Raw genomic sequence first — 143,298 nt, forward strand, 5'->3', positions numbered from 1 at the left:
TTCTAGAGAGCAGCCGGGCCCCATAATACCCTGAGACTCCCATCTGCACAGCACTACAGCACTTACACACTTTGTATATATACTCTTTTATAAACTTCGTGAACCGTGCATCCTTCTTTGATTTGATTGTATGGTTTAACTCGACGACGCAACGTGGGCGATGAGGCGCGCCGTAGTGGAGGGCTCCGGATTAATTTTGACCGCCTGGGTATCGTTAACGCGCGCCAAAATCTCGTACACCCGGGCGTTCTTGCTTTTCGCCTTAGTCAGAAAAGTGGCCGCCGCGGCCGGGAATCGAACCCGCGTTCTCGTGCTCAGCAGCGCAACGCCTTAGCCACTGAGCCACCGCGGCGGGTCATCCTTCTTCTTGAGCTTGTTCTTCTCAAAGCTTGATAGTGGTAATGTAAAAGTGCTGCGCATTTAATTACCAAAAGAAATATGCAGTTGCTCTCCAATATATGCTTCGCGTATAAAAATAATCAGTGATCCAGGCAGTGAACTTCCCGCAGGCTTAAAGGGACCCTGCAACCCTTTCAATAAACGCTTTCACTCTTTCCTTCGCGTATGGAAGTACTGCGAAAGCTACAGTTATCACCAGCACGGAGCGGCACTGCGTGAGATGCTCGTCGCACCAGAAAGGCCTTCCGCTTCTGCTTTGTTTTTGTGACTTTATTTTTAAAGTTGCTGTCGAAAAGAGTTCATTGCTGCAAATAAAGGAAGACCGGCCAACAGCCACTACATGGCCTTAATGACGTAATTCGAGCAGTCGAAGAACATCAAGAGCGGGAAAGGAAGAAAATCTTTTGAGCGAGTTTCCAAGTTATCTGATGGGCATAGAGCAGTAATTTTTGGCTGAGGTACTCGCGACCCCCTAATCTAAGTACTGGGTGCGTTGGGTGACTACGTTCTTCAAGCATTTAAGAATTTAAAAAGAGTTGAAAAAAGTGTTGCAGGGTGCCTTTAAAAGCTACAGGAAAGCTTGAACGCTGCATGCGGGTAATCTACTGGTATGGTGTAAATGATGCTGTGGCCGTTGATCAATAACCGCGTGTTCTAGAAGGGGCTTGCTGTAGAAGCGTTATTCAAGAAAGACTCAGTTCACCCGGCCGCTAGAAATGCTGAAATTGAAGGTTTCCAAACGATACTTGAAAGTCGGCTAGGTGCGAGCTTGTAACGTATACATGCCAGGGCATTTCACCACCACCGCCATCGCTTGGCCATGATCCAGCGAGCTATAGCATGAGGTTGAAACTGCGCACAATTCTGCTAGGACGGGTTGTAATCTCGTAAAATGAGTTAACCCTTAGCTCATGGGAAAGGGTTAACACACACATTACATGATTTCTTCCTAGAAGGGGTGATTTTGGATCGCAGATTTAAAGATCCAAAAATAGTTGCTTAACACGTAGTGTGTTACCATTTCCTTCGAAAGCATGAGCGCGAGAAAGGGCCGGATTTTTTTAGGACATAAAAAATGCTCTTGAATTTTGATTCTTGCTTCAAAGCGAGGAGAGAAAATGCACGAAAAGCCGGCCTACAAATTTAACTTCAATAACGCTCTTGGCACGTTCTTACGTCACAAGTTTTCTTCTTACCGAGAAGGTTTGAAATGGTGCCAACTTGGTAGTAAACGCCTGAACGGGACTGTATCGCTCGAGATATAGCCCGAGCAGCGGCAATCTGAAAACAAAAACACGTCGTACATTCACCGAGACATCTCTGAAGGGCACGAGCTGACCACAGAAGTCACATTTGCTACAGGTACCGACCTGATCGGCGTAGTCCCTGGTGTATGTCGCACGGCCATGCCCGTACGGAACCAAAATGAGTTGGCTGTATGCGTGAACTGTGACGTAACCTTTGATTCGAGAGCCCAGCTCGAGGATTGCATCACGTATGGCGCGGCTTTCGGACTCGGAAAATGCCTGGGATCCCCGGTAGATGTCTGAACAAGGGTGGCCACTCGTTCCATACCCTGTAATGCGCGAAACAGGATAGAGAGAGGGTTGACAAAAGGTCGACATTATTAACGTGAGCTTGGTCCTAAAAAGAAAGCGAAGCGCCAAGATATGGTAGAACTTTGTCACGACGGCGGATGAGCATGAATTCGAGATAGCTGCCTTATCGTAGACTAATAGCAGCGCGCTGCAGTGGGGCAAAACTGGGCACTCCTAACGTCTGTCCTGCATCTTGACCCGCCGCGTACCTTCTTAGCTTTGTCCTTGCTCAGTTTGTAAGTTTAATTAATGCATACCATTCCGAACACCCAGTTCTCACTTCCAGACGAATGTATGGTGCATTTACAACAAAAGTTATGTTTGTGCTCGGCGAAAGCCATACGTAAACAGCATCAGTAGCAACATGCAAGCATGCACACAATAATATACAAATGGATGCGCGTACACATGTCGTCACAAGCGCTCGCACCGACACACTGCTGGTTGCGAAACGTAGTAATGTTTAGGCCCAGCGGTTCTACTCGACACCTCACCTCCGAAACCTGAGCCGAAGTTCCTGTTTGGGTCGACGCCCCTGCATCCTGGTCTGCTACCAGATCTGTTCTTTCTCCAGAGGCGATCCTGCACAATAAAGAATGACAGGCTTGTTGAATCAAAACACCCTGCCCGCAGTGAGTCGCGCGCGCCACAGCCAGTGATCACAGCTGCCCCTCGCACACCGCACCAACCTTTCTTTGCATTATAACCCTCTCAGTGGTCAGGCATAGAGTAAAATCAAACTCCTCTGCGAGTATTAGCCCAGCCCAACCAGTTAACAGCCGACGCTTCGGGGTTCCATTGATATTTTACGACTCAGAAAACCGGTAATGGTGCGTGTTTCCATTTGTTACTTTTATACCAGTGTGATTATGTTGAATTGATTTCGTTTTAATGCTACTGAAAAGAATGTGCACCGGCTTTCGGGGCAGACCCCTGGGGCAATACAATTCACTATTAAACGTTGAAAAAAGAAATTTCGGGGCTAACAGCTGTTTGGAAGGAGTCAGGACACACAATGTGGTAATTATGATAAATCCCCCTTCACAAGAACGTGTATACTAGCGGCATAAACTGGATTCATTAAAAAACTTGAGCAGTAGCATCCCTCACGATCAGCGTACCCTTCTTGTGGAGTTATCCACCACGACGGAAGGTTGAAAGTTTATACCAAAGTGCATACGCGCGTGTGGGCATTTTTGTCACTGGACTCAGGTGTACATTGCACGCACTGTTTGACGGCTTCAACCAATCGTGAATTGCTCGTATGACGCCCCAAATCAAGCCCGGGAACGTAGCTGGGCCGTAAAACTTTCATCTGCTTTCCTTATTGCACCACTTATTTTTGATGTGGGAGTGAAAATTGCCATGAGTGTTATTCCAACGAGGCAATATTTTGAATGAAGCGAAGTTGTGTGTTGTCTTCAGGTTCGTTTAAGATAACACGTAACTTCTGGAGCTCAGAACGATTTAAATACGTGCTTTCACGTATAAAATATGTAATCCAGAAAACAAGAATACTTTCGTTTTACTTCGGGGAAAGCTCTCACTAAGCCTAAGTCATGGTTTCACTCACCGAGGCTACACTTGGGCTACGAAACGCGTAGTATTGGAAAGCTTAGGATTAATTTGCCCCTACCTGGAGATTGTTAACGCGCGCTGCTCACACAGGCGTGTTTGTTTTCGCGAGAAAACAGCCTCCGGGAATCGAACCCTCAACTTCGCGCGCGCGAAACACAACGCTACATCTCTATGCACCTAGAAATGATTATCTCTCCAGTACAGGATGACCAAAAAAAGCTTCGTTAATTAGTCACTTGCGTGCTGTAGTTTGTAAGGGGGAAAACGAACCGGTATGTAATTAGCTCCTACTTAAAATTATAAGAAGGTGTACAGCTTAATGTGTATGCTCCGTCTTTCCTTCTGATATACGCTCTTTTTTGGTACTGTACACGGCACATTTGGCCGGCCATATTCACATTACAGCGCTGCACTGTTACTTACTGACTACTTGAGATTCCCGGCGTGAAGTTGGCGAATTCATTGTTCCTCGCAAAAGCCAGCTCTAAGATAAGGTTGACTGTTGATACCAAGGGGAACTGTGGTCGTCAGCAGTGTAAGTATCTTATCCATAGAAGGCCCAGACAGCTGCTTCGGTTAATAGAGTACCGAGAGCGACGGGTATAAGCGAATGCAGAGCGTTGAGATCTCGAAAAGCACTGGAGGAGAAAACATCCAAAGTTATGTTCTCTTCACGCGAGGAAGCCACCTGTGGAGGTTGCCTGCTAACAAACACGGTCTTTTCTGTGAACGACTCTTGCTCTTGTTCTGCAAGTCTGAATTGGTACGGGATAGGTTTCTCCCAGCCCTCCAAGAAAAACACCTAAAACAATACGTGCGGAGCAAAAACGTATGCCCGTTGAAAGCCTGTACTCCATAGACCACCAGAATAGGCCCAACATGTGGTGCCGTAACACTGGCACACCTAAAACGAGAAATTAGTTTCCGTTACTGAGCGAATGAAAAATACCGCACAAAACTCAGAAGTAAATATTAGACACAAATAAAGAATTTGTTCTCTTTTTGCGCCTATTCAGTGTTGTAAAAAAACGTATTCTTTGGAATAGCGATGAGATTTTCAACAAGTGCGACATACTCATATAAAATCGTGTTATTTTGAACACAATGTCTCTGAAGATCACTGCGTGAGAAGGTACCGATAGCTCGACTTTCACACCAGCAATTAGCAGCATTGCTACCTCGAAGAGGGAGGAGGATGGAGGAGGGATGCCTTTAATGATAGGCAAAAGTCAACCTGGCAGCGAGCTTGGCTTGCTACACCATATGGATATGAGAGGGGCGAAAAGGAGCGAAAGAAGCGAAGGCACAAAAACGCACGCAACCACTAACAAACGCAGATAAGGACACAAACTGACAGGCGCAGGAACGCACACACACCACACGCACAGAAGAATTTAAGACGAACGTTCACAGAGTCTTGTGGAGTCTGGAATCACGGAGAAATAACACCAAGTCTCTTGTATCCGTGTCACGGCGGCAGTTGAGTGCCATGGAGCGATGACGACACTACGTTTGAGGGGTGCATCAGCCCGCAGTCCCAAAGTTGTCTTCTTGGTTAGCCATGGAGAGGGATTGCGAAATGATCAAACTCGATCTAGCGAAACCTGATATTACAAATTTCCCCATCTAAAGAACAAATTTGTATTCCCCCGCATGTTCCTATATGGTCAATGCTTTCAGGAACTCGAAATAACGAAACAGTTTCAGCGCCATTCCCGATTTAACGAAGTATTTCAGGCCTACAGCCTGAAATTGCCTACCGCCTGGTTCATGATCCCGGTATTCTTCAGATAACTGACCGCCATACCCTGCCTAACCCCAATAAAACTAGGTTTGCAGTGTTAAATAACTTCTTACTGCCTTCAGTGCCCACTAACTATGGGAAAAATACAGTCGGTTTTGCTGCTATAAAAGCTTGGAACAACTTGCCTTTTAATGTTAAATCTGCATCTTCCTTGTCATCGTTCAGGCATGCTCTCAGGACATTTCTTTTCTCTAACGATTTACGCTGATGTAGGTGCTTAGTAATGTATTCCTTTCCAATTTCTGGTATTTAATATTCCTAATAATAACTTCATTTTCTGGGATTTAATATTCCTACATGTTTGTAATACGTATAGAGTTTCTTTCCATGTCATAGTTAAGTATTATTACTGCAGCTGTCTGTTTATGCATATTATTCGCGGTCATGACTGCTACTTACTGCTTAGTTGTGTACACTAAATAAAAAAGGGTCCCATTGCAGTTTATACCTCTGGGACCCCTACTTTTACACACTGTATTTTCAATGCGAGAAGAAACTGAAACTAAAACTGAAACTGAAACAGACACGTTTAAAAAGGAGCGATTTCGAATGTGCTTCGTCAGAACGCCACGAAGATCCGAGCTTCCACGACTATCTGAGCGTCGACGCAGACGCAGAGACCAAAATGACGGAGGTTTTGAGCGGTAAAGAAATCGTACAATTAGTTTCCGGTGCATGAGATGTGTCAGAGGATGCTGACGACCTAGAAACTGCTGAAGCTTCTGAGGCCGCTCCAGGCAAGGTGCTCCAGGCAAGGCTGAGTGACATGCTCAGGCGCTCTGCTGGGGCTCACGAAGGCACCGAGGATGCATTGAAAGCGCTGGCGTGCTACCAAAAGGTCTATCCGCCCAATGCTAACGAAGTGCATGCAGGCGAAAATCAAAGGCTTTTTGGCCAGGAAATAAATTCGTTTCCCCTACATTGTCATAATATTGCTTCTGGGATTCGCCTCCCTTTAGACATCGAATTTATGGAATCCACCGCTTGTAAAATGATAGTCCCGATTTTACGAAGTTCTCGAGTTAACCAAATAATTCGCGGTTCCCGCTGACTTCGTTAGATTGGGTTTGAACTAGCTATAGTGCTGACAGAAAATGACGACAGAAAAGGAAAGAATGTCCTTTTTGGATTCTCCACCTACCTCGGCAACAACAGCTGTAAAACGTTACTGCAGACCTGAGCGGTGGACTGATTTGCGACTACTTGCCTGTTTCCTGACTAACCATGCTGAAATCGACCAAATTGTTTAGTATTTTGCAGGGCGAGCATAAACAATACTCCTTAAAAATAGAAGCGCGCCAAGCAGAGCTGCCGCCTTACCGACGAGAAGGTGTAAGCGTATCCGTCTGGATTCACCACGGGGAAGATGTAGAAGTCGAAGGTCTGCAGAAGGCTCGTGATGGTGCTGTCCGACCCGTAGCCAGTGGCCATTTTGTGCAGATAGAAGAGCAGCGATGCCGGGGCGACCCATTCGCGGGCGTGGATGCCGCCGTCGAACCACAGCACAGGCCGGCCGCTGCCCGTGCTTAGCTACCGGTAAGTGCGGGCAAAAAATCAATCCATCAGTCATACGTAAACAACCGCAACGTTTTGCAACATGCCATGCACACGTAGTAGTTGTGTCGTTCTGCGTAGCAGCACAAATCACACAAATGATTGGTACTGCTCGAGCAAGTTGACACGTTGAAGCGATATTTTGCCAAAAATTCGTAACGTAAATTTCAAGCAAAACGCCTCAGAAGGTGCTCTCTTACAATGACTCCTTTGATTGGCCGTCCCTCTTGGGTCATCCCGATGTTCCTGACCGTGGCGATGTGGCTATACTTTTGAGCCAACAAATCCAGGTACCCTGTTATCTGAAGGGAAGATATGGAGTTGCGCATTGTAGTCGTGGGCTTAAATCGTCTGTCGTGCCAACATTTAGAGGGACTATGAGTTTTGAGTTTGTAGGGATGGCGACAACGCCAACGTCTGGATGAGCAGTTCAGATATAACCACCAATATTGACCTTTTAACTTAAAAGAACGTGCCTCGTATTATTTTGATTTGGTGTGTGAATGCATTTTTATTCAGTGGGTGAAGGATATTTTTATTGTTGCAAAAGTAACTTTGTTATTCCAGCAGTCTCGTTTGTGTTTGAACACTGTAAAAGCTCTTACATTTAATTCCATGATTTATCATATCTTCAGTGATGGTTTATGGTGTTGCTTCAAAAAAACTAAATGATCTCTTTTTTTAAATCTCTTGCTTAGCTCCAAAAATACGATGAGATTTACCGATCATAGGCGTGCACATACCTCTTCCACACGGTGATATTTGTCAAATGCGTAGTTTGTTATATCTCTCTGATCTAAAAATAAGCCAGGCCTGTTTTCTTCGTCTTCTCTGTCTAGCCACCTAAGGAAGAAAAGTTTGGTTTAGTAGCTGGTTGATACGAACTGGTAGATTTACTGTTTCATTGGCCATCTGTAGCGTTTCTGGACATTGCATCATTTCCAAGATTCGCTACACAAAAGTAATTGAGTATTCTGAAAAGTATTTTCACATCGTTTGTAGTAAAGGGGAGAGTGCGTTTTGTGAGCAATGTCATGTTTGAAAGGTGGTTCCATAACGCTGCAGAAGGATGGAAGCCATCGGGAATAATCCTAGGGGCAGCTGCTCTTATTATTTTTTTTTTGGGGGGGGGGGGGGAAGAAGTCGAATTACACAAAATTTTTTGAGCGTTCAAAAAAGGATTATTTCTGCGAAAGTACTTGAGTTAAGGTGTGCCTATGCATGAAATAGTGTCTTTATGCAATCTCCCATTAGAGTCCTGGAAAACTGACACTCATGTCCAGAATTGCTTTGTGGGTGTGTATCACAGACAGGAGAGACGTTATTTATTTTGTAATAAAAGAAAGTGAAAAATGGCGTGTAAGTGATTTTGTGTAGTTCTTGAAATATATTTCTTTTTTGTTCTTGTTTATAACGTGTACAAAACGAAGTGTACCGTTGTATGTCGTTGGTCAGGATTTCATACTGTATGCCAGCTTTCTTGAGTTCATTTTCTATTTTTTCAATCAGCGCTGGAGGAACCAGGAAGCTGACATTGCGATTCAGTGTTGGCGCGTTCCAAAAGTCAACCTGCAAAGAGGAGTGTGGTACCGGGCGGTTTGAGTTTGGTGCAGTAACATTTCATACTTCTGGCATTTATTTTAACTGCGGGCCGCTCTCTGAAACATGTTCTTGCAACTTCTAATCATAATTACCTATAGAGCTGGCTTGGTTTTGTTTTCTCCGTGTTTTATACGTAAACTAAACTCGGCAACTGATTTCAGCGCAGCGTTTTCCGCTGTCACTGCCCCTCGTAGCATTTAATTTTTTCCCCTTTCGTTTGAAACCAGTCGCAGGCAGTCGCGGACTTACCTCAGGATATTCCCTGAGTGCGTTGATGGCATCCATAGTTGCAGTGTCATTACCGATGTAAACGGAAAACAGCTTGTAACTGTCAAACGAAATGTCACTGTTAGCGTCTGGTACTATTCATCAACACACGACAGAGAAGTGTGCTTCCTTTTTCCGCTTTATTTTCCTTACTTGGAGTAGAGACGTTTGCGCTGTTCTGCCGGTGCTTCGGCCATGCTCTCGACCATTTCATCGGACGCCCGCAACTGTGGCTCGGCAGCGGCGGCTGGCGCGGCGGCTGCGGCGGCTGGCGCGGCGGGTGCACTGGCGTTGGTCGCCGCTTCCTTTGTCGGTCGGAACGCGTCCACGATGGGCGCCACGGCGGCGTCAAAGGCTGGTCGCACTTGGTCGCGTACAGCGGTGGCGGCGTCGATGGCCGGCTTCGCAAGCTGGTTGACAACGGCCACCGGGTCGAAAGGCACCGGGAATGGGCCCAGTGAACCCTGGGATCCGTTCCGATTGGCTTCGACGACTGGCAGGGCCACGGTCTTGGCGTCCGACGCGACAGCCGCAACATCGCCTCGGGCCTCGGAGTCTGAGCCATCTCGCTGAAGTGGTGCTTCCGCGGAACGAATGGCTGAGTCGGATTTTTCTTGCGGTACCACATCAGTGGCGTTGCCGGTTGTAGAAGTCAAGTTGCCTTCCAACGTTGAAACCTGAGGTGCCGTAGTTGTAGTGGAGGCGTTCTGCGCTGCTCCGCCTTTTGCCGGACTCAGCGGGCCTAGTACAGGGGAGAGGGCAGCGCCGATTACTGGTCGTATCTGGTCCCTGACCGAGGCAGCTGCGTTAATGATGGGCTGAAAGACGCTTCTGATCGGACCGAAGGGATTAAATCCACCGCCGCCTTCAGTTGGAGTCACCGTTTGGTTCTTGGCCGTGTCGTTAGCCGGTGATCCTTGTACTGGGGGCTTTTCTTGGGGCGTTTCCGCGTCTGTTGTGGGAATGGCCGACTCAGCCACAGAGACCGACGACGATGGTGGAACTTGAGTCGAAGCGCCGACTTGAGGTTGTGCGGATGCTTGGCCGTTACTCTCAGGTTCCCCTGAATCTGGCGATTGTCTGGCCATGATGGTATCCGACCCTTCGACGTTCATTTGAGTCATTTCAGCTCCAGAAATTTCTCTGGAGGTCTTGAGCCCCGCTGGTCTTGATTCGTCAGCTGTTTCCTGAACAGTTTTTATGTGCGGTTTCGTAGACTTAGCGGCTTCCATCTTGGCATGTCCTATTTTCGGCAATTCTGATTTGGCTGCCTTAACTTTGGGGCTGTTATTGGTGTTCGCAGTTTGTGAAACAGTTTCTTTTTCGAAGTTATGTTTTGTGTCTTCTCTTTTACTTATTTTGTGGTTCTTTTCTGGGTGGTCTTTCGGTGTCGTAGCTTTTGGTGACGCAGCCTCTCCAGAAGCCACCATGGATGTTTGACTGGTCAAATCTTCACTGTTGTCAGTGACGCCCTTGTTCTCATTCCCTGTATCGTAGCCGTCGGGAATGGTAGGTTTTAGTTCCTGCACTACTCGCTCAGAGCTTGGCTTCTCTTTCGGAAGAGTCGTTGGCTTAACTTCGCCTTCAGGTTTTTGTTGATCGTGTGGATGTGCCACGGGGGACTTTACGCTGTCATCGGACAGAGTTGTAACATCCTTCGGAAGCTCAACGGCATCGTCTGGAGCTCCAAAATCCTTGACGTCCTCGACAATTCCTTGCAGCGGCTTGGCTGGCTCTTTCGGTTTATCCGATTGCGGCACCACAGGTTCAGTCTTACTGCTGTCGCCTGAGTCGACATTTGAGTTGCCGTGAGCAGACTCTGTCGGCGCGGTCTGTGGAACAGCTTTTTTCACGCTTTCAGGCTCATTCTCGGTTGCGACTGGAAGGCTTTGGTCTTTAGTTAGCTTCACCGACTTCTTGAGCTGAACCACGGGGTCCTTACTCGATGTCTCATGGCTACCGACTTGCTGCGTGGCCTGAACAACAGAACCGTCACTCGCCCCTTGTTTCTTGGAAGTAAGAGACGGGTCGTTGCTGACTGAGCGCACACCTTCGGCGCGCTCTAGATGCTTCACTTCACCGGCTGCTTTCGGCCCGTCGGAATGGTCACCGGTGAGGACCTGATGTCCATGGGCCTTGGCTTGCACTATCTGGTCCGTGCTTTCCGGCGACTTGAGTGTTGTCGGCAGACACAGCGCTGTGGTCGCCAGCGCCAGGGTGAAGATTACTGCAATGGCTCCCATCCTTATTTCTTGTCACGGTGGGACCGGAACAACCTGAAAAGAACCGATATTTGTCGTTTATTCATTTTGAATTCGCACATTTAGGCACGTAGACTAAGTGCGACATGTTCATAAAGTCCTGATGCATACTCTTTAAACCAAACGACCAAATAACCATAGTCGGTTATTCGTGTTTCATCAACTCGCTCCGCTACAGAACACTTTGTCTAGCTCTGTGGAGATACCTGATTCTGCCATAACAGAAAGTGTTTAAGTGGTTCATTTGGATTTGCTCGCTTTAATTACGTCGCATTTAATTTTTTTGCTGCTCCAAATTTTCCTGAGGAATTCGCCTTCACTCTTGCGTAAATAAACTAAATGTTGTGCAGACCATGTAAAACAATACCGCATATAACTAGTATATGCAGGTTACCTGGTGAGTTCTTCACAACAAACAATTTTTACCCTTCACCCCGTCTCATTCCTGTGGGACTGGTTCACCACAACGCACCCACGCAACATATCTCTGTGAACAATGAACTAATTCGGCTGATGGCTATAATGTGACGACCCATATGACGTTTTAGGCCAGAGCGTATGCTGGGCCCACTCATTGGCCGAATTTACTTAGTTGAATTGTGGTTCACACTGGCCGCCCGCACTGGTTCTCGCTGGTTAAGCCGACTCACGGGAATTTTCGAGAGTAGCTGTGCGATGTGTCCAGATGTAACGATAACGGGCTATAGCGGCGTGTTTTCCCGTTATTATTTTGATTTAATTTGTTTTACAAATTTTTATGAAGTTTCCGCGGTTTACTTTCAACAAAAACAAACGTGGGAGATACTCATTTACTACACTTGTCGATAAGGAAATGTAAAGAAAAGCTACGTAAAGCTAACATTTCGAGTATTGTTTTACGAAAATTGAACGGCTACGATTGTAACTACCCTAACAAATGCAGATTTGCAACTTCTCTGGCATCTGCTGGGCATATCCGAAGAACCGCCCGAGTAGTTTTTGAATTAAGTTTTGCTACGTGAGCCCAAATGTCCGAGTAATAATTATATCATTGTGCGACTCACGGAACTGAAATTTATTAGAGAAGAAATACACATGAGCGTCACGGCGCTTTTCTTTTCCAAATGAATATTCCACTATTTAAGTATTTTTTGGTTACGTATAGGTACTCAACGCTCCATTCATTGTTCATTAGGCCTTCAACTTGTTACTTAGTGTATCGCGGATGAATAAACACCTATTGCTCACTAAATTTAGTGATTAATTCTTACCTCTTTTCGATATGCCGAGGCAGCGCCGTAGATAAAGTTCGGTCAACCCGGTGTGTGCGGCGAGGTATGCATGGCGCTATAGGGCCATTGCTTGTTTTGCTTGAATATAGTGTTTACGCCCGGAATTATTCGCGCTTGCGCGCAGTTTAGTACAAAGCGCAAAGTCTATTGCTAGCGCGGCGACTGCCATCTCTCTTGTCGAAAGGATTAACACGAACAAATGACAAAATAACAAATTCCGAAAAAATGGTGGAGCTGTAGCACTTTACGTATTGTTCAGGACTTCGCACGGGCTTCGGAGATTTTTTTTACGTATGCGTTTATATCTGCCTACACATACGTCTCTGCCGTTTGTGAAATGTGCGTGTGTGTGTGGGAGCGGGAGAAGTGGGGTCGATTGTAAGTGAACGGAAGGTGCGTGAAAGCGGAGTAGAAGATCAAGGCATTTACGGGCGGATATTGTGAAGTATTCTGCCTGATGGAGGCGAATGTACGGTGGAATCAGAGGAAATAGCGAAGGCGCAATCAACAACTGTTGCCGACCTTTAAAAGGTCCGACAGCAATCACTCTGTCTGAATGATGTGGCGGATCTTTTTTTTTTTTTTCTAGGATTCCACCGAACATTTTCTCACAAAATTAGGCGATCAAAATTTTCCACAGCTATGTTCTTCAGCGGTATAAATAACATATTGACTGGCCAGGCAGGCTGCCTGCTTTTACTCTTCTTCACTAGATTAATCGGTATCTCTTTCGCGCTATTGTTATTAATTCTGTCATCCGCACTGCGCTGGCAGTTGGAAATCACATATGACGACGGTACGCCACCGTACGAAGCCACAGCCATCAACAGTGATTGCGATTGTTTTCTAGCCTTATATCGCTCTGATAAGATCGAAAGTGAACCTAGGCCTCTAAGAAATTCACCTCTCATGGACCCCGGATTGCCTATATGGCTGTTCGGACCGGCAAGCGCGATATATTCAGCATTATGTCGGATTTTATGGTGGTGGTAGCAGAATAAAACACGCCTAGAGGACAAAGTATTTTCTTGTTCACTGACAATTCATCGGAGCAGCCTCCTTATCCACACTATTTTGCTGCGAACTTCACCAGCATGACCTTCAATTCGTTTTTCCTTGCGTGCTTCGCGAATCTTAAACCCGGGGTTATCGATACGTTCCGGCCGTGAACGAAATAAACTCGAAACTGCTCACGAAAACGGTAGAAAAACAAATACTTGAGCACCACTATGACTTGGGCTCCAATTTTTTGTTCACTTTTTCGGTCACAGTTTTTTTTTTTTTTACATTCTTGTGTTTTCACGAATTTAAAACAACATCTTCTCGCTGGGGTGTAAAAGTTTCTTCCCACTGTTCTCGTACAACGTCCAAAAGCGTACAACATCCAAAAGACAGTCCTACGTAGGACCGCCTTTTGGGAGTTGTACACTTACGACCAGACACGGTTTACTGCGGAAAGTATGCTTGCGGACGCCTCAGCTACTTACAAAGGGCAAAGGGAGTTAACAAAATAATGTAAAGAGCCAGTTGACCATGGCAGCTGTGTTAATAGTACAAATAAACAAGAATTTATTGACGCATCTGCCCGGAAGACACAGTTGCGCGGCGGTGGCCTCACATATTAGTGGCGATTAGGATAATAAATCACCGGCATTGTATTAATTATCCACAGGCCACAAGCAGGAGTTTGTGTAGACCCTTGCAGAATTCTTCCACATGAGCTTGGATGCAGAACGCTGTTGAACAAACGCTTCGTTAGTACAGCGCTCCCCTTACACCTTTTTCGCGCAAAAGTGCAATTTTACCAACATAACAAGCGGTAGTCTACAGGTGCTGTAACCGAACACCATGTACGGCACTGACACGAAGTACTAGCTTAGTTTTTTCTTTAGATGCACTTTCAGACCACGTCTTTGGCGCAATGGGGCCGTAGCTCACTTGAACAGTGCCCTAAAAAAACTTTTACTGTGCCATGTGCGTGTTTATTGAAATAGATGTCGGTATAGCCGCGCTATTTAAAAAAAGGACAACCAAACTTCAGTGGGTCTCCAACAACATGCGCCTGAAGGGACATCTGCTACGTCCAATTAATAAAGCCCGTCGTATGATTTGACTCGAAAATGCGATCTCCGCTGTGGCATGACGCACTGCGAAACGAAAGACTTCCATTGCGCTGTGTCTCCGCGAAAACCGCATTTTTCGAGTCAGGGGGTATGCTAAGACTCAATATCGGCCGACATTGCCCCTTTGATCGCTATGATGCTTCCTTCATTCAGATGCTACGTGGTGGAGCAGACCCGCGTGGGTTCTTAAGCGTTTGCGCTCGCTCTGGTATGGTAATGTGTACGGGTAAAATAATACGTCTATGCCGTTACGCAACGTATTCATTCTGCCACCCTTCGAACCGAACTTGATTGGCTCATTGTTGGTGATAAATAATGGGACTTCCTGGGCTGCTCATTACGGATAAGTGGGAATCGGCAGCTCAGGATTCACGTGCATGCCAGCTTACACGCCTGATCACGTTTTTATGCGTATGAAATGTTTTAGTATAATGAAAATCACTTCGAAAGTTTGTGCGGGCGTGCATGCTCGGCTATTTGCGGCGCAAATCTACAAAACAAAATTAGGAGCCACATTTCGTCAAATAAATGATGCCGTTCTTCCCGAGACGAGTCTGCGATTATGTCCTCTTTACAGCCTTTTATCATTAATAGTTCATAGTGAAGTTGGAGAAACGTTAACTCTCTCTCTCTAACGGTCCTGTATTTCAAATGCACTGAGCTTCCACGGAAGGAGTAGGGTCCCAGAAAATGCTTGTAACTTGCGTCCTAGCACACCTATATTAAAAGTTACTGAGTGTTTATTTTCTGGGACAACTTGATAAGCGCGTTCATTTAACCTTACTTTATCGGCATCCCCAGCTAGTGACGCAGCTTAAAAAAATAATGACATCCTTCACCACTTCAGCAGCCATCCCGATGACCGCGCGCACGGAGTTCCGAAAAACGGCTATGAAACGAGCCCAAGTGAGCATATCGTTGAACAAATCACAGAGCACGTTTTCCCGCCCCAATAAAACCATATCCTGATAAGTTTTATTGTGCTGAGTCACTGATAAATACGCTAGAGCGCAAAGAAAATATAATCATGATTTTGTATCGCGTGCCAGTTTTGATATTTCGACTGCGACGGTGGCCCGGTCATCTTTACGGCGGTCTGAAATACATGGTCTCTCAAGGAATCGTCGGGCCACGAATCCTTTCTCACTTTCTCAAACTGTGTGTCCTACTAGATTAAGGCGGACGCCTTGTGGGTTTCACAACACCGAAAACGCATCTCAGGTGCTCGATGACTTTCTCAGGAAAACCGGATCCTTTCCAAGAGATTATGTAAGATTTAGTGAAGCAATTTAACTTACCATATTTCACAATCAACGCTTTCATAACACGGAACACGTCAGTTAAGGTGATGCCTGAATTGAAAGGAATGCTGGCAGAAACGGCATTTTACGCTGTGAGACGCGGTCTTTTTCTTTTTTCTTTTTTTTTGCGACAAATTAGCGCCTCATTGCGCATGGTTAGCCTTTAAAAGACAGACAAGCCGGATGAGGAGGTGTTGTTTCATACCGTTAACAGTTTCTCGCCCTGTTCTAGTCCCCTTTTAACAAGCTCTGTCCATTCCGGCTGCTTTCGCGACCGTCAAATGCATGCTCTGAGCGACGTGTGGCATGGTATATATGGGTGGTCAAAATTAAGTCGACAGGTTTTTTTTTTTATTTATGCGCTTAGGTTTACGTGAAGGCCACCTCTACAGTGAGGTTATGCGAACAGGGGGACACATAATTAGGTGGTAATCATGGATGTCGGTGGCTTAATTAACTAAAACTGAATAATTAACTTTGATGATGTCGATGGTTGGACGGCATACCGTCTGGTCAGGTAGCATACTACAAAACAAGAAACACAGGTCACTGACCAAGTCAAAAACAAATTGACGTTTCGGGAGCGCTACGGCTACAAGGGAGCCGTAGCGCTCCCGAAACGTCAATTTGTTTTTGACTTGGCCAGTGACCTGTGTTTCTTGTTTTGTAATAATTAACTTTTTAGTTGCTGCAGTAGCAGGCATGTTTGTATTGAAACGTTAGACGCAATCGTGTTTCTAAGCAGTTTCATTTGGCAGAATTCTTCTAGCGCATCCGTACTCCGAGATATCGAACTGTGAAGTTTAACTGCCGTTCGCATGAAAACGAATGCTAGACAGCGAAGGCCAGCGCAAGGCTCCCCCCTCTTGTTCTGTGCTTCGATAGCGGTTCGGAGTACTGCAGATTGTGATAACGCAGCCAAGACTGAAAGGGTGTCAGTTATCACTTTTGCCTACGCCTCTACCCCGTTGCCAAACTAAACACCGTACACAGCTGGCACGTCACGAAAGGGAGGAGCTTTGCGCCGGTTTTCGCTGTCTAGCATGCGTAATCATGCGAACGGCAGTTAAACTTCACATTTTAATATCTCGGAGTACGGATGCGCTGGAAGAATTATGTCAAATAAAACTGCTTAGAAACACGATTGCGTCTAACTTTTCAATCCAAACATGCCTGCTAACTGCAGCCACTAAAAAGTTAATTATTCAATTTTAGTTAATTAAGCCACCGACATCAATAATTGCCACCTAATTAGGTGTCCCCCTGGGCGCATAACCTCACTGTAGAGGTGGCTTTCACGTAAATCTAAGTGCCTAATTTTAAAAAAAAAACCACTCGACTTAACTTTCATCACCCTGTATAGCATGCTTCGGGACAACCAAAGCGACAGGCTGAACATTAAGTTTCCATCGAAACCCGATATAAACGTGTGGTGTTTTAATTAGTCAGCTATCACGTGAGAGCAAGAAAATCCCTGTTATGCGTTAGGTCTCTGTCAGAAATTCGGCTGCCGTGAATAAAAGCGCAGACCCACTAAATCGCGCACAGTAACCAAACGACCGTGGTCTCGACTCGAGTAGAGCGAAGCGCCTGAGCATCGCATAATTGTCACGAACGATTACCGTCGCCAGGGTACAGTTTCGACTTGCGGAAGAAGCCGGGGAGCGCGCATGCCAACAACGCGACGAGGGTGCTCAGCGTGCGGAAACAGCGAGGCTGGAGTTTGTGTTTGGTGCGTCTGCTGCGCACTTAGTTACACCACCACAAAAAATAAATAATCCTTCCCGTTTCATCCACCACCAGGCGCCGACGCTATCGCCATATCTCGGCCTTGAAGGAGATATAGTTACAGTCGCTGCAGTGATTAAGCGGCTATGGCGTTCACATCTCAGTACCAGCGTGTGAGTTGCATCGCCGACAGTGAGGCCACATTGTTTTTTGCGTGGCAGCTAATCCGAAAAGCTAAGCGGCACATCTTTGAATTAAAGCTAATAAATTCCATGTTTTTGAAGTAACCGGGAGCCTTCGATAAACGTCTGGAGTTTCTTCGAAGCGTAAGTCACAAACATTTCCGTTATTTAAGAAATCATGTTATGCTTGTCATAGACCAAAAGGCGTGGGACTATTGTGCGCTGAAGGCAGATGGAAACTTGCGCCTTACCTCATATAAGAGTGGGAAGCTTTAAAAAAATGTGCGCGGAATGTGCGTGTGCATGTTACTGAGGAAGAAAGCTGGAGCCACGGCGCTACTTGCGAGTGTCCGTGCTCAATACTAATATTTGCAGAAGGCACAGCCACAATTCGAGAAATAGAAACAACTAGACGCGGCGCCTAGTCTTTTTTTCGCAATTACCGCCGTCCTCAAAAGCACAGTTTATAAAGACAAGGAGTCTCCCCCAATATTCAGAGTTAGCGTACAGATGAATCGTGCGCGGTTACCGCGTATAGTCGCAGTCGCATTCGTGACCCCAGTCGAATCATTATTGCGGAGGGTAACCTAAACCTGGCATTCTGATAGAAAAGCACGAGGCGAGGGACGCTGTGAACAAGTGCAGAAGTTTGTGGAAATTCTGCACAGACCCAATTAAAGTACTACCGTCCTGCTGCTAATAGTATACTGCGCGCCTTTTTCCCTCCACGGAGGACGTTCAGCCGAGAGGCGTGGTGGACAGGCGCGAGGCCCGGGAGCGAGCAAGTCCTTACCGGCCAGGAAGCACGTCCACTGCGTTCGACGCTCTTCCAGGGCTCTGAGCAGCGCTGCTCTTGGTCCGCACATCGGCTATCGCGCGTTATCCCAGGTGGCCCTAGTGGTGCCGTTCCGGTATGCTGGGTCAATGCTCCGCCGCCTCGCCCCTGCACCCAGCCGGGAAAAGAGCGACAAAGAGAGACAGCTCGGGGGGCTCAAAAGAAAGATCCGGAAAGAGTTTATCACGCTCGGAACCAAAGCCCGAGGAGGAACGAGTCTTCGTAGAGAGGAGCGCGCTCACAGAGTGCGTAAACACACGCATGCCCAGCTCGCCGGGGATCCAAAGAAGCAGAAAAGAGCGAAATTAAAAGCCAGCTTACAAGGGAACTGGTTTGGACGCCCCTCGAGATTTTCGGACGTCGCAGACCCGTGTGTGTGTGGGCTGCTGCTGGCCGGCTACGTCATGCTGCGTGAAGAATCACGCCGCTCGGGCTCCTTCTTCGGGCCTGTCGACCAGGGCACGCGATGGCGCAGATCCGGCCAACAGTCTGGCTGCAGGTCGAGTGCGGGCGGTGTGAACAAACCCGAGGACAGGTTCAGCGTAGCTGTTGGGCCGCACACCGCTCGCGAGACGCCATTTGCGGTGCCCGTCCCGCAAGCGGACTCTCTTGGAGCCGCCGCCTTTTTGTTTTCTCCAGACAGCCCTTGGCCGTGGCCGCACTTTGAACGCGGCCGTCGCTGACATTTCCGGAAGTGCGGGTCTCGAGTGTCAAGATGTTGGTGCGTGAATCGCTCCGCTTCCAGAATGCGCATAATTATCGCCCACTGAAATTTAGACACTGTTTTAAACTTAAAAAGGCAATATTTTAATGTTTTTTTTTTTTAACTTGATATCAACGTGGCAATGCGTGCATGCTTGGACGGGATACGTTAGCTCGTGCGCCGCAACTAAATTTTTTATGGACTCCGCCCGACAGCTAAGAAAGTAGATTTGGAAGTAAAAAGGCGAAAAAATCTCAGAAGTTTACAAATCTATTCTATAGAAAGTCAACAGAAGCGCGAAAGCTAAAAGTGCGTCCAATCGGTCGTCAAACCTTCAAAGACCCAAATCGCAAATTAAGAGCGAACCCATGCGACGATTTTTCGCGAACTAAGTAAGCGCATCGACGAACGATCTAAATGTATACCGACGCTTGGTTTATGAGATAAAGGTATACTATTGTACTCCTTCTTCATGGCCGATGCGTGCATTGTCTTACCTAGAAGTGTTCCTTTCTCGCGATTTTCAAGTCACCGTTTTGACACAATGGAAGCCTGGTTTCACCCACGTGCCCTGTGTCCAGACATCTTATCAGAGCTTTTCGATCGACCAACCGGTCTATGGGGAAATGCATTAGTCTTTCGACAGAACGCTATCGGCCTCACTAAGAAAGCTTTCGCTTTAATAACTTTTCAGATAAGTATTTGTCTCTTCTTGAAAACCGTTTCGCAAAAGTCTTTTCTCCCTCCCTGCTATAAAATAAGTTGCGCTCTGGCGGCCATGCTCTCCACAGTGAGTACAAAGCAATGAGAGGTTCCTTTCATATGCGCCGCGCCAGAGCGTAACGCTCCCAAAGACATAAAATTTGACGATTTAGTCATGGCTCAGAAATATTATCGGCAGCGCAGCGTTAAGTTTCAAGATTCAAGTTTGTTCAATTCTTTCCATCAGTGGAAAGTGAAGCAAGAGCTAAAGGCTACGGCCTGAAAGAAGTTCTTGCTCAACGCGGCATTCCAGGCAGTACAGTGCAATCAGCAATAAGCACAATAACATCCGATTACGCAATTCGTAGATCATACGCACAAAAGTACACTCGAATCATGAAAGTGGGCAGGGGGGACAGGAATACATCTATTCACACTCTCCTATACGGCCTTAAAATATTTAAATACAATTAAAGGACAGTTTGTAGCTTACAAATACACAGCCAATTCTTTAAAGTTTAGAAACTGATAACCCACGAATTGCCGATTGACTCACCGCAGGGTCGTTATTACTTCTCTCACCTATTTATTGGTTTTTCAAACTCGCCAGATGTGAAACATTGCATCTATGTTCTTTAGTTGCCGTAAAGTTCCGAAAGAACGCCTACCCAAGTACAGAGATATCAAGTGAAAAATACGGGCTGGGCGATCTTTCTGGTCAGGAGGGAAAAACGAAAAAAAAAAGTGGCCGCACCGCCAACCAAAACTGCGGAAATATCTTGAAAACATACCAGATGGGCGAAATTTTGCCTCAAATGCGGAAAGGACAAGTAAGTGGGTGACCGCATCAACGCATGAATAGATGATACCCATTTATTTAGTTCACTCATTGGTGCTAAAGCCGCCGAGTAGAGGGAGTGGGCGATCTTTTGGGTATTTTAGTAAATTGAATATTTCACCCCTAAAGGGGCTGGGCGACGTTTCGGGGGTGGGCGTTCGCTCGGAGCTTTACGGTACTTGTATTCTTCGTTAAGAGCGCTATTGAACACGCGCATCATTTTCGTACTTGCCCCTAAGCGAAGTGTCATCCAAAACTAAATATCGAAAACGTTCCTCCTTCATGTGACTTTTCACTAGCCACGCATTTTGCCAGAAAAACGCGGAAATCTTCGTACTCCATAATAGCCCTAACTAAGACGTGGCCGCATCCTGGTGGTCCCTATAGCGATTTTTTATCGATCAGATTTTGTTTCACTACAAATCGCTATCACCGAACTTCGAGCTGGCGCGGCCGGAGGCGTGCTTTGCCCTCGTATCGTTACTTATAGGAATACAGTCGATCCCGGATATATCGAATTATTGCATATATTGAACAGTCCGAAATCCCCTTGGAAATGCTATGCGAAATAAAATATTTTATATATCGAATTATCGATATATCGAACTTATTTGCAATCCAATTGGAGTTCGATATATCCGGGATCGACTGTATACGTAATATGTTCGTACTTTACTTGGGCTTTTCGTATAAATAGTATAGTTACAATTATGAACCTTAACTTCCATGAACAGTTCCCTGTGCTTACCTCAGCTTGCATCTCGCGGCCAGTATCACCCTGTTGAGATGTTGACCCCACGCCAGGCAAATACAGGCCTCTGTCTCCTATTCTCCAAACAACCACTTCTTCCGTTTTTTTTTTTCTTTCGTCTTTCTCATATAATTTATTGTTACGATCGTTATCTGTCCAACGTATTCATTCCCTGTCCATCCCATGCACCACACGCTGCTCGCCAAAATGAAATTTAAATAATACAATGTCCCATAAAGAGGTGTTTTCTGTCACTTACATTTAGGACACCGCAGGACTAAAGCAGCCTTTCCTAGTCCGGACTGCCGCCACGAAGAAAAGGTCGCAGTTGAGAGCAGCATTAGTTACCACTCTTTTTTTTTTAAGCGAAGCTTTCTACGCCTCATTGATGGCGACGTTGCCCCAGAACGCACTGCAGGAAAGGCAACTTTCTTTGATGATTATTATGATCGCGGGTGAAGTGAAAGATGTTTGAGACGCGAAGCTTTCTCTGGACGAAAGTCGACGTCTGCAAAGAGCCAAGTCAAAACCCCAAATCCCAACCATTGCGCCCAAAACGCACGGCAGGAAAGCCCACATACACAATGGGTTTTCACAAAGGCACATCAAGCGCCTTAACAACAATAAAACGCTTCCCTCGGTCGGAATCGAACCTGGGTCCCTCGCTTTGTGAAGCCCACGTCTATCCGATTGCGCCACTACGGCTTTTTTCCTTTTAATGTATAGAAAATTTAGACAAATTCAGATATGACAATTGACACACCATATAAAAACTAACAGACAGCGAAGAGTAAGCACATTAGTCTAACAAAGATCGCACCATTTCAAAACTCAGGCAAGAAGACGCACGCATCAGAAAGATGTAGCCACTCCGGTGGATCCCTTTGCGTCGCATAAACGCTCCGACACGTTCGAAGCAGTTTGGATTTTGGGCTTTGACTTTGACTCAGGTTGCATGAGAGCAAGCTTCGCGTTCGAACCATCTTTATCGTAAGAAAGAGGCTTCGATTTTTTCTGGCGTCATCTAAACCGGAAACATCAACCTGGTCTCATCCCTTGTATTTTACGCGTGAGCGCAAGTGCCCTTACGTTTAAGATTCGCATCGCGGGGGTGTGTCGCTGTTAATGAAGCTCGCTTGAAGCACCGGCATATTCATTTTTTGGTGGCACGCACCTGTGCTAGGCAAATCGGATTGCGAAGCCTCTCAATCAAGGCCATGGAAGGAAAGAATTCCGCGCGAGCAAGAAAACGCGTTGTCGGGCGGCACCCAGGCTAGTCAGTGCGGGGCGACGCAGACGTAATCGTTCAGAGTACATCGTCTGTGGTCCGCCCGTTTGAGCACTACAGAAATACTTACAGAAGCAATAAAGTAAACAATCACATAGACAATATTGTATGCTGCAGGCCAGATGCCCACGTTGGAGGGTTATATATTGCAAATAACAATAAAGATACAGTTTTTGTCATTACATGTAGCTGCAATAAACAAAAAAAAAATTATTCTAGACATCTAATCCCATTCCATGTCCAGTAACTGACCTGCAAAGCTGTGTGTAGTGTTTAAATGAGTATTGAAATAAGAAAAACGATCTTGATTCAGTTTCGAGGAATCTTTATTGAATGATATTATTGAGAAGGGTAGAAATGTTTAAAGTAAGGCTCACGTACGTATTCTGCTTTAATCATGTTGGCGGTGTTCTTGATTTAGGTCAGGTCGATGTAGCTGTAATTGCTTGTGGTTGAGCTTTTGGTATTTGTCTCAAGTCATAACAATGGTTCTCATGTATAATGTGGGGAAGAATGCCTCGTGAGGCACTACGAATATGACTTGTTGCTAGAGAAAACGTGTTGCGGTGATGTTGGACGATGAGTAGCTATTTAGCGTGTCAGTGTTTGGTGTTCGCGTAGCTGAGACGCGCTGCGCACTGCACGTGGCATGTTTGCACTACAGCGAAATACTAATGTGGCGGAAAAGGACAAAGATGATGTGCCAAAGAGGGTAACATCATCATGAGCTGACAGGAAAAGAGGATTAAAGGAGCGTCCTCAGTAGAGCCAGGTCGCGTATTATCAAACCATATCCCGTAGGGACCCGTGCCTGCTTGGGGCACGTTTGAGAGCCGAAACCTGATTAAAGCAGGTGAAAAGCATCCTAAGTGAAATAATAACAGGCAAAATCAAACTGAAACGGGATGAACAGCCCCAATTAAAAAAAAAAACTATCATGCACATACGCTTACAGGCGCTAGCCTATGCTCACCTATAGCAACGGGACAGCTGAACCCGGCGTAAAGGGGACAAAACTACCCAAGTTACAAAAATATTCTGAGCCAAAACCCACCTAACCAAGGGTAAATCACGCTGATTTACAAAAATACTCAAGACAAGTAGCCGAAAGCGACATAAAAAGAGCCAAACCACTGAAAACTACAAAACGAAATACAGAACAGCTGGGACTGGTCTAAAGGGGATCAAAACCACCCAAAATTTAGTTTGTGATGCGCAAATGTGCCATAAATAGATACTACGCGTGATGAAAAGTCACGTGTTTCGAGTAAAACAAACAAATAAAAAATCAGGACTAACTCCTTTTTCTGGAGAAATGGGCAGAGCATAGAATATGCTGACAGGGTACACATGCATGCACGCACGCACGCACAACACACATACGCACTCACACACATGCACGCACGCACTGAGGAGCAGTCAATACCGTTGTTATATGTGAGCACCCAGTTGTCATGATGATGGCGATTACCATGGGAACGCCGTAACGTTTCAATGGGCAAATGTTTGCTTAGAGCCGGCCTGCGTATATATACATCATGATCTGTGATGAAAAATCTGCAGAAATTCAGATAATTGCCTACTAATGCGTAGCATTCTTATGCCGCTTGTCTTGAGTGTGAGTTCTTTACAGCCAAATTATTTGGTTTTTCTAAATTCTGTGCGACTAATTATCCACATTAACGCTATTATAGCGATTACAGGTGTTACTTCCGCCAAATCTACCTTTTTGAGCAAATGAATGGCGATACACGGTTCACCGTTTTTGCTATTTTTGTTTTTCTTATTTTTGGATTTTTCAAAGTTCTGTTCGACCAATCCTCTCCATTTACGCTATTTTAATTATTAAAGGTGGAACTTCCGCGAAATCTGCATTTTTGTGGAAATGCAGATATTGTACCCAGCGAAGTATCATGTTGTCATATTCTTCTGTGTACGGTTGTGTTGAAGTAATATTTAGCACTGAATTCAGGAGAAAAGAAAATACTGTGGTGATTCTTGATCATGTTTTCTTAAGGTGTGTATAAATGTGCCCTCACTTGAATTACTTAGCCACATTGTAGCCTCTTATTACTGTAGTTTCTTATTATTGTTGTGTTTCTTGGTGCATATGCCAATGTGTCAACCATTTATTTTCCTCCGACAACTTTTGTTTACTTTTATATTTTATGCTTTCCTTGGTCTGAAAATTTTAAACGATCCGATTCTGTTAGTTTTATTCTGTCCTTTCCGTTGCGATGTATGTGTCTCTATTGTGTACTTATTCGAAGTTTTATGTTGACGCCCTTCCTGCTAAAATCCCCGGTGGGATTGCCAGTATGTCAAAATAAATAAATAAATTTTTGGCACTACTTCCACGAGTGACTAGTCTTTCTTTTGCGGGACTCCCTTAATTTCTATGTTGTTTTTTTTCTGCTGTACTGCTTCAGTCCTATGAGTTCGTTTCGTGCTCAACCAGTGATTCGGCCAACTGCCGGCCAATTTATGTCCTCCGGGAGGTGACTTTCTGCGACGGCGCCTCGAAGTATACGGTGACACAGCGAAGTGCCCACCGACTATCAGCTCGTTTCGTCCGCTGAGTGGTGTTCCTTGTGGGCAGGCGGTAGGCTGAAGACCGCGCGGGACCCCGTGACGTCACCTGAATACGATGGTCTGCAAATTGGAAAAATGCGTCGAATTATTGCTTGCTCCGAAGCGTTCCGGCTGGGATCGATCGCTACAATCAGAAAGCACGGCCGTGGGGCTAAAATACATATGACTAAATCTACAGTAATGAGGAGTAAGCATGCCAAAAAGGTCCTCTTCAGCTTAGGAAACGAAACGCCAGAAGAAGTAAAAGAATATAACTATCTCGGACAGATGGTTAGTGCTGAACCCAACCACGAGAGAGAAATCCGGTGCAGAATTGGTATGGGTTGTGGAGAACTCCGCAAGCACTCCCAAATAATGAAAAAGTAAGCTACCTCCGTCCCTCAAAAGAAAAATCTACAATTTGTGCGTACTGCTGGTGATGACATACGGAGCTGAAAGTTGGCCCCTCATTAAATAGCTAGAAAGCTAACTTGGCCGGCTCAACGGACCCTGGAACGAATAATGTTAGGAATAACGCTCAGGGACAGGAAACGAGCTACCTGGATCAAAGAACGAACTAGAGTAGAAGGTATAGTTCAAATAAAGGAAATAAATGGACTTGGGCTGGCCATGTCGTGAGACGACCCGACAAGCAGTGGACAACTAGGGCAACAGAGTGGATACCAAGAGACGAGTCAAAAAGAAGTGGAAGGCCATTAACACGATGGAAGGATGAAATACGGAACTTTCGGGGGTAAACTGTGGACTCGAGCAGCGCAGGACAGGAGCGCGGCTGGAGGTCAATGGGAGAGGCCTTCGTCCCGCCGTGGACCTGAGAGGGCGACGACGACGACGATGGCGATGATGGTGATGATTCCTTCGCATGCATTCTCTGTGTATTTTTGTCAGCCTCATTGTCACGGACGGGAGGATGTGGAAAATGACAGGGACGGTGTGCCAATGGGGGAATCATCATCAGGAGCTAGTAGAGAAAGATGGTTAAAGGAGCGTCCTGAGCAGAGCCATGGCAGGGTCCTGTTCCTTAACAACTAATACCTCCACGGCAACTGACGCGTGTTTCTTATATCCAATTAATTCACTGCCTCTTCGCTACACTGTGCCGACGTTGCGGGTGACGACGCTACCAGTCCCAACTCCACATTTGACGCCACTTTCAGTTGTGACGTCACATGTACTTCAGACATCTTTGCCGTGCGTCTTTATGTGCGTAGCCGTTGGCACATACATCTCGTTACATCCCATCGGCTAACTTGGTGGACAGCACCATGTCGGTTCCTGACCCACTGACAACAGCTGGTAGGTTACGTTATCGTTGCATCAAAATGACATTGTTATATTTGCCGCAATGCATGCTCTAAAGTCGGATTTACCGTAATGCGTATTTCCTGACTATGACGATGAGGTCATGGTGGGCGGCACCAAACGATCCATCAACAGCTTCGCTATTAACTACAGTCGAACCCGGTTATAGCGAACTGCAATATGCGCCACGATTAGTTCGATATATCCGAACCCGCCTGTAACGAGTTTATTGTCACGAGTTCTCAATACGCCGGAACCCCCTGCCATCTCCGCATGCAGAAGCAAACAAAATAAAGTATGTCATTACCATACACAAAACAACCCATTTATTGCAAATAATAAAGCTACTTTCCGCCTTAACTGCCTACTTCAAAAGAGAAGCGGTGATTTTTGTTTTCCCTTTCGTTTTGGCAGCGTCAACTAGCACAACATCCTTGACACGAGACATTGTTTGCACCAGTTCGAGTCCGTTTCTTTCAATATCGAAGAAATATTGGCGGATGACATCGACTGCTGAAGGAAGTTCATTAAGCGTTGGACGGCTTTTACTTGCGACATCATCTGCCTCCACGGTGCTTTTCAGCAGCATTACGACGGTGCTGCTGACGGTGTACGCGTCCGAGGCGCTTACAGTGATGGCAACGTCGTCGTTGACACTCAGGAAATCTTCGAAGGACACTCCTTTCGGTACAGCACCGGGAACATTGCCGAGCTCTTCCCACAGTTCCCCGATGATGTCGTCTTGGTCTGGACTCACTGACTGGGCGGGTTCTGTCGTGAGTCCCGCGCGTCGGAAACAGTTACGGAAAGTGTCGGGCGTCATGTCACTCCATACGATGCGTAATGTCTCAGTCGCAGCCAATCAGTATCTCAATCGCCGCTCCGAGACCATGCATTTTGGTGGTGGTGCGATTGAGTTTTGGTGGAAAAGGCATTAAAATATGCAACAGTGCTTCAAGAACAGTATAACTATACATGGAGAGCAGGTGAGTCCTCTTGGCACCATTAGCAGCGTTTTTCGAATTCTTCCGTTGGATAATTTTCTTGGGCACGCCTGAAGGCACTCACGAAGTAAGCAAACTCTTCAGTGCTTTGCCATGAATTTCGAAAACGCTTCACAAGAAGGCTGCTTATATCTTCTTCTTCACCTTAACGAATTGGTTCGTATTCTCACGGAGAGAGGGGGCTGGATTTGCCAGGGCTTGTACGCGGCGACAATTTAGATAAGTTCTAAAATGGGACTAAAAATAAATTTAACCACACTTATTTCGTAGGGTAGGATGAGACGAAATGAAATCATTGTTTCACATCTCTCAGTTTCATTTCGTTCACTTCTTCCGTTAACTTCGTCGTTGACATCTGGGGATAGATGTTTCGCTGATCTTCTAATCACCGTCTGAATACATAATAAGCCAGTTCCGAAAAGCAAAAAAAAAAAAAAAAACTTCCGAAAACACCCACGAGAGTCTGAAAATTCAAGCCAAAAGAAAACGCCCATTGGGCAAAGGATTTGACTCATTTGGTCCGTGAAACCGCAGGATCTGGTTCATTTTCGAAACGAACTACGACCTGCGTGCGCGTTTTCAGGGCGTAATCTCAACAATTTTCTTGCAACCCCTTTTCAAGGGGAAAGCTGTCAAGTTTTTCTTGACACTGCAATTTTATACGGGTTAGTTTCGGTTTCTGGATCTGGCTCATTTCGAAAAAAAAAAAAAAACGCCTCATACGTTTACATGCATGTGTATGCGATCGCAACGCAAATCAAAACAGCGCTAACAAACGGGACCAGGAAAGAACACCCAACGCTGTTATTCCTTCATTGCCCCGTTGATTACCGCCGCTTTTATTTAATCACCACCAGAAATTGTGCACCAACTAGTTGATATTACCGTCCTAACTCAGTGTACGTTTTGTTTAACAAAATTTATAGGCAATGCAGTTTCCGCGTGGAACCGGCACTTTTCTGTCAAAATTGAGCTTGACCGAAAGAAAGAAAAATGGTAATTTAAACTATGATCGTTTTCCTTCGCCTCTTTACGTAGCATCATCAAATTATGGAGTTCAGTATATTCCAGTGGATAAAATATGACGCAACCAATCAGCCCATTGCACTGAACACATTAAATTTATTCAACAAGCAATTTATAACAATCATAGTCACAACTATATAATTATCAATCAATATCATTCTGATAACGTCCACGCAAAAACTGCCGCAGCGGGTGCACTCACTCGAAGAGTACACCTATCGTTTTGCCATTGCGAATGACGCTCTCCTGAGTCCACGATACATGCGTTTTGATACAAGTCTGTCTTTAGGCACACGCTGCCAACAACTCAAGATGTCTGCAGCAGTGGAAAATGCCGGGAACCATTCCCCTGAGAAGCCCATGAATTTTGGAGATTGGGCTTGAGCAGGTCCTCTTTGCAGGCCCAGAACATACAGGTGGGAGCTGACCGCCCCAATCCACGCGTGCCTCAACGTTGATGACAACTGGCGAGGAGTTCATGCTGCCTCCTGCTTCGGGACTCGGATCGTCATACGCCTGCTTCACACAGCGGTCCACTCGGCCAGACTCGAACGGGAAGCCACGAATAAGACAGCCTTTCTCCAAGCGCACCTCCACACCGTCCAGGTCCTGGTAAACCACCCGGCCCAGTATCCATTGGGGCTCTTTCCTGTAGTAGGTCGGCTTCAAGATGCACGAGCGAAGCACGCAGATCAAGGAAGAGGGTTCGTTGAGGTCATAAAGACTCACCCCACGCTCTCCCACGTTCTTGCGGTTTGCATTTCTTTCGGTTTCCCTGAACATGGCGACTACAGCAGTCTTCTCAGGGGAATCGAAATTCGCCGTATGAAATGTGGCTTCACTCCAGTTAGAGAAAGGGCGGAGCTTGAGGAATGAGAAGTCTTTATCGACACAGGCGGCTTCCCAGACGACTCTCCCTGTGGAGGTAGTGGCCAGTGGCTCAGTGAACACCACGATGCCGGACTCTCGCGAGGGTTGCACCGAGGGCCCACAGCGCGCGTAGATCATGCTGGGACGCCTCTCTGAATGACTGAGGTCGTCTCGCCGGAATAGCAGAGTTCGCCTGTGCAGAGGAAATCCCAGTGGTACCGAATGGTACCCGAACGCCGTGTGGGAAGTATCACTGGCCAAGTTTCCCGTGTGCTCGGGGTTCGCATCCGTGGGGGTGTGGTCGCCTCCCATGCCAGAAAGGTTGGTTGGTCGCAGACTGCCCACCACTTTCGTTTCCTTGATCCTCGAAGATGCAGTACTTGGAGGCACGCCGATCTCCTTATGCCTGATCAGGCTGACAGAGTCCTTGTTCTGGTAGTGAGCGGGGTCACCGCATTCCTCTGCACACGGCTCAAATGCGTGTATCGTCTTGGTTGGTTGGTTGGTTGCCTCTGATCAAGGACATACCCACGAAGGGGATTGGCCAAGAAGCTGTTTGCCAAATTAGGCTGTGACCTAGGTTAGTTTAGATCCCCAGAAAACAAGAAAACAGCGAACGGGGAAAACACGGAATTCAAAAGCGAGTGAGGGAGAAAAAACAAATAAATAGGTAGAAATTCCTGTCTAGCAGGGCAACCGGCCTGCAGTCGCAACGTAAGAATGAAGGTTGCACACAACGTACGTGAGGCAAATTCCCAGGGTGGAAGCACCTAGTGACAGAATAGCGGAAGCAGAAAACGGGAGGTGGAGCCGATTAAAGGTCGGTTCTAGATGCGTTGCGTCGCAATGCGTACAAGCTGTGAGAATTGAAAAGGGTATGCTCTCTAGTGTCCAGATCATCACAGAACGGCATTGAGAGGATGAAGCCAGGCCAGATTTGTGTAGGTAAGATTTTAATGGGGAAATTCTGCACCTAAATTTCGTGACTGCTACCTCTTGTTTCCGAGATTCACAACATATTGGCTTTCATGAATACGAGAAGTGGTTGTAATAGAAGGAGAGGAGAGAAGTGCGTCTTCCCGATGGCCTTGTAGTAGTGTAAAATGCCTGAATGTCGTAATAGAAAACTGTCAATCGGACATCTAACTACCACGGGGACATCAAAGGACAGACTAACTAGTTTATCTGCTACTTTCATTGTACAATATTCTTGCATGGCCTAGGATCCACACTAACATAATCGTACGAAGCTGATGAAGAAGAAATGAACGGTAGGTTGCAGAGAATTAAATAATCTTTTTCGGTTGTTAAAAGGACACTGAAGGCAAATAGCAAGTTGGGCTCAGACGGACAACTGCCTCAAACCCTGTTAGCATTTATTTGGCGGCAAAATATGCCTCAATTGCTGAAAAATTACCAATTGGAAAACGCATTTCATTTCTCGCGCCATTTCATGGCGTTTAGCTTGACGTCAACGGTTGCCGGAAGCGAGTGAGACAGCGGTGTGGTCAAGCAGGAAAACTAATCCCTACCAAGGAAACAATGGAGGAAGGAAAAGATTAGGAGCGGCCCTGACGTCACGTTCGTGAAGCCGCACCCGCCATGTTGATGAGCCCACTGATCCCAGCACTCTTTCACATTCTCCTCTGTTGTTTCCGGTTTGATAACAGCTTCGCGGTACGGGAGGCTCGCGAAAGCAAAAGCAGTCGACGGGAGCAGTGTTTGCGTCCGTACAGCACGGCGGTCTTTGTGCGATACGTCTCAGCTGCGATTAATTTCAATTCACGTGGATATGTGGCTGCAGTGGTTTGCAAGATGCCTCACTGTTGCATGCCGATTTGCCGGGTTTTCAAATCTTGCCGAAGCTGCCAACGCGCACCTTCTCACTGCCAGACACATAAGGATGGAAAACCACGGCACGGAATCGACGAGACATCGCCGCAAGGGAATGGCAACTATGCTCACCGACGACACCAATTATTAACCATTCGTTGTTGCCTTCGAAGGAACATTAAACCACAAAGGAAACGGCAGAAGAAGAAACGCTGCGAAATCAGCTGTAGACTGTAGTGCACAGATTGCAGACGACGATGACGCCGAAGTGACTGCGCTGTGTTGCCAGCGTAGTGAGGCAGCCACAGTCAAAGCGCCGTAAAAAAAATATCCGCGGCATTTAGCCAGATTAAGCCACCGCAGAGAGAGAGAGAGAGAGAGAGAGAGAGAGAGAGAGAGAGAGAGAGAGAGAGAGAGAGAGAGAGAGAGAGAGAGAGAGAGAGAGAGTAAACTTTATTTGAAAATAGAGAGAAAGGAATGTAGAAAGATTTATGGGTGAAGTCCTATTTCCAGGACTCCAGTAGCAAAGGCTCCCAGCTTGGCTCTCTATACAGGCCAGGCTGTGTCGAAAGGTCCGAGCTGGACATGTTGCTAAATCCCAAGACTCTCTGGAGGTTTTGTAGGTGTTCTGTTGCCAAATTATAGGGCAGTTCTAGACTGTGCGGAATAATGAAGTCTTCTCTTAATTTGCGTTTGTGGCATTCTTCGTTATATCTCTCTGGGAACATGAGGGACAGTCTGGATTTTTGCGAGAAAACGTTGGTTAGTAGTTTCCTTATATTTCTTGCTTCTTCGGCATCTAACATGTGATGCGGTGCGAGCATGGTCTTTCTCGCTTGCCTTTGTGTAAAAAGCCTTTCATTAAGCGACATGAAGGGAGTGAGGGTGTAAGAGTGGTCCACTTCCCTGTGGCTGTTGATTTGCCTCGCTAGAGAGTCGGCTCTCTCGCTTCCTTCAAGGCCTTCGTGTGCTGGGCTCCATAATATTCTATGTTGGCCTTTTGGTTCGGCTGATAGGATCTTCCTGGTTTCCGTGGGGATAAGCCCGCATATTAGATTTCTTATTGTTCTTGTAGAGTCCGTGATGATGATGAGGTTTTTGTTGTTATATTCTCCCCATCTTACAGCGAGTAGTATGGCTATGGTTTCAGCTTCTTGAGGTGTTTGTTTTCAGCTCACGAGAAACCGTAAAAAACTAGGAAACACTGTCTAAGGGCTCATTAAAAAAGACGTCATTTCCTCTACATTTTTCGCAATGCATTGGGATGCTAGGGGCCTCCTGAGTATTCTTTCCTCCATGGCGGCCGCAGGAGCCACTGGTCGCGCACTCGGTGCATACGACAAAACAACTTACCCGCCTACACTTCCGTTACCTTCGACTCTTTGTGCGTCAGCCTTGGTGCCGCCAAGAGATGGTGGCTAAACGATGTAAATGGGCCGCGAGCGCCGCCTTTACCTATAAAACGTCTAGCGCACAGCACAACCGCTGCGTGAACGACGACAGGGGCGCTCTTTTGATTTCCATACTCGTTATGGATAGTCGGGTTTTTGTCGCTTCGATGCACTCGGCATAACAATGTTGCGCCATCCGTTAGTTTAACTTGTAACAACGCGCAATGCTTAATTTGTGCGGCATGGTACGTCGGCACCCTGACGTGAGTTTTAGTAGAACGTTTCGTCAGCTTTCCGTCGCGATATGGCAAGCTTATTGCGGCCTCTATTGAATGCTTTGCGAAGTTAGTTGCCTATAAGCCCATCTGCCAGAAGTGTGATTAGAGCTTTTACGAGCGCCAAAACCACTACAAACATATGCCTTGGCGCCAGTATGGAATGACAAACGTGCATCACATGATACAAATATACGCACCTTAGTGAAAGCATAGGAGAACACAATGCCGTGATTCAAAAGACCCGGTTTTACGCACACATTTTATTCAACTTCAAGACAATCAAGAAATGGTTTCAAACAAACACATCATCACCTCACGAGCTTTGAGCCCAAGCACAAAATTAACAGGCGATCGATTGCCTCTTGTTGGTCGTAAGGGTAGCACGCGGGCTTATTGCGATTTACGGGGGCGGACAAGCCACTTGACTCCAGCGCAAGCCCAGAAGGTTTAAAAAAAAATTCGCGCACACTCTACATCATCATCATCATCATCACCAGCCTATCTACGCCCACTGCAGGGCAAAGGCCTCTCCCATTATCCTCCAATTACCTCGGTCCTGTGCCAACTGTGACCAATTTATTCCCGCAAACTTCTTGATCTCATCTGCCCATCTAACTTTCTGCCGCCCCCTGCAACGCTTGCCTTCTCTAGGGATCCACTCTGTTACCCTTAATGACCAGCGGTTATCTTGCCTTCGCATTACATGCCCTGCCCACGTCCATTTCTTCTTCTTAATCTCTACTAATATGTCCTTAACACGTGTTTGTTCCCTGACCCACTCCGCTCTCTTCTTGTCCCTTAATGCTACACCTATCATTTTCCGCTCCATTGCCCGCTGAGTCGTTCTTAATTTAAGTTGAACCCTCTTAGTGAGCCTCCAAGTTTCTGCCCCGTAGGTGAGTACCGGTAAGATGCAGCTGTCGTACACTTTCTTCTTCAGCGACAATGGTAGTCTGCTATTCATTATCTGAGAATGTCTGCCATATGCACCCCACCCCATTCTGATCCTTCTAATTATCTCTGTCTCATGGTTGGGATCTGGGGTCACAACTTGGCCTAAGTAGATATATTCGCTTACCACTTCCACTGCCTCGCCACCTATCTCAAACCGCTGTACTGTCTTGAGGTTATTGAACATTACTTTAGTTTTCTGCATATTAATTTTCAGGCCCACGGTTCTACTCTGTTCGCCCAGTGCGGAAAGCATGCTTTGCAATTCGTCCCCCGAGTTGCTTAGCAAGGCAACGTCATCAGCAAATCTGAGGTTACTGAGGTATTCTCCATTAACCCTTACTCCCACCTGTTCCCAATCCAATGTTCTGAATACTTCTTCTAAGCATGCTGTGAATAACATTGGAGAGATTGTGTCTCCTTGTGTGACACCCTTCCTTATAGGTATTTTACTGCTCTCCCTATGGAGGATGATGGTAGCTGTAGACCCATTGTAGATATCCTCTAGTATTCTTACATAATGCTCATCTACCCCCTGGTTCCGTAATGCCTGAATGACTGCTAGGGTTTGGACCGAGTCAAACGCTTTCTCATAATCTATGAAGGCTATATATAGGGGTTCAGTATACTCAGCGCACTTCTCTATCACCTGATTGATCGTGTGAATATGGTCCATTGTTGAGTAACCTTTACGGAACCCTGCTTGTTCTTTAGGTTGACTGAAATCTAAGGTTGCAGAAATTCGGTTAGCGATTACCTTGGTAAATATCTTGTAGACGACTGACAGTAAGCTGATCGGCCTGTAATTTTTCAAGTCCTTCATGTCGCCTTTCTTATGGATTAGGATGATGTTCGCGTTCTTCCAAGATTCCGGTACCATTGCGGTCATTAGGCATTGCGTATACAGGTTTGCCAGTTTTTCAAGTACAATTTCTCCGCCATCCTTCAAGAAGTCTGCTGTTATCTGATCCTCACCAGGTGCTTTGCCCCCTTTCATTTCTTTCAAAGCCTTCCTTACTTCTTCGGTCGTTACTGGTGGGATGTCTATCTCTTCTGAACTACTGTCTCGTTCGGCATTATCCTGGATATCCCGGCTACTGTACAGATCCCTATAGAACTCCTCGGCCACTGTGACTATTTTATCCCTATTTGTGATGACATTACCTTGCTTATCCTTAAGTGCATACATCTGATTTTTCCCCACGCCAAGACGTCTCTTCACTGCTTTCAGGCTACCTCCGTTCTTTGCAGCGTATTCGATCCTCTCCATATTATACTTCCGTATGTCAGCTGTCTTACGCTTATTGATTAACTTCGAGAACTCCGCTAGTTCTATTCTGTCAGCTGCGGTAGAGATTGTCATGGTTTGCCGTTTCCTGATTAGATCTTTCGTCTCATGTGAAAGTTTACCAGTATCCTGTCTAGCCATAGTGCCCCCGACTTCTACTGCACACTCCGTGATAATGCGTGTAAGGTTATCGCTGGCTTCCTGTGTCGTAAGCTCGGCTTCCTCGTTAAGAGCGGAATATCGGTTCTGCAGAACAATCCTGAATTCTTCTACTTTACGTCTTACTGTTAGCGCATTTATCGGCTTCTTTCGTACTAGCTTGTTGCGGTCCCTCCTCAAATATAGCCTAATTCGAGATCTTACCATACGGTGGTCACTACACCTTACCATTCCGAGCACTTCCACATCCTGCACGACTACAGGGTTATCGCATAATATGAAGTCTATTTCATTTTTGTGCTCCCCATTCGGGCTCCTACTCTACATACTCTACATACTCTACATACATACATACTCTACACACTCTACATACCCGGTGCAAATTAAATCGTCACTAGTTATAATTCCAAAAAGCACAGTCCAACCGCAGGAGCTCGCCGTCGCATTTTATCGAGCTGCGAACGCGACCACAACACACACATACACACACACAGTCCCCCCCCCCCCCCCCCCCCTGAAAATGGGCACACTATTTCCAGCTGGTGACGGTTCTTCACCGTGCTATATCTAGGTGAAATACGTAGTCCCAGCTGGAAATGATAGTTTCCAGCTAGAAAAAGTTTTCAGTCTAGGCTGCAAATGTTGCCTTCTAACTGGAAATTGGAGTGTCCAGCTGGGGAGAATTTCCAGCCTAGCAGCACACATTGCTTTCCCGCTGGAAATTGCATTTTCCAGCTGGCGAGAATTTCCAGCCTAGCAGCACATGCATTCCAGCTGGAGAAAATTTCTGTCCCAACTATACTTTTTTTATGATAAAGTTGGCAATGTGTTTGGCAACAACTTCTTGCTATTTGGAATGGGTAATTCCACTTTTGGTCTTCGAAACGGCCAATCATTTAATTATTTTGCTTTTGTGTGATTTCAGTGAAATATACGACGCGGAAGATGTAATAAGCAGTTCTTGCTTCACACAAAAAGTCCTCAAAGAGTCGACCGTATCATCTCTTTATTAGCAAGGGGGTTAAACAGATTAGTGGTGCTCGTTAGAACAAATTTCTTCTCTCTTTACGCGCGCCTCAAAATCGCGAATCTGGTGAGGCCGCCGATACGAAAAAAAAAAAGTATCTTTATGGGAAAGTCGCTGGCGACATTGTTCATCCGAAGCTCAACATAACTCACAGTGCAAAAGCGGACCCGCAATTGCAGCCGCAGGCCGAAACGATGGGGCCCGGCTCTTGCTCAACCATTAGCCGACAGTGTAAGAGCGGCCATGCAGTGGCGGCCGCAGACTAACACGAAAGGGCCCAGCTCTTGTTCAGCCCTACAAGTTCAAGAGCGGAACCTCAGTGGCCGCCCCAGGCTGACACGAAGGCGCACAGCTCTTGTTCAGCCCTACAAGTACAAGAGTACAAGTACAAGTACAAGTACAATCTGCAGAACCCACCAGGTTGTGGAGGATGGTTACGAGTTCTTCGCAGAGCGCCAGCCTGTGACCCTTTTCTTGGCTCTCAATTACTGCGGAGAATTCGACAATGCCGAGGCCATGATGTATGTCGGCGAGACGCTCATTTGCAGCTTGCAGATCCTGCAACCCTCCTACAAAAAGAAAAAGTACGAGTACGGCCGGTATCAACTCCCGGCGGCCCGCCACGCCACCCCGAGGCCGAGTCAAGAAGACAACGTCCAGCTACAACACCCCAAGTAAAAATGGGTAACGGAAAAAGTGAGAATAAATCTCTGTCTTGCCGTATGTTATGATGTTAGGGCACTCGCCTGGTGGTGGGCATTCATAGCCCGGGACATTCAGGCATTGGTGCATCCTAGGCCGCCTTAAAGTCTTGGTGGGATTCAAGATTCGGGTCGGGCATACGAGCCATCCCTGCTCATGAGAGGGGTAGGGTATGAGAGTAGGTATGTGGCTTGTTGGAACTCTAATACCCGGTGTTACAGGGCGGCATGTTTCCGAACACTTCCCAGCCCAGTGCCCCGGACGGGACATGTGATGTAACTTAGCGCAATGCACGAACCTTAAACGTGGCTCTATGCTGTGCCCCATAATTTACCAAATCGCCCTTTTTTACGAAAGCAACGCGTAGAATTTAACAAAACGTTCTACAATTAAAAATACAAAAAATACCACGGAGTCTGCTTCGGTACTTTGTAGGCGAAAGTCTGGCGATGCGACACTCAACAATTTATTTACTTCTACATCGTATTTGTGCCTCCTTCTTCGCTTTTGTTTCTTTCTTACTTTGCGCGAGTTAGTATACGATAGGCTTCTTTTCTGCTCCATCGTGGTGGCCATCGTACGAGTTTTTTTTTCTTGAATTGCACAAGTACGCCCTTTGGCATAAACTAAATGAAGCCCAGCAGTCCCGCCTCCGCAATGAAGTTAAGGAGGGGCCGGTATTGGGACCGTGCGTCCAGCGGTGAAGGTCAAGTATACCGTACTGGGTGGTACCCGAGGTCCCTCATGTGGAGAACTCTTGCTGCTTGGAGAGCCGGACATGTCCCCAGGAGGTGGTCCAGAGTCGCTTCAGAGGCAGGGGCTTCACAGAAGGAACATGTTTCTGGGAACATTGCGTCCTCCATGACGCCTTTATCGACGGGGTTAAAGCTGCGCCCACGCAGATTCTCGGGAGCGCCATCTCCTCGCGGCGGGTTAAACCGCCAGGGAGGTCTGATTCACGGGGAGGAAGGAAGAAGGGCACGCGTGGAGCGCCGGAGAGATTCCTTGCGAAAGATGAGTGTAGCAGGGGTAGTAGTCACCTTCTGACGATGGCAGGTCGCGTCAGCGTGCGTATGAGCAGTTGTCAACCGTCGGTTCCACATAACTCGCTCGGGGCACGGAAAGGAGCTCACAATACGATGCACATCGCAGATCAAGTCGAGGGACTTGGCGACGCGCCGGAGTTCACCTACTGTCTGAGTGGGGTCTGCGTACAGAGGAATGCAGAACGGCGGGTTTATGCGATGGCGAGGCTCTAGCGAGAATACCCGGATGGCCACAAGTTCTGCCATGATTGAAGGAAAAGGTACCTCGATGAGGTATGAGCAGATCTGCTGCATTTCCGGATGAGCGGGGTACACAAGGCTGGTGTGTAAAATGTTTTTGGTCATTTCTGCGTCAACATTTACTTGCAGTGCATCGGTTGTGCCATCCAACTCCGAGGGAAGGGTGTTGGGCTGCAGTTCCTGGTTATGAAGGCGGCGGATCCGGGTATCTGGCTGGTTGTCTGTGGATTGGCTTCGGTTCCAGGGTGATTTTTGAGATATAGTAGGTGACCTGGAATCATGCTGCCCCAGCGGGAATTGTTTGAATTTTTAAGCGACGTGCACTCCTCTACTCTTGAACAAGCTCGTCCAAGGTGTTCAGCTGGGTCTCCGCTTGTAGCATCGGAATTGGAGTCAGTCGAGGCAGGCCTGTAATAACCCGCATACCCCCTCGGTTTACACTTTCCAGTAGGTCCCAGTCCCTTTGAGTGAGGTGCTGAAACTGGGATTGGTATATCAGCCGGGGTTGACCGAACTAGGATGCATGCCATGCGACTACAGGAACCGGCGGTCTTCTGGGAGATCCGTCGAAAGAGGTGCAATGTCTTGGCAGCTTTCCCGCGCACGGAACGGATTCCTGTAGCCGCGGGCCCAGAAGCTCTACTCCAAGCACTCGCACTGACGACGCGGGATTGAGGGCATGACCGTTTAAGGTCAAGTTGACGGGCGTGTGCGAAAGACGACGTCGGCCCCATCTATTTATGATCGACATGAAGGTCGTCTTTGAAGCCAATAGGGTCAAGTCGATTGTGGCACACCAATGCTCAGTTTTTTCTAGGCTAAGGCCGCCTGGAGGCCTGCCTGCTGATTGTTCAAATCTTTGTGTACCGACCAGACTGTAATGTGGACGGCGTAGATGAGAAAGAAAACGTCCGGAATGGTAGCTAACTGCCATGCGAGGGGAAGGAGTGCCACATTAAACAACACTGGTGCTAACACAGAGACCTGAAATACTCCCCGCTCAGAGGTGAAATGCCCTACCCGTTCCTCGCCGATTCGTATAGAAAAGGTTCAACGGTCGAATAAAGATCGCACCAAATTGCAGAAAATACTTGGGACTTTCAGCTGGCGTACGATGGTGAGGATCGCTGAGTGACTGAAATGGTCATAAGCCTTTAGGACATCCATGCCGAGACAAACACGCTACAGGGGATGACTAGGCGTTGAAGGCACACAGGCCAAATACTCCATGTATCTTCTTTACCAATGATCCTTTTTGTCAAGCCGTATTCGTGCTTTCTATACCGCAACTTGTTATTAGCGTTATTTCTTGATGTACTTTGAGACATTTTCGCATGCTACAAGCCTGGGTACGAGCTGCTTCACGCCTGTTATAACCGAGATCTCTTTTCGTAGGTATATATGCTAGAACATATATACCTGCGAACATGTAGCCATACTCGGCAGTGCTCCCGTGCCTTCATATCTCGATGCCTACTGTACCCATATTTATTCATGTAAATAAAGTTATTGTTTGAAAAAAAAGCGATAATGGAGTAATCGGATAGGCGTCGGCTTCATGACGAGAGGAACCCAGGGTCGATTCCGACCACAGGGAGCGTTCCTTTCTTGTTTCAGCGTCATCTTTGACATCATCATTATCATCATGTGCTCTCCCATTATGTAAAGTCGGCTTTCCTGCAGTGCGTTCTGCTTACAACTCCGCCTTCTGTGAGACCAAGGAAGATTCGCTTTAAAATTTCGCCAACACTCTGCTGCTTTGCTAGTGGATACCCCCCGACTGGTTTACCCTTCCCCGAGAAAACATGCTGACTATTGGCTCGCATAATTCCTGAACGCGTGTATTTTTCTGCATGCGTGAAGCAATATTCTTTTCTTTTCTGAAGCCCCTGCCACCACTCAGTGTGGCTCTGTATCTAAATTTGTAAATACAGTTACTGTTACAAAAGAAGTGCTGCAATTGAGCAGCGGTAGAACATTGTTCTGTTACTGTGGCGAACCTGGTTTAAATGACACTTGTTCATACATTTTTCCTTTTTTTCCCTTTTGCAGCGGCAGCGGCCATCACCCAGTTCCTTCCCTCCTTTTCTCAGTTTTGGAAAAAATAAAGTTGTTCAGCATCATCATCCGGCCTGAATTGATGGCTCAAAAGTACATATCTAGCCAGTTTGTTCCCCTGCACAAGCCTTGCAAATCACATTTTTGTTTTTATGCATCATTCGGCGCTTTTGTTAGCAACTGTGACCAAGTAACTAGTACCTGAAAGACTGAATATTTGCATCACAAAACGAAAGCAGCGAAACGTTTCTAAATGCCAACCCCCCCCCCCCCCCCCCCAAAAAAAAAAAAAAAAACTAATCCTCAGGTATTGTCCGTGAATTCGCCAAATAACAAGCTTGGAAAACTCAGAGCCGTACTTATCAGCACCCACTTGTTGACTCGCGGTTTCTTGAACACTTCCGAAGACGACAGCACGCGAACGCGTTCGCTCGGTGCGTGAGAAGCCACTGCGGGGTTTGTGCGGCGCTGTATCAGTAACTAAGTCTTGAAAATAAACCATTCAGTCTTAAATTTGCAACTCAGAAAATTCCTCACCGTTACTAAAAACCCGTACACTCGGAAACAGCACTCAGGATTTACTTTGCCGTAACGCACTCGATTTAAAAATCGCTGCTATAGGCGTACAAAATGCTACCAGTGATGTGGGCAGATATTCTATTTAACTCAGAATTCAAGTTGGCGGTGAAAGCATTGCACTGTGCGAAAATGACGCTTGTAATGCGCAGTGTCACAGCAAGGATCGCGAGTGCAGTATAAGGGGCCTCGTTCCTCGCAGGAGATTTCGAGGCTAGTCAGAGCCTATATGGTCAGTCGAGTGCACTGTGGCTAGGCAGAGTCGTGCAGAGTCGTGCGTTCACGTTGAAAGGAGAGGGAGAATATGCGATAATTGCGCAGGCTACTCTTGCGCAATTTATTTTACGGTAAAGGAGCGAAATGAGAAAAATATGTTTATAGGCATGTGTATGCGCTTTCAAGGGGAGCGCTAGCAAACGGGGTAAGAAAAGACAACACACAGAGCTCATATCCTTTCCTTGTCCCGTTTGTTAGTGCCGTTTCGATTAAATCACCACCAGAAATTGTGCACCGTCTAGCCCAAATCACCGTCTTAACTGAGTGTACGTATTGTTTAACAAAATTTATGGGCAATGCAGTTTCCGCGTGGAACCTGCACTTTTCTGTCAAAATCGAGCTTGACCGAAAGAAAGAAAGGGTTATGTAAACTATGGTCATTTTCCTTCCGCTCTTTAAGTAGGATCGTCAAATTCTGGAGTTCAGTACATTCCAGAGGATAAACTGTGACGCACCCAATCAGCCCATTGCACTGAACACATTAGATTTATTCAACAAGCAATTAATAAATACAAAATGAAGTACTTATAATATATCACAATCGTAGTACCGACTATATAATTATCAATCAATATCAACCTGATAACGTCCGTGCAAAAACTGCCGCAGCGGGTGCACTCACTCGAAGAGTACACCTATCGTTTTGCCATTGCGAATGACGCTGAGTCTACGATACATGCGTTTTGATACAAGTCTGTCTTTAGGCACACGCTGCCAACAACTCAAGATGTCTGCAGCAGTGGAAAATGCCGGGAACCATTCCCCTGAGAAGCCCATGAATTTTGGAGATTGGGCTTGAGCAGGTCCTCTTTGCTGGCCCAGAACATACAGGTGGGAGCTGACCGCCCCAATCCACGCGTGCCTCAACGTTGATGACAACTGGCGAGGAGTTCATGCTGCCTCCTGCTTCGGGACTCGGATCGTCATACGCCTCCTTCACACAGCGGTCCACTCGGCCTGACTCGAACGGGAAGCCACGAATAAGACAGCCTTTCTCCAAGCGCACCTCCACACCGTCCAGGTCCTGGTAAACCACCCGGCCCAGTATCCATTGGGGCCCTTTCCTGTAGTAGGTCGGCTTCAAGATGCACGAGCGAAGCACGCAGATCAAGGAAGAGGGTTCGTTGAGGTCATAAAGGCTCACCCCACGCTCTCCCACGTTCTTGCGGTTTGCATTTCTTTCGGTTTCCCTGAACATGGCGACTACAGCAGTCTTCTCAGGGGAATCGAAATTCGCCGTATGAAATGTGGCTTCACTCCAGTTAGAGAAAGGGCGGAGCTTGAGGAATGAGAAGTCTTTATCGACACAGGCGGCTTCCCAGACGACTCTCCCCGTGGAGGTAGTGGCCAGTGGCTCAGTGACCACCACGATGCCGGACTCTCGCGAGGGTTGCACCGAGGGCCCACAGCGCGCGTAGATCATGCTGGGACGCCTCTCTGAATGACTGAGGTCGTCTCGCCGGAATAGCAGAGTTCGCCTGTGCAGAGGAAATCCCAGTGGTACCGAATGGTACCCGAACGCCGTGTGGGAAGTATCACTGGCCAAGTTTCCCGTGTGCTCGGGCTTCGCATCCGTGGGGGTGTGGTCGCCTCCCATGCCAGAAAGGTTGGTTGGTCGCAGACTGCCCACCACTTTCGTTTCCTTGATCCTCGAAGATGCAGTACTTGGAGGCACGCCGATCTCCTTATGCCTGATCAGGCTGACAGAGTCCTTGTTCTGGTAGTGAGCGGGGTCACCGCATTCCTCTGCACACGGCTCAAACGCGTGTATCGTCTTGGTTGGTTGGTTGGTTGCCTCTGATCAAGGACATACCCACGAAGGGGATTGGCCAAGAAGCTGTCTGCCAAATTAGGCTGTGACCTAGGTTAGTTTAGATCCCCAGAAAACAAGAAAACAGAGAACGGGGAAAACGCGGAATTCAAAAGCGAGTGAGGGAGAAAAAACAAATAAATAGGTAGAAATTCCTGTCATGCAGGGCAACCGGCCTGCAGTCGCAACGTAAGAATGAAGGTTGCACACAACGTACGTGAGGCAAATTCCCAGGATGGAAGCACCTATTGACAGAATATCGGAAGCAGAAAACGGGAGGTGGAGCCGATTAAAGGTCGGTTCTAGATGCGTTGCGTCTCAATGCGGACAAGCTGTGACAATTGAAAAGGGTATGCTCTCTAGTGTCCAGATCATCACAGAACGGCATTGAGAGAATGAAGCCAGGCCAGATTTGTGTAGGTAAGATTTTAATGGGGAAACTCTGCACCTAAATTTCGTGACTGCTACCTCTTGTTTCCGAGATTCACAAAATATTGGCTTTCATGAATACGAGAAGCGATTATAACAAAAGAGGAGAGAAGTGCGTTTTGCCGATGGCCTTGTAGTCGTCTAAAATGCCTGAATCTCACCAGTAACAGAAAAGTGTCAATCAGACATCGCACTACCACAGAGACATCGAAGGACAGGCTAGCTAATTGATCTGCTACTTTCATTGTACAATATTCTTGCATGGCCTAGGATCCGCACTAACATAATCGTACGAAGCTGATGAGGAACGAATGAACGGAAGGAGCAGAGAATTGGATCATCTTTTTTTCCGTTGTTAAGGCGGTGCACGCGGAGAGGCAAAGGAAAAGAATAACAAGATCAGAAAATCTGTGCTAAAATTTTTGAAGAGCCAGAATCATCGCTGATAATTCCGCTTGGAAAATAGGGGCGTGATCAGGTAGCCTAATTGAAAAGGACCAATCTAAAACTGGGAGAATATTCCTACCCCAGCCTTCTCATTACTGAGAAGGCAACGCTTCTTCTCTTGCCCAGCAGCCCAAAACACGCCCTCAGCCCCGAACAGTAACATCTGGCTGGATGACAACTCCTTTCCCCGAGTTCCATGCCTTAAATTCCTAGGACTTAATGTCCAACAGAACCGCGCTAATACCACATTCCTATAGCACCCACCTCACATCCCTAGTCAATCAAACCATCAATTTCTTCCGCCGCATCACCACTCAACACAGAGAGCGCAAAGAGGCCGGGCGCTTGCGGCTGATAGCAGGCTTTCATCATAAGTTGGATCAGTTACTCCCTTCCTTATATGGCACCCTCGTCCAAGGAACTAAAAAAGGTGAACTGTTTAAGTCGTAAAGTGTACAAGACGGCGCTGACGATTCCGCAGGACACTGCCACTACTCGTGTAGTATCTCTTGGGGTATACAACACCACATCTAAGCTCGTCGAAGCTCAACTTGGTAGGCTGTCGGTTGCAACCACCCGGTTGCAACCACCCGGTTGCAACCATCAGCCTTGCAACCGCCCCAACAGGTCAGTCTTTCATCCGGCAACTCGCACTCAACGTCCCTTTCGCTACAGAATACGCTCTCCATGATCTATTTATCAACCGCCCCATTCCCCGTAACATGCGCCCAATGCACAATCGAGCTCGCCAGGAGAAGCTTGCGCTTTATCTGAGTCCCAAACTGCCATACGAAATTTCACAAAGGGCGTCATTTCTGTTGCTGCCTTAAACATTGTTATTCAGAATCCTCCTGCCCACCCCGTGATGCTACTGTAGACTCCGGCCCACACCGACGTAAGTTGTAATGGGACGGCACACCAACACGGCCGAGGTTTGATATCCCGGGTTCCCGTTTCTTTTACGCCTACACACGGCATCCCCGAAATGTCCCGCTCGATCCTTCTCACGTACAGGGACATAACTCAACATTACCGCCTCCTCCACAGAAACCTACCTCCCACACACCCTTCATTAACTCCACCGGCAGCTCACATGTGGCGGCTCTTACAAACACACACTTTCCCACACCGCACTCTCCCTGTGCGGTGTGGGAAATGTTATGAGTGGCCCATCCTTCACAAGACCCAAACAGAAAGTCCCGCGGATAGAGGCGGGATCGCCCACTGTTCAACCACCTTCGGGAAAGATGAAGCGTGGTATGGCGCAGCTTTGGTTTATGTGCGGACCCAATCACGCCTTTGGGTGTAGAGGTGAACAACTTTACTGTAAAAATACTGATATTTTTTTTTATTTTTTCTCTTTTGTATAACAAACATGGTAAACGCCAAGCACAAATGCCGCGAATCCACGAAATTTTCCGTGTTGAATTGCAGTTCGTGCATGCAAAGCACCTACATGGCTTGCCAGCCAGTGGATCCAAAGAAATCGCAACCGAAACCATTAGTTGATCGCACTGCGAAACCTTTTTTTCGTCTATTCAGGTTTTACATAGCCGCGAATTAGTTTTAAAAATATTACTACTAGTTAATAAAATATTGACTTACAAACTTATTGCTACCGTACCCTCTTTTTGTTTTGGAAACTATGAAAATATTTGGCAACCGTAAGATTTATTTTTCTGCGATTGTCTTATTAGGCATCATTCACACAGCCGTTTTTCACCCCGTCACGTCACCTTCACTATGGTGTACTAGAATATCCGTCACGTCACCGTCTTCCGTCATGGGCATGACCATAAAGCCGGTCGTGGTCATGGGCGACGGTAGGGTGGCTACTAGCGACGGTTTCTCGGGAGATTTCTCGCAGAAGACGGTGCGACGGTGACGGGAAGCCGAGGTCTACGTTTCTGTTCCGTCAACGCCCCGCGGTAAAAATTATAGTCACCTTGTATCGTATATATCACCAAATGTTCTCTTTTTTTTTTTTTTTACTTTTCGGATTAAGCACGCTCACGTCTAGGCTAATTGCTGATCACTAGGCAAATGACCCTGTACTCTGACGGAGAGCTCCTGTACGAACGCTGCGCCGTTACGTCTCCGTCCGTGATAGTGCTCTGACGGAGAAGGTGACGGCTGTGTGAACGAGGGCACAGTTCACCATGGAATCCTCGATATCCGTACCGCTCCATGCAGTTCACTTTTGCGGCTTGGGGGAATGCCTTGCATCGCATCTCCCTGTCGCCTGTTGGCAAGTCAACGCACATGTATATCATTTTTAAATGCAGAGCATTTCTTAGCCTCGCCTCTTCCTGCGTCGGACGGCGTCCACAGCTCCGTGTCCGCAGCAGGTGCGCCTCTGCTCCTTCCCTCCTCTCTCCCAACAGCAGCTGGCGCTCGCATGCGTCGTAGTCAGCCCGTTCGCTCCGTCGCGGTCTCGGCGTAACAGGTGCGTGATAGCAGCGCGGTGGGGCGTGGAAGGGCGCGCGCTGCTTGCTCATGCGCGCTCTCCCCCCCGTACTTCTCTCCCTATACTGCGCGCGCTGCAAATATAAAGCGGCTAGCGGTCGCTCGTGCTTCAGTCACTGCGTTGCTCCTTCCTTCCTTGGTTGACGCTCGCTCCCACGTTTACTCGTGTCTGCTACTCCAGCATCACGGAAGAAGCGATGGAAGCAACACTGCCTTCAACCTGTACCAACGCACAAACGCTGCTCAAAGACCACTTGACGGTCCACTTCAGCGACCATAAAGCAGTCCTTCTCTCCGTACAATATAGCGACGGAACCGATCAATAAAAATAATAAATGACGCATTCAGCCCTATATACACTCTCGTCTCGCGCTCCTCTCTCTACCCCAAAACAACACCAACGCAACCCTAACGCGACTTTACTCTCCTCTCTCTACCCCAAACCAACACCAACGCAACTACGACCCAACTACCCACCATAACGCGACTTCACGCGGCGTTAACGACCCCCAATGCTCTGCATTTACTCGTGTTCCCCTCGCGGGAAGGCGCGGGAATTTTTTTTTTGCGACCGCTTTGGCCCTAGTATCGTGTCGTGAAGGCTCGAACACAGTTGGAATACTCTGTTAAGCTTTACAACAACTCAATTCTTCACCAGCGAAATTCGTGATTCGCTAGTTTCTTTTCTTTAGAGCCGGAGGAACATGCGGATGAAGGTTAGTCGAGCACGTGACTCACTGTTCTTACAAGTTTGAAGCTGAAACTAATTGCAAAACACTTGAACACTTGCTGAACTTTTGTTATAATACTTTCTACCATTTTAAGATAGTGTTCATATTGCTTATATGTCGTGCAAGCAAATTTTTTTCTACCAGGGGCATAATTTCCGAGTTGTTGCTGGCTCCTGCCGTAAAAGGCTGGTGCTGGTTTGTGGAACGGCTTGTGTGTGAAAAAGATCGTGCTGGTTTGTGGAACGGTGGGTGGAAAAAAGACACTTCTGGGAGTGGCTTATCTGTGGACAGGGAATGACGCCAGAGTACAAAATAAAGAGTGGGTGGACTGCCTCAGGAAGGACATACAGAAATTTAAAGAATCCGGCGAGGTGATATTAGTAGGAGACTTAAATGCCCACATTGAGGATCTAGATGGATATACGGACTATAACGGCGCCCTAGTTCAAGATATGTGTGAAGAACAGCAGCTGGTGATAGTTAACCGGTAGCGTAAATGCGACGGGCAGATAACGTGGCAAAGCGGCAATAGACAGTCTTGCATAGACTACGGCCTGGTCTCAGAGCACGCGTACGAGCGGTTGAACCAAATGACGATAGATGAAGGAGAAAACAGCCTGGGCAGCGACCACAGGCGTATAATCCTGAAATTTGACAGTGGAGGGGCTAGGCAGGAAACACCGGAGGTTGGGCTCCCGAAATTAAGCGAGAAACAGCAGACATCGTCAATAGCATCGAAAGAGAATTAGAGGCCCAGCCCACGAAGGTGTGGGAATATGACGAGGTTGTGAGTTGTATACAAAAGGAAATAAACAAAGTAATGAAAAAAAAAACTGCTGGAGGGGTAAAAGGAAAGCACGAAGCTGGTGGGACAAGGAAATTAAACTGGCTATTGAAGAGCGACAACGGGCTTCTAGATTGCACAGAAAGGCAAAACAAAGGGGATATCAGGATGAAGAGGTGCAGTTACGGTGGAGCCGGTACCGAGAAAAGAAATCAGAGGTGCAAAAACTTACAAGCGAAGGTTAAAAGTGTGAGTGAGAAATGGGTATCCGGTATACGTAAGAAGGATAAGAGCGCCCCCCCTCCCCCCCCCCCCCCCCCCCCAAAAAAAAAAAAAAAATTCTGGAATCGTTTAAACGCATTGGGAACAACGACTAAAGAGGTTCAGACTCAGATACAGGACAGGGATGGTTACGTTCTCCTGGGGGACAGCGCATTAAGGTACCTACATGGAGTCATTGCAAATATTCTTCGCCAAACACGCGAGATATCGGCTAACCGGACACAGGTGGCCAATAGCAGCGCGACAGATGAAAAATTTAATACCGAATTTTTGGACTGGAAAAAGGCAGAACACTATGTTCCCAAAAATACGGCAACAGGACCGGATGTAATCCCAATAAAGATTATGAACCATTTGGGACCAGCGGGAAAGGCGCACTTGTATACAGCCATCGAGTGCGCTTTAAAATCTGAGAGGATTCCCACGCAATGGCGCGAAAGCAGAATGAGTTTGATCTATAAAGGCAAGGGAGAGAAGGACAAGGCGAGCTCATACAGGCCGATTAGTCACGTCGGTGCTCTATAGATTAGCTATACAAGCCATCAAATCCGAGTTGTTGAGGTGGGTGGAAAGTAACGGCATGGAACTGCAAAATGGATTTCGGCCGGGTCGGCGCTTAGAAGACAATATTTTCGTATTAACCCAGACCATCGAAATTTCGGCAGCACAGGACAGACCAACATGGCTACTGTTTCTGGACATAAAGGGATCCTATGACAACGTAGATAGGGGATTATTCTGACATATACTGGAAGAAGAGGGGATTGGGTCAGAATTTGTAGGGCTGCTAAGGGCAATATATGAGGATAACAAGGCGCATATTACATGGGAAGGGCGCACAGGCACAGCGCCCGTGTACATTCAAAGAGGTTTAAAACAGAGGTGCCCCCTTTCGCCATTGCTGTTCACACTTTACATTAGAGGAATGGAAAGACGATTGGAGGAGAGTGGATTAGGCTTTGACTTGTCGTACCGAAGCAATTGGTGGAGCAACGGATTCCGGGATTGATGCATACGCAGACGATATAGTGTTGCTGGCAGATAACGCGGAAGACCTTAAAAAAATGGCCGATATTTGTGGTGATGAGGCAACGTACCTAGGCCTACATATTTTAACCCACAGAAATCTGGAGTCAAGGTGTTTAACGAGGAAGCTCATACAGCACCACTAAAAATTCAACAGGAAGCCATAACATTAGTAAATAAGTACAAATACTTGGGGATCTGGCTTAATGAAGGAAAAGGCTACCTGAATGCCCATGAAGAACACCTCAAACTGAAAGAGAGGCGAAACGCAGCAGTGATGAAACATAGAGCACTTTGGAGATACGTACAATAAGTACGAGGCATCTGAAAAGGGGTAATGGTGCCGGCGCTCACGTTCTCTAATGCCGTATTATGCCTAAAGTCAGATATGCTGTCGGGACTTGAGGTTAGCAAAAGGCAGTCGCCTGATTAGCACTGGGAGCTCACAGTAAGACTACAAATAAGGCGGTACAAGGCGATATGGGTTGGGCTTCATTTGAGGCGAGGGAAGCACAAAGTAAAATACGTTTTGAGGAGCGGCTTAGACATTTAGATGAGAAGAACTGGGCAGCTAGAGTGCACAGGTACCTGCACCTTAAAAGTGTGGACACCCAATGGCGGAAGAGGACGCGAAAGCTAAATATAACGACTGCGGCGAATAAACAGTGGGGGGCAGTTAAAAAGCAAGTGAAGGAAACAGAGACGCTCATGTGGACAGAGAGGATGGAAAAGAAGGGATCACTGGGAATCTATAAAGCAAGCAAACAAGAGATCCGGAAAGAGCTTTTATCACAACAATAGAGGTAGTGCGTTGCTCTTTGAGGCACGGGCTGGCTGCTTGAGAACTCGAACTTACATGAGCAAATATTCGTCCCAGGATGAGACATGTGTGGGATGTCGCAGGGATAAAGAAACAATCGACCACATAGTAACAGGATGCCAAAAAATTCAGCCGGCTAGAATTGGGGGGGGGGCAAGCCCTACTTCCTGAGGCACTGGGCTTTGCAGTTGATATTACCAGAGGACTCTGATATTACTAAGCAGCGGCTAGAATATTGGTGGAAAAAAAGCAGGGAAGTCGATAAAGTGTCACCCCAGCAAGGGGTAGCGGCAGGGCAGAATTAAAAAGAAATTCGAGTTGAGGGTTAACTAAATTTAAATTACTAAGATAGGCTAGATGGCGCATGCCGTCATCCCGATTCAAAGAAGAAGCCTTTTATTATCATCATCATCATAATCATTGTTAGCGCCTGTGGCAGCCTGTAGTGCCTGTAGTTAGCGCAAGGTGAGTGCCCGATCGCATGATCCGCGACACTGCCGATTCGTTGAAGCCCTGTTCTGTGGTTGAAGCTACCTCACGTTTCACCAGACGTCGTGTGAGCCACAATTGTTGAGATTTTAGTAAACAGCGGTCAATTTTGTAGAGATGCGTGTTTTCCCCGATCGGCACCTTTCACTACCTACGTTTCCCCGTGATAAGTGCTCCGTGGACGACGCGTATCGGAATGTCGCCAAGCGGAGGACATGAAGAGCACTCGTCAATCCATTGTGCAAACAGTACTTAATCGGAGTAGCAGATTTGTTCGTAAGCATGGAGGATCGCGAGATTCTGACCATAGAGTGGGAGATGATGGACAAATCGAGGTTCTTTATGTTCAGCATGATCAACTCGTTCACCTTGCGTTGCCTGGTGTACCCTTTGACGGTTATCAAGACGCGTCTGCAAGTCCAAAAGCCGGGAAAACACTATACCGGCACATTTGACGCCTGCTCAAAGATTCTGCGTTACGAGGGTTTCGGAGGCCTGTACCGAGGCTTTTGGATCAACACGATACAGATGGTCTCGGGCATCGGTTACATCTTCACGTACGAAAAAGTGCGAGACATGCTGTCTCGACACGCCGACATCCACGACCGGCGGTTAAAGGGACTCATCGGCGGCGGCTGCAGCTCACTAGTGAGCCAGACAATCATCACGCCCTTCGACGTGGTCTCCCAGCACATGATGGTCCTCGGCCGGCCCAGCAAAGGCGGCGGGACGGTGATGAACCCGCTCAACATCCGCGTCGACCTAAAGAACAAGCACCTAGTCTTCGCGGCCATCGTGCGCGAGTTGTACCGAAGGGATGGCTTCCGGGGCTTCTACCGGGGCTACTTCGCCTCGCTGTTGGCCTACGTGCCGGGCAGCGCGCTGTGGTGGATGTTCTACCCAGTGTACGCCGACGGGCTGCGGCGCGTGGTGCCCGGCTGGACGCCCCAGATGCTGGTGCAGTGCATGGCTGGCCCCATGAGCGGCGTCACCGTGTGCCTCATTACCAATCCCATGGACGTGGTGCGGGCCCGCATCCAGGTGCAGCGCATGAACTCGGTCATGCAGACCTTCTGGCAGCTGTGGACAGAGGAGCGCATGCGCATGTTCCAGATCGGCCTGTCGGCCCGGGTCATGCAGAGCCTCATCAGCTCCTTCCTCCTGGTCCTGGGCTACGAGACGCTCAAGCGCTGGAGCGTCCACGATGAATACAAGGACAAAATTCGGTGGTAGTCGTCCTATTCGTTTTCTTCGAGTATTCCCTCGCTGAGGTGTACACGTTTCATTCCTAAGCGCCCACGTACCGCAGTGCGATTTAATTCCGTAAAGTATATAGCGAAAAATAAACGTAGTTGTGAGATGGTTTCTTTGCTCACATTGTGCCTCACATTGTGGTGGCAAGCCAGCATTATGAGGAATCGGACCACTAGTTCGTATAACTTTGGACGATGCAGATATGCCTGAACAAAGTAGCACTCTACCTCTGCCTGCCTTTATTTGTATTGTATAGTATTGCGGCAGTATGGTGTGTGATTGCAAAACTAGCAATTATTGTTCTCATTGCTCGAAATGTTTACCCTTGGTTCTAGATTAAATGCAATTTGCTGACAAAGTGAGGTTGGTGACTTAAGTGTTTTTGCCATGAGTACGTTTAGCAGTGTTCAGGACCACTGCAGTCGAATCAAATATAGTTGTTTTATGTTTGCAAATACGTGCGCATCCAAGGTGACATACGAACCAGTACGCAGATTTTAATCTCTGCTTAACGGACCATGAAGACAAAATACGTTACATTCATTCGCAAGATTGTCACATCAGGATAAGTCATGCCAGTTTTAATGCAAACTTTGAATAAGCCAGGTAACAAGAAAAAAAAAGTGGTGACTTGCCAGCCTCTTTCTTGACCAGCCCCAATGTCACAGGGACCGCCAGCAAAAACTACCACCAAAAATACGATGGCAAAATTCTAATGCTGGTTATTGTTTTGTTTAACTGTGCTGCTTCGATGCTAATGTGAACTTATTACACTGATTATGTTTTTAGTACCTCACCAAATGTCATTTCTGTAGCAGGATATTTGGGAGTTTGGGGGGGGGGGGGGGGGGGGGTGAAAATAACCTCCAGGGCTGGAGTATAATTATCAAGGGCGAGTTCTTTTGAATAGAACATGAATGTATGTTGTCTTCACGGTCCCTCTAGGCAAGAGGTGAAGTCTGCAGTTTTCACAGGAAAGCTGCGGATATAAGTATGTATCTTTCTAGTCGAAGGACTTGAACAGTAACTTTAGAGCTGTTATAATTTGACAGTCTTGTCAGTTTCGTTTTTTCATATCTTTTTCTAGGTGACACTGCTAGTCCTTTTAAGAGATGCAGCCGTGAGATATGACAGTATGTCATTCCAAGGCACGTTCGACGGATGAGTTGCATTTTTGTTGGTTGCTTGATGCTAGCGTGTTGCAATACTGTGCCTTTTCTTTGTTGCTATGCTTGTGTAGTGTTTGCAGGATTGGAAGTGATTACTATAATGTCACGGGATGCTGCATTAGTTATTTGGGATTGGAAAGCTTTTATGACATGTTACGTAGTGGCCAGCTAATATAAAGTGCCGAAGTGGTGTTCAATAAGCAAGGTGAAATAAAAAGACGAAAAAATAACTCCCATTGTACAGTATGTTTTTTCCCCCAAGTCCACCAGTCTCCTACGCTTGGGATTCTCTTACAGCACAGCCAGATTTTTGGATTTCAACTGGTTAGAGAAGGCCAGTACGTATAGGACACGTGTGTCTACACTAAGTAAAAACATGCTTTATTCCAAGAGAACAGTGAGAGTACTTTGCACAAATGTATAGAGTGGGCAGCAAGCAATGAGGGACTGCATAATACACACTGGTCGAACAAGCTACATGCGCCGATGGTGTTAGCGCAGCGACAGAAGTTCCTTGTTGGCGACGTTCAGTATTGTGTTGAAGTCGACGTCCAAGAAGCTTCTCCAGAACCGGTGTACTCTCCCCCACACCTGTGCAGGGAAGCAGGGGCTCCCAATGCCATGAAATATTCGAGCTACAGCCCGCCCGTTGAAGGAGTGGTCCCTGTGCTGAAACACAAGGCTTCGGATTTCCTGTCGAAGGCTGCTCAGGCACTGCTCCTGTCACAAAAAGACAACCAAAACACAAGGTCGGCGTAGAGTGTCATAAGCGCAAGAAACTTGTTCCGTAGTGGCAGATCGCCCCACCCCGAAGAAAGTTGACCACCACATTTCCCATTTCCGGATTCTGGCCCTTGTTTAGCAACCAAAACAAGCAATGCATTATGCACCTTGCATCAGTGACACCAAGAAATGTTTGAAGTTTATTTATTTCGTGCTGTACAAAGCTTGACAACTGAATGTGACTCATAAAATTGCCCAGCATTGTACCATTTTGTTGCTCAATGTGCTTTGTAGTAGTTATTTAACAAAGACCCTAGTACCGAAAGTGACTGTTACCATGATATACTGCACCTTATTACTGTATTTTCATGATTTTAAGCATATGCCTTTTACAGAAAACAAAGCAAAACAAGAAAATGTAAACATCCTCTTAACATTCCTTAAATTTAAAAATTTTCTCCCTCTTTAAACATCTCAAGTGTGAGAGCGAAGGAAAAGGAAGAGGCTGCTTAGAACTCAATTTTCAGGTAGTATAAAAGGTAGAATTTTGCATCAATAATTAACTTGTGCTAACTTGACTTATTAGCATTCCAGTGTTTACATGTCTGGTCATACAAGTGACCTTACTAACACCAGTGCTATTACGTGTTGGAACTATATGTGATGATGCAGTCATCAGAAGTGCTTACCAAAACACTATGCTCCCTTGAGCCTTACCGATTCTAGTTTGTTTCAGTCAGTAAGCAACCGACTAGCTGTGTCTGTCTATTGCTACTGAAATGTTGAACATGTGACGCTGCCATATCACGACCTCACATCTTACTTGCCCAAATTTATGGAGTTTATTAATAAAACCTTCAAGCCCAATCTCTATTATAGCACTTTGTCAACTACTGTTGTGTGTAGTGACTGCCCTTGTAGAGATTCATATCAAGTTTCTCTCACTTCTTTGTTTCTACAGTGGCTGGCACACACTAACTGTTACTGAGATAATACAATCAGTAGCAATCTAGTAGGGCAAACAAAACAAAAACAACAACAACAACAACAACAACATGCCTAAAGTGGCATGCTTTTTTGGCATAGCAGAAAGAGTCTGGCTCCTACTTACAGTCAAAGCAGGTTCATCATGCGTATCTTCAATGTCCAGTGTTTCCTCAAAATAATCTTCGATAAGCTTCTTAAGGGAATTGCTTTTCTCGGGGCTGGCAGTGTCTGCACAGCCTGCGTATTCCCCGCAGGACACACTGTGGGAAAAGAAAACAATATCTGGATCTTGCTGCAAATTCGCTAATTACAACCGGAAAAAACAAGCTTAAAAGCTGAATTCCAAGTATGGCAGTATCCTAACACATTACCATGCTGAACCTTTATCCCGACTTTGGCTGTCCGTAATGAAAGTGCAGTATTTCATTTTAAGAAATTGTAAGTTCATTAAAACTGTTTTTGCGTAGACTTCCCAAGAAACTCGAGAGCTAGCAGTCTAGCATTATTATGTGTCCTATGTACCACATTTCACCATTAGTGGTGGTGTCTGTGCTGTTGTAGCGCAAGGATGCCCTTGGTAAAACAGCTCGAAAATTCTCATTAGCACGAAACCTTGAAGGGCTGTTACTTCGCTGATGGCAACCTAACACAAGCAAATAGTAATACTTGTTTGTTCAACAACCTGCAACTGATTATTTGCTTCAACTTTCTGCCTTTACTGATGTCACACAGGCAAGCTATAGATTCCTTCGTGGTTCAAAATGTTCAAGCTGATAGGGTTGAACTAGATGCACAATCCCCAATAGTAAACGACTTGTCACAAGCTTGACACTGCTGGACCATGAAACCCCTTTGATGTAGCATGCCTCTCGCTCAACACAACTGTGCAGTGTTTTAATAGGAGCATGGAACAGTGCTGTAAGCGTTTCCGGGTTGCATAAATGCTGCGTATCACAAAAGTGTGTCTCTGGAGGGCTCTAAGGTGGCTATGCAGGTAGTACTCTCTGCTTTTGGAATGTACTAGCCTTGCAGCTCGGTGGCAAGGCATTTGCCGTAACACTGTTTCAGTGTTCCAGCTGGAGCTGTGTGCGAGGCTAGACTAATTTGTAATAACGCTCTCTGTAATAACACACTCGGAGCACCTGAAACTTGCATCTGGAAATGAATATTTATCACAAGCATCAGCAGGACCAAACTATCTCACCGAACTGCACTTGTAAAGTTATTTGACATATCTCTAGCATGGTAGTTGAAATATAATAAGTAAAAAAATGCTCAATTATTCCTAGCCCAGCACATTGATTGTTGTTCCAGGAAAAAAAAAAAAAAAAAAAAAAAAAGGTTCACCTTAACCCTTTCAGGGTCAATGATGTACATGTACGTCCCCTGCAAACACCTTAAAAATGGTCAATGACCTACATGTATGTCATCGCTTGTATGTTTAAAAAATGTGCTTTTTTTTATAATTTCTCTCGCTTAGAATGTGCTGCCACTTTACGGAAATACGTGAAATTTCTCTCTTGCGCCGATGGCTCTTCTTTTCTTTTTTTATGTTCTACTAAAGCAGTGCGCGGGCTATCGCTTGCACATCATCTGGTCATGCATGAGTGCACAGCGGCTAGTTTCGGTTTCGTCCTCCGGGTGTTTCCCACTTCTTACGCCCGCGAAGCTGACGTGCTTCTTGTGCTTCGCCCCCTTCTTGCGCCCGCAAAACTTTTTTAGAATTTTTGTTGTGTTACTCATGAATAAACCACGTGTATGTAACAACACAAACGATTTGTTTATCACATTATGGGCGCCCTAAAAAAATTACAATTTTTTCTCGAAATAGGTTCGTCGAAAGAATTTAAATAAGGAATAAACAAAATCGACCTAAGGGGTTGCATTTGGCAAAAAAGTTTGACCCTGAAAGGGTTAAAAATGGAGTAACTGTCAAACTATGAGAGTCACATTCAAGCAATCTACTAAAGCAAGTAACCAAATGACTGAACGAACGAATGCGCGAGGAATAAAGCCCATGTACTCAGCAGATGGTATTTTAAGCAATCTACTAAAGCAAGTAACCAAATGAGTGAATGGACGAATGCACAAGGAATAAAGCCCATGTACTCAGCAGATGGTATTGGAACAGCAGCAGACACTACCTCTGAAAAGCTTCGTGTACTCGCGTCAAACGTGCAAGGTCCATCTTCTCTTGTTTTTGCACCCTCTCATGGAGGTAGTCCAACAGGTCATCGCAGTCTTCTTCAGTGAGGCTAGCTGAGACGTTGAGGTGGAAAGCCAGGTCGGAAAACTCCACAATGACACCCGTCTTGCGTGAATGGCCGGTCGCTGTGGCAAGAAAGTGGGAAAAGATGCTACTTAGCATTGCTAGCACAGCCTGCCATGCCAAAGAAACCCACTGGAGAGTGTGGAGTTGTCCCATTCGAGTCGCTTCAGGTCGCTCTTCACCAGCTTGGAGTCCCAGCCCATGCGTGCTGCCACATCCACGACAGGAAACGTCAGCGTGTTGGTGCTCTCCTGCTCACTGCCCTTCTTCTGCAGTGCCATGGCAGCTGCTACTGCCGCGTTCTGAAATTGGCGAATGACATTTTTTCTTCATTGCACATCATCAATAATTCTCTTTTGGTCACCACCGCTTTTCATCTGTTTTTTTCATTCCCATTCGCTAGAAGAAAAAAACCTGATTGTGCCCTGAGCATTGTAATAACTACGGCGATGCAAAGGGTGAAAAAAAAATTGGTGCATAAATGATGAACCAGGAACATTATAACTGCAACTATTACTACAGAACTGCAGAATACTAGAACTGCGGAAAGCAGGCAATGTGAGCTTTGGAATGCTAAGCGCTGGTTTACTAATATTTTCAGTTTTACTGCTATCTGCTTCTGAATAGCCTAACTTCAGTATGCAGTCTTGCAAAGTGTTTTTGTATCTTACAATACTATGTATGCTTGGCTTCGTGTAAAACTTTTTCTGCTCATACACGTGTGCATATGTTAGGTTGTGTCCCCATTGTCACTGTCACCATCATCGTCGCAGCGTTCATGAACAGCCTTCTTCCTCAAACGGTAACACGTGGGGGGTTGGAGGAAAACTTCCCTTGGGTATCCACCGCATGGCAGTTTGCATTCCAAATCTATGAGCAGGAAAGGGTTTGTACGGCCAGACAGTCTTCTCAGCACCACAGTCAAAACAGGTTGTGAAAAGGGGGAGCCTAAGAGTGCACAAAAGAGTTTCAGTGCACACGTAGTGCGTGTGTGAGCAGTCTGTGTATGGATACGATACACCTATCACCTGCCATCGTATTAGTATGTGCTTCTGCGAATTCTTTTAAAGGAGGGATTAACCCTGAATTTTTTACTTCTGATAGATGAAATGCAGACATATGAGATAACACTGTCACAGGCACGAGTACTCTCACACACATGTCCAAACACTTACCTTCGATGCGACAGACCTCAGTTGCTGTGGTCCCCCATAGCACTTTAGGGTGCAGGTGGCATACACCCTGTTCAGCAGCTGTACAACTTTGCGGGGATGGAACTCCAGAAAGCAGAGTAGTGTCAGGATATCTTTGATTTGGGGCAGCAGAAAGAAAAAGAAGAGAAATGTGGCTTCCTAGCTAAAGCACAATCGACTATGGCAATGCCGCCAAGACAAAAGCTTACTTTCTTCTTTCAGGTCCAACTCCTCTACTGCTGCATCAATTGGAATGGCAATTTCATACATCGACCCTGGATTCAGACTGACACCCTAAAAACAGTTGAAGTGGAAATCATCCCAATAAGAAGGTACCACGTCCTACAGTTAAATAGAGAACACCTCACTCACAGTGTCGCCCTCAGTCTCCTTGCATTGTGTGAGAGGCGCGAAAACTTTTTTGAGGAGCTTTCGAATGATGTGCCGATCCACTGAGTTGGCATATATGTGACGCTTCAGTTCACTCTGGTCTTTTTTCTGAAACAAGAAACATTTTACAATCAACACTGCTTGAGTGTGGCACCATTGACTTTAGTCACTGCAAAACAAAAATAAATTGTCTAACTTAATTAAACATGCAGTTATACAGCTTGATGGAGGCTATGGTATATGCCACACCAGAGGCTTCCCAATTAATGGCACACAGCTATAACTTCTGTGGCTCATTAAATTAGCTGCACATGGGTTCTTACCAGTGGGCTTGTTTCTGTCAACATCCTGCGACAGACCTGGCTAGTGATCAAACAGAGACAAAGTTAAATGGCTAAACACCTCAGTCGAACACTGCACAGTGGCCACATTGTTCTACTGCAGAACAGGTTCAATTCCCTCCTGCGCTAGCTACAGTTTGACGGCAACAAACTGAAACTGTGATTTCAATGCCTGCTAAGGACTCTAAATAACACGGACAGGCGAGCTAGTTGATTACAATTTATAGCCGAAACTTTTGCACACACTTCAACGGTGACGAAAATGGACACGAAGATGAGCGCAGTATTCGTGTCACCTGTGTGTTTTTATCCCCCGTTAAAGTGTGCACAAAATTTTCAGCTATGGATCCAAAATAGTTCAAATTAATTCATGTCAGCCGTAAACAAAGAATAGCTTCAAGTTAAAAGGAAAATTGGCCCCAACAGAACAATAAAGAGAATAGGCTGCTAGGTGTTGTCATGGAACAATGTCCTCATTTCACAGCTCATCTTTTTTATCTGCTTGTTATTTTACTGAAGTTAACTTACAAAGGAATCTCATTCTCCAGTCGGCCTCCCAGCTCCAAATTATACAAATCTGGTCTTGCCTTTAAAACTAAAATCTGTCTTGAATGTCTCGTTTTATCATGTTGCTGGCTGATTGTGCTTGCACACAACCGGTACGTGGACTGAACAGCATGTGAGCAACCCCTGCTTCGCAAATACCAACCTCAGGCTCCAAGAAGAGGTGGCAGTGCGAAGTGAGACCGTCTCTTCCAGCCCGTCCGGCCTCTTGGACGTAATTTTCAAAGCTCTTGGGCATGTTGTAATGGATGATGGCCCTGATGTCTGCCTTGTCGATTCCCATTCCAAATGCAACAGTGGCTACGACTACGCGCAGCTTGCCTGCAAACAAAGCCCACATTCATCTCTGGCCCTTTACACCAGTCCAGATTAGAGCCTTACCAGTCATGAACTTCTTCTGCACCGAGCGCCGCCTGAACGGTGTCATTCCTGCATGGTAGGCCTCTGCATCCCACGCAAGGTACGCTCGTCTGTTTTTAACTGATGGAAGGGGAGAAATAAGCATCAGAAAACAGAAAAAAATACTAACAAAGTGCAACTTTAGAAGAACAGCTTCTTTTTTGCGTGCAGTAGCATAGCAATAGCCATTTAATTAAGACAACATCAGTCACCTTTAGCACCGTCCTTGTCAACTTGTTTTTCCTGATGCTGCAAACTGGTGCGAATGAGTGAAGCTAGCCGCTCAGTCTCCTCTCTTCGTGTGCAGTAGACAATGATGCTTTCACAGCTGCCAAGCCTTTTGCTTTTTAGGAGCTCAATAAGAGCCTGCATAAGAGTCACACACACACACACACATACAAAAAGGTATAAAGGCGAACTACGACATGATTATGCAAGCTGCGGTGAAAGGCACATTGTGCTGTGATGAAGAACAGTTTCAATACCCACCTCATCACGGTATTTGTCTTCTGAAACGGACAAAATGAGGTTTTCTGGCACTGAGGGCGTCCCTATGATGCCAGCTGAGAAGTTGTCGATTTGCAGCTGCTCTGCTATGTTTAAGCATGTACTTCGTGTGGCAGTTGCCGTCAACGCTAGGATGCAATGAACTTTCAGCTGGGTAGTCAGTACCTGTAAGAGCACATTTTGTTAGTATCAATTTTTTTTGCGGATTGCAATTCTTCCAGCTCTGTGCAAAAATGCTGATAAGGCACGTCAGGTCAAGCTGAGCACATTCAGAGAGGCGTGATCCACTGGTGCGTCGTAGCATTAGTAATCAAAGCTCCGAAAAAAGCTCAAGCAGTGAACGTGATGATTTTTTCATGACTAAGAGAAGAATCTAGATAGACCACTACAAACTACCATGTTTACTCGATTCTAAGCACCCCCTTTTTCTACGATGGCGATGCCCAAAGTGAGGAGGGTGCTTAGATACGAAAAATATAAAATGACCCCCCCCCCCCCCCCCCCGACACACACGCACGCACACATACACACCCACTACTTTTCCCGGCGGTATCTAGATGAGACAGGCGCAACGAAAGTTCTGACCAGCCCATATTAAAAAAAAAATAGCCAGGGACACTGAACTCAGTGCGTACATCTGATTCTCAGTCACTCTCACTACCACTCAATTGTGTCACAAGGCTTGAGCTGCCGCTCTCGGTATCCCACAGCAGGGTTTCTTCTGTTCCGTCGAAGTAGTGTGTAATCTAACACTTCTTAAAGAACTTGGCCGCAACGTCAACTTGGACCTGCTTCCACGCATCTGAAATCTACCTTGAGGGTTGATGGGGGCACTTTCTGTAGCTTTCCCGTCATGTTGTGTTTTCTGTTGTGTCGTGTTGGAACACAGCAACACGAGACGCAGCCGACCAACCTCAGCGGGCAAGCGAACATGCGGGCGCGAGCGAGCGCACTGCACCACTTTGAAAGCTCCGGCTCATGAACAGAGCAAGCAAGCGCAGTTGGCGGCATGGGAAATGCGCACTTCCTCCCAGGTAGGGGGGTGCTTAGATTTGCATGCAAACTTTTTTACCAAATTTTTTTCTGAAAGTAGGGGGGGGTACTTAGGATAAGGGGTGCTTAGAATCACGAAAATACGGCAGGTACTTATCGGTACGGTCTGTACTGACGAATACGACCATTACAATTTTTTGCTCGCAGTTGCAGGTAGCACTGCGACTGCGAAGCGACATTGGCAAAGCTGAGGACACCACTTGACAAAGCGTGCCTTCCCTACTCCACAGCAATTTCTCGACGCTCCAGTGGATCCCATAGGGGCCGGCTACGTGAGTGGGTCATTATCTATAAAGCTGGTTGTAGAAATCAGGTGGTAGTACATAGAAGAGTAAAAAGGCACGCCTCTGTCTCTCCTGAGGTGAGGGGTCTCAACCCCTCTCCTCAACAGGGGCAGCGACTAGTCATCTGCTCTTCTCTGACATTTAAAGAGCACATTGAGGAGGAGTTCGCTGTACTTATACACTGACAGCTGCAACAAAAGATTTTGGCTCAGACAGCATTAACAACTCCATTGTAAAATGCAAAATGGTGATATCATTGCTTCGTCAAGTCTTGCAGATTTCTCAGAATTTCAAGCAAGAAATTTTATATGTACGTAGTGTAAGTACTATGCCAAATTATTCGGATTATTTATAGCAAAAAGGCAATGAGGCTGCATCTGAGTCCACGCAAGGTACACTCTTTCTGAGACAGTTGCCAAAAGCTGAAAGAAACAATCTGAAAAGAAAGAAAGAAACAATATCAAACGTTCGTCCAAGAAAGAGGAACACCTGATGCCGAGTGTTTAAAGCCTGCCTCATGTTGCATGAGGGTCATGATTATTTTTTTTTTACAGTGGGTGCATTAGCTGATCTCTAGTGCTAGGCCCCTCAGTACAGGCTTTCGGCCATTTTAGTATACTCTAGCCCTCCAGCGTTAATGTATAGCACCATAAGAGTTATTATTATTATAGTAGGTTTGACTACGGAGGCAGGACACACCTTTGGGCAGTGCCCACTAATCTTCTATTAAAAGCACTTGTTGGTGTACTTGGGTGACGACGCGGAATTCGATTAGTGGAAGTGAGCCAGACATAAAAAGACTGAAAAAGCACTCTCCTTTTTTTCATTTAGATTCCATGCCTGTCTCCCTTGCACTAAATGACTACAACCTTCCTTCCAGAATGTTCTAGTGCCATCCTTAATTGTTTACTCCATCCTATTAGGCACCTAAAAGCTTTTATACAACGGTTCGTGTAAATTTGTTTCTCAATTTGGCAGTGATACTAATGCTCAGCTAACAGTGAATTGTCAGCTTTGAAATGTCAAGCTCACAAAATGACCATCTGGCACAGTTACATCATAAACTTCCTCCAGTGGTCATCAGCCACTAATTGCCCGCTTTAGGAGAAAGGGTTGCAATTCAGTGACTTGCAACAGCTCTCATCCTGTGCCAGCCAAATCCTGCTTCCTTCCATGCACACCATGCATGAGGATGCATTTACACACTCATATTTAGCTATTACAAAAACTTGGTGTATTGCATGACAGAGGTTCCTATGAAGTATCTGAACCTGCAGTCGGCCAAATTCAGTTACAAAAAACACCAAAGCACAAATGTGCAGTTTACAGGCTTACTAAAACTCCTTGGTGTATCTAAACTTGAGAGTAGCTTGCAACAAGAGTGCACATGCTACGGATCTCTGAGCTCGTGTGCCACACTCGACAGCCTGGAGACAAGGCTTTCTCACCTTGTAGAGCTGCAGGTATGACGGCCGGAAGTTGTGCGACCACTCTGAGAGGCAGTGGGCCTCGTCGATGCAGGCAAAAGCCACGGGAGGCAACTGGTGCACAATGCTGCTTCCTTCCACCAGGCTCTCGGGAGAGACGAGCACGAAGTGGACGTGGCCGTCACGGATCTGCGAAAGCACCTGCTCCTTCTGAGCAGGAGGCATGGCGCTGTGCAGGAAGGCTGCCTTCAGACACGGAGCCAGCCGCGCCACCTGCACAAGGGGGTCATTTTCGGGTTGTCTCTCCTTGCCTGCACTTTAGGCACCTGGGGTGCTCAAATAACTGCACACTGCAAAACATCCATGATTTTTAATAATGTTCTCTTCCATGAGATGAAATAGGTGCCATCCAAAAAAGTGCAAAAAAAAAAAAAAAGCAAGGACAGAGACTAGACGACGCGGTCCTCGTCGCCTCGTCTCTGAGCTGGCCTTTTTTTGTGCTGTTTTTTGGATCCTGTACTAACACACCCAGTTTTCCACATAAACAGGTGCTAAATGTATTACTCAAGAAACAACAGTACAGTTAAATAAATTACCTGCGGCCTGTACACATGTTGCAGTCTCAATATGCCTGCGATGTCATCACTGTCATTATGGGGTCTGAAAAAGATCATGTGGCTCACGCCTAGTGATGACTGAGAGGGGTGAGAGGTAGAAGGTAAACGTTAAAGGGACACTAAAGTTTGAAAACAAGTTGGCCTACATCGGTAGATCGCGGTTGACGAGAATATAAACGTACTACTTGCAGCTGCAGCAGTTCTTTAAAAAATCACAAAATGCCAACGGTGAAAACCTGTGTTGCCGTCCCATATATTCTTCTGCACTACGATTTACAACATTACAAATCATGAATGTTGAAACGGGATTGGTGGAGCTTGCCTAGGTGTTTTTCTGAAAAAATGAGAACCATACGGCCATGTGGGCGATTCAGTTGAACAAGTTTTCATAATGACATGAACTTCAGCTTGGTATGTATCACCAAACAGGTAGCTCACTACTTCACGTGGCAGGTTTTGATGTTTTCCATCGGTGGACAAGTGCAGACTTTTGAAGGTAGATGCAAATACAACTGTCCGTGCTTACTGTTAGCATACAAATACACAACAAACAGCAGTTGAAATTTGAGCTCATCGGCGGAAGTGGTGAAGTGACCAAGCTGGCTACTGGCTTTACTCTTCCTAATTCCTGAACCATGTCCTAGGTGGTTGCACCTCACTTAATCGGTGTGGGGGTCGCATAGTTTCTGTTAGTTGCGCATGGTTTCATGTTGAGAAAAAATGAAAGGAAAATGGGTGAAAGAAATGCCAGCTTTATTTCGAAACAAACTGTGCACTGTTTGTTATCAAATAATGGCTGAGGTAGCTTAGAAAGCTGCGATCCTTCAGTTAAACCAAAAATATATTCATTCTTTAGCGTCACTTTATTAGCATATACGTGAAAGAACCATGGGAGGCTTCCCGTTCTCTGCCCATCTTCCTGCTGACACAACGGGCCAGTCAGGGCACGCTCAACACAATTTGGATGAGTACCCATTTTTCTCTCCACAAAGTATTGGGGCCCTTGGCTCCCACCTCGTTGGTAGCAACAAGCACTGAAATAGTAGTAAGGGACCTTTTGGCGGGCTCCAAAATTTTCACAGGTTACTAGTCTAATGTGGGATCAATTTAAGGAGTCCTGCAGAAAGTTATGCAATACTGTCAGAATTTTTATTTCATATCTATAATGGCACTTCCCTTAGCATTCGGTCAACTACATGAATAAATGACTTGCCTATGGTTTGATATTTACTCCTTTGTGTCCATTCTGCAATTGACAAGTCACCTCTTCCCCCCCCCTCACCATTCAAACAATTATACTTGCTGGATCCCACATTCAGTTCGCTCATTTGAGGATTTACATCTATTATCATTGTAATCTGAATTTACCATAATGTGTACACATGAGCAACAAAAAAGAAATTAACCCCTTAAAAAGGCTTATGACAACCTGAGCTCGTCATGAGGAGTTGCCACTTTTTTACGTATGAAAACCTGTGGTCGTCATGGGTCTTTTGCAAGGGTTCAAGAGGCTTTTAACGAGCCCAGCTCGTCAAATGGTGCCTTTATATTTAAACCATAGATGGCAGCACAGATTCCAACATTGGCGCTTTTATTCAATGGGGGTTTGCACACTAGATGCCGGAATGCGTGCCTTGTGTTTCTAGCACGTTATAAACAAATGTGGCCTCATCTGTGCTCAGTTCTATATCTTCCTCCCTCAGATGCTGAGAGTGCAAATGATGAGGATGTCGTGATTGTGTTTGATTCTTCAAGTGAAGAAGATAACGATGGCATGTTTAAGGAGAGTGACTCTGAACTAATTTCAGGATAAACCTCAAATGTCCCAGGTATACGGTATTACATGGTGGAGAGAGGAATGCCCATAAAACATTATTATTTGCCATAAAATGTTTTTGAAAATGTTTTTCTGTTTTGAACATGTAACTGAAGCATTTCACACAACAAATAAAATCTGAAATTTTGGAACAATTGTTTTGTTTAATGAGCTCTTTAGGGGTTAATTAATAAAAGAATTCTTGGCACTTACCTGATCTTCCATTAGTGAAATTAACGGCGACACGACCAAAGTGATGCACTTAGTTTGCTGAGCATACAGGTAGGCCGGGAGCTGGTAGCACAGAGATTTTCCAGAACCAGTTGAAGACACCAGCAGTGTTGACAAGCCTATAGAATAAAAATACGGTGACTACCACTGCTCAGCTTGTGCAAAAGGTGATTCGATAACAGCATGCTGCTTAGTGTAGATGGGCTTACCAGACAAAATCCGCATGATCGCAGTTTCCTGTCCAGGCCGAAATTCCGAAAAGCCCATCTTATGCAGTGCTTCAAAAACAAAGTCTGGTGTATCTGAAACCGAACAATTGTGACAGCAACCTTTGATTTTGATTAATATGAACAGAATGACGAGCCCAGAGAGCTTACAACAAAGCATTTTTCCAAGCTTTGTCACACTATGAGCTATGATTTCATAGGCGATTGATTGATAGAGGTGCTTGCATGTCGGCTGATGGAGGCACATGATTTCAATACGTTGGCGTCACCTGCGCTGGACCCACTGCTCACACACACTTTATTATAAGCAATTCAATTTCGAGGGTTAATGCACTAACAGAGAGAGAGAGAGAAAGAATACAGTCAAAACTCAATTTAACGAAGCTGAGGGAAGTTGCGAATTGTTTCGTTAAATCGAGAACTTTGATAAATCGAGTTAGGCATTTTTTTTTGGTGACTTAATTCGGTACATTTGATTATATACTGTTGTGGCATCCGGCAAGTTTATGCGGCACGAAAATTGTTACCTGAACAAGAATGGCTCCCGGAGGACTACAAACTTATTTCTCACCAAAGAAGTTGGTGATCTTAGCTTGCGTGCGCTTTGTAAGCAACGGCCGCATGGATGTCTCGTAAGTTTGTAGTGCGTCCAGTGTGTCTTTCATACCCCCGTGCGTTCCGGTGAAAATCTGCAGCAGATCAATGGCATCCATCACTCGACCCGGTGTCGGCACGGGAACTTCAATATCTTCAATGTCTTCACCAGCGTATTCAGCTGCCACTTCCTCCCTGCTTCGTACAAGCCGCAAGATATCTCCATCGTCCAAAACTTGTGTAGTGACTGCGTTGTGTAGTGACTCGTGTAGTGACTCCGACTACGAAGTCGGAGAAGCTTATCCCGACGGGCACTTCATCCACTGAACGAAGGTGCTCCCAGGCATCTTCCCGCTGGTGCACGGGACTCGGCGGGCTCCATGTCCAACACGCTCGTCACAAGGTTTGGTAATGCGCTTGCTCGCACGCACCATCCGTGCACATGAGTAGCAATGCTAAACGGACTGTAGGCTTAACAGCTTGAACTTCACAAAAACAACATGAATTCTAACAGAGAACGATGTATAGAAAGGCAAAAGCACAGGAACTACCCCAGAACAATGGCAACCGAACAACACAAAAGACGCCCTGAAAAATCTGACCGAAACTTTTCTTTTACCGCCGGTCCCATCCGGTGAATCCACCTCAAAATTAGAACTCCCACTTTGCGCAGCGCAGTTTTGTAAAAGCAGGACAAAGGTGCTCCGCAATGTTATCTTTGGCGCGACATGAATCTATTTTGAGGCGCTCTCCACAAAATAGGCCAAAAATGAACAGTGTTTGAGCTGCATTTTTTAAAGAAAAGGTTAATTAAACTGGGACAGAGCTTGATATTGGTTTCGTTATTTTGAGTTAGTCAAAGCATTGGGCTTTATGGGCGTCTGAGGGGGGATCGGGATATCTTTGTTAAATTGGGACTTTCATTAAATTGGGTTTTGTTAAATCGAGTTTTGACTGTATTAAGGAAAGGAGAGGGGAAACAGGCCACAAGGCTCGGTTTCTTGGTTTTGAACCAGTGATCCCGTACAGAGCAGCACCACAATACTTCAGCCACTGGAATGCTTTAGTACTGAACTCATGAACTCTATTCCGCTCTTTCACTTAAAATGTCTGTGCCTGGCCAAGCAAGCATCAAACCGCAGTGAAGGCACTACAGTAAAACACCAGAGCAGAATATGCAACAGCCTATTGCACACAAGCACACCCACACACAAAAGGATTACCCACAGGGGGAACGTGAACGTTGCAGCAAACTCTTACCACAACTTGGATTGTAACGGGAAGCATGCTGTATTAGAATGATAAAACAGACATCCCCCAGTTCACTTAAGGCCTAGGCCCTAGTTTTTCATGTGAGCACACATGCTGGGGAAGCCCCTGGTAGTGGATGGCGTGGAAGTGTTGTCACCAGTGAACTTCACATTTGATGAAGCCTCGTCCACACCAGCATTCACGTGCAAGGACTCGCCTGGAAGTTTCCCATCCTGGCCAGCCTTCACGACAGGCTGGACGTTCACCCTTTCATTGCTCCTCAGATGGGCCGCAAGGCTGAGAGCACCAGCTTCAGCCCGGGTATCTTCTGGTCTGTCCTGTAGTCCATCTGTGAAAGAAACCAGTTATGCGGAGTGAAAAAAATAGAATGTGGCAAACATACAAAAAAAGGAGGTAACAAGGTTGGAACAAGAGGTGGTCATACCAGAAGTGTTTGGTGAAGAAAAGACCTTCGTAAGGCTTTCTGACACGCTTTGAGTTTTGATACCCTGTGCCATTTTGGCAGCTTCCTCCAATGTTGGCAAATGGATAACCTCCGGCTCGGTGAGGACTTCAGGCTTGGCTGAAACAAAGGACCAGTGGAAATGAAAACCATAGTTAGCACACATTTTCAGAACTATAATTTTCTTTAGAAAAGAAAAAGAAATCTATGAAGCAAAGACCCCAGGAGGATATAAATAAAGGCATACCTGTATTCATAGAGCATGACCTTGCCCAGTGGCCAACTTCGCCGCACTTGAAGCATTTTGTTGTCTTGCTGCTACTGGCTGACCCTCCGGAGAAGCTATGGCTCCGCTTGTCTTTCCACTGTTGGAACTTCAGCTTCCGCACATTCACTTTATGATGACCCCGTGAAAACTTCTTCCTCTTTAGGTTGATTCGCACAAAGTTTTCATTTAGGCTTTTGCTGGTTGCTCGTCTGAAAGTGAACACATTTAGCACATGCACACATGCGGTATAATGAAGTCAAAATATAAGTAAATTGAGCCAATGAATGTTGCTTATTACCTTCCGACGCTAACCTTCGGGGTTCTTCGGGGCTGCTCTGAAGAACAACTTTCTAACAGAACTTTTCGTTCGTTAGTCACTGATGGCTGGCCTAATGCTTCTGTCACTTCAGCCTGTTCCTCACAGCCAAGGTCATTGGAAGTCTTCGACTGTTTGCCCGTCTTTCGTCGCTTGTTCACAGGTGCAGCCGGTGAACTTGCTGTTCCCACTTCCTTTTTCCGTTTTTTGCTGCACTTCTGACGGGGCCCTTTAGCCACCACTGGTTTCTCTGAACTGTTGCAGGCCTCTCCGACAACCGGATCATCCCCTGTAAACTCGTACTTATCCTGTAATGACACACGCTTGCCAGCCTTGCCTGCTGCTTGCGTTTCTTTCTTCAATGCACTTGGCGACTGCTTTTGCACGTCATTTTGTCCACCATTAACAGTGCTAGCTTCCTGCAGTGGACTTGCTTCTCGCTCCTTCAGATGTTTCGAGTTCTGGTTGTCTTCTTGGCAGGGAATGTCAAACAGCCGTAAAGCGGGGGAAAGTAACCCTGGCTGTTGTACACCTGGGCTTTCGGGAGGTGCGGGCTTGATAAACACATCATCGGTTAGATCAAATGAAGGGCACTTATGTGGAGAAGCCCTGCTCATGACCTTGGTTTTTACATACGCTTTTTCACTAAACCTATTAATGTATCTATTTGGCCTGTGCACAGGGGCCAATTGGGACGATGATGGCGATGACGATGGCGGAGTGAATACCTCATCATCTTCCACACTGCTATTTCTCGACAACCATGACTCATCAAGGCTGTGTCTATAATACAGCCCACACGAGGTTGATGCAACTTTGTGTGGAGATACAGGCGCACCGTCTTCGACTGCAGTTGTGTCATTTTCACTTGCTCGGCTTCTGTTGTCTTGTTGCCCTTCTTTGCAGGAGCTTCTGTATGCTGCCACTGGGCTGGTGTGATCTCTCGGCGCCCCTGCCTTTGGGCATACAAGCTCATCTTGCACACTTTTGGAACGATTCTCATGCAACTTGGATCCTGGTTTAATAGCACTCTGAAATACAAAAAAAAAAAAAAAAAGTCTCAGTTAATTACAAGTAAAGTTTAAATTACACATTTGAAAACTCACATCAACTTGAAATGATGCTAGCAACTTGTCACGGATCTTGCTGCTGTAAACACTTGTAGAACATGGCCGCTTTCTGATTTGGATTGTCGTCGCTGGCTTCGCCTTGTTCAGCGAGTTGTCCCAAACGCCATCATTTGATGTTACCTAGTGACACAACCGAAGTAAACAGTTTTTCACTCTTCACCTACTTCTGGTGGATGAAATCAGACGCTTCTATCGAGCATATTGAGATTTACCGATGCCGTGGGTTCGGAGACACTTTTCTTGATCTTCCAGTATCCTGCATAGGCCTCTGAAATTCGCAAACATGCAGTCGGTCGCCACTCTTCGTAAACCGTGCACATAAATTTCCATTCAACGAGCACTAGTGTTGGCGTAATTCGCACATGAAATGTCAGTTTATTTTAAATGTATGAGTATTTCGCTGCTTACACAGCGAATTAAGTTTGATGCTTTCGGTACACAATACTTTTTACGCTGTGTCTAAAGGTACGTCGGACGTACCCGCAAAATTTCTTAATTAAAGATACTTCGGACGTACCCGCAACATTTCTTGAAGATACGTCGGACAGATCCCCAAAATTTCTTAAAGATACATTGGGCGTATCCCCAGAATTTCTTAATGATATGTTAGAAGTATTCACATAAGTTTTTAAGAATACGTCGGCGAATTCGGTTGCGCTCGGACCTCTGCAATCATTTATAACATTGAGCCACCTTAGCGAGCTTATGGTCCCTAGGAAGATTTGACCATAGCAAGCTTAATGTCAGCTGTCACTAAAGTTCCGTCCAGATGAAACGTAACTGGCACGCGAGGACAGTAGTCTTTCTTGATTTTCACCCAACCAGCTTCCTCCCACTGACTGGCCAGAGTCACTGCTAGTTATCAATCATTATGAACAATTACAGATGATCGTACGCAACTTTAGTGATGGCTATGTTGTTCCTGGCTTCAGTGAGCAGTAGCGGTTCAGCCGTTTGAGTAAAAATCAAGACCGACTGCTCTCAGTGTGTGAATTGTAAAACAGGCGTGAAGTATAGCTATTACCATAGTATTACCATAGCTATTACCATAGCGTGAAGTATAGCTATTACTTTACCAATGGCAAACAAAAAAAAAAGAACCTCATGAGATCTGAACCCGCGACTACAACATTCATAAGCAGAGGCATAATCTCTACACATTGGCAAATGGCATCTGATCAGCTGGTTTTGATTGCATCTGGATGGAACTTGACACTTCACTTTGCGTTCTGTCTGGACGGAACGCTACACTTAAAAAAAAAAAAGTGATCAAAGTGCAACAGGTGTTCTGGCATCTACGCATGCCGTGACAGCACGTTCATGCGTTACTCTATTCGCAGTGTCTCTGGTTGAGGTACTATGTCTTGGGCGCTCATTTTGTGGTTCGGGCATAAGAAACCACATATTCCAGTGTTCTAGATACTTTCGCGAGGACTAGACGATTCATATTTTAAAGCAAATCATTTTGCGCCAAAAATATCTGCTGCGTCTGCTGCAGGAAACAAGCAGCACTCGGGCTTTTTGGACTCGCCGTGGTATCTCCAAGAAGCAATTCGAAGTTTGTTTTTTATTTCAATGCATACTTCGGTGATGAGGACAGCTTTGGGACTACCCGCCAACTATCGGCGGCGACTACGCGACTGATGATCGAAGAGCCCCACTGTCGCCGCAGAGCTGGAATGCAGGAAGTCTGTAGAGGTACTACGCCGGACCGACCGCCAGACCTTCCCTAGAGCCCAGCCAGCAATTCGTCAATCACACTCGCTGGCGTTGGTTATACTTGCTTGCCCGATATTATTCAGTAAATTTTCCTTGCATTCGTCGTCCCTAAGCCCGTAAAGCCAGCGACGACACGGGCGGCGTACGCCGCTGTGGTAGGGTGCAGGATTGCCGCATTCAATCTCAGACCTCAGTGAAGGCTAACCGGCGCTGGCTTCCGGCAATATATCCCCTTCCCTTCAAGTAACTTTCAAACCATTTAGCGATCGATGGTTCGAGCACGTTGGTTTCGAGTCACTCTGGGCGCTGTACGTCCGACGTATCTTTAAGAAATTTTGCGGGTACGTCCGACGTATCTTTAAAAAATCTTGCGGGTACGTCCGACGTAGCCTTAGGGATTTTGTGGGTATTGCCGACGTACCTTTAGACACAGCGTACTTTTTAAGCACACGGCCAACAATTGTTTGCAGTTGACTCATCCTTAGAAAGATCTGCGTATAATGTGATTATTTCCAGACAGTCTACGCAAACAGAAAATAACGTACCAGCAATGTGTTTGGGGGCATCCTTGATGTCAACCTGCAACGAGAACGAAAGTTACGACCATTCATTTTCTTAGCTGTCGTCACAAAAACCATCTGCATGTGAAGTTTAATACTAACTGAGGTTGGTTTTCTGCCGTTGTCAGCACTAAATGTCTTCTCCCACTCTTTAATCACAACTTTAAGCCTGTGCAAATTTTCATTAAAGTCCATTTTCTCCAAGACTGAGGACTTAACAATTTGATCACTCAAGCATCTGCAACTTTCGACGTAGCCATCTTTAAATGTTTCCGCGGTTTTTGGAGGCAAAAGAATTTTGGCTAGGCTTGGCCACTGGACTTACGAAAGTCTTTACAGGTAATGTTGTTGGGCTGTAAAAGCTAAATAATACAATTTTATTCAAACATTTTAGGATTGATGACAATTCTTTATAGCACGCCTTTTTTTTATGTTTCAGTACGTGGCCATAGCGCTTTATGAAAACTACATTGCTTTCGTTTTTGATGCGCCCGATTGCCGTCTGTTTTGTTGCGTTTTGCTTAGCACCGCAGAACCGCCGTAGCGGTGCTTGTGCGATATATCGAGTTCATTGAGGGCATGCGAGGTTCTTTGCTGCCTCTTAATACAGTGTTCAAGAAAGGTGAATACAACGTTTGAACTACAGCGTTTGCGCGCCGTGATTGAGCGCGAGAAAGCGGCAGTCCTTTTCTTCTTCCGCTTGTATCGCACTGTTTGAATTCATTATTCTTGATTACCCGTAGTCATCGGATAAGGAGGCTGGGCCCACTACCAATGAGCGCAAAACGCGTACATAATTTGTATACGTATATATTTTTACCATCGGGATACGTAATGGTACGCATCATTTAAATCGAAGAAGAAGTCGCTGTGCATGCTCCTCACGAGCCTGGTGACGCGTGATCGCTCTTTTGTGCCGTGTTCTGAAAGCTTCGAGTTCGCCTGCTTGACGGAGATATACATGGAGCATAAATCGAAGAAAGCCTCTGGAAACGGGTGTCGCCTCCGGAGCCTTGCGTAACGTTTTCTTTTTACTCTTGCGATCGCAGAACCGTTGTATCGCTTCGACTAATCCCTATCCCATCGTTGGAGGTGCTTATTCTATTTGCGCTATGTACTGCTCTCGGGTATCAGCTGTCACTCGGGTATCGCTCTACTGTCAGTATCTTGAAAATTAAGCACCGTTACGATTTCCTTTTGATCCTTGCATTAAATGCTAGCGAGTGGTTGTCGCCTTCTCTTACAGGCGACAACTCGCCGTGGTGGTTTGATTCCCCTGTAATATGTGTGGGAATTGTGTGATTTTTTTTCGTTCTCAACGTGTTGCATTCTAATTTCAGCATGTGCAGCACCGTTGTGAAATTCAATGGACACTTGACGCCGAGTGACCCCCTTCATCACCCCGTTCTCATTGTGGGGCAACCGAAAAACCTTGCCAAGATCACCTTTGACGATGTCAAGTGTAAGCTTGAACCTCGTGTTGGGGAGGAGGTAAGCTGTTACAATTGCCCTGTATTTTGGACTTTTATTAAACTGGTGAGCTAGACACTGATGTTGCTATAGGAATCTATTTCTGGAGGGGATTTTAACATACCAGGGTGGGGCGTGGTCCACATCTTTTCCACGTTAATGTGCTTCATAGGCTTGCATGCAATTCAGTGGAGAGGACTTGGTGAACCCCTCCCCCCTTTCCCCCCCTCCTCTCTGCTGGCTTGTGCCACTGGATGATCAAAACAAACAGTTACGTTAATCATTTGGCCCGTTCACTGGCAATACGTTGACCGTTGCTCTATTTTGTTAATGTGCCAGCCAGGTGGTTGGTTTTTTTTTTTAAAGAAAAAGGTTTTTGTAGTAATTCAAACTTGTTTTATAGACTAACCACTCGCAGGATACTTGCTCTGCCCAGTTTTTTGTTTTTGCAGGCGAGAATTTTTAAAGCTGAAAAATTCGTGTTTGTAACCCAACTGCAGCCAACACCTCATCCATGCTCCCCCTATTCCCATTTCACTGACAACACTCTAGTGCCTTGTCGATTCAGGAGACACCCTGTCAGTTCTCATCGTGCAAATCCCTCTCTCGCTATGCATCATTGTAGTTAGCTGTGAGGTGCGGTCGGTACGAGTGCTGTTGCATATAGAGCTACTTTGATATTGCAGCCTGTTCCTTCCAGCCGTCCTGATTATCACTGGACAGGAGCCAACCAACTTGCCCAGCATGTCAGCACGTGTCCTTTGTAACTTTCTGAAGCATTCTCTCTCTCAAATCTTCCTTCAATTTGGCTTGTCACGTGAACTGCTGGCACAGAATCACGACATAGGAGGAAGAACTTGCAAGCACTGCCTTTTTGGTTATCGCACTGCGATGCCAGTTTTCTGCGGCATCTCTGTGCAGGATGTAGTGCTCAGTGGTCAGCATCTTCAGCTTTCCTGGTGAAAACCCCAGAACCGGACTTTCAGCTTAGAAGGCATAGCCACCTTGTCTATTGATTGCAGATTCCTTCCCCATACTGTCCACGTCCCTATTCTTTCTGCTACCATCTATTTTGTGTTTAGATCATCTGCAGAAGTTGATCATGTTATTGAATCATGGTTATGCTGGATTACTTTTACCCTCCACCATGGCAGTTTGCATATCCTGCCTGCTTTGATGTAAGGTCTTGTGTTAGCAGCCTCATATCTTTAACTGGAATTATAGCGAATCTTAACTGACCACTATCGGGTGCATAAATACCTGAGCATTGACATTAGTGCTTCCCATTATCTCTGCTGCCCCCCCCCCCCCCCCCTCCACTTCCCCTTCCTTAAACCAAATACCCACCCCTCCCACTAGGTGAAACCTTCCTTCGATTGTTCTGTACCTATGCTGTGATTGAGCTCTAATGGAAGCATTATTGTAAAATGTGCATTTCTGTTGGTACAGTCTTGCTTGCCTTGGGGCACCTAGGGTTGCATGAGTGCTGATAGTGGACGAAGCGTAGAAGGCACCAGGCTGAAATGAAAATAAATGTTTCTGGGGCACAGGAGAGGCACTGTGTTTCTGAGCAGGATCACATACGTAGGGTTGTTCAATTTCAGGTAAAACATTAATTTTACTCGATTTTTACATCCCGAACATGTTTCAGGGGAATCGGGTTAAACTGAATTTCTCCCCGAATGCACCTTTTCAATGTAGCAACCTGCACAATCGAGCGCTGACTGTCCGCTGTTCTCAACCAGTACTTGCTGGCAGCAAGTCCCGCAAACACAGCTTTCGAACTCGTTGAGTGTTGGCAGTACTACCGCTTGTTACCCCAGGCAGGCAAATGCTTCACTGATATTGTGCCTAGCTGATGGGAGGTGTGATGTCGAGTGAACTTTCTCCCGGCTGTGATACGTTCAATGACCGGACAGGTCTCGAATGGAGACCGACATGTTCCGCATGCAGATGCTAATGCATGTAAACCAGGATGTGTCAACAATCGATGGCCAGCTTGTCGAGAAGGAGGAGTAAACATTTATTTGAGCGAGTGGGTATTGGGATGGGTCAGCCTCCTATGTCCAGGAGATCGCGAGCCTGCGCTGAATCCAGGGGTCGTTGCACCAGGGCTTCTTGAACTTGCGGCGCCAAGTTGGTTAGTGCAGACTCCCACTGCTCAAGGGATGGGCTGTTAATGGGGTTGATGTTGTGTGAACAGGAGAATGCGACATATGTTGTAATAGGTGAGTTGTAGTGCGAGCAGTCTAGTGAGAAGAGGTATGGGGATATCTTCTAGAGGATTATGTGATTGTAAAATGTTTCTGTTTGCAGTCTTCGGAGCTTTTCAAAAATTAGGTTATCAATTCTCTCTACTGTCATGATTACTGATTAATTTCCAAACAAAGGCCAAATTTCAGAGAGTTGTTAGAAAACCCTGATGTCCCCCCCCAATTACCATGTTGAAAAAAACACAAATTTTAGCGCGTTAGAGCTAAGAAGCTCATGACACCTAAACTACACTGAGTGTACATCTATAGATTTAACCCGAAAAATCGCGAATTTTCGAATGGTTTTACAAAAAACCCGTTTTCTCCCCACTTATCACATCCAATTTTAAAGAAATATAAAACCCGAATGCCCTACACATACGGGAACAGTCACAAGCCTGTAAAGTGACAGGAGCTGTGTGAATTAAGAGAATGGAAACAAGCAGTACTTTTGATCACTGCCCACATTGTTTGATAGCCTCTGGAGATACAGGGTCTGAATGCAACTATTAAAGCAAGAGTTGTATTGGGAAGCTGTGCTGGGGTTTTGCAAGGAACAAGGTGACAGTGAAAATGCATTGCGGCAAAACCAACTTTATAGTGAAAGCCTACTTTGAATCTAAGCCAGCAGTGTCTGCTAATACAAATGTGACCTACATTTTCGTACATCTATAACGTGCACGTGTCTATTACATATGTGACCCCGTAAAGCTGCATAAGAGGCCACCAGCTCCGTAGTTTGTTAGGGCCAAGTGGGACTGATGCAAAAACCTGTAACTGCAGAAATGCAAGTGGAAGTGAAGTCACTACTGATGATGTTGTCACCCGTGATGTTTTATAGTGCGAGGCAGCAGTGGGTGTGAATCTTATGGCCGAAATAGAAAGGGGTAGAAGAGGCCTGAACACTGCATGAACATCTAATGAATGGCTGTTGGTTAACAACTTTTGCTGATAATGTGCTTGGCAACATTCGTTTGTTGTTTTTTGTTTCCTATGTAATGGGTTCCATATTCTGAGGCTGTTCTAGTGAAATTTTGGTCATGCAAGTTATTTCGTTTTGTTTATGAGTTTTCTTTGCCACTCTTGATACTCGTACACTTTGACAGTGCTGCTTCCTTTTTGCGTGTGGCTTCACCTCCCTTCTCCTGTCAAAGTTGCATTGCTGCTCGGCACGGCCACACCACACTTGCCAGGGGAATGCTAGCAATGCCTTTATGAGCATGGTGTTCCAAGCGTACAGTGCTCGCCGAGGCGCAAATAGAGGGCACCACATTCAGCCATCTTTACCTGCTTGGAGGCCAAGTTTTTAGCTTATTTTGTTGGTGCTTTGACACTTTTTCAAATAGGGAAATTTTTCAAGCTAAATGGCACTTTCTTTGTGGGCATATTTTTATTACAGCAGGTTGTGTTGGGCAAACAGTAATATTTCTGCCCCTTGATTGCAACTGAACTTCAGCAGGGTGGCTCTTCCTCAATACCCATGCATTTTCTTTGCCCATGATAGATGTTCAAAGCGGCTGTGGGCTCACTGCACCCATCTCCCACGGACAACTGCTTCCTATACCTGAACCTGGCCACTGTGGCAGCTTTGCCAACAAAGTGCTCGCGCCACAACACACCCTCGCATGCGCACTCTCTCACCAAACTCGTCAAGAGCCTTACAGCCGGGGTGGATGAGTACATTGTGGTAAGTCTGCGATAACATTGCATGCTTTATGCATGATTGCTGTACATGCTTGCAGCTGCTAGTTTTTGTTCCTTTCCTTGCTACGAGGAGCCAAGTTTTCTGTCGTTTGGAAATTTCTATTTCAGTAACTGCAAGGACATACGGCACGCTGATATTTCATTTCATTAGATTTATTATACCCTTAAAGGCCCGGAGGCATTACTTAAGGGGGGTCAGATAACAATGTTTTCAGGACTACCATTGAACAGAACGGACAAAAGACCAGAATGAAAACACGAAAGCAGAGAGATACAACCAAAGAATATCTTGAATTTAACATTGCACAAGATATACAAAAGTAACGCAGAAATCAAGCAAACAGAACTCTGGTAAAAAAAAAAAGCAGTTGAAGCATGAATAGCACCACCAAGTGACAACAGTAGTGATTCGGGGTTAGCATATCATGTGAAGGTCTTTTCAAGCTTACCTCTAAAATGTGTTTTCGATGCACATGGCAATGTTGGCAGGCAAAGCATTCCTTAGAATTATGGCATTATGAAAAAAATATTAGCTAAATGCTGACGTTCCACCGGTTATGGGGGTTATTGGGCAACTGTGGTTTAAGTGGGGCGATATTCTGTGAGGTGGCCTTAGTAATGTGTGTCTTGATTGTGGTCAATAGAAATTGTGAAGGAGGAATAGACAAGTGATAATGCGGCGTGATTCAAGGGTTGGGAGTGAGAGGGGTAGTTATAGCATATTTGATGGCATTTTCACATAAAGCATAAATTATTAGCCGAGGTGTTTGATTATAGCATACTTGATGGCATTTTCACATAAAGCATAAATTATTCTTTTAAGAAGGAACGAGCTCTGGAGAAAAAGCATGAAGTGACACTCATAAATTTTAAGCAGTGTGGGATAGTATCTGTTGCAACTAATTCCCACATCTACTACTGCGTTAGTGAAAATGTAGTATACTAGGTGAAATATGTTTTGGTATTGTGGACTAGTGTGACAACTCTGCCAGGCTGGGAAGCATTATAATAAGCAGTAAAGTCTAAAACGTTAATTTGTCATGCTGTAGTACGCAAAACGTCAAATTGTGTTCAAACATCGAAATGTGCGGAAGTGTCAAACAAAAAGTCGTTCTGTAAAAAAAAAAAAACGTTTGAGTCGCCTTCAGTGTATGTTTTGCCTCAGACTTGACATTGAATGTTGCATTATCAGATATCTCCATTGTCTTAGTTACATAAGAATCCTTCCAAACAGCTTGTGTCAGACCAACAAAACAGCACACCTGTAACAATATTCACGTTTGACGAAGAGTCCCATGCCTCTGTAGAGAGGTGTCTTGTATATGTCAGATTATTAACGTGGTCCCCAATGCTGCTGTCCTGAAGCAACCATGAAAGCAGCATACCATTTTGCTTTATTTGCAAGGTTTGGCTGTGCAGACCTCACTACAATCTCGCTTGGTCAGTTACAGTGCTGCCGTCACTGACAGATTGGCATTTAAATGGGCTGATTTCAAATTACTCACTTCCCCACCGTAATATCAACAAAGTGCTCTGCAATGTTCAGTGGATTCTTGATGAAGGGTTCCTGAAGGGACTGTTCATCTGAAGTTGCTTCCCAAAAGTATACACCTCTTCCAGTTTTTTTTTTTTATAATGTTACTTATGGCCACTGGGTTCCAAGTATTTCTAACGCTGAGTCTGTCCGCCTACCAACCAGCTCGGCTGTTCGTTTATCTGGAGAGCAAAAATTTCAATTGCATTTAACGGGAGCATTTTTATATTGTGCAAATACATAGCAAAATAATTATGAGGTAGTTGCTCCATTCAAGCTAAATTTAAGGTGGCTGTCACACTCCCTTGGGGTGTACAGCTAGTTTTAGATTGTTAGTATGGCTGCTCTTGCCCGTCAGCTCACATCACGTACATGGCTAAGGCATGTATCATTAGAAGGGCCTACTTCTCTAGTTTCAGCCGATATCAAACAATATTTTTCGTAATCTGTTTTGTTTGAAAAAAATTTAAAAGCTCAAACATAATTGTCGTACTTTGCCTTGTGCCTACATTTGGGAAAAATTTTTAAAATTATCTGACATAAATAGAAGTTCGTTGTATGCTTACAAAAGGTGCCAATTGGCTGCGTGACAAATAAATGGGTTTCAGCCAAGTTTGTCTTCATCTGTCTCGTAAAGAAATGATGAAAAAAAAAATGCTGAGGAACTTCACTAACAGTTGTTTACATGGCACTGCACAGAGGAATAACATTTTGCATTTGTGTTGGCAGTACAGTTGTTCTCCTACCATAAAAATTTATCTGCATTTCGCTGAGAATTTTCTTAGTTACGGACATCTCAATGCAGCAATATACTGCGCACATACCTGGTACAACATTTTTAAGTCCAACTCGTTCCTATGCTATGCACATTCCTTTGTTCGTCTGTTGCTCCTTTCATGTCCATTCAATATAAAGGACAAATGCAGAGGCTGGGATTTCATGCTGATAGAACTATGGAGTGCAGAAATGCCCCATGAGAGTTGATCAGCTGTGTTGCACACGTCTATGCATGCAACCAGGTTGCAAAGGGGGAATAAAATGAAACAATAAAGGAGCAAAATGCACAGCCAACAAAGTGTTGTCACGTAGCTGCCAGGTGCGAAAAGCACATGCATGGGCTGCTTTGGGCATTTGAGGTTGTGCAGTATGGTCGTGTGCTGTGCACGGACCCAATTTTAATTTTTCTGAGACCGTGAACGTGAATTTTCAGAGCAGAGGCATATCGAATTTGTCTTGCTGTGAATCACATTGTCAAATGTCATATTCCAAAATCTATCATTTACACTGATTCACTAAGCGTTGTGCGGGCGTTATCATCCCGAAAGAAGTCCAAAAATTGCATCATCAATCTTGTTTTGGGTCGCACGCTACTCAGGGATCCCGGGAAACGAGATGGAAGATGAAATGGCCGCCGCTGCTGCACTCACCAACACAGTGCACATAACAACAGTGCCCTACACCGACCTCAAGCCACACATAACACAGCAACAATGTAAAGCATGGCAAAAACATTGGAGTGAACAGACAGACAACAAACTCCACATTGTAAAACCACACCTGGGACGATACACAACCGATTCAAACAACAGACACACAGAAGTTGCCTTAGTAAGGTTACGGATAGGCCACACACATGTAACACACTCCCACCTGCGCACTGGATCACCAAGACGCATGGGCAGCGGGTGTGGGGAGGGCCTATCCATAATCCACATACTCATTCAATGCAAAGCACTTGACTTGGCATGACACAAACACTTCCCACAACTATACACATGACATATTCCACAACACCCGTCATACTTTTTAGGAGATGAGCCCATGTTTTCAATCAAACGTGTTTTCGAGTTTCTTACCGACGTAAAATTTTTACATCGTATTTCTTATCATGCGTCTTGACAACCGTGGCCCTTTACACTAGCCATCTTCTTTACCTCGTGTTTTACTTTGTTTATTTTTGCTGAAATGCTTTACTTTACTTTTATGTCACTCTCATGAAATGACTTTGGTTTGGCACTCTTTGTTCTTAGTTGGCCTTGCACCATTAAAATTCAATCATCATCATCATCATCATCATTTGTGTAGTATTGGCCCAGTAGGGACTGCAGGAAGGCAGGGCTCTGACAGGTGAAACCCTGGGCAGCTGCTCTTGATGCGAGGCGTTTCCCTGTCTGATCGGTTTGTCTGCTTTGGCTGTAGGTGGTGTGCGAGTGGCAGGATGTGTTTGCCAGCGGGTGCGCGGTTGCCCGGGCGTTCCCGGTGTACACCCGGAAATCCAGTGGCATTACGGGCACCCACAACGTCATGGTGGAGTTCCTGCTCGTCGATGGCCCGGGTGGGAAAGGGCGCCATCTGGGAGACCCGGAGTTGCGCTGCCTCACTGCAGCGGCTGATGGCATTCAGCTGACGGCCAAGATTGTCGACACGCCTTGCCATGACATGAACACGGATGCCTTTATCAAGGTGCGTTTTGTCAGTGGGCAGGCCTGTCTACCTTAGCTGAGGGGCCCTGAATGGGGACACACCCACACGGGGATCAGGTATTGATGACAAGAGTGTCGAAATATGTAGTTCAATAAAAGAATTTAACTAGTAGTGGGAGCATGTGTGTGTTTATGGCACAAGGGAATCCAAGGCCATAGAGTGCCGAAATTGAAAAGAATTTAAAAGCATTTTACAACATGCATCTGTTGCATCTGTTCGGCAGACAGCCAGTGCAAGCAAGGAAGTTTACAGGGTTGGGCGATGTGCATTTCATCTGCTCTGCTGGTTCTCGATTTGTAATGTTGCAAGCATCGATTGTGTGCTCTGGTCTGTGAACTAGGTAAAGGCATTCATTAATTGAGCGTTTGAAGATTTAGATAATTGTAACCGGCTTTTGTGAGAAAGAATCAACACCAAATTAAGACATGAAATTTTTAAATCACCTTCTGGGTAGTACTTGCTGCGTCAGAAAATATGCGTATAGTAAACCTATGCTTTTGTCTATTTTTCTAGTGGCACATGGTGTGGGATTTATCAATTTTTGTATTTGGAGCATTGTTCATGTTGGCCATATGCACTTTTAGTTAGTTTGAAGAGCGTGCTACAATTATAGTCGTGCATGACTCACCCCTTGAAAAAGGTTATTGTCAGAACTGTTTGGCCGCTTTGCAATGTCGTAGTAAAGCATTCTCCTGGCCTGTCATGCCTTCAGACTGGGGTATTTGTCATACTGCTGCTTATTCGGTGAATATTTTTATAAAGTGTACAGACAGGAAATTGTTATTGCCTCGTCATGGCAGGCCGCGGTCATTCTTGAGTGTCTTCACTGCCTTCAGCAGTCGCAGTTGCAGCAGATCAGTGCAAGGGGGCTTGTGGTTCTGCTTGAGCTGATTTTACTGCTATTGCATATGCAGATGCATTGCTGCTCCTCCTTAGCGTGGCGTCTTGTGTTCGTTTGGTCTGTTCAACTGTGTGAAATATGAAAATTATCAGCATAGCTGTTTAGATTTAGAGAAGTATTGATCAGTGAAGCACATTTGGGGAATAACTCACTGCTACATTTGGCTGTATTCCCTTTCAGGAAGTGGAAAATGTTGGAAATGCTCTGGGCATCAAGCCTACCATAATCAAGGGCGAGGAACTCAATGCCAAAGGCTTTGGAGGTTTGTGTTGTTTTTGTAATTTAGTTCCCATAAAATCAGACAAATTAAGTTGTTAAAAATCAATTTCTAAAGCTTGCTCAATGCATTTGCAGTCATTTAATAAATGTTGGTATTCACTGAATACACCTTGCTTTTAGGACTAGCAGTTTTCTCCAAAAAATAAAGGATCTGTTTGTTTTATCTGTACGGAGATTATTTTTATATGTACGTAACTAACAAAACTTCATTAAGCTAGTTCATTATGTATTACGGGAATTTCGGAGTACTACGATTGAATGTATATGCATAGTATGCACACCAAATTATTTAGCAAGGAGGCAGTCGGCACGACTAGCAAGAGTAGTGGTTGCTGGTTCCGCCCTTGGTAACGGGCATTCAAGTGGCAGGCATACAGAGCCTGCCACTGCATGTCTGTTGATGGTTAGTTTAATCGGTGTAATGAATAGCCTGTATTACATCTCAGCCCTGCTGTGAGGAACAAGGGTGAAACAGGCCGTTATGTGCAACGGAGGGGTTTGGGTAGTTCATTGGGCAGCTGCCGTGGTCTGGACCTGTTATTTACACTTTGGACTTTGTAATATCAGCATATATAGTATGTATACCAGTTAGCTACCAATTTTGTCTCTACCGACTTTGAATGTTTCTGGAATATCTAAAGGGTGCTACGAAGCAGGTCTGGAGGTTGAATGCCTTGGTCAGCAAAGCACAGTCATTGCATTAATTTGTGAAGCCAAAAGCAGTATCAATTCACATTGCTGCTCTTGGTATGATAGCATGGCTATTTTTGATGGCATCACTCAATTTTTGATGAAATTAGCCACCTACTGCTTTGCCATGCTGAAATTTTGCTTTCGTAACAAATTTTGTTGCTCTTGTAGCGTGCATTTGAGCACATAGTTATTGTGAAGTTAAATTGAGGCCCTTTCTTAGAGTGTGCAGACAAACTACAAATCTGACATGGTTTAACCCACTTGCAACGGCATTGACTTGCCGTCGAAAGCTCATTTTATAACTTATAAGTGGTTTAACAAGGTTGGGCAAACACCCTCCCCCCCCATCCCCTCTCGCAAATTTAAAGGGACATTGAAGGCAACTAGTAAGTTTGGTTCAGACAAAAGTTCAACTGCTTCATAGCCCTCTTAGCGTTTATTCGGCGGTGAAAGATCCTCTAATTTCCAAGAAATTACCAATTGAAAAATGCGTTTCTTCCTTCGCACCATTTTATGACATTTCATGTGACGCATATGGAGACCGGAAGCGAATGAGACAACGGTGTGGTCTATCAGGAAAACTAGAGCCTACGAGGCGAACCATCGCGGCCGCGGGAATCACTGGTTGCGCTCTTGGCGCAAACAACAAAACAACTTGCCCGCCCTACACATCCATAGCTGCTGCTCTGTGTGTGCTAATCTTGGTGCCGCACAGGACGTGCGATGGTGGTTAAACAACGTGAATGTGTCGTGCGACCTGTTACTTTACCTACAAAACGTCTAGTAGACAGTGGTTGGGGCCTTTACACTGCGCATTGGCCTGCTGTCTATGCACTCTGCTTGACTATTTGGCGCCATCTGTTAGTTCCACTTGCAACAGCGCCCAACGCCTAGTGCGAAAACAGCATTTAGGTACTCCGGAGTATGAGCACCTGAAAGGCAGTACACGTGCGTTTGTGTGCTATTACTATGCAGGCATGTGTGTGCACTTTCATCTGAAAACTCGAAAAAGACATTCAAATTTATGGCTCGACAGATGGACTTACCCAGCGCAGCCTTGGTGTACGTAGAGTTGGAGGTAACAGGCATGCGACTACGCTGAACCCGCAATAATGATCGCAACCGCCAGCGGCACCATGTGACTCTTAGCACATCATGTCTGTCGCTGTTTGTCATCTCAGCTGGGTGACTGATAGCCTCATTCTTTGATCATTTACGAGATTATTTTGAAGGTACTCCCGCAGAGACTGGTATAGTCATTTCCTGGCGACACCAATCTATCTTTTTAGACCAACTTTGGTTTTGTCTTCAGTGTCCCTTTAGGGCATTTATTAAGGCACGAAGTTTACTGTCCAAGTATGAAATGCGGTGTTAATTTAGTCTATCTGCGTTGTAATGTTAATTTAGCAGATTGAAAGCCAAGAGCTGGAACTGCGAAACTGAGCTGCTTAGTGTGATGCCCATGAACTGGATGCATCATGCTTGTGGGTCAGCCAACATTTCTGACATAGGGAGGAAGCGTGTGCGGCAGACCTCATCTGATTGTGGTAGTGATGTTGTTAAACTTCAGGTGTTGAAAGAATCCAAATGCTTATTTGTATTCATTGCACAATGATACGTGTGACGATGAGGCATGCTTCTCATCGGAAAGGTGCTTACCTGGGCCAGCCACATATGCACAAGGAGGCGGCCAAACTGGAAGGGAGGGAGATTCGCCCTCTATACCCAGCCGTGGAAAAAGGGAGCAGTAGGTTGTTTTCGGATGGGTGGGAATATGAAAGATAACAAGCGTGCAGCTAGTGCATGGCATATTTGTAGAAATGTGCGAATATCAAATGACTGAAGCTATACGCACGACATCGTGTACATCATTCGGAAGTGGCTGTATGCACAACAGGACTGTTCTACCAGCTGGTGGCAAGCTTTAACAGCAAAACGTTTTGGGCTGCACGGGACCGCCGCCTGCCCGTGAGCTTCGTGGCACTACAGTTGCACCCAGCTTCACTTCTCCCCATTCAGACGCATCGACGTGTGCGAGACTGGCGACGCTCTCACATGCGGTTTTGGTTTTTGCTCTTCGGCTTCCTGGTTCAGCGCTCGGCACGTTCCTTGTGCGTGCACAGGTGGGCGCACACATCTGGTGTGGTTCTTCCGAGTCCTCTCTTGCCAAAGAGCAGAACTCCTGGGCATTCGATCTGCCCCTCCCGTTTCGCTCACTGTCCTAGCATAGAGAAATAGGTGAGGCCTTGGTGCACCTGTGGGCGCCTTACATTCTATGTCATGGCGTAAAAGTTGGTGCCACATTTAATAGCTTCAAAGAATTTCGCGAAGTGATAAGCGATTTTCAAATCAGCAATGTTCTCTTCGTCACCAAGGGGACCAATAAGTTGAAGTTGTAAATTCACGTCTCAGTGTTGGCTTAGAGAGGCTCAACTCTAAGCTATGCTAAAATGCGACTTACATCTGCAAACATGGCAGTGTCAAGAGATGTTCAGACACCGGCATCCTACCTCATCAAAGGTAAGAATGACAGTATTTGTAAAAAAAAGCTGTGGCTTGTGCAGTTTTATTCATCGGTGACTAAATGCATTGTGTGCAGGACAATGAAGCAGGAATGCCCGGCAGCTATTGTAGTTGCAACACGCCGCGCAAGCCAAGCGCTTGAAATCACGAAGGCTGACCTTAATCATAACCATGAAGTTAGCAGCCAGACCTTCAGCTTCTGCCCAGAGAGTCGCCAACTCACCAGCGAAGAGCAGGAATACGTGCCACTGCTCTTAGAGTTGAACATGCCCCCAAGCCTGGTTACGAGCAAACTTCGTGAGACGGCCGGTAAATAGACCTAAAAAATGTGTCGATAGACATTAATTTCATATTAGCGAAATTTGATATTGACGATTAAACTTTCTCATTATTCATTCAGTCACTGTTAGGATTGGAGTAAGGTGTCCGATGAAACCAGAACAAATTAGGATGCATGTGGCAAAGCCAACCTATGTTGCACTTTTTGACAACATCTATAAAAAGCTTTTTTTTTTTTTTCCCTTTGGGTTTCACAGATTTGTGTTGAAGTCAAATAAAAAAGTGAAGCTAGCATTTTTGGGGGGCAACTGTAAGATATATATGTATGCATTTTCCAGTTGACTCTTTCGTTGCCACGCCTATTCAAATTGATCACCGAAGATAGATGCTTTATATTGCCAATTTGGACATGCTGTAGTCGTTTCTTGTGCACCTAGCACACCTCAGTGGTTAGGCTAGGCACTGTCCTTTTAGAATCAATTTAAACGCTCCCACTCGGGTGATATTGAGAGTTTTGACAGCATTTTTGCGAGCTGAGGGGCATGGGTTGTTGCAAAAGGAGGGCATGGCTGCTGCGCTTGACCAAAAAGCATCCGCTTGTGATTTCACCTCACCCACGCCTTACTTAACAGCTCCAGCTGAAAATTTAAGCACTTCCAATTGGCCGTGCACACTGCCAGCTGTTTGCCAGCAAGTTTTGTTTAATGTTGCTTTTAATTAATGATTTAATTCTGGCAAAGTCTCCAACACATTCTGTATTGCTTCTTTTTGAAAGTGCTAGGTGGCGCTGCAATACAGGAGGGTCGCGGTGCTGAACTCTTTTTGTTGCACAACAGCTACTCGTTGAAAGCTTTCTGGGCACGATTCTAGCACATCGCACCTCATTCCTGCAAGCAGGAGTACAATACCAAATCAGATGATGATATTAAACTGCAAGTGAAATTTCTGACATATAAGTGATGATAAACTGACAGTGAATGTCAACAAGCATCCACCACAGAGTTTTGTTTTCAACTCCAAGTTGGTTGATTTCTTCACATCGCAAGCTTGCCCTGAATCTTGAGCTGGCCGTAAATGCAAAGCAAGTGATTGAAAGGGTGTTTTTAGATTATGTGGGCACAAATTGGTGCCTCTAATTATGTCACACTAGATTTCTTCCAGAGGACCATACAAAATTGCACACTTTCAAATGGAGGTTGGACTTCACCGCAAGGCGCAGGCACCACGCGTGCTCACTTTTTTTGTATATCCGACAAATTGTTCCGCGCAACTCAATTTCTTTTGTAAGACGTGTTTTTGAGGTGTTTACCTACAAAATTTATATTCTGAATTTTTTCTGCTATGTGCAGTTTGTTGTACACAACTTCTTTTGTATAATTTCGTCCAACGTCTTAACGAAAATTTTGATTTTGATAGTTTTTTTGCTACCATTATGTATGAAAAATTTAAAAAAACTGGTGTTCTTGGAAACCGGTGTTCTTGGAAACGGCGTTGAATCACCTGCGTTTTGTGTCGCTGCAGTATGTGCCTAACCAATGTGTTTAGCACAAAAAAGTTTTGGCAGACTTCTTAAAATCGGTCAATTTCCTGCAGTAATGAAAGAGTTAAGTGGCTTTTAACATCTAATAGCTTATATATTTTAATTTATCACATTAGGATTATCTTTTTCAATTCAAGCTTCCTTATGGTGTAATGAACCTTCTTAACGTTACATAATCTGCTTGTAATATGTTCTCTTTCGCAGGCAAAATCGTCCTACTGGAAGACGTGCAATTTAAAGCGCAGCCTGGAAGGATAATGAAGCTGAGCGACTGATGCAGGAAATAGGGAACTGCCAAACCAATCACAAGGCAAAGGTGACTGCCATCACCGATGAGGCCAAGCAGCTTCAAATCTTGCTGGTGCAGACAGCAGACATGCAGCATTCATTTGAATAATTTCCCGAAGTTGTTCTGGTTGATGCGACATATCGTACAAATAAGCTGAAGATGCCCCTTTTTGTTTTTCGTGCCCAGGATGGTTGTGCTGCCGTTGCCTCAGAGCAGTACAATGTTATGCCCAGGCTCTTGGAAACATTTGTCGAAGAAAACCTCAGTAGCCAAGAGACCAAGGAAGTCGTTGTGGACAAAGATTTCACGGTGGTAAATGCTATCCGCGACACATTTACAAGTGCCCCTTCCGTACCGCTTCACCAGTTCCACGTGGTCAATGCATTTGGAGTAGCAGCTGGCCGTTTAGGACTGTTAGTCGAAGAGTGGAAAACGATGGTTTGCAGTTTCAAGGAAATGCTGCATGTTGCCACCACACAAAAATTTGAAGAAGCGAAAGCAGAATTTCAGCGCTAAGCCAGCAAGGAGGCAGTTGCGTTTCTTGCCGAGAACGGGGGCAATATAACGATAATGTGGGTCCGTCATATTTGCGACAAAGAATTCACTTTTGGTCACAGCTCAACCAGTCGTGTGGAGCCACACAATGGCCTGATCAAGAAAGTGCTCACATCATGCTGCATACTCCATAAAGCACTGGCCAAGCTTCTGAAGTTAGCTAGTATCAGTTGGCAAAACACACCATGCTGCGACTCTACTGAAGACCTGTCACTTTTACTCCTACAGCACTTCACACGACGTCGAGAGGCAGTGTGGAAAGGTTTTGACTCCCTATGCATGTGACTTGGTCAGCAAACAGCTAATGAAGGGGGAGAAAAGTGGCCGCGAAATCAGGCGAACGTCAAAAGACAAAAGCTGCATCTGGAGTCTGAGAAGCTTGGCATCAGGTTTGCTTGGACATCCAGACTTGCAGCTGCACAACGTTTTCAAAGGTGGGGCTACTGTGCAGGCATTTTTTAGCAGTGTGTGTCAAGTTTTCAACTGAACCTGATCTGGACAAAGCCATCCACAAGTGTTGGTTCAAGTCTTACCAAAGGTGTTTTGTTGGGCCGTGTGAAGATTCAAATACCGGAGACGGCCGCTGTCCAGGAACATTGAAGTCGCTTCTATGCCTGGACCCTCTTTTGAAAATAAGAACTGCAATCAATGGTACAACTTTGCCTCACAAACTCTGTAAGGCCCTGGCTGACACACTTGCACACTGCCGCCCAGAGTTTTTTTCAAGCATGTCTCGAGCTTCTTGAAGACAGGAACACAGCTTGGCTGAAAGGTGATGGTGTGGGAGAAGCAGGCTGCTCTGAAGCACGCATCACCGATGCCAACTGCAGTGAACATGGCCAGTGCAGCAGCAGACCACATGACAACGTCTCAGCGGATGGTTTGCAGATGGATGCTGCACAGTATAAGAAGAGGTAGGATGGAGAAGACAAAAAAAATGACACCACCATCAAGCTTCCGATAGTGAAAACCCAAAGATGTCCAACAAAAAGGCTTTGGCAGGAAAAGCTGAGGAAGGTCAGAAAAGATGGCCAGCTTGTGCCTTTCTTGGAGCTGTCTTCAAAACAACAAAAAAAGTGTAAGAGACGTTATTGATTGCTATGAAAGTAGGGCGTAACTTTTAGCGGCAGCTAGCAAGCAAATGAAAGAAACATTAGTCAGGCCATAAAATGCGAGCGGCTTTATACGACAGAATTATAGATTGCTGTAGGTTTTGAAAATTGTGTACTGCGCTTGGATTTCAGATATGCTTCACAAAATTTTTGTGCTGAATATAATGCAACTGTACTGCAAGCCTCATAACTGTTATTTGTCCAGTGCACATCTTAAGCCACAAGCCAGTTTTAGTACTTTCCCAGTGTTCTATCCTAGTTAGTCTCCTACTTCATAGCATAAACATGGATCATGTATGTAAACAGTTATGAATCTTTGTTAAATATTTTTTCGGCTATGAAACTACGAACATATGCAGTATAGCTCCACCTATATGTTTCAACTGTAGAAAAACCACTCATCTGTGGCTGGCTGTTATAATTGTTTCCTTTTCTGTCTGTTACAGTGATTCTGACTTCCATTGCTGATGAGCACTTGGCAGGTCTTGCCCTTGATAAAAACTTTCAGGTGCAGAAAAGTCATCTATAGGTTCGACTTGAATGTTTGCCAAGCTGTGTTCTCGACTGTGCAAAGCGCCATTACCAAAGCTGGAAGAGTACTTCGCACCAAATACCTAGCTTGCACTAACACCAGCGAGTAAGTTCTTTTTTTTCTACAACCATTGCTTTACATGATCATTTTGTGTACCACCTTTGTTCACAATTATAGTTGCGACTAAAAAGCAAGGGGGCCTGTGGTATTGTGGACACTGCAAGGAGAAGTACGATGGTGCATTGAACGTGATCTGCTGTGACCAGTGCTTGGAGTGGTACCACTGGTAAGCATGTGACTTTACAAATGTGTCGCGTCATGCTTACAGCAATTCTTTCTTGGCAGGTCTTGTGCGGGAGTACAAGAAAAAGATCTCAGCCGGCATTGGCTTTGCTCCGAGTGTTCAGACACTGTGTGACTGAGAAGGCAGTGCACATGTGGAAGTCCAAGTAAAATCGGCTTAACTTCCTCTTGAGTGCCAATAAAATCTGAATGGATATGCAAGTATGTCACAACACCTTCCTTTTTGTCGTGCAACAGAAGCTGGTGGCCGCTGTTGAAAATAAAATGGGAGGGAGCCTTAACAAGTACTGGTGGTACTTGTTGCATTCGTCATGAACGCTTTCAATATCAATCGTGCCCACCGTTGAACTTAGTGCAACATTGAGGCTGAGCAAACATAGCTGCAAACTGCTAGCAGATATCGTACTCGTGAAGTGCACTACATTGTTGGCATAGGTGTAGACAGGGTCCTGCATGAAGGGGGCCAGTTCTCATTGGAGAGCCCCCTCCCCTGATCCCACCCCCTCGAGAATTTCCTCAGATTTTTTCTCCCCCACCAAGGAAAACCTTTTTCAAAGTGGCTCATTTACTGTTGCAGCACCCTGTGCCACGAAATTTAAATTCTGCATGTTCGTCTAGAAACAAACATCCATCTCTGCTTCCTGCATGTTCGACCTGGGAGAATCTCTGCAACAAAAAATGCAAGCGTAGTTAGGGATTGGAGTGGTTAAAATGTAAAATTTTCACGTCCTACAAAAATTCACCAATTTTTTTTTTAAACACGGAATTCAGTGCGGGTGAAAATAAAGGAAGTTGGGTGAAGAGTGAAGTTTCTATAAAATGCTACTAAGCATAAAAACATGTTCAAATTTTTAAGAGGGGTGTGCTTTTGATATATAATGGATCAGAGACAGTCTCGGCACTGTCTTGCCAATAGAAAATGTAAAGCCAGATGCTGTAAGTGACACAACTAAATCTATCTGTTGTAAAAAAAAAAAGTATGCAAATTTTGTGAGGGGTAAGGGTGGCATGGCGTCCTTGCCTTGCCCCTCCCCCCATGTGCAAGCCTACGAGTGTTGAGTCAATTGACAGGCACTGTTGTGAATTGGCATAGAACCAAGATACAGAACTGAGTACAATAGACGGGCAGTATTCTGGATTGAAGCCACTCCACTTCGAGGTTGGAAAGAAAGACAAAACGTCGAACAGTGCAAACGTTTAGGCCAGAAACGTGGTTTCATTAGTCTGTGTTCTTCCCTCGTGCTCACAGCCCTTGCTAAAATGCCACATTAATAAAACGGGGTGTGTCACACTTGGTTTTTGTACCGAAACCACTGCCGCAACCTCCGCTTGGCACACCTACCCAGTCCTGTGAAGCACTTGAGAGCACCGCCCAAACTTGCGTAACGCTGTTCTGACGGCCGTAACTGCCACATATGATGTGGGCGTGTAGCGGGCGTAAGCTATGAGCCCAGCCACACGAGTTGCAGCAGGGCTTTCAGTCAGGCTTGTTGAAGCACTGATGAAATTTAAAAAAATGTGAAGAAAAAAAAAAGGAACATTCACCGCAGCACTGAAAAACAGATTGAATGGAATCTTCGCGGTGTGGCAAAATTAATCCATTTTGCTTTACAATCTCGCCATGAGTTGGCATGGCAGAACAGTCATGTCGTGCGTATAGCCACTTTCGGATGATGTGCGTCAAATTTGAGACTGGGAATCAGATACAGATAATAAAAAAGTCTATGAATAAAATCGTTGTTTGATTGATTGTAGGGTTTAACGCACCGACGCAACGCAGGCGATGAGGCGCGCCGTAGTGGAGGGCTCCGGATTAATTTTGACCACCTCGGGATCTTTATAATACACGCCGAAATCGGTAATGAAATTGTATATATCTTTGCTTTAGTGTGTAAAGTTGTTCAAACATTGCTGGGAAAAAAAGCCTAGGCAGTCAGGACATCTTAGTGTTTATGGGGTAGTGTTAGATAAGTAAATGGTGCAAAAAATTAATAAATGGTGAATACAAGGTGGCAAAGCAGTGGAACTAAAATTTGGCATACATGGTCATGAAGAAATGCATGCATCCAACGTGCTGTGAGTAGAGGGAGTATTAGGTATTTGGCTGCCCATCTAGTCTTTAAAAAGGGGCTATGCATGCTTGTGGCTGGCATGACCTTACGGCATGCCAACGAGCAGTAACTCTCAATTCCTCACTCGTGCCACCGTATTGACTGAAAATCCCTTTTGCTTATTAATTTACACACGTAGCCAGAGCTACGTGTGTAACGTACTAACTACGTGTGTAACGTGTGTAACGTACTTCAGCTAACGTACACCAGAGTTCATGTACGCTTGTTTTGCATGGGGCTAGCACTAGTTAGGCTCGTTTGCACAGCTTTGACGTCGTGTGAAAAAGCCAACTCAAAAGGCCAGCAATGTGGTGAAGCTTGAAAGCTTGCATACAGTGCGACAGTCCCAACTTTTATTGCTCTATTTGTAAATTTCAAAAATTCAAAAACTTCAAACACTTGAATGATAAATAATTGCGCAGTTAATGGAATAAAATAGCAAACACGATTCGCGAAATATTCGAAGTTCTAAATATTCACACACCTCTACATACTTGACAAGTTTGAAAATGTTCATCACTGATAAAGCCTGCGGATTTGACATACGGATTTGACATAACCTTTTGTTTTATTTCCCTTCGAACATCTATGATTTTTTTTTACTGTCTTAATTGTTAGTCTGTGAGCTTTCACAGCATTGTAATGAGTTGATCACTGCAATATCGGGTACATCATTGTAACTGGTATAACTGGTCTGCTGTTTGTTTGGATGCCACAAGTGTGTGAAAATTGGACAAGGCATTTCCCAGCTGAGTTTCCACCGCAGCCAGTGCATACACAAGTGACTCAGGTTTGCATGATGTCGGCTTTAGTGCAGAAAAAGTGGCTCACAGATGGTAGAACAGAGTAAAACCTCATTACAAGAGACACTGTTACAAGACACAATTGGTTGTACGAGACATTGAATGAGAACAGCTTGGTTAATCTTCCTATGTTCACTATGTTAGCAACTTCGCATACAAAAGACCTTGGTTACAAGAGACATGTTTGCTGGTTTCTTTGAGTGTCTCTTCAAGAGACGCTCAAAGGAATTCCAAATTCCAGATTCAAATTCCAAATTAAAATTCCAGTTTGAGACTGGAGTGCTTTACAGGTTGTTTATTCCTTCCCACGTACCACAATTAGGAGTATGCGTCTTCATCATGAAAAATGTGCCTATCCCTTGCCACGAGAGCTGCACTCTAGCTCTTTTAAAGACAGCCAGAGAACTTTAGTGTTCCACCAACGTTGATGCTTCATCATTATTTTGAAGAAAAGAAATGTAACTATGAGAACTTCATTTAAAAAAAGAGTGAAGGTTGCTGAAAACTTGCAGGAGTAGACACAGCATCGGGTACAAACTGCGTACACCACTCGGACTTGTTGTTGGCACCTTTTGAAGAATAGTTTGTGCAAAGTATATTGCATATTTCAGTGTATGTCTTTACTAGTATAAGTTGTAGGTTTAGAGCGTTGTTGCCAAGCTGAGTGCTCACCCCCCCTTTTTTCTCTCTCCCCCAGGCCTGTACTCTGTGGGGCGTGCAGCTGTGCATCCCCCTGCGCTTGTCATCTTGAGCCACACCCCCGAGGGCTCCCAAGACACTATTGCTTGGGTTGGCAAGGGCATTGTGTATGACACTGGAGGACTCTGCATCAAATCTAAGGTAATTTGGGAGGCTCTTATTTTGCATTGGCATCAGTGGAATGGGACGAGCAGCTCAGACCTAACCAAATGTGAACAAATGCCAGAACAAGCCTCTGACTAACAATTGAAATTTTACTTAAAAAAAAAACAAACTTGTGCATGTGCTGGGCCTTGAAGACAATGCAAGTTTGGTTCATTCAAAAGATTGCCTCGTTAGAATAACACTGACCCCAATCTTAATACAAACTTCACTAAAATGAGCTACATAATGAAGAAAACAGAAAAGGCATGCGGCACCTTGCATACTTTTCGGCACTGAACTGATGGCATATTATGGGCAGCTCGTTGCGATTGGCTGAGGCCGGCAAAATCCAACGCAAACTGGATAGGGATTATAAGCTTGCAGAATGAGCTATTTGCACTTAAATTTAGTGCACATTCTTTTTATAGCAGTAACAATGGTGGGGTAAACAATAGAAGTTACAGACACATAAACATAGAAGCACCAGTGCATACGGCGCGCACTATGCTGGCTGAAGCTGCACAGCCATTGGGCGCATTACTGTCAATCGTAACAAAAGTAGACCAAGTACAAATCAGGTCAAAAACAGAGAAAGTGCGGACAGCGGTCCTTCAGCGTTATCATCCCGCCATCTATGAAGGCAAACGGGAAACAAGGCACCACCAAAGACTGTTTGATTGTTCACAGCAGCCACAGTCAACATACTAACTTTCATGTTAGGTATTTTCCCTGAAGACATCATCACTGACATCACAAAACACACGATTTAGCGGCATAATTAAAATTTTGGCTTGAAATGTTTGATTTCTCAGTGAATAAAGCATCGTTTGCTGCTGGACAAGTGCTGTGGGACTATAAAAGCCCAAATCTTTCGAATAAAACAAGCTTGTATTTTGTCTTAATGGCCGCTTCAATAAGCACTCCATAGGATTTTTCTTTTCTTTGTTTGCAGGGAATGTTTGCTTTTTGCAGCACATTTGAAATGTTATTAACCCTTTGGGGTCTGTTGTCGAGCCCTTCCCGAAAACGCAACACGGCCATAGCGGTCTGCTGTCGGGCGCCTCCCGACTTCGGTGCCCAAGGTTAAATTTCTTGATCTCTTGAGGGATAAGGGATAAGGGATAAGGGATAAGGGATAAGGGATAAAAAAAATCTCTTGAGGGATAAGTGAACTTTGTTTATTGAAGTTTACTTCTTTTTGCACAAGGGTGCGGCACAATGCTCAGCACAGGCCTTCTGGATCCCAGAGCGTTTTCACATGCGCGCTATTTGCTGAGAAGCATGGCTGCTTTGTCATCGTGTGCATTTTACAGTGGTGCACTTAGCGAAAGCGATGATTAATTCAGTGAGGTGGAGAATTACGTGCCTCCATCAGATGTGCTGTTTGTAGCAATAGAAAAATAAAAGGAGGGAGGGGGGAAACTGTTTTTCTGCAATACCTGCAGTAGCAACCCTGGCCTGTACCCAAGAGAAAGCTTCGAGCGGTTTCAGTTTGTTCCACAGCTGAAATATCGGTAAAGAAGTTGAAAGCAGAATGCAAGAGAAAAAATAAATATCCTGTAAGTTTTTCTCGCACAGTTTGTGTTTTTCTTTATGGCACCAGAAATTTGCAAAATAGTTTCAGACCAAAAAGGTCGAAAAGTGGGTAAAAGTTTCAGACCAGAAAGGATTAATGCCTGCCGGGCATGTGCACAAGTTCCTCTATATTTTTTTTAAAGTAAAATTTCAGCTGTTTGTTGGCAGCATGTTTTGTCCTTTTAAAATTTGAATTCATTCTGTTTTTGTATTTTTCACGGTGCCACTGGAACAGTAACAAAACGTTCTCTTTCGTTTTATAAATGTTGTTATTTATAAACAAAAGTGCTTGTTGTTCTGGCTTCTCAGCTTCCTTGTTTTGTTTGTAGAATGCTGTGTTCAAGTATACTTTTTATTTTTATTTTTTTGCTGTTGTGCACACTTGTACTAGGGAATATTTCCTCATTGCAAAAGCGTCGCACGTTGCTCCGCTTAGAAAAAAGATGGAAACAGGCTCTGTTGTATCTGAGAAATGATATTTTCAACCATTTTGCGGCTATCGTAGAGGCCTCAAGACCACTTTTTCTCTCGTAGTCTTCGTTTAAGTCAAACAGTGTTGCCAAATTTGAAGGATGGCTAACAGCCTCGTTTTGTACATTATAAATTGACACAAATTAGCCTTGTGTGCATTAGTTAACACACAGGGTACTGGCCTTGATACTCTTTTTATATTTCAACTGAGCACGTCTAGCCTAGTCTTGCTTCTAGTCATCATCAGTAAAAGCAAAGCGTTAAAAGGGACATCAACACAAAATACAAGTTTGGTTTATCCAAAATTTTCATGTCTCAATAATTAAATGCAAGCTTCAAACTAGTAATCTAGGTAATGAGGAAAATAGATGAAGTGGCAACTCACCGGCTTTCTTGCACTTTTCCTATAACAGTTCGGGGAATAGGTTGTGTAATCTTTGTGAAAACTACCATTTGGGCTACAGATGCCCCCAAAGTTTGGGCTTGTAGTTACAGAGCTAAGAGACCCAATTACAGCATTTCCCTGATGCTTTTCTACAAAAATGTATGTCCTGCTTGCTACACCCTCGGAGGTGCCGATTGTGATTGCATTCCTTCCAGACTGCGATGTGCGGCATGAAGAGAGACTGTGGGGGAGCTGCTGGAGTCCTTGGGGCTTTTTACGCTGCTGTGAAACTGGTGAGTGTGGTCTTTTCAATATGCGTTTGAGCCCGGTTCATTTTAAGAAAGTTTTGTTGGCTTAAAGGAGCACTGACACGAAAATTTCATGTTCCACTTTTATTGTTTTTATCGATGCTTAATGGTCTGGCGAACCCGAAACAGCCCTTCAAATACTTCAGCGCGCGATAGTTAATTACATTGAACGGCCTGAAAATCGTTTGTTTCAAATTCCCGCGCTTTCATCCCGAACGGCGCATATGACAGACTCCCGGACAGACGTCACCGCTTTGTGCGGACGTCACCGGCGCCCGCTTGAGAGGGTGTTGCGCCCGCTCGCCGCTCGTGGGGTCGCGCGCGTGAAGGGACGTCACGAGTTTTTGACGAGCGCTGTCGCGTCACTTCTTTTCCGCTCTTGGATTGACGTCACGCTGATGTCCATTTGCTGAGTGCCGCTCCGCGCGCTGCTCCGTCGGCGCGATAAATGAGATCCAATTGAACTACGTTCTTCGCGTCGCAGGCCGCTCATATTTCAGCCAGGGTATTATGTTGAGTGAAGGAAGCGAACTGTGCAATAATATTAACGCCGAAAATTGGTGTCAGTGCTCCTTTAAAATAGTTCCCTGTGGGGCAGCATTACGGCTCATGACATGCTAAAACTATTGAAATGCCCGTGCAAAAACAAATAATTTCTGTTGTTGTTTTTTTCTCATGAAATGTACCCGATTGGAGGGCACTGCCACAAACTGTCATCAGAATTGTTGCCCAAGAATCCTTCTTATCGGTCGTCAATGCCTACTTGTAATAAACAAAGCCAAGTTCCTTCCCATGAAGCCATCCCAACTTATTGCATCCCGCTGGGTAGACATTTTATAACATCTAACTTGTGAATGTCATCTAGGAGCTAGGAGATTGGCATATATTAGGCCAAGAATGCTTCTTGATTGTGGTGTTACATGCTGTTTTTTTTTTCTACCCCAGAAAATTTTTTAACTTCCTTGTTTCGTGACATTTTCTGTCTTATAAGCGAGTTATTTGCTGCACTATAGTGCCGGATGTATAAATGTCAACACTCCTGCTTTTGCTGCGTGCAGGTGGCTGGCAGTGTGTGATAAAATAAACAGCAATAGGGGCACCAAATTTTATTCCGCAGTGTTATCCACATTTTATGCATACATAGTGTTGTGTCCTGATAAATGCACATGCAAGCTGCAGGCTGATAGGTGGAGCAAGGCCGCGTAAGCTCTTGGATGGTCGCTCTTGAAAATGACTTGGCACTGTCAGTCATCAACCTATAGCGCAGGGACCGATTGCAGAAATCCCAGACATGTGGTACACACCTCAAACTAGGGATTCCTCGGATTAAGTGGCATCCACACAACAATATCTATCCAACAATTTACAGCTGTCAGGTGTTGCACTCAGCAGAACACTTAGGGGGAGACAGCTGGTGGGAAAACTGATTTTGTTTTTTCTGTATATTTATAATTTTCACATCCAGTGTGTTCTGGCTTGCTGTCAAATTCTAAAGGCTTGTGACGTCGTGAACGGAGCCATTACACTGAAGTTTGTAATTTTTACACTCAAAGTACAGGCTTTCTGGGCCCTTGGGAGTTGGTAGACCCTGACTGCCATGAGTGCCTGCCCCTTGTAAATGTGGTGCACTTTGAAGCTCACTCTGCTGTTTAGGCGTTGCAATGATGGCTTTTTAAAATTATTTTACCTCGCCTAGGTAAAATTTTAACGTCATCATAACAAAAAGAAATCCTTCACTCCAAATGGCATTGCGTTGGATCTTCTGTTTTCTATCAAAACTGGCTACCAATGAAATTAGGCATGACAAACCAGAATTGGAGTTTAGTTTGTTTTACTATCTGATAATTCATATTAGTGTGTTGTGTCATGGTTTGACTGTACCTCCTTTGGAATCTTTTTAATTGAGAAGAAAATTCTGCTGTCTTCCCATTCTGTGATTGATGATTGATTGAATCTTTTATTGGAGTAAGGAGGGCGTGTGCCGTACGGTGTGGAGAGGGGATAGAAGGAAGGGGATTACTAATCAAGGACCATATTCAAAGAGGGGATTCTTGTTATGGGGGCCTGAAAGTCTTCACCGGGGTCGGCCCCAGTTATACTACTTGGGCCAGACCACTCTTAAATGCGAAAGTGTAGGGTGTTTTGATTAATGTTTGTTAGGCTTTCTGGGAAATGTTTGGCAAAGTGTGGGCACTTCCATGCTAGGTTGTGGAGATCTGATTTGGTTTCATTGTTGCAGTAGGGGAATTGTGGTTGGGTGTTGGGGCATTTTGTCCATTTCTGAGTAATGTGAAGAGTGTAGCATAGCTTGTTGAAGACTTTTCGGATCTGCTGCAGGAGACAATGATGGCAAGATACCCAGGGTAACCTCTTGGTAATGTCTTGTACTCTTCTTTAGTCAGAGAAGTAAGAGGGCTAGAGGAGTGGGAGAGGAGGCTGAAAGGTGAACCAGTGGAGGCACGAAGTTCAAAAAAAAGAAATATTACAGCACCCGCATCTTGAAAGCGAAAGGAAATTCAAAAGAAATATGGAACATCATTAATTCAGTTACGAAATCATCCCAGAAAAGGCGCGTATTGCCTGATATAGGCGTTCTTGATTGCAGTCAGGCAGCTCTTGCTGAGGAATTTAATGATTTTTTCGTTAACATAAGCAGCAGTATTACGTCCAATCTTGATCAGAATGAGGATATTTGTCTGCCCATTCCTTTACAAAACAGCTTTGTTTTTAAAGAAATAACTAGAGAAGAGATTATTGTTGTTACCAAACAAATGACCTCGAATAAATCCGTAGGGCATGATGAGATATCTGTTAATATTCTCAAGGCCAATATCGATATTTTGAGCGATCCACTACAGACAATATTTAATCAGTCGTTTATGAGTGGTGTTTTTCCAGATCAATTGAAAGTTGGGAGAGTTGTCCCAATCTATAAAGGCGATGATCCCAACGACGTGGAAAATTATCGCCCAATTACAATTCTACCAGCCGTTACCATTCTATTTGAAAAATTGATAGCTCGTAGAATGATAGAATTTATTGAAAAATACCAAATATTGGCATCACAGCAACATGGCTTTCGCAAAAATTTTTCTACGAGCACCGCAGTTCATTCTGTTACCGAAATAGTTCACCAAGCACTCGATACAGGTCAGATTACCCTAGGCATATTCGTTGACATCAAAAAGGCGTTCGACTGTGTTGACCACAAAATTTTACTGAGTAAGCTAGAGCGCTATGGGTTCTGAGGCCCAGCAAGTTCATTCTTTAGAAGTTATTTAACCAGCCGTAAACAGTTTGTGGACGTTTTAGGTGAAAAGTCGACACTGAAAGACGTCAAGTCTGGAGTCCCACAAGGCTCGGTTTTGGGTCCTATTTTATTTTCTTTATTTGTTAACGACTATGTTACTTCTCTTACTTACGCGAAAGCAATCCTGTATGCTGATGACACAGCACTATTAATCAGCTGTAACTCTGTGGCCGAAGCTGAAACTCTGGCAAATGAAGATCTCGCGAGAACATTAACGTGGTTCAACACAAACAAATTAGTAATAAATATTAAAAAGACAAAATTTATTATTTTTTCTTCGCGTCAAAAACAGTTATCCCACCTGTGTAACCTTCAAGTAGATGGAAAAGCAATTTGCCAAGTAGATGCATATAAATACTTAGGCGTAACACTGGACACATCAATGCACTGGGCACAGCACATAAAAACCGTTTGCCAAAAGCTATCTTTTGGATGCTTTACCCTTATCCAAGCACGGAAACACTTCACCGAGAGAACACTGCGCCAAATTTACTTCAGTATTTTTCACTCACATTTAATCTACTGTGTGGAGTCATGGGGATACACTTACACATCGTACTGCACACCTATCAACATCTTGCAAAAGAGGGCCGTGCGCATAATAGCATCAGCAGCGAGAACTGCAAAATCTTCGCCAATTTTTAAGGAGCTGAACATCATGCACTTCAATAAAGCACGAGATTACAAAACAGCAATACTGATCAAGAGGGTCATAAGTACTAACACTCCGTACCACTCATCTATCTTAAGCTTTCCTAGTAGAAATACTAGGCATGCTAACAATGATAACCTGAACCTACCGAAGATATCAAATGTATATGGGTGTCGAAGCCTTCCTTTCATTGGCACAAAAATATGGAATAGCCTCCCACCAACACTAAAATGTATGACACAAAACGATCAGTCAATAAAAACCTACATGATGTCTGACACATATAGTTCACCTAGTTGAAAGTCTGCTCTGCAGCCCATAATACGTATTTTCCCTGATACCATGTACAGTTCCTAAGTGTATGTACCGTTATTCTTGTTCAAAGTTTGGCGTTTATTTTTGTAATGTATCAACACATCTTCCTTGTTACATGTATTGAACACCTGATATGTTCCTTGTTCTTGACTTGGATGAAAAAAAAAAAATGTGAAATTTTTTGTATGGATCCAAAACTAGCCTTGGGGCTATGGATCCAGATGCTAATCACAGCACTTGTATATATGAAAATTTCTGAAAAATAAAAAACCTTCTTCTTCTTCTTCTCCTGTGCCACCTCGTGGGCGGACTGGTTTCCTGGGCCGGTCTCCTCGTGGCCTGGAATCCAGTCAATTCTGATCGGCATGTTGTGGTCGTTGAGGAGTTCTTAGTGTAAGGGTATAGAGTTGCCAAGCGGGCTCAGGGAGAGTGGCTTGCGAAGTTCATGAATGGCTTCGAACGCGTCCGTTAGAATCCGTATTTTGGCTGGCGGCCAAGTATTGAGCTCGTAGCAAACATGATTGAGGGCACCATTGATGGCATGGAGTTCACCTTCCAGCGCAGTTGCATCGTCGTGTCTGAGGGAGAGTTGACCGCCAAGGGATGGGTTTTTGGGGCAGGTCCATGCTACGCCAATATGTGAGGTTGCTGCGCTGGCATCGGTATGGATGTCGATCTCATTGGGAAGTTTGGACTTCTCCAAATGTTGTATACGTTTAGATCTTGTTGCTGTTCTAGAGCGTGGGATCGGTTTGGTGAGATTGCTGTTGATGTTTTCCGAGATTGTCCAGAATGCTAAAGGGATAGGAAGGTCGATGACCGGGATAGGCTTCTGCTCGTCCCATGCTGTGAGAAGGAGCCCTTGTCGGGTGAGCTCACACTTGGCATCTGCCTGTTCACGAATTTCTTTCGTGATTATGCCTATAGGAGGGAGTGCAACTGCTCGTTCAAGAGCTTCCATTTTGTATGTTTTGAAAAGCCTGTGATCGTATGCAGTGTGGCTCTATGGAGCACCTGAAGGTGTTTGGTGTTAGTTTTGTTCAGGTTGTAGACTGGAGCTCCATAATGGAGAGTGCTGATTGCAACTGTCCAGGTCATGGCGAGGCATGCCTGTTGGTGCATGCCCCCATATTTTTTAGACAGTCTCGCGATTAATTTGAGCATGGGTTTCCATTTCTGTTGTAGTTGACTAAACCATATTTTAGGACTTACGACTGCCAATCAGTGTACGTGGCCACATGTTGCTTGCATAGTTGTGTCTCCAATGCACAGCAGTACAGGGTCCATGGGGTGCGTTTTGGTGTCACTTGATACCATTATAAGTTCCGAGAAGTTCTCTGGGGTGAGTTCTAGGCCAAGTTTCGCTATGCATGCTTTGAGGCTGTTCACCACCGCCTGCAGCTCAACCAACATGTCGGATGTTGACGAGCAGTATCTACCTTCCTTCCATATTGTAACATCATCAGCATAGATTGCCAAACAGGCTGGCGTTTCTTGTGCTACAGTTTTGGCTAACTTTGCATGACAACGTTGAAGAGTACTGGTCCAACTATAGATCCCTGTGGAACACCTTTGTCGTAGTATAGGTATTGGGTGTCTGTCCAGGGAGCGTGCTGCTGAGTTGTGGGTCAGTTGTGGAGAAAGTAATGGATCTAAACTTGTGCTTTTTTGCTGGGGAAGGCTTGGCCCAGGTCAGTCAAAATCGTCGTTTGATCTACTCTGTTGAATGCTTTTGGAAGGTCTACTGTAAGGACGTAGTCAGGAAGTCTGCGGTCGTACAGGGATCTGTCGATTACCAGTCGTAAGAGCCAGAGGCAATCATGTGTTTCTAGGTACGGGCGAAAGCCAGTTTGGGCCAGTGAAACCATGGATTCACATATTCCAAGTGGTATTGTAGCCGGTTAGACGTTCGATCAGTTTACATAACGTGGGTGTAAGCTATATGGGTCGAAGGTTGGAGATGACAGAAGGGTCTTTTCCAGGCTTTGGATTGAGGTTAACCAGGGAAATTTTCGGGGTGTCAGGAATTTCACCCGTGTTCCAGGAATGATTTATAAAGCCAAGAAGTAAGTCGAGGCTCGTCGAGGTTGTGGATGTGTTGCCACGTGACTCCATCGTGTCCTGGGGACGTTTTCACCTTGCTTTGTAGGATGGCAGTGCAAAGTTCTGCCATCGTAAAACGGGTGCCTAAAGCAGAGTTGTCCGAGTCCGGTTTGATGGTACATGCAGGGTTGCATATTTGCTGTTGCTATAATCCCCCGTTCGACCATCTCTGGGGTGTTGTGGAGCATGAGCATCGAGAAGAGAAGACATTGTTTGCTCTTTCCTGCATTTGCCCTGTTTGAATTTCCTGTTTGCCCTTTTTGTTGAAGCGTTTCTTAAAGGACCCCGCAGTAGAGATGTATATCAAGGAAAATGTATTTCCTGAACTTAAATGGAATGAAAAAAGTTGGGTAGGGGTGAGCTTTCACAGCGGTACTGCTGAGTATTGGAAGTATTGGAAGTTACTCACTTGCATTCACTTTTTTTAAAATGCCATCTTTTTTTCTCATGAGGGGAGTGCACGTGACCTGCAGAGCATTTAGTCACTTCAAACAAATAAAAATTACCCAGCCAGACTTTCTGCACCAGGCAGGAGGGAATTCTGAGCCTGCACTGAAGCAGTTCAGCTCAATAGGCAGTGACGTTACGCGCATTCCTCACGTTCTTGTGCCAGCCGGTGTGTGTGCGTGTGTGACATTCTCCATGCGCTGTAGCCGTACAGGTTTTTCACCCCCCCTGACCACGGGCTCCAGTCGTGCCTGCATGTTGTGCTGCTATATTGCATTTGAAACTTCCTCGAAATTGGCAAAGAATGCAGTCCTTCGGGATTTTCCTTGCATCCAGTTGAGCAAGCTTTTACACACATCATTGTGCATTCCTAGTTGTAATCTTGACATGTTAGGTGTCAAGATTCGACCCGATTACTGTTGTTGTTGGAGCATTATTTGCCACTAGAGTGCTATACTTCTCCATTGCAGGGGTTCAGCGATAACCTTCATGCAATCTTCTGCCTGGCAGAGAATGCTGTCGGTCCAGATGCGACGCGGCCAGATGACATCATTACAATGTACTCAGGGAGGTGAGTGAGGCCTGGCGGGCCACATTTCATGCGCGTGGGGATAGCTTTTCCCTGACTGCTTTGCATTGTGCTTGTAGTTTTAGCCGGTAGTGAGGGTGAAAATATAGTGTATTTTTGTTCTTTTCTTTTTTGCTGCTTTCAGAACTGTTGAAATCAATAACACGGATGCCGAAGGACGTCTGGTTGTTGGTGATGGGGTACGTTTGGCATGTCTTACATAACATTTGGGACAGTCCTAGAAATTATGATATTTGTGGCAGTCCTGAGTGCCAGAAAATTGGCCTCCGGGTCAAAAAGATGTGTGCTGTGTGGTGGTTGACTGCCTTCTGCAGACTTGTATTGAACCTCGGGCATTTGGTTTTTCAGCTAGGCTGGGCTCGGAGCGGAAGCCTTGGATTGCTTCTTTTGAGTTTGGTGGGCGGGAGCTGGTCTCTCGGCCCCTGCAGAGGATGTGCATTATCTGTGCGGCCCTCCGGCTGTGTCCCCTGTGCAGGTGGCCTATGCGCACAAGGACCTGAAAGCCAACATAATCCTGGACATGGCCACCCTGACTGGGGCCCAGGGCATAGCCACGGGCAAGTACCACGCCGCCATGGTGAGCAACTCTGCCGACTGGGAGCAGCTGGCTGTGCGGTCGGGCATCCTGTCTGGCGACCTCATCCATGGCATGCCCTTTGCACCCGAGCTGCACTTTGTGGAGTTCTCCAGCGCTCTGGCCGACATGAAGAACTCGGTGGCGGTGAGTGCTTTTTGGGCTGCATTTCTTCAGTCCCTTATCTTTCTGTACACTTGACCATCAAAGGTGTATACCTTTACATGATGGCGCAGATGTGCTCGTTTGTTTCTTCTCCCTGTTCTGTCGTTTAGACCAGTAGCTTGCTCAGGGTTGGCATAATTTCTACTGCAGGATCTACGGAATTTTCAGTCAAAACCGGTATTATGAAGCAAATTCGTCTACAGTGTGGTTGCCCAAGTTTCCTCTTCTGGCCAAGATTTTTATGCGGCAAGGACTCCATCGCTTTCCTGGCGCACTGTGCTGCCAGAGCCAGCTTGTTCATTGTGAATATTAGTGGGGCGAAAATTTGATTTAGAATTCTTCCAAAACACCTGGCTCTACTGTACAGATCTGCGGTGTCAGAGGGCCTCCAGAGACATGGGGGCAAAAACAGGGGCGGCAGTGTGAAGTGCAAAAGTAATATCAGGCATGGTAGTCAGGCATAGAACATTAGAGTTAACAGAAAATACTTTTCTTTTAACAGAAACGCTGCTTCCTCATATCTGTGCATGTTGGTGTGTTCTAGCTTTCACGTTAAGGTCATGCATAAAGTGTAAATACTTAGGGCAGGGAAGCATAGAGGATAAGTGTTCGAAAAATTCAAATTTTTCAAAGATTCGCATTTTTACCACTTGACAATAGTTGACCTTGGTTGACCTTGGTTGACCTTGCTAACAGGTCAACCATTGTTTCTCTTATGTTTCCAGTCAATAAGTACAAATGCATTCATGTATCATCTCAAAGCTTGTTCAAGCTGGCGAGTATCTATATAAATGACATGGGTGGAAAGCTCATCATGCAAGCAACAGTTCTGATTTTAAGCCAGCGTTTTCTTTTTTGTTTAAGGCGGTTTTTAAAATCCTAACCCCCATCAGTTCAACTTGTGGATCTGAAGTGAGCAGGCTGATTTTCTAATAATTACAAAATTGGAAAGAGGGACCTAACATAGTGGTACTTCATTGCAGAGTGCTTCTGAACCTTTTCTTGAACAAAATAAAGATGCTCTGCAGCAGAGAGTTAATTGAAAGCAGCCAAGTAAATATCCACGTCTAGCTCCTAAGTAACTGTAACTGTAACTAAGCATTTATTATCAAGAGAAAACAAATCCTTATGTGCTATATTTGCTGTCTGATTTTGTGTAGAAACCTGTTCCTACAAATTATGGTACCTGGTAAAATTTACTCCTTTAGCTACATAATTTAATGCCTGAGTAGTCACACAAGCACACCAATAGTTTTTGTTTCATATTTTAATCATTTGCGATTTGTTAGTTCAGTTCTATGAAATATTTATTAACGCCAAAGGCACAACCTGTGTGGGGATTAGGGCTGATTGGGTATGTGTGTTAGAGTGTACTCAAGAAAAATTTTTGTGTAGAAGTTTTCTTCGGGCAGACTTATCATCAGAAAGCTGTTTCCAAAAGCCTCTCCGCTTAATTTTTGTCTTTGCACAGTATTGTTTGCATTGAAAAAGAGCAGCGGAAAAAAAAAGGACTTTCTCTTTGCATGTTCCTTTTTTTCCTCTTCTTGATGGGTGACATTACTTCAGTCCCTACATGCAGGCTCGGTGGCTGTGATTTCACGCCGCCGAGCTTTAGGTAGATGGGCGTGATTTTAGGCTGCAGTGTCTCCTTCTGCTTCAGACAGGAACAAAAATGCCATATGTAGGATTCCACTGCGTGTAAAAGGCCCCTAGTTGGTCTGAGTCAATCAGTAGCCCCATCTGTGTGCCTCATAACCTAGGTAAAGCTTCTGCGTGCAAATGTCTAATTTGATTTGATCAACATTATTGAAACAAATACACATCACACAACCTTCTTTCTCATGCTGAACGATGTTCTACTAAATAAATAAATAAATAGTCAATGATTGGGAACTAGTACTCAGTACCACAGTATTTTCTTGAATTCTTGAGCTATTTGGTCTGTGAGATTGTTTGTGAATGGGTGTGGTGCCTTTAATGTACAAAGAAATTTCTTGGCTGTAGTCCCGAATTCCACCTTTGTAAAAACTACTCGTACCATGGTATTTACTTGATTCTAGGTTGGCCCGCGGTTCTAAGCAGACTCCTTGAAATTAAAATGCCAGGAAATAAAAAATTTTCTTAAATATAAGTCAGCCAAAATAGGCAAGGACAACAGCAGTCACAAACCTAAAATGGCAGTAATGAGCCGCTAACCTGCTCGGGTTCACATAACATCGTCATCGTTTCTGGACTGTTCATCTTGTAACTGTCACCCTCAAGAGTGCACACATTTGGTGCTGTCAAGTGTATTTGCCATTCTGCACTTTCTGAGTATGCCTGCAGCCAAGCTTTCTGGGGTATTATCGTAGGCTTGTCTCGATACCCCCTGTCTCAATACCAAAGGCTTGTCTCAATACCAAAGTGCCAGGAAATAAAAAATTTTCTTAAATATAAGTCAGCCAAAATAGGCAAGGACAACAGCAGTCACAAACCTAAAATGGCAGTAATGAGCCACTAACCTGCTCGGGTTCACATAACATCGTCATCGTTTCTGGACTGTTCATCTTGTAACTGTCACCCTCAAGAGTGCACGCAACATTCGGTGCTGTCAAGTGTATTTGCTATTCTGCACTTTCTGAGCATGCCTGCGGCCAAGCTTTCCGGGGTATTATCGTAGGCTTGTCTCAATACCCCCTCCAATACAATCTGGATTTTTTCATCAATGCTGAGTTTCACCTTGTCTAGTGGTTTGACTAGCTCTTGGCTCCAAGCACAACTTTCTTTTTCAAGGTGGCACTATAATAACACCTTTACCGATGCATCAGCACCATGCAGGCAAGCTTATACTGCTAACCTGACATGGAACACCAAGCGAGCATAATCAAAATGGCTTTGTATCCTGTTTTATTTTGATGTGTCTGCTTAGAATCAAGTCAATGCGGTAGCAGGATGTCAAACTACATAAACTTTTGTTCAGTTGCACTTTTTTTGTTATCGGCACTTTGCACAAATTTCAAAGCTGTACTAGTTCTCACAAAAAATGGGACCTTACGCTTGAATGAGAGAAAAGTGCGCAGTGATGCGCTTATGAGCTGTCAGCCCAACCGCCGGGCCACTGTAGCTACTGTGGCAGGGCTTGCATGTACAAATCTGGTCATGTGCATTGTGTTAACTGAACTGCATTGCAAAGCTGGTTTACAATTGTTTTTTTGTTTATTTGTTTGTTTGTGCAGGACCGCAACAATGCCCAGCCGTCTTGTGCAGGCCTGTTCATTTGCTCCCATCTGGGCTTTGAGTTTCCTGGTGTCTGGATGCATGTGGACATGGCATACCCGGTGCACTGTGTGAGTGCTTGTGCTTTTTATTGTCCCACGCTTTGTTTTTAATAATGCAATACTTTGTTCTTGTGGCTTGTTGCTACTGGCATAGAATTCTTTGCAAGAGATGTCTTTGGAATTCTAAGAACAAAGTTTAAAGTACGGTTAAGGTAAAGCATTGTGTAAGCCTAAAACCAAACACATAAATCACCACAATATGACGTGTTACTCAGATGTGTAAAGTGCTTGTCGTTGGATGTGGGTGACCTAAAGGGTGCGTGATATCAAATTGTGATCGTTTGCAGAGCGCAGTTTAGCATACTTGAGTTGATTGGTACAATTAAAGAAAGCTATTCTAAGTAGCTTGAGCTGGCTTCTGGGACTGATCCTGGTTGCCAAACTGCTGGCAAGCTGTGGTGTCATATTTGGAATTTTTAAACAGATTGCTACTTAGCCACTCAAGGGGTTGAAATGAAACTCTGCCCAATTATAGTGGTCTTGGTTGCAAAATGTGGCATAATTTGTTTTGCAATGCATGATTAAAATGCAAGATAGAGCCATTTTCTAAGACATATTTCTCGGATAAAAGCTCTCACTGATTTAGGTAGCCGCCATCCTGATTCAAGAATGCATTTGCAGTGGCCAAAATTTAGCCCGTTAAATGCAAAGGGTTTTCCTTCGGCCAGTGGGTTGCTCGGGTTTTCATCATATCGAAATTCGTAGCAGGCATGATCATATCATTGAGGTTCTACAGCACACAGTCAAACCCATTCATGACAAACTGCAAGATATGACACGGTTAGTTCAATGTATTCATCAATTTGGTTTAGTCAAACAACATATAGGCAATTACTTGTCATGAATTTGCCTTGTGCACAATTATTTTTAAACGAAACTCCATAGGATACAACTCCTAAACCCGTGCTGAATAGGCCTGCACAATCCTCGGGCATCAGGGTGGAAGTGCTCCAGCTTTAGAAGTGCTACAGCCTTGGAAGTGCCACAACTTTAGAAGTGCTCCAAACCAGTGCGCAGGCAAAGCTGGAGCGATGAGGCGTAGCTCGTATGTCACAAGAATGGGTTCAGCTTCATTTTGGCACGTGGTGTTTTTGCTTTTAATCCATAAACGAAAGAAAGCATTAGAAGCACTGGGAATGATGGAAGGAAACCGGTAGAAGCAATACAATATCAGAGTGGCAACCGTGTTATCAGTTGGGGAAAAAAAAAAGCAGTAAGGTTAGTTGGACAAAAAGGTGGGCTCTCTAGAAGTCTGGGCGGCAAGAAAGGGAGTGCTGAGGCAATGTTCCCCGCTTCGATCTCTCCTGTGGGGACCTGTGGCCTTTCAGCAATATCAAGGGAAATTGCTCATTCTGGTGGACATGATGGCACAGCACAAGACTAGGACAGAAAGGACCCAAGACTGGCTCTGTGCAAGGAACAAAGTACTGACAATGAACTAGACATTACACATACTGAAACAAATACCATATTTGCGCAATCCTAATGTGCCCTTGATTGCAACGAATAGTCAAATTTACTTCAGAAAATTCGGAAAAATAATTTGACACCAATTCTACTGCGCGTAGTAAAAGGCATGACACTACAAAGACATTTGACGCACGCAACTGTGGTGGCAAAAACTTCTTGTGCGTCATAAACTTGCTTATGTGGCCCTGCTGGCATTAAAACTGAAACGGGGAACATTTAAAGCGTTTGCTATTTCAAGCGCCTTGACCTTCATAATTTCAGGTGTGATTGGCCATTGGTTCATTCACTGCTCCTTTATGAACTCCACTAGAGAGTTTTCAAGTTCTCGAAAATGTCTGTGCTCAGGACCGGTGAAGCCTTGCATGAAAATGTGGCTCTGCTTTGTTTACGCCAATTGCGCACCCATGTCCCTGAGATACCCAGTGTGCATGATGATGCTTAGTTCCCTTAATGTCAGCAAATACTGGAATCACCTTGCACTTAAAAGACGTTTCATAATGGTACCCCTTCAGAGCCATAATGACTGAAATAAAGTGGTTATGGCAGCAGAAGAAACATGCGCAACAGCTAGCTAGGTATGCCCATCGAGGAATGGGTACGCCCTTCGTGGATACGCCAAGATTTACTCGCGTGATGTTAATGAATTGTTCTAAATTGGATAGAGCTTGATTTTGGGAGGTGTCAGTGTCATGGTGATACTGCTGGCCACTTTGAAGCCGATTTGGGTTTTGAGCCCGATATTGATGCGCACACAAATTTAAAGGCTACTTTTAGCGAAAAGAGGTGTGCGTCAGAATTGTGCATTTCTCGTGATAATACATGGTGTAATTTGCTGTGCCTGTGTTTGTTATAATGGGGTTTGACTGAAGTAAACAGTGAAAACCACAGTTTTAATGTAGTAAAAACTACGGCGTCCTTGATGGGGGTCGAACCACTGATCCGCCGGAAGGTTTTGCAGGGATATTCTGTCTATTCTCTGCTTTGGCGATCTTTGCTTCGACATTAGTAGCTTGTTTTGACTTCAGCACTTGCAGTATGTGTGCATTTGCTCGTGCAGAATTGCAAGGTTTCAACTTTACACTGAAAGGGGAGTAAACCTAGCATGCAAAATTGGTGAAAAGGTGGGCCTAAACAAAAAGTGGAACCAGCCGGAGCGCAGGGCTTGTGCCTGGCCCAGCAAACTTGTGCAGGAGTGTCATTGTCATGTTCTAAGTGTAATTTACTTTCTTTCTCATATTTGGAAGCACTGTTTTAAAAGTTGACATTTTCTCACTATACATTTTTTTTTTTACTTCAAACAACGTCGAGTTTTTTCTTTTTTGTGCTCGTAGCAAGCAATGCACTCGCTCTTAACATTCAGTGGTTCATGAAATGTGCTCTGGTCTCCTTTTCTGTTATTGCAGGGTGAAAGGGCAACTGGCTACGGAGTTGCTCTCCTATTGACCTTGTTTGGACATTGTTCAAAGAACCCTCTTTTGAAGGAGCTCTCATCTTGGTGCAGTGCCAATGCAGATGATGTGGAACGAGCCACGAAGAAAATTCGCTTGGTCTAGCTTGTCTCCTGTTTTTTTTTTTGTTTTTTTTTAAGCCTTTTTTTTTAAGCTTGTGTTATTTTTTTTTTTAGCTCGGATTGCCATCGAAGAGACCCTTTTCCTGGAAAAAGCAGTCTTTTGGAAGCACTGTTTTCAGCTTTTTATGTTTAATGCTTTACAATTTCTGTGTTGTGTCTAGTTTGTACTTTTTGAGCCTTTTTTGTGAAGTTTTTTGCATTAAAAGAGACCTTTTTCGCCAAAAGCAGTTTGTTGAATGTGCCGTTCTCAGAATTTAATTCTGATGGCCATTAAATGCATAGTTGTTCTGTTCATTTATTATTTGGATGTTGTTTTTCTGGTCTGCAAGCAATCAATAGTGATGTATGGTAAGCTTTTTTATTTCCATTTTGGAACATTAAAAAGATTTATGGTATGTTGCGATTGTATTTTTTTTACAATTGGAAGTAACAGGGACCTGAGTGGTTCCATTACTATGATACAGTCTTCTTGGATCCTTCAGCTGATTTTTCTCAATGATAGTGCCACGGGCTAAAATTCTTACATGCAATTTGCTGGCAAAGCATAGGTGAAAAAAACTATGAAAAGGCACAGGACTTGTTTGACCCTACTAGCTCACCCACTCGTCCCTTCTGCAGCATATTTATTGCAGAACTAAAACTCGCCCATATGGACCGGGCAACCGTTGTGTGGCACCACCGTCGCTTCAGCGAATAGCGCCGCCCGTGGCGAACAGCTCGTCAGTGGAATGCCGGCGGCGGCCAGCACAGCATAGCATGGCTTTCTGTCGTTCTGCTGTAGTGAGGCTTGCAAAGCGTAGATAACCACAGGGACTTTTTTCAGATCGGTAAAGCTTGAGCATGGAGGCCACCTTTACGAGGCATGCCATGTGTGTTATTTACGCCCATACTCAGTAATTACAAATAGCAGACGATGCTCAATGCACCAAGCTGGAAGTCAAGCTGGAACTGAAATTCCGTTCCTTCGCGCAATTTTTTCATGCTTGCATGCAGTTTGGCGCATCGAGGAATATATTGCAGCTAAATGCTCCTACAAAGCCAATGTGTGCAGCCGATCCATGAATGCTGCGATGCTGGCCTTTGGCAGTTGACGAAATGGCGTCGTGCACAAGCGAAAAACAAAGTTGGGGGTTGCCTTCTAAGATTTGCCCCAAAACAAATTGTGATCGACGACACCCCATAACTTCATTAACTACGGTAGAAACGTGTTTAATTTCACAGAAATATGTTTACTACAGTTGTCGGGAATCGTTTACAGAATAAATACCACATGATAGTAGAACATTATTGTTTGTCATGGAGAAGCATTACTTTATAAGACTTTCAATGGTTGCTGGCTAGTTGGCTAATGGTTCTTCAAAAACCAATTCCTGCGTGGGCGAAGGATGAGAGACGGGAGGGTGCCAATAACCTGCCCTCAGTTTCACAACTGAATGCTGTAGTCGAGGTTTACAAGCTGCCACCTACGCTTGAAAAATCATGCACTTCTCTAACGACAATGACGGTTATCGCAAAGCTTTCGCGTGTGGGTTTCCTTGGTTGCCTTCTGGATTTAAACTTTGAATAGTTTAGCTTTGAATTTGACCAGCACGCAGTTTGGTCTTTTAATCTCAGCGTCTTTGACTTTGACCCTTCCCTATTCTATTTCACACGAACAAAGCTTCATGTTCAACCATAGTCGTCGTTTGACAGAGGGCTGGATGATTTTGCTGCTTAATTTTGCACTTCCATGACCCCTCTCCAAATCCTAGCTACTCCCAGTGTGTTGGAAATGCATCTATGCTGGAGGACTCAGGTTGATGCACCCCTATTTTAGGCAACTAGTCACGCGTTTTTGGTTTCTTCAGAAGGCAATACACGATTTTTTTAGGTACTCGGCAAAGAATACCTAAGCATTAAAAAACACAGATTGACGTTACCAGTGCCACATTTTTTTAACTAACAGTGCCAGCCTTTATTTCACACAGGTGGTAAAAGAGGAAGAGGAGAGGGATGGTTTGGAGCTTGGGCTGTTGGGTGGTTGAATTTTGGCTCTTGATATAATGACCACTACAAAAGTGGGAGTTCCGCTTGGGCTCTCAGGCTCCCATGCTGTCACTCAGGGCCATAGTCGGCATTTTTTTTCGGAGGTGGTTTGAGTTATGGGAAGAGCTTACTTTTGCCGAAAGGAACAGTAAGTCTCGCTTATGCGCTGCCTAGAAAAAAATTTGGAAGGGGTTTGAACCCTACCCCCCTTCCCCCCTCTCTTGCTACGTCCCTGCTGTCACTCATGAACACAGAGGGCACAAAGCTCACGATTGCAGAAAGAAAGTGTAAACTGCCGCGATGTTTCTACGGCCACACGGTAATCGATCTCGTGCGTAGTAAGTGCCTTTCTCTCCAAAGCACACGTATCGAGGTATCCCACCGCTCGCATGGCTAGCGTGGGAACCGTAGTCGATTTGAAACCAGTGAAGAACGTTAAGGCTGGCAGGGAAACCATAGCCATTGAAACCAGTGAAGATAATTTAAAGTGGTAGTAATGAATACTAATATTAATAGTTTTATTCCTACTCAGATCGCGTGGAGCGCTGCAAAAAGTGCTCATGTCAATGTAGCCCACCAACTTTAAAAACATCCAATAAGTTTACGTAGCCGTTAGAGCATTTAAGGAGAAATGAATACTATCAATAGTAGTTTTATTCGTACTCAGATCGCTAGATCGTCAAGCAATCGCCAAGCGTAGGTCGCTGCAAAAAGCGCTCATGTCATTGTAGCCCATACCCAACTTTAGAAGCGTCCCACAACTTTACGTAGCCGTTATAGCATCTGAGAACCCAACACATCTGTCTAGACTTCGTTTCACCACACATATCCACTCACAACCCCACCAAAATATTCAAAGCACTGAAGCAAACATGGCAAAAACAGCAGAAAGCTGCGTAGTCCAATATGCACCGGCTCATTCCACTAACGAGGGGAGCGCCGAGTGGTGGCGCCACCCGTCCAGCTGACCGGTCCCTGTAGCTATTCATACGCTGCTGTTAAAGGGACCATAAAGACATGCTTCAATCAAGATTGCATTAAACTGCATATTTGCTATTCCAAGACAGTCTATTAGGAAAAATGTGGATATGGATGTGATGCCCGGAGGCACTTTTAAGGGCTTACCGGGTAGTCGCCTGCTTGTTTCTACAGATTGACAAGTGCTGATAAAAACTTGCACACAGGAGCACCTCTCGGTTCACTCTGGCCATGCGCAGTAAAGGCGAAAGAACCAGCGGAAGCGTGGTGTTCCAATGAGAAGAGGCGACTCGAGAGTCCAGTTGGGGTCTAGTTGTACGTGAGATCCTAGCCAAGCATGGTATAAGCTTGAGGTTCACTCTGTGAAGCAAGCACAGTACTTGCGGTTGCACTGTTAGAGGTGAAGCGCTCCACTTGGCTTTGATGGGTACAGTTCCTGCTGAATTGTGCCCCTTTAATCTCTGCTTCCCCATGCACACCATAAAGGATTTTTTCGGACGTAAAGGTTAGGAAGCGAGCAGGTGATCCGAAATCTGCCCTTTTACATGTGCATTCATCTAATGGAAGCATCATTTTCCGCTTAAAAATTGTACTGAGGTACAAACTCCCCAATGTTAAGAATAAAAAAAAAGCTGCATGTTTTCGTGGTTTCTTTTAAAGTCGTACAACCTTAGTTTCTAAACTGAGACTGCAACTACATGTCATCGGAAGGAATTATGGGCAGAGTGCAGATTTGCAGTTCCTTCATAATTGTTTTTGCTTATAATGCTTTTGTAAGAGAGGAAAGCAAAAATGTAAAAAAAAGTGTTCGTTGAGACTCCGTGAATGCACTTTGCCTGTGATTATGGCAGACCAAGCCAGCTTATTACAAAGGACACATCTCGATTTAAAAAAAATAATTGATCCGATTAGTCTGCAAGAGACATGCATAAAGAAGCATCTGCGCCGCAATCAACACCACTAGCGCAATTTGTCTGCCATTATGAACTATGTGTCAGCTAGCTTAGGTTGACAACGGTGCAGATGTTTTCTGCTAGATATGAACTGTTTCGATCACTTGTTTTAAAGAACTGTTAAACCATTGAAACATGTGTTTTTGCGAAATACTGAGAAATTTATTGGTCTGTCAGTATCGAAGACAAAGAATCTTCACATAGTTCTGCTAAAATAAAGAGAACAAAAGAGAAGAAAACGTGCATTATTTCACTGTCTCATTGCTACAGCTTGTTTTATTTTCTATGTATCAAACACTTGGTGTTTTTGCTGCACCTTTCTTATGTTTACACTCACTAACAATTATTGCGAATCTGTACTTTTCATATAGTAATACTCATGGTGGCACGTCACGAGTGCACAGATATGAATTCACGTGCACGATGAAAGTGGGGTGAGAACAAACTACCAAGAAGGAGTCGCGAGTCTGATTTCAGAAAGCTAAATACTGGCACCGCTGTTGGTTGGCATGGACGTCCAAATTGGCAGCCATTTTCCAACAGGCAAAAATCGTTTTTATTTATTTTCCGAATAGGCAGGTAAGTCCCGCTTTCGTTCTTGGTGTTAAACGGACAGACCACAAAATGCGACCTTCGCGTAAAGTTAGTGCGCGAACGGAGCAGCGGTTTGTTCTGGAAAATTTTTTTAAATGCGCTCATTTATCGATGTAACACCCTGTATATGCTTGCACATGCATTGCTTTTCTAGTTCGGCAGGGTCCGTAAAAACAGGTTTCTTTGAATACTGATGAGACAGTGTCCCAATCACCCACACCCCATTCGTGAGTGTAGGTGGTAAGGGATACTGATACCTGAACCCATCCAAATTGCAAAAAATAAAAGAAAGAAAATTACACAGGGCTGAAGAAACCATGCTTCGCAAACTGCAGACAAATACCTTTCTCCACAAAACTCGGCTTCCATGCAATCTGTCCCTCCCATTTCTCCTCAATAAGCCGATTCTTCCCATTATAGCAGTGCCACCACACTACAACTTTGCCTCCATTGCCAACCCTTTCCCAAGACCAGTAGAAGGGCCAGCTGGCCCTCCCACTGGTCTTGGGAAGGTGTTGGGAGAAGGAAGGGGGACCGAGGCGGTTTATCGCTGCAGACAGGAAGGGAATTGCGCTGGCCGAGGGAGATTTCCCTCTGGAAGTGTGAGCGACTGGCACATATGGGCGGCCACTGAGTTGTCTGCAAATATTAGGGACCTGGTTAGTGGATATGAACTGTACACACAAATGGTGGTGATGTGTCTCGTTGAGTGAGCTTCCTGCGCGTGCAGGGCGGAATTTAGTTCTCTAGGAAGTCCTGAGTACTACTATCGGATTTGTATTAACAGCTCTGAAGATTACAGCGCCGAAGGTACAAATCTCGCACTCGCGGTCGCGGCGGTTTTTTAGTGAGGAAGAAAAAGGCAAAGCGTACGTGAGAATGGATATCGCGGTCGGATAAATTTTTACTTTGTGGCATCTGTAATCGTGGCTGATGAAATTGGATTGGCGGAGCTTGTGCGCGGCTAGGTATGCAAAATTGACGCGTCTGAGAACTTTTGTTGAACACTAGTTTTTAAAAAGATGCGACTTATAAGTAAACATTGCCCCTACCACTGGCGGTAATTTTCATTTAAGTTTGGGTATCGACCGGTTGGATTGGCCTGCGGGCGCATGCATGGTGCAGCCAAAAGAGATGCTTTTCAAGTGTAGGCGAAAGGCAACAGCGCCCGTGTGTCGAGATTTCGGTCCAGGGTAAAGAGCCCCAGGTGGTCAAAATTAATGCGTAGCCCCTTACTGCGGCGTGCCTCATACAGCCCAATCAGCCCGCTAAACACCCAAAATCTGAATTTGAAATTTTGAACGCGACAGCTGTCGTGCCTTCTTAATGCCAGCATACACATACGTAAAGCACAGCCAGCAGCAACGATCATAAATTATTAGTACCATCGACTATAAGTGACCAAACCGGCCGTGTGCTTTTACGCTTAAATTGATCGAGTCGTATTTTCCACACTTCTACGTGGCAGCTCCGTTCAGACTCAGTTTTCTTGGTCTGTGACGTAATCTATTACATCACAAAAAATAGAGGCGAAAATGGGAAGAGAAATGCCAGCTGAAATTATAAAAAAAAAAAAAAAAAACAAGTAATCGTTTTTCACCGGGAAAAACTCGAAAGGGATATGTGAAGCCTGACATATTGAGTTAACAAAAAGATACCCAGAATCTGTCTCTTTAACACTCGTCAAGGGCCCTCCAAGCAACGCCAAACAGATGTGAAACCCTGCTTCTCCTCAAATAGTGTCATTATGCGGTGAAGCATCCTTTACAGGAGTACATCACTTCGGCTGCAGCCGCCAATTCCACAAGGCCCGAGCTCTGTTTGCGGTCGCGCAGTAACTCAAACATTTTCACTTATAAGATCGACTCGTTGCTGGGTGAGAGGAAAGGCGAAGAGCATGAGGTGACTCGGAAGCTTAACACCGGGATCTTCTTCAAGTTTCACGGGCTTCACTCGGGAGCTCTGAGCGGGTGTCGGGCACAAGGACTACCAACACGTCCAGGAGGTGGATGAAACAATGACACAGCAGGCAGGCTTTAGTAGACTAGTTCACGTCACGCTCCTTTATTTGAACGTGAAGGTTGCCGTAAAAAAACAACAAAAAATAATCCTCTCTATCTAGAAGAACTCAAGCTACAACCATGGCTTGGCTCTTCAAATGCTTGCACTACATGTTCTAAGGCAGGGGTCGGCAACCTTTTAAGGCAGAGGGCCGAAGTGCATGAAGCCGACACGGCGGGGGCCGGACAAATCGGGAAGGGGGGGGGGGGGGGGCTGGAGGCAAAGAGAAAAAATTCGGTGAATTGACAATAATGTGCAAACCTGGAATAAAAATCACGCGTATTTTCAGCACGCACGTCATAACGTTGCATTTGCAAAGAAAGTAAGTGAAGACGTTTTCTAAGTGTGATAATGGGGGATAATGCCAACTGTAAGCTAGCTAGCAAATTTCCTATGTTCCTCTCTCTAACCCCATTTGAGGTCGACGACATGACGGCCTTCAGATTGGAAGTGACAAGAGTATGGCGGTTCTGACGTCGTTCCGGGAGCCGCATATTGCTTCTCTGCCGCCCCTGTTCTAAGAGATCCATAGAAGATGTACTTTACCTTCCGCCAGAAGCTGCAGGCCACGACGTACTGTCCAAGCTACGTAGCATGCGCATGGCTTAACATGCGAAAATTCGTGTGCTTTTTCCCTCATTATGCCTGCTGCAGGTTAAACACTTATAGAGCGCTGATCAGGCGAGAGAGACGGCACCAGACATCGTGCCGCAACCGGAACCTGATTTTTATTCTCTGCGCGTGCTCGGACTGCTCACGCAAGCACCCGCGGTCGATGATGATGATGATGAAGCGTAGGCGATGTTGATGGGCGCTGCTGTGGTGATGATGATGATGCCTCTACAGGGGTCCCCCCTTAGCGCGGAGCGCGGTAGAGGAATTCGCGACATAGCAGAGGAGAGCGGCTGGTGGCCGTTGAGTACGTGTGAACGACGCCAAAACAGGTCCTGACGATCTATCGTAACGATCAGTCGCATGCGAATCGCGTGCACCAGTCGTACATGTGTCCAGCGCTTAATTGTCTGTGATGGTCGTTGACGGGCGGCACACGCCAATGAACGTGGCGGGCTGCGGTGTGCACTTGGGACGCTTGAGGTACGCCTGTATGAAGAGGCTCTTGTGGAGAATCCAGAGTGGCGTTAGCCATATAGGCGGGCTTGAGCCTCTCGAGGGCAATGGTGTCAGGGCGGCCGTTCATGTCCACGAGGTACATTGACGAGTGTCTCTGTAGTACTGGGAAAGGGCCGGCGTAGTGAGGTTGGAGTGGCCTGCGAACAGCGTTGTTGCGCGCATAAACGTGGGTGGCATTGCGAAGGCCCGACGTGATGTAAACGTCTCTCGGCGGGGAAGGTCGTGTAGGCTGAGGTTGAAGTTGCCGAAAGAGCATGCGTAGTCTTTGCACATAGTCGCTGGTAGGCAATGACTGTGCTAGCGGGTCGAAGAAATGACCAGGGAGCCGGTGTGTCGAACCATAAATGAGTTCTGCACAGGAACATGACAAGTCGGTCTTCAGGGCACATTGAATAGCCAGAAGAGTCAGCGGAAGGCGCTGGACCCACTCGGATGGCTCCTCGTGAGCAGTAAGAGCTACATTGAGGTGGCGATGAAAGCGTTCCACCAGCCCGTTTGTCTGGGGGTGATATGCGGCCGTGCGGATTCGAGTCGTCCCAAGTAGGTGTAGAAGCTCGGTAAAGAGGGAAGATTCGAATTGGCGGCCACGATCCGTGATGATGGTTGTAGGACAGCGGAGACGAACGCGGCGGCAACTGTGGTAGCCGTGATGTCAGGGATTGGCGTCGCTTCGGGCCATCGCGTGCGCCTGTCGACGCATGTTAACAGGTAGCGGAAACCTTGACAGGTTGGCAGCGGTCCAACGATGCCGATGTGGACCACCGCAAAACGCTCGCTAGGTTGGAGGAAGCGTTGAGCCGGAGGAACTGGATAACGCGTGACCTTGGCTCGTTGACAAGAGGCACAGGCACGGACCCAGTCCCTAATGTTGGCGTTCAGGCGCGGCCATACGAAGCGCGACGAGGCGTTGAGCGGTACGAACACCAGCGTGGGCCATGTTGTGCAGCATGTGGAAAATTGGCCTCTGCATATCCGTGGGGGCAAAAGGATGAGGAACAGAAGTGGACAGGTCGCACACGACAGTCCATGTGATGGCCCTCAAGGGTGACCTCTTAGAGCTTCAGGGATGTCGGAGATGCCCGGAAGTGGGCCAGCTCTGGGTCCTCGGCCTGAAGTCTGGCGAGCGTCGAAAGTTCAAGTGGCTGATGGGACGACGGTGACACGACCGCGTCGACGCGACTAAGAGTGTCTGCGGGGATGTTGGCGCTGCCGCTGATGTGCCGAATGTCCGTTGTGAACTCAGACACAAACGCAAGTTGTCGTACCTCGCGAGGCGTATAAAGAGAGTTACCACGCTCCAAGGCATAAGTCAGGGGCTTGTGATCCGTGAAGATCGTGAAGGGCCTGCCTTCGACAAGATGGCGGAAGTGGCGCACAGCGAGACAGATAGCGAGCAGCTCTAGGCCGAACACAGTGTAGCGTGTCTGTGCAGCAGTGAGACGCCTAGAGAAAAAAGCGAAAGGCTGCCAGCTGTCATTGAGCGATTGCTGAAGTACGGCGCCAACCGCGGTACTGGATGCGTCGGTCATCAGCGCGAGTGGGGCGTCCGTGTTTGTATGGACCAAGAGAGCGGCGTCCGATAAGGCACTCTTGAGGGCCGAGGACGCTTCTTCAGCAGCTTGGTCCAAAGGGAGCGCGGAATCACCAGATTTAGTACCAAGGAGGCGGTCCAATGGTGCGAGTAGGGTGGCACAGTGCGGTAAAAAGCTACGGTAAAAATTCACCAAATCGAGGAACTGACGAAGTTTAGTCACAGAGGTGGGCTTCGGGAAATCTCTTATGGCCTCGACTTTTGTAGAGAGAAGTCTGATGCCAGTGGAGTCGAGATGATGGCCAAGGAATTCGAGCGACGTCACTCCGAACTCACTTTTCGCCACGTTGATGACGATGCCGTGTGCAGACAGCTGTTCAAGCAGGAGGCGAAGATGCTGCAGGTGTTCCTGCAGGGATGAACTGGCCACGAGGATATCATCGACGTACGCAAAGACGAAGGGTAGCCCGCGCGTGACGTTGTCGATGAATCTCTGAAACGACTGCGCTGCATTGCGTAGTCCAAACGGCATGCGGACAAATTCAAAAAGACCAAAAGGAGTCGTGATGGCCGTTTTTGGAACGTCTTCTTCGGCGACGGGAATTTGATGATATGCCCGAACGAGGTCTATTTTGGAGAAAATGGTAGCACCGTGAAGGAAAGCCGTGAAGCTTTGAATGTTGGGGAGCGGATATCGGCCGGGCACAGTCCTGGTGTTAATGCACCGAAAGTCCCCACAGGGTCTCCAATCTCCTGCCTTCTTGGGAACCATGTGGAGTGGTGAGGCCCAGCTGCTTGAGGATGGGCGTATAATACCGAGCTCCAACATGTGATCAAACTCTCCACGGGCGACCTTATCTTTGTCGGGGGCAAGTCGCCGGGGCCGAAAGAGGGCAGGTGGGCCTTTCGTGGGTATGTGGTGACGAACGTCATGCTTGACAGGCTTATTCCAGTCGGGTGGCGATGTCAACTCCGGAAACTCCTGCAGAAAGGCCGCGAATGGCCCTTCGGCAACAGTGGCAAAAGAACGTGCCACATCTGTAGCCTGTCCACGCAGCAATGCCTTGGATGGAAAGAAATGTGGTGGAATCGAGAAGACGTCGCCGCTTGACATCGACAAGGAGGCCATGACGCGTGAGAAAATCCGATGATCGCACAGCCGACGTTAGCCACCATGAAAATCCATCGAAAAGCTCTGCGGAGTTAGTCCCAGGTTCAGCGTGAGTGAGCGCTGCTTGAACACGGGGATCCTAGTACCGTTTACAGCTTGGAGGTACATGATCGCCGAGGTGGACCAGCGCTCCGACCGTGTAGCGGGCAGGATGCTGACCTGGGCTCCCGCATCGACCAGGAATCTTTGTCCGGTTGTACGGCCAACGACATATATAAAAGGCGACACTCACTGAGGCCTTGACCACTGGTCGCCGTTAGTGGTCGGCCACGCGGTTTCCCTACCAGGAGCACGGAGGCCGACAGTGGCGAGCCTGGTCGCCAAAGTTACGGTGGTAATAGCAAATGCCTGTGCCTGGAGAGTTACGCCGGAAACGCTCGGTCGAAGGTGATTGACGGCGAGAGGGCGAATGGTGACGTCGGCGCCCGCCCGATTTCGAGATGCCCCTGCTCGTACCGGCCACGACGAGCTGGTCAAGGCGGTCGCACAGCCGGTCCACATCGGATGGAGCGTATCGCTGGTTCGTAGCGTGGCTGGACGAGGATGAAAGAGCGGCGGTGGAGGCAACTTGATGGGGTAGTGTGACAACGTCCACCACCTTGTCAGCCAGGGCAGCAAGCGCATTCAAATCTGTTCTGGAGGAAGCGGCCAAAACCATCTGCACGTTAGCTGGAAGGAGCTGAAGAAACAGCTCGCGCACCAAAGTGCCGTCCCTGGTGTGAACACTAGGACCAAGAAGTTGCCGCATGTGTCGTAACAACTGACTCGGGCGCCGGTCGCCGAGCTCTTCCATGGAAAACACTTGCCGCATACGCGAGCGCTCAGACAGGGCAGTGCGTTCGAGCAGGGCCGCTTTAAGCTGGTCGTATGGCCTGCCGGTAGAGCGGCGCTGAACGCAGCTACAATGTCCGCGACCTCACCCACCACAGTGGTCGGAAGAGACGCGATGACGCGGCGGTACTTCGTCGACTGCGACGTAATCCTGGCCAGCTCAAAACAGCACTCGACCTGCAGGAACCAGGTATAGTAGGATTTTGATCCCAATATGGCGGCAGCAGGGGCGTGGCGGTAGATGTGGCGATTGTAACCGGCGGCGAAGGCTGGGTCTGGTCGCCGTGGGCAACCGGCGGCAAAGGCGGGGTCTGGTCGCCGTCAGCCATGGCTCCACTTTCTGCCCGGTGACGGGCAACGGTAATCGAATCACGTCCTGGTCACCAATTGTAGAGCGCCGATCAGGCGAGAGAGACGGCACCAGACATCTTGCCACAACCGGAACCTGACCTTAATCTAACACTTATTTTTCCTATCCCCAAACCCAACAAGCATTCCAGTGAAATCAAGAACCTTAGGCCGATATCCCTCACGCCCGTTATTTGCAAATTGATTGAGCGCCTTATCAACAATCGGCTCACACATTATTTGGAATATGTCCAACCGTATTTTCACCCAGCCCAAACAGGTTTCCGGCCCAATGTTGGCACGCATGATAGCCTCTGGCTTCTGCGTAGGGTAATTAACCGCCCCCACTACCATCGCGGCACTCCTGACCTGATCATGGCGGTTGATCTGCGAAAGACGTTCGACAATGGTAGCCACCCGGTCATTCTAGAGGAACTTGCTCGTGCCTACCCCAGTGCCCGCACGCAAAATTGGATTAGAGCATTTCTCCAAAGCCGGCCTGTACGCCTTCACGGTTCGCACCCTGTATGGGAACCTACGACTTACTACCTCGACCGCGGTGTACCCCAAGGGTCGATTTTAGGCCCTCTACTTTTCAACCTGGCCATGACCAGAGTAGCTCGACAACTTGAAATTGACTCAGGCGCCCGCTTCACCATATACGCCGATGATATCACGGTCTGGACTGAAGCGGCCGACTTTGATTCTTTAGAGGGCCAGCTTGTTGAGCTACAGGCCGCGGCTATAGAATAGCCTTGAGCTCACTCTGGCTCAGCTAGGTCTAGAACTCGCACCTGAAAAAACCGAATTTTTGGCAGTATACGGTTGTAAGCCACCTGACCCGCCCCAAGAAATTGTAGTCAACCTAGTCAACTGCGATGTATCTGCTTCAACTGAGCCCATTACACTCCTAGGCCTTCCAATCGGAACAAAAAACAGTCCTGGCATTTGGCTCAAAAGATTAAAACAGAAGTGGAATGCCATACTGCACTCCATTCGTCGATTGTCGAATAAATATGGTGGAACATCTCAGAAAGCCATCTTGAATATGGCCAGGGCTGTCACTGTGAGCACCCTCACGTACGGTGCAACGGCTTACGACCTCAACAAGACCAACACCAAAACCATTCAGGTGCTACATCGGGCGACCCTCAGGACAGTCACTGGCTTACCAAAGCATACACCCATTGGTAAACTGGAGCAAGCTGTACCTCTTCCTCCTATTGAAGCCATCATTCAGGAGGCCAAAGCCCAGGCGGACTTCAAAAGACCCCTTACACACCAGGGACACGCTTACTTTCCGATTACCCAGTCCCCATAGCACCCTGGCAGCGACCAGCAATTGATACTTCTACGCATAGCAAACCTGTAGAGCGTAATAATACCCTATTGCATCAGCGGCGAATCCGACGCCTCCAAAGGGATCGCCTTCAGAACGAACTGGACATTTTCACGGACGCAAGCGTAAACCAGTACGGCGCGGGCCTTGCTTGGACATGCCCTGAGGCACCGGTTCTCTCAGGGTACACTGCCATACTTGGCAAGGAACTTTCCAGCCTCGATGCGGAGCTGTACGCTATTAACAACGCAGTGTCAGCTATCGCCTTTGACTGTGACCCACCTCTACCGCCCTCCATACGCATACTCACAGATTCGTACGAGGCCCTCACAGCTTTGCGATCGTATGATTCGACCCACCCTGTCGTCCACGAAATTCTGTTTCAAATTCAACTTCTCAAACGGAACAACACCAACATCCGCATCGACTGGGTACCTGGCCACGAACCATTTTCTTCAGGCAACCAGGCGGCTCATGTGGCCGCTCAGGAGAGTGCCCCCTCTTATCCTCCACTGGTGCCTGGGGTAAGGCCGTCGCGGTCCCCCTCTCCCTCCCCAGCGATGCGTATTCACCAGCACAAGAAGGACCGACGCACACGTCTAAAAGCCCTAATTCCAGCTGGCTACCTCAGCCGCCTACCTCCTATTCCCCGCTCAGGCGAAATTTCTATTACCAAATATATTGCAAATTCAGCGTACACACCTGAAACACTTCGCAAGTGGTATACCCATCACCTGCCCCCTCGATGTCCTTACTGCCGTACCACCACTCCATCAGACCTCACACACCTAGTTTGGTGGTGCCCAGCTTTTGCCACGCACCGTACATTTAAATCTCCCTAACCCCATCCCGATCCACAACAAACTGATGCACAACTATTATATGAAATAACGGTTTATTCAATTAAAAGCGGTCTGGCACGGGTTGTTTGAGCGGGTCCTCCCCCGAACGAACTGGTGTATGTGCACAAACCCTATTGCGATCACCATGAACTCGCCCATGAATTGCAGGTTCCAAGAACTGGCCCAGTTATTGAGTCTACTGAGAACGACCAGCATTATTTTTGTTTATTTTCTCTTACCCTCCCTCCCCATTCCTTTCCCCCATCGTGACCAGTGGTCATCCTTTTCTATTAAAGGTTGTCTCTCTCTCTCTCTATTCTCTGCGCGTGGCTCGGATTGCTCACGCAAGCACCCGCGGTCGATGATGATGATGATGAAGCGTAGACGATGTTGATGACGGGCGCTGCTGTGGTGATGATGATTTTGCCGCTACACACTCTTAAAGATAACACGATATAGAGTGTCAGTGAAGTTATATTTATCGATCATACAAGCTAAGCAGTCCGTATTCAGGAAGAAATTTATGTTCAATCGAGAAGCTTTTCATGAATCGCACGAGTCAGAGAAAGTGCAAACGAATAGGCAGCACATGAGGGTTCATGGCTATAGCGGGCTGCTCCTGACGCTCGAGTCAGCGCCGCGGGAGATAAAGAGAAGTTCCCTTCATCCCGAAGTTGTCGTAGCGGCGCTGGCTGAACCACTGAACGCTGGAAACGCAGTAGTATTAACTCTATCGGAAACGCTTACTTACACATAAGCACACAAGGACATGGAGGAATGTTCGGCCGGTCCTGTTGCTCAAGTCGTGGTGCATCGGACGCGTTATCCGAAGGTTGTGTGCTCCGATCCATCCCTCAGCGCAAATTCTTTTTCGTCTTTTTTTTTGTTTACTACCATTCCGAAATTCCTATTTTCACGCAAAAAAGAAACTAACTACTTACTGCCCGTATGCGCTCATTGGGGTTTCGATTGTTGGTTTTCCTTACGAGGATGTTCAGTCTAGGAGCCCCGCATTCCCAGTCATCGTAGCTTCACGCAGAGCGAGAGCCTCGGTTCTTGCACTCTTAGTACCAGAGGTAGCATACCAGCGGAGGTGCTCGATGCACTGCTGCGGGGGTTAAAAAGGATGTCTTATTCCGCCCAAAGTTGCTGTAGCGGCGCTGGCTACCACCCCTGAATGAAACACATACCCGTAAGTACACAAGGACATGGAGGGCAGTTAAGCCGCTCCAATAGGTGCAGCACCCGAACAGCTCAGGAGAAACGTTATCTGGCGGTTTTGGGTTCCGATCCCGCCCACAGCGCAAATTCTTCTTCATCTTCTTTGTTTCCTACCGTTCCGAAATTCCTATTTTCATGCGAAAAAGAAATACCAGACTACTGTCCCTACGCTAACTGGTGTTCTCGACTGTTGGCTTTTCTTACAATGTTCGTTCAACGAACCCGTGTGTGCGCGTTCGCGCGTGCGCAAACCTGCATAATGTAGCCTGCAAATGGCAGATGATATTTCTTTGAGTGAGTGTTTTACTCTAGACGGACGGCTACCGCCGCCGCTACGAAGTGTCCTTGAACTACAGCTGCTTCTCTTGCGCACGTGTCAAAGTTCCCTAACAAGTATTTCAACTGTTGGTGTGTTTCAATAGCATATATCCATCTATTGCGTTTCCTGCCTAAAGAAACCAACCTTTGAGACCGCGTGGTGGCCGCCTTTTGGAAGAAGCACAGCGGCTTGAAAATTGGGACTTGCATGTCACAAATTTGTTTACTCATAAACGCGCACACGAAGAAGACATCACCGCATTCTTGCATGCACCACTGGCATCATCCTATTTTGCTCGTAAACTGGCCACATTCTATGGCATGCACGATATAAAAAGTAACTATACTTGGTTGCAAGTTAAGACAACAAGGGAAGCGGCTCCTGCGTCTTATTACCGCCACTGGATGACCCCTCTGCGACACGTGAAAAAAACGCCCACCGACGATCCAGCGCAATTTCCTGTGGGCACCGGGGCATGCCGGGATAGCAAAGTATATACAGGCTTACAGGGTAGCTCAAGGCCACGAACCGAGTATCCGAAGTACCTGACCTTGAAGAACCCACGCCAGTCCCCGCGGTATGCTCGGGCACACTATCATATCAAAGAAGAATCAGAAAGAGATACCTTCCGTCACACGAATCCCTGACGTGGGCACAATCCACCGACTGGAGACAGCTTCAGATCGGCGCATCTCCTAACTTCAACCTACCCAGTGAAATGTTACCGACGTGACGTGTCCATCCATGGTGGGAAGATTCCGGTGGCGTACCATTCGACTTGGCAAAATAGAACTTTTAGGCATGTTCCCAGTAAGTCCAGCACCTGAGCTCGGTTTTCTCAAAATGGTTACAGGCCAAGCACAAAACGTCAATCCACTTAGTGTTGCAATTTATGGCGTTCCAGGCACATCAGTTACTTGGGTACAATTCATTCAATCAAGTCCAAAAAGGACGCTGTGCTATGAACGGTACTAAAGGTCGAGCATTAGCAGAATTGGGATAATTTTGTTCTCAAGTTGTAATAGCGATCGTGATCGCAAATGAGTTGCAAACGCGATTTCTGCACTCTTTCGTTCATGCCCTATGCTAGACGCCGTGCGAAATAACGTAAGTTGATCAAGTCGAACGAACCCGTTATGAAAACGACATGGCGAGAGAATATTGATGTCGTATTTAAGCACGTTTTATGCTCAGTATTAACGGTCAGGCGTTTGTTTGGACTGCCTTGAACAGCCGTGGAGAATTCTATCAATTTTTGTGGCTGTCGCTAATTCTGTTGAAATTCGTAATACATCGTGCGTCTGTTTCTATTGAAAGCTCGCTTTGTATCGCCCAGGTTCCGAATATGAGAACATGCGTTGGCCAACCCTCTGCCGCGTATCTCGGTTGCCTAACGCTGTCATACTAAGGCAACATTGTTGCTGGTCCCCTTTTCATCGTGTGTCCGTGCAGTGCGACAGGCTGTTAGGCAACTTCGTCGTTTCGCCAATTTCGGTGACAAGTTGGCGGGCTGTCGGTCAACCAGGTTCGTTGACGTTTCCCGCGCGTTTCGGTGATTGAACCGGCATTCAGACATATACAGGAAAACCAATGAAAAAAAAAATCTAACATAAAATTCCCGCGAAAGATATATCGGAACGATTTCGATACTTTCAGATTGATTTGCTGCCGTGCAGTTGTATTTTTCGCAAAAATTTTTTATGTTCGATTTTTTTTCATTGGTTTCCTTGTATGTCCGAATTCCGGTGCAATCACCGAAACGCGCCGGCAAATCGAGCTAGAAGCATTGCAATCGTCCCAGTGCTTAGTTGCTTGTTTGCACTATCCCTTTCGTCCTCCCATTTTACCGGACCCGTCTATTACGCAAATACAACGTGCAATTGCAATGAAGGCTTTCTCCCCTTGTTTGCAACTGCTTTGTATCCGCGCAGCGCAAAAAAGTAGTTCAAGAAAGAATCAAAACCTCTTTTCATAGAAACAGAAATGAAACGACAGGAGAAACTTGTAGAAAGCATTTTGCATGCACACTCGAAAGTGATAGCTGCCTGTTTAGGCGTCCCACACGCGCGCTGCTTTGTCACTATGCCCTTTTGTCGTTTTGCTGTTCTGTCGCGTGCCCTGTTGCCGCTGTGCCGTTCTGACGTGTGCTGTTTTGTTACGTCTGTTCTCTTTTGTCTTTTGTCGCGTGCTGTTTCGTTGTTCGCTGTTTTGACGTCGCCCCACAAACGGGAGAATACCGGGGTGTTAAGGAGGAAGTCGAATAAGAGTCTGGGGCTGTTTTTCTGCATTACGCGCAATCAATCCAGCTTCATTGCCTCGTGAGGCTGTGTTGGCCTGGATTTTTATGCCGAACAAAATAGTGTCAATGAGTAAAATCGGAAGAGCTTGCTCCAGCATTTCGTTTCGGTTGTGTTTGGGCAGCCCCGTGATAACTGCGCACTGTAGCTCCACGCAAAGTGTGTATAGTGCCTTATGGGTGTTTTGTTAATATTATTTACTGACATGTCCAGACGCCATAGCGCATAGACCAACTGCTCTATAAGAAAAAAAGCGCGTTTTGGACGGCTCGGTGGACTCGCAGTATGCAAGCGACAGTATAGGCTTCCATTTTTTTTGGTATCTCAGCCACACACGCTTTAGCATTTCTATGGTATCACAGTGGTAGCCAAAGAATACGAACAGTTACTCGTTTAGGTGGCGTGGAGTATCCTTCGATATGAAACAAACGTTCGTATTCTCTGTAACGTGTCGCGCACAAGATGCACCAAGCACTTTCGGTTTTTCTGTGGCCATTTACAAGCGCAGATATTATTGAAAAATAGTTTCGAGGAGATTTGCAGCAGCCTGAAGTTTCAGTAACTGAAGTTTCAATATTGTGTTAGTCGTTGTCGTCAGTCCATATAGTGATGTCAACCGCATGTGTGGCAACAGAACATTCTAGTTCAAGTTCACTATCATGGGTAGTATAGAATGTGTGTCTCTGTGTGTATGTGTGTGTGGGGGGGTATCCAGCATACGGCTTGAAAGATTGTCTAATCGATTTTGTCAAACGCCTTTAGTGAGCAGCGAGTCAACAGTAAGCACGCATTCAGGTAGGCCCACTGACAGGCAGTGCGGTTGAGCACCCGGCACAAGAGCCAGATGCAGTCATGTGTTAGGGCGGAGGACAGTCTGTGCAGGATGAAAACAAGGTTTAGCTTAAACCGTATTGCATTCTATTATGAATGAAACGTTCACTTCTAAAAATGTGGAACCCTTCCTTTTTTTGACATCTTTGCGCAGGGCCACGCTGATCTTTTCTGCGTCGTTCAAGTTTTAGTATGTGAGGACATGTGCGAGCCAAGGCGAGGTGCTTGTGGTGAGGAGAGATGAATTAAAAGGTCCTATCACGTCGCACTACGCTCTGAACATGGCGGCCAAGCCATGTAATGTGACGAAGTGGCAGAGGCGGGGAGCCGGTAGGCTAGGCGGGAACACGCGTGCGCTCATCACCCTCTCGATTGGCAGGTGCGCGCGTAGCGAAAAGTAATACCGGCATGAGTGCGCGAGAAATGCCGAGGCCAGCAGGGAGTGGCTCAGTCTTCGCACAAAGTAACCCCCTACGTGTTCTTGAGGTTTGTGCAGTGAGAACATCCGGGAGCAGTGTCGTGCGGATCACGTGGTAACACCGGGATCTGTGTCACTTTTAGTGCGAAAGCACTAGTAGCAGTAGTAGAAACTTTTATTGTGCCCGTGAGCACTATAGAAGTTGGCGAACCAGGAGAAATCTTTGCACTCCGAAGCCTGCGCGCGTACACTGGAGCTTCATAACATACCCCCAGAGTACCACATACCTGCAGATGTTTAAGGGAAAACGCTTTATGAGCGGTAAGATATTCTGAGTCTGATGCACACACATTAGAGAGAACGCGCAAGGTCCATTTGGTCGTGCTTAATGACGCGAAATAAATAAGGCTTGCTTACGCACCTACGACGAATTCACACGGGATCGTGTCATTTTTTCTCGGTCGTTCTCTCTACATATATTGCGGCTTTTGACTTTCATTATACAGGGTGTTTCAGTGAACACTTTCAAAAATTTCTGAAGGTAGGCTTTTCAAGAAAAATAGGAATTCTCTTAAGGAACAAGCTATCAGGTTCGGCTGACGTCAGTAGTTATGAGAAACATACGAATTACATAGTTAATTAAAGGGAAGGTGAAGCGGTTTTAGAATTAAAAGAAAAGTTGACTAGCAGCAAGTACACGTTGAATAGTTCATGTGTACGAAATATTTTCGCAATACATGCAATAGAAGCGGCGCAATGAGCAAACAAAAGTGGCCCGATGCCCCGCCCCCATCTCGCCGCGCGATGCCGGAAGACCGAAGAGCGCGGGCGAAAACCGGCTGAAAAACGTCATACCTGGACTTCCGGCCGGATCGGCCGCCTCGGCCATGCTCTTTTCGCCGTGTTTCCTTGCGAATGATACTTGTGGTTGTTGTGGTTGATAGCACTCATTTGTACAATTTTCGTGTTCAAAAAGTATGCACGAACGCCAAACGAGGCATACGTTATCATGCCGTATTCCTAAGCAGAATAATGCCACGCCGGGAGGCTGGACAGCCGAGGTGGCTGTGCTTGATGACAGAGAATATACTACACTACGTTAAATACTTTGTAAACCGCTCCAATGCGGTTTTTTTTTTTTTTTTTGATGCGACGGACGTGAATGTTCACATTAGATCCTAGATTTAGGAAGGATGGGGAATACTGCTGTACTTTGGCCGGGGATGTTTCGTTCCATTCCAGAAACCAAGTCACATTTGTTCAGGAAATACTTGTTTCGTTAAACGCGTCGGTTTTCTTTCCCTATGGGCTCAGGACAGTGTTCAAAAAAACAATTTTTTGGCGAAACTAAAACAAGGGGCCAATCCTGATAGAAGTTCTCTCCCGGCTAAGAGGTAAACAGTATTCCTTCAAAGAAAAAAAGAACCAAGACAACCAGATTACTTATTTTGCAAGTATACATGTCACGATAAGGTGATGTTTGTCTGGAATTTAAAAAAAAAACACCACTCCGAACCACCACCGTGCCATAATTTGTGTTGACTGCGGGGGCCTAATTTTTTGCCCAAGATTCCGTGTGGCTGCATATTATAACCTGGCAAGCACTTGTTGTCACAGAACCTCAAGTGTGCTCCAGTGATAGTCGGTGATATATATAATGATGATACTAAAAAAATTAGGAGCGACGAGTAAATATACGGCCTCTGTCCGACTAGCGCGGTAAATGCTTAAATCTAGAAATGCTGAAACAGGCCAACGATTCATTATCACAAACGTTTGGTGATTGTTACCTAAAATAACGTAACTACAACGTAGCTACCTTGTCCGACTGGTCTGTTAATTATAACGAGGTGGCCGTAATATTGTAGCAAAATGCGCAACGCACAAGCGAAACTCAAGCCCTACTACAGCCAATAATGCTGAGCAGGCACTAGTATGCTGCAGTAAGACGCCATTCATCGAAGTGCAGCTAGCAATCGCGGAGGCGCCGTAGCGCCGCTGCCGAAATGGCGCGCCCGTGTGGGTCTGTGTACGGGGATGAGTAACGGGGCTGGGGTGGGCGACAACGAACAAAGGAAATGCGGAAGCAGAGTCTGCTTGTTGGTTTATGCGTGTACCGGCAAGATGTGTCTCGCATATACGTTTACAGCGCATGAACGCTATTTTTTCGCGCAGTGCACGTACGTGCTTTTCGCTGGTAGATTGCTTATAAAACGCCCATTAATCTTCGGCATAAATGGTTTTGTGTATAATAAGAAACAGTTAAGGCAGTACCTAATATTAACATAAGGTATAAAATCCCCCTATGCTGGTTGCCTAATTCAAAAATATTTTGATGGAACCCACTAGTCGACGTCACAGTCACTGCTTTGGTGTTCTCTGTCATGTAAAGCAAATTTAAGCTCCAAGATAATTGAACCAACAGCACGGGAAATTATAAAACAAACTTCCAGTCATGTGCGAAAATTAAACTGCAAGCTAAATTGCCGCAAAGGCAACCGTGCGATCGTTCGCAATGCTTCCGACAACCCGCGCGGCGGAAGGGTGTCCTCCTTTGACGTCATGACGGGCGCAACCAATCAGGGGCGTCAAAAGGCGAAAAGCGCGCGTCTTTCAAACGGGGCCGCGCTTTTTGCAAGATAAATGCCACTTGGACTCATGTACGATAAATTTCAATGTGATATTCGGAATCAGCGCGCAATAAACTATATAACTGTTAATCTAACTCAAATTTTTTGGAAAGCGCTTCAGCTTCCCTTTAACTAAATTGTCTAATGAACTTTTTAATTAGCGAGGTTTAGCGGTTATTGCCAACGGCGAGTTTGTAGCCTCGTAGACGATGATAACCGATCAGTTTTTAAAGCAACGAAAAAGACACTCTGTAGAGCCCTGCAGCCCGCAAAAATCAAGTATTTTTCCCGCATGAAACCAAAACGCAGCGCAAATGGTGCGCCATAAGTCTAGTGCAAACGCAACATCCGCTGATGACGTGTTGCAGTGACTGTGCCGCCCAATTCAAGAAGGCTCTGGTGACTCCCCACGCTAGGGAATCAGCTGATATCAGCGCCATCGCCTCCTGTATTTTTTCAATGATCAACGCTCCCCTTATACCCCGGCTAGGGTTACCTTTTCTTTCGTTGGTAGGCGCAAGAAAGAGGCTAGTCATCGCCCACTACACGGTCGCCCGTTTCGAGAGCCCTAGTGGGCGTTGGCGACAGTTTTGCTTTTCTACCAGACGTGCAAGATGTGAAACGTCACCATCCGTTCATTTTTTTTGTTAGGTTTTTCTGCTGTTCGTTTATAATCGCTGCGTGTTAGAAAGCGCATCAGACAAAGGAAAGGTTTGTTCGATTGGCGAGGAGGGTTTTCGCGGCTGTGGCTGCATGCTGTTATACGTAGTTCTTGCGGCTTTTCCCTTTAAAATGCCTCTTTACGCGGTGTGCGTACGACATAGCCGAGACCGTACCACTGGTGTCACCTCGTCCATTTGAGGATCAAGGTTTCAACGTCGCGGCGTTATTATTGTGAAAGTGGACATTGTACTGGCTTATGTGGGCGCGCAAAAGGACGCGCAGCTGGCATCGATGCTGTATGCTGCCCAACATCCTGGCCGTCGTGTGCCAGCTCGCCCCACATTCGTACCGATATTGAATCGGTTTAGGACCACTGGATCAGTCCGTGTTCAGAAAAGGAAGCGGCCAGCCAGTGCAACCGACGTTTTTGACATCGATGTGCTGGCACACGTCGCTGTCAGGCCGGAAGCAAGCGTCAGGGAAATTGCCAGCGCATATGGAGTGAACCCAGCTTCAGTTTGGAGGTCACTTTCAAGACACAGCTACCACCCATATCATGTGTGTCTTCACCAAGAGCTGAGACCAAGCGACATTCAAAAGCGGCAACTGGTACCTTATTCAATGCGACGAAGATCCGGAATTTCTCAACGGAGTGCTTTGGACTGACGAGGCCCAATTTTGTAGGAATTCGAATGTCAATTTGCACAACGCACATTATTGGTATGATCAGAATCCCCACTGGCTCCGTGAGCATAAGCACCAGGTAAGGTGGTCAGCAAACGTATGGTGTGGCATTTATAACGGCCGTATTGTTGGTCCTTATTTCCTTGACGGACACCTTACCGGAAAGAAATACACAGAGTGCGTCGTAAAGGGCGTCGTCTCTGAGTTTGCCTCAGAGTTGCCACTGACTGCGCTGAAAAAAAATGTGGTTCCAACATGACGGAGCCCCGCCCCATTTTTCTTCGCTGGCTCGTAAATTCATCGGCGAGTCCTTTCCCAACCAGTGGATTAAATTGGGCGTGGTGGAACCACACCATGGCCGGCTAGGTCACCCGATTTGTCACCTTTGGACTTCTTCCTCTGGGGATATGTTAAAAATGAGGTTTTTAAGACTGAGCCGGCCAACCTCGAGGATATGAAGCAACGTGTGAGGATCTCCCTCGACAACATTCCCAGACAGATGCTTTTATCTACTATGAACTCCATGAAAGAGCGTCTCCGTCTGTGCATTGCAATGGACGGAAAACAATTTGAGTACATCATGTAAAATATTCTGTGTTGTCGTCCAAAATATTACTTTTGTGGAGTGCCCAAATAGGCCTACAAACAAATGAAACATTGAAATAAACCATTTTTGTTCATTGATATTTGTTACATGACTCAAAACAGCTAAACATAGTATGAAGTCAAGACTTCCTAATCCTATGCCAGCATTTCTTACAACAAATGAAACGGGAGCTGGTACAAAACAACGTCGCGCTACAATTCCAAAAAGTTGTCAGCTACGATTTTAGCTGTATACCATGTAAAAAATAACTCGAGTGTTACATTCCACAATACCGGCGCCGCAAAACAAGCTCTGTACTGTCACAAAAGCGCGCCTTTATTCTTTGAACAAAGCTAGTGTATTGTAAATGGAAATTAAAGGCTGCTTCCGGAGGCAAGTGCACTGGCGGAGCACCAGGTTGGCTCCTAACAGCATTTCAAAATCGGCAGCTACGTAGTTGGCGATGACTAGCCTCTGCCTTCCACCCAGTGAGTAAGCAAAAGATATACCGCTGGATGCACTGCTGCCTGTGCCTCGTGCCGAGGCTTCCTAGCTGGGAAAATCGCACTTACATTTCGAATTGGCCGCCACATTCATTGAAACACGTCACCAGCGGACGTTGCGTTAGCTCAAGACTTCCAGCGCTTCTCGAGCGCCACCCGCCGCGGTGGCTCAGTGGCTAAGGCGTTGCGCTGCTGAGCACGAGGTCGCGGGTTCGATTCCCGGCCGCAGCGGCCGCTTTTCTGATGGAGGCGAAAAGCAAAAACGCCCGTGTGTACGAGATTTCGGCGCACGTTAAAGATCCCCAGGTGGTCAAAATTAATCCGGAGCCCTCCACTACGGCGCGCCTCATCGCCTGCGTTGCGTCGGCGCGTTAAACCCTACAATCAATCAATCAATCTTCTCGAGCGCCGAGTTTCGTTTTTGAGCGAAAAACAACGGCAGGTTTCCTAGCACTACAGGGCTTTAAACACCGACTTTTGCCTTTGCTTTAAAAACTGATATGAAATTGTCTTCTACGGGGCTACAAAATCACCATTGACAATAACAACCAAACTCCGCTAATTAAGAAGTCATTAATAGAGTTTAATTACCCACCTAAATAATGTGCACGCCCTTCATACTACCTGGCGTCCGCCGCAGCTAGCAGCCTCCTTCTGAAGAGGGTTTCTTTTTTTCTCGGATAGCCTATTTTTAAGAATTTTTGTATGTGTTCGCTGAAACACCCTGCATAACGATTACAACAGGAGTAACTAGAGACAAGAAATGTGTTTTCTATTTTAATACTACGCGCAAAAAAAAAAAAAAAAAAACAGTGGCCTGGCGGCGCTTCTAAGCGGTATTCCTTCGGTTTCGTTCTATGCCGAGTTCTTATTTCAGCGCTGCATCCAGCGCATATAGACGACATCGAGGGAGGTTAACCAGTCTTGCTCGGCCACCACTCACCTTTGCAGCGACAGTCTTCTCCAGGCGTCGGGGCAACCAAGCACCACCAACTATATTACGCTCCTTCACAACGGCACAAGGGCAAGCCGTAAATACGGCAACGGAATTTTATAGAAGAAAATCCCGACATCAAAGCACCTCTCATCCCGTAAAATTCGGAGACGGACACCCTAAACCACACCAGCCGAGTTCACAATGCTGTACGCCAACTCAGGGCCTGGTGGTCAATCTCAACACATTGCATCAACGCGCCTTCTAATTAATCTTGTGCCTGGTTCGCTAACATATCGGTGACACACAAAAATAATTGGCGCAGCATGCACTAGTGGCACAAGGCTGGAGAACAGAAGAGCTGGCGGCCGCCCTCCCTTCGTCGGAGACCCGGCTGTTGCACCCCACATAAATTTCCGAACTTGCCGCTGAAAGTTCGACTGGCAGGCCCGGATCGTTTTGCCCGTAGCCTTTCACAGCTATACCAAGGTAGACCGTGCTAGCACGCGCTAGAACCCGCGGCCAAGTCTAAACCCAACGCCCGCACTACGAACCTAAAGGAAATGCTGTGCGCCAGGAATGCGATGAGAGCTCAATCATGCAGATAAAAAAAATGCTAGCTCAACTGGATAGATGCCGGTTTCGTAACGCGGGGGACCCGGGTTGGATTCCGACCACGGGGATGGCATTTTCCCCCCCAACTGGCTGCATGTTCTTGTTTCTCACCGCTGCTAACCTCGTACCCCTCGGACCTTTGCGGGGTTACGGGGGGCCCAGTGGTTAGGTTAGGAGGGTCCACGGTTCGACTCCCGGGACCTCCCTAACCACATTTGTTTATTAAGGCTTCGAGGTTTTTTTGGTGCGACAGACGGACAAATCTCGGCCTCCACAGCTGTGCAGTTAAGATGCAACACATTCTTTTAAACAACTCATGGTTTAAACAACTCATGGAGAGCTTACAGTACAGGACTCGAGCAGAGTGACAGCATTGATTCACTGCTCAAACAGGAATGATCTACAGCGCTTGGAGGGGTCTTATTTATACCCAAAGCGCCAACGGCCAAAACAAGCGTTCCCTATAGATTCTACACACGACACGAACGGCACAGACACACACCACACTCTTTCGAGAGTTCGTGAGGGGTTGGTAGAAGCGGCGCACGCTGAGTCCTAGAGAGGGGAGAGAGGAGGTCTCCGTGGCGGCTTCCGCGTCCTTCGGACAGGTTGAAGGCTGCCTTGTCTGCCAACGCCGGTTTGAATCGCGCCGATAGCGAGGCGCCAGAGATCCAGACACGTTGCAGCTTGTTTGAATTGTCGGCTGCAAGAGTCACCGACAGGGGGGCCTGCTCGAAAGGCGCACGTAGTAAAGGCTTCGCCGCACAGCCGAGGAGTATTGAACGAAGCACAGCGGCGGGTTGATTTGTAACACGCCCCAGTGGCCAGTATCGACGAGACCAGCCAGCTTCATTATCCGGGAGAGCACACGACTCTCATTCCCCGAACTAGTTCCGTTAGTCAACACCGCCTCATCTATCCCAGGTTACGCATCACATAACAAAACCTGCTGCTCAGCCTTTGTATACTGGCGGCGAGTGTAGCAGGCTGCACCACAAGTTTCAAAATGACGCCACGCCAATACTGCGACCGTAAGACCACAAGCGCTACTGCAAGCCCTTGACGGTGACATGCGTCACACAGCCCACCAAGTTTTTGCATCTGTCTAGGCCTACACAACGCACTACTCAAGGGCATCGATTTACTAAAGGCCACGCCTTTTTCCATGGTCACCAAACATTTATTCATGGCTGAATTGTCAATGGCCTCGTAGCAAGCCGAGTTTTAGCCCAGCTCTAGAACCACACGCTTTGCGCAGGCACGAAAAGGCTTTTGTGCTCCTGGGAGCGAGGAGCAGCCTCTTCTGCGGGCGGGGCCGGAGGACTTGGGGCTGGATGCTCAGTCGAAACTGGCTGGGCCTTGTTAGCCGTCCACACGCCGCCGGTGGCTGCTGCCTGTAAATACAAGGATACGGCCACGCAGCTGAGAGACGCGTTTGTCAATGGAAGCAGGTCGCCAACTAACATGCCATACAATGTTCCCTACTGCAACAACTTCAACTGTAGTGCATGGACCCCATTTGGACACATCAGCTGGACAATAAGTCATAAAGGCATTAAGACGTGCATGCAAGCCCAGTGCAAGGCCCTACAAAACCGGCTTTGTAAGGCCTATATATCATTTCCGAAGTTTGGTGCGCCCACTGGTTTGAACAGGTTTCGTACACCCATCCGTAATCTGATGCCTACCTTGCACAAGCTGCCATTTCCCATCAGATTTTTATATCTCATTTATTTGCACTGTACACGCAGCTTAAGTTAAGTAGCCATGGGCAAGAGTAGACAACACAAGCTGATTAGAAAAATAGTGATATGCGCAAGCTCGAAACAACTACGCATGAGATAAGGCGCAACCAACAGCGCGCAAAGGAGCGAAATGCTGTTCATACGGCAAAGGTCAATCAATAGAACATAAATAAGCATGCAGGAAAGCTTTAGCTTGAGCACAACAGAAAGCACGACAGGACATCAAACACCTGCGCATATAGAACATAGGGAAAATGTCAGAATAACGAATAGAGGACAAAACGGAGGACGGTAAAAATTCCCCCTTCTCTCATTGTACACCACATTCAACACAGTGATGGGCGGACAGTGAGTAGGGCGACCACCCGTCCCACGACTCTGGGACTGCCCCGCTCTGAGGGATATCATCCCGCGTCTCGCAAGAGACGAAAATCTTCAAAAACATGTCCCGCATAACTGAGGCCCTTCGTGCACCAGCCGGTAGAATCCCATGCGTTTCAGGCTAACGGGGACGTGCCGACGTTATGTCTGGAGGAACGCGCATTTCCGAAACTGTGGAGCGACGCGCTCGATTCGTCATCATTATGCTCAGAAACGTCCGCAAGTCACACCGGTAGCCGCACCACTTACGGCGAAACCCGAAATGTCACGTGGACGGCTTGGTACCGAGCGCGCCCTCCTTTGTCGTTTACTGCATTGCGAGCGGGAAATTTTTACTCGCGCGGATGCACGTGGTGTCTCAGACTCTCTCTCTCTCTCTCTCTCTCTCTCTCTCTCTCTCTCTCTCTCTCTCTCTCTCTCTCTCTCTCTCTCTCTCTCTCTCTCTCTCTCTCTCTCTCTCTCTCTCTCTCTCTCTCTCCTCTACTTCGGAGCTAGCGCACACTCGCGGGTCGCCTAGCATTGCTCCCGGCGAGGTGCAACAGATCAATGCTGGTGCGTGACTATGATTGAAAACTGCCTGAGCAGACGTAGGACATGTACCTTCAAGTTGCGCCACTTACTCTATTTCCCCGTTGCATAGGTGACAAAATATTGCAAGAGCAAATTTCTCACCACAGGTCAACACAAATTCTGCGAGTTAACTGTTCATCGTGCCGTATCTAGAGCCCCCACCCCCCCCACACACCTTCCGTTCAGTGTGAGCGTGTCCCGCATTTGGCATGGGAAGGCGGTCACCCTAAGAGTGAGCGTCCTCCGATTTCACGTCTCCATCTGACGTAACGTAAACCCGTTACGTGCGGCGTTAGGTCAGTCCTGCGAGTTCTATTGCAAGTAAACCCGCATTTTGGCCTGCTAAAGGACACCCTCCTTGTGCTCATATATGCTGAACTGTAGCTCTTTCAAGATGGCCTGATAATAGTTGAATATAAATAGTTGCGTCATGTAATTACTGTCGCCTACCAAAAGGCAATACACAACTGTCGCGAAAAAGAAATGGCGGTGACACCTAATGCTCACGTCACTTTCAGACAATTTGCTGCCCAAAATCAAATTTCCACATCGAAACTGGCGTAAAGGACACCTGCAGAACTTCAGACCTTTGTAATACTTATAGCTCAGGTTAAGAACGCCTGCTACGAGGACGCGGGTTCGATTCCCGGCCGCGGCGGCCGCTTTTTTGATGGAGGCGAAAAGCAAAAACGCCCGTGTGTACGAGATTTCGGCTCATGTTAAAGATGCCGAGGTGGTCAGAATTAATCCGGAGCCCTCCACTACGGCGCGCCTCATCGCCTGCGTTGCGTCGGCGCGTTAAACCGTATACAATCAACCAAGAAGTTCTCCTGCACTACGTTGTTTCTTTTGCCATGATTCAGTAAAGACTAGTATCAGACTACTTTAAAATTAAGGGCACAAAACTAGAATGTCGTCGAATGATGCACTGAAGGACTGGAAGAAAAAAAAATCCCTTGGGAATGTAAGTCTGGGTATGTTCTTTGAAGGTGAAAGCCTAGCGATTATCGGTCTTTGTTGCTACGTCCTGTTTGCGTCTCTTTCTTCGCTTTCGTTTCAAGGGTAATAGAAGGAAGCGGAGAGGCGCCAGGGCTATTAGAGAGTTTTAGCATAGCGGGTACCGTCCGCTAACGCTACGGCGGCGGGTGGCGGAGCCCGACTGGGCAGGTGCACATTCGTTCCGGTAGGGTGGATTAGTTCCACATGCCCGCGCATTCGCTCCGCTGAGGGGCAACCTCCTCGCCCTCCCCGCGCGCGCCTGCGCAGTCGGATCCCGTAACCCACCGCCGTAGCGTGAGCCTCCGCTAGCCGCTATGCTAAAACTCTCTATATAGAGAGTTTTAGCAGTCCGTCCGTTCCGTCGCGTACGTTGTTACCGGATTGATCGGGACCCGTCTGCGCCTGCGCGCGCGGAAGGGCGAGGAGGCGCGGACATGGCGAAGGCAGGCCCGCGGAACTAATCCCCCTACCGCGACGAATGCCCAAGTGCCCAGACGTGTCCCGGTCAACACGCTAGCTACGTACGCGACAGAACGGACGGACTAATAGAGATTTAGCACTCCGTATACCCCGTCTATTCCGAGGTTACCGTGTTGACAGGGACCCGTGTGGGCGCTGGCGCATTCGTTTCAGTAGGGGGATTAGTTCCGCGGTCGGCTCTCACCATGTCCGCACATTCGTTACGGTAGGGTGCGCCCTCCTCGCCGTGCCTGCGCGCTCAGGCGCAGTCAGGTCCCGGTCAACGCGGTAACCACGCAACAGACGGAGCATACTCTCTAATAGAGAGTTTTAGCATAGCGGCTAGCGTACTCTAACTCTACGAAGGCGGGTTACCGAGACCCAACTGCGCATGCGCTCTCGGGGAGGGCGAGGAGATCGCCCTTCAGCGGAACGAATGCGCGGGCTCGGGGAGGCATAGGCGACCGTCCCCGCGGAACGAATGCGCACCTGCCCATTCGGGTCCCGGAACCCGCCGCCGTCCCGTTAACGTACGCTAGCCGCTCTGCTGAAAGTCTCGAATGACTGCTGACGCATAAGTTTCGTGGCGCGGGCAGCTCGCAGCGTCAACATGGACTGTGGAAGGGGTGACTGGTACCGGTCGGGTATCGTCCTCGGCTTGTACTCCTTGCGCGCTTGATGAAGAGTGGGGTGCGTATTGCGCGGAATGGGTCTCGCCATACATTAATGTGACCGCAGAGTGGAAGGGGCGCGTCGATAGCGAAGGGGATGCTCAAACGGAGCCACCGCAGGAGTATTCTGCTTGTGAGCCTGGATGTGAGGCGAGTGAGGTGATTCATGAGGACGCCTCAATCAACTCCTCGGCGCTGTCAAAGACCCCCAAGTGACCCGAAGCTGGCATTTGGAGGTGCTCTGAGGCACCTGCAGCGTTGTCTTATAAATTTTTAGAATGAGACAATCTTAGCTAATTCCGGGTGTGAAGGGGGCAAGCAGGGAAGCGAGCAAGAGATGAAACCCTGTATAAGCCTAGCTAATTCCGGGTGTGAAGGGGGCAAGCAGGGAAGCGAGCAAGAGATGAAACCCTGTATAAGCCTAAATCACTCTGTCTCTGGGCCCTGAAGTCCTGTAAGTATAATACTTATGAGATTAATAGTTGGACTGACCCGGGAAGTGAGGTGGTGGATGAACGTGTTCGTGGCATGGCTCTGTACAGAACGTGCAGAACGTGTTCTGTACGTTCAAGCCTGAGATCTCAAAGCACTGCGCCTCAGGAACGGGTTGTTCGTGAACACTGATTGTCCGGAGGAAATATGTCTCTTCCCGTACGCTTAGAACGAAGGATGAGTAGCTCCGTTTTTTTCGGTTAGCATTCACGTCCTCTGCCACGAGCGCAAGCCGCGACAATGACCTCTCCCCTTTGAAGGGTATCCTTAATGTGCGCATCCCTTCCCCCGGTCGTCCACAGGTTGTTGTCATCACGGACTGTGATGGAAAAATGGTATGACAGTCAACTGTTGTGGGACAATAATCAACGCTGTATTGAATAAGAGTGGTGAGAGGACACTGCCCTGTGGGGTGTGTATTGAGGGGAGGTTCATTGTTTCAGAGCGTACGTCACTGATCTGAAGAACTGCAGTGCGATCTGCGAGGAAATCGCGGTAATTGTAAGCACAGCACCCGGGGCAAAGGCCGTCTGATTTTACAGAATGGATTTGTGTGAGACTTGGCCAAAAACCTTTCG

General features: G+C 46.2%; 5 protein-coding genes and 1 pseudogene across 8 annotated transcripts in view; 3 read left to right on the plus strand and 3 right to left on the minus strand.

Moving 5' to 3' along the window:
• Window positions 1-11,057, minus strand: part of LOC144171274 (uncharacterized) — an 11,347-nt gene extending 290 nt beyond the window's left edge. The window contains exons 1-9 of the mRNA XM_077700972.1: window positions 8,956-11,057; window positions 8,785-8,863; window positions 8,369-8,502; window positions 7,677-7,776; window positions 7,134-7,235; window positions 6,700-6,909; window positions 2,492-2,579; window positions 1,770-1,975; window positions 1,596-1,680 (exon numbers count right to left, since the gene is read on the minus strand). Coding sequence (XP_077557098.1) covers window positions 1,596-1,680; window positions 1,770-1,975; window positions 2,492-2,579; window positions 6,700-6,909; window positions 7,134-7,235; window positions 7,677-7,776; window positions 8,369-8,502; window positions 8,785-8,863; window positions 8,956-11,045 — 3,094 coding nt within the window. The 5' untranslated portion in view covers window positions 11,046-11,057. The remainder of the gene's footprint in view (window positions 1-1,595; window positions 1,681-1,769; window positions 1,976-2,491; window positions 2,580-6,699; window positions 6,910-7,133; window positions 7,236-7,676; window positions 7,777-8,368; window positions 8,503-8,784; window positions 8,864-8,955) is intronic.
• Window positions 11,058-50,645: 39,588 nt separating this feature from the next.
• LOC144155054 (solute carrier family 25 member 44) lies at window positions 50,646-53,341 on the plus strand. Its single transcript, XM_077686270.1, has one exon. The coding sequence runs from the start codon at window positions 50,971-50,973 to the stop codon at window positions 51,919-51,921; it is 951 nt and encodes a 316-aa protein (XP_077542396.1). The 5' UTR covers window positions 50,646-50,970; the 3' UTR covers window positions 51,922-53,341.
• Window positions 53,342-53,485: 144 nt separating this feature from the next.
• Recq4 (RecQ4 helicase) lies at window positions 53,486-72,738 on the minus strand. The gene is made up of 22 exons (XM_077686269.1): window positions 72,543-72,738; window positions 72,426-72,459; window positions 70,374-70,429; window positions 70,138-70,281; window positions 69,014-70,062; window positions 68,695-68,924; window positions 68,430-68,567; window positions 68,202-68,333; window positions 66,122-66,214; window positions 65,895-66,031; window positions 63,270-63,521; window positions 60,467-60,649; window positions 60,190-60,343; window positions 59,960-60,058; window positions 59,724-59,899; window positions 58,656-58,781; window positions 58,493-58,577; window positions 58,266-58,396; window positions 57,224-57,392; window positions 56,966-57,152; window positions 54,946-55,081; window positions 53,486-53,831 (listed from the first exon to the last, which is right to left on the minus strand). Exons 1-22 carry the CDS (start codon window positions 72,633-72,635, stop codon window positions 53,604-53,606), a joined length of 4,032 nt encoding a protein of 1,343 aa, XP_077542395.1. The 5' UTR covers window positions 72,636-72,738; the 3' UTR covers window positions 53,486-53,603.
• Window positions 72,739-72,925: 187 nt separating this feature from the next.
• Window positions 72,926-112,293, plus strand: Grsm (probable aminopeptidase NPEPL1 granny smith protein). Of its 3 annotated transcripts, none has more exons than XM_077686272.1 (12): window positions 72,926-73,062; window positions 73,781-73,931; window positions 77,667-77,849; window positions 81,600-81,863; window positions 82,966-83,047; window positions 94,502-94,644; window positions 97,294-97,371; window positions 104,684-104,784; window positions 104,927-104,981; window positions 105,278-105,523; window positions 108,757-108,867; window positions 111,732-112,293. In XM_077686272.1, the coding sequence occupies exons 2-12, from the start codon at window positions 73,782-73,784 to the stop codon at window positions 111,879-111,881; spliced, it is 1,563 nt and encodes a 520-aa protein (XP_077542398.1). In that variant the 5' UTR covers window positions 72,926-73,062; window position 73,781; the 3' UTR covers window positions 111,882-112,293. The 3 variants fall into 3 exon arrangements, with proteins under 3 accessions (XP_077542398.1, XP_077542399.1, XP_077542397.1); XM_077686273.1 differs by lacking the exon at window positions 72,926-73,062 and adding an exon at window positions 73,157-73,277; XM_077686271.1 differs by lacking the exon at window positions 72,926-73,062 and adding an exon at window positions 73,288-73,457.
• On the plus strand, window positions 86,229-94,495 carry LOC144177306 (uncharacterized; annotated as a pseudogene). Its single transcript, XR_013323820.1, has 7 exons — window positions 86,229-86,277; window positions 88,345-88,460; window positions 88,575-88,700; window positions 89,104-90,021; window positions 90,502-90,692; window positions 90,765-90,873; window positions 90,933-94,495. The product of XR_013323820.1 is annotated as an uncharacterized LOC144177306 (transcript).
• Window positions 112,294-138,572: 26,279 nt separating the features above from the next.
• LOC144171290 (uncharacterized) overlaps window positions 138,573-143,298 on the minus strand; it is a 20,840-nt gene continuing 16,114 nt past the window's right edge. Inside the window, exon 3 of the mRNA XM_077700973.1 lies at window positions 138,573-138,797. Coding sequence (XP_077557099.1) covers window positions 138,639-138,797 — 159 coding nt within the window. The 3' untranslated portion in view covers window positions 138,573-138,638. The remainder of the gene's footprint in view (window positions 138,798-143,298) is intronic.

Source organism: Haemaphysalis longicornis, unplaced genomic scaffold, assembly GCF_048455015.1.
Source record: "Haemaphysalis longicornis isolate Haplotype H1 unplaced genomic scaffold, Haemaphysalis longicornis Haplotype H1 scaffold_1, whole genome shotgun sequence".
In the NCBI taxonomy this organism is placed as follows: domain Eukaryota; kingdom Metazoa; phylum Arthropoda; class Arachnida; order Ixodida; family Ixodidae; genus Haemaphysalis; species Haemaphysalis longicornis.

Coding starts and splice junctions, on each gene's coding strand:
- Grsm (XM_077686271.1), top strand. CDS start 73,315: ATGCTCCTCACGAGCCTGGTGACGCGTGATCGCTCTTTTGTGCCGTGT. Junction 73,932..77,666: donor AACCTCGTGTTGGGGAGGAG/GTAAGCTGTTAC, acceptor TGCCCATGATAG/ATGTTCAAAGCGGCTGTGGG. Junction 108,868..111,731: donor TGGCATACCCGGTGCACTGT/GTGAGTGCTTGT, acceptor CTGTTATTGCAG/GGTGAAAGGGCAACTGGCTA.
- LOC144155054 (XM_077686270.1), top strand. CDS start 50,971: ATGGAGGATCGCGAGATTCTGACCATAGAGTGGGAGATGATGGACAAA.
- Recq4 (XM_077686269.1), bottom strand. CDS start 72,635: ATGGACTTTAATGAAAATTTGCACAGGCTTAAAGTTGTGATTAAAGAG. Junction 58,578..58,655: donor AGGAGACTGAGGGCGACACT/GTGAGTGAGGTG, acceptor AACTGTTTTTAG/GGTGTCAGTCTGAATCCAGG. Junction 58,397..58,492: donor GTTGGACCTGAAAGAAGAAA/GTAAGCTTTTGT, acceptor CCCAAATCAAAG/ATATCCTGACACTACTCTGC.